Source organism: Pelecanus crispus, chromosome 10 (assembly GCF_030463565.1).
Source record: "Pelecanus crispus isolate bPelCri1 chromosome 10, bPelCri1.pri, whole genome shotgun sequence".
In the NCBI taxonomy this organism is placed as follows: domain Eukaryota; kingdom Metazoa; phylum Chordata; class Aves; order Pelecaniformes; family Pelecanidae; genus Pelecanus; species Pelecanus crispus.
In genome coordinates, this window is record NC_134652.1 from 28542799 (window position 1) to 28686977 (window position 144179).

A 144179-nucleotide genomic window follows, 5' to 3' on the forward strand; every position below is an offset into this window, starting at 1 on the left:
TTAATGTTTTAAGTAGTTTTATTTTTGGAATAACTGCTAGAGTGTCACAGGTATGCAACCCATGTATAATCTAAATTTCACCTTATACAAAAAGGTAAAACATAGAGAATATTTCTCGGTATAAGGCTTCTCTCAGACATATGTAACTTCACATTTTTAGTTTACAAACTAAGTCCCATATAATGGGGAACTTCAAAATACACCTATTTTCACAAATAATATATACTCTTGTGTATTTATCTGAAATTAAAAAGCAACTTTGAGACAAAAAGGCCTCAAATTTTGCTTGTGTGGCATCATTTTACGTCCGTGGTAGCAGCAGTAGAAACTGGCTAAAATGGGGCCATACTTTAAGCTACAGGGATTTTTCTTCATCACCATTAAATGAAGTATGTGTAACAACTTCATTGGAGCTGCATCAAGTTAAAGCAGCTAAAAACCTACATCACACATTACAAATCACTGATACTTTTCTCCAGAGCAGTGCCAATGCCAAGGACAAATTCCATGTGAAATGTTCTGACCGACTGAGGAAACAAATTATGTTCAGTTTTTTGGGTTTTTTTTTTAAGAAATAAATGGAAGTTTAAAGATCTCCGAAGAGGTGGAAAAGAAAAAAAAAAAAAAGTGCATGCTGAATTGGTAGGCAGACAACAGCAAGCACCTGAGGTTAAAAATCCAGTTTGCCAAATAAATGCAGAGCCAAATTTCTCTCGGGTGTAACCCTGAAGAATATTCAATTTAGGGAGGCCTGTATTGATTTAAAACTCTTTTTACTGATGCTTGCTTTGCTTCTGGTAAGACTGTCTAGAAATGCCTTCAAGGATTACTAGCTGATGTTCCAAATGCAGAGCTGGTTAAAGAGACAACATCAGGAACATTCAGAAAAATCTAAGAGGTAAATCAACGCATCCTCTTTCCAGTCAAAAATCTGAATTTTTAAGGTTTTTTTCCAATTTGGAAAGAGTTAGTTAGGTCTACAGGTGAATTACCTTTGGCGGGGGCGGGAAGAGAAGAAATTTACGTTTTGTAATCAATTTATTTTTCTCCTTTTTTTGAAATCAAAATTCAGAAATCTCCCTTCTGTGCCATTAAGTAAAAGCCAATGGTCACAAGCTATTGTACATTGGTTATGTGGATGTGTTTTTTCCAGCGACCCACAAACTGTATACAGATGAGCGTGGACCAAATGCTCAGGGCCGAATGCTACAATCCTGTGAGCAAACCTTGCACAGGGAGGGACGGAGGAATGCTCCCCTCATGCGAGCTCGGCACTGCCGCCTTCCCCGGGCACCGGCTTGTTAGGGAGCCAACGCTTCAGCCCTGTGCAGCGAGGACAGAAAACAAGGGGATGTCCTCGCACTGCTGGGGGGAAGCCGGAGTTCAGCCCCATGGCTGCAGGGGAGGGTTGTGGCGGCTCCCCAGGGACCCCTGGTCACTCTTCCTCCCTGCCCTGCTTTTGGCAGGGGTGGCAAGGCAAGCAGGCTGCTTCCAGCCCTGGGTACCCCAGGGCCTGATGGCATCCGCATCCCGCACTGGGACGGATTTGTGGTCTATGAGTCAGGCAGTCCAAACCATGGCAGTGTCGTTTCTTGCTTTCCTGCATGTTTTGTTCTTTGTCTGCTTTCCCCCTACAGAAGTGCAGGGGAAAATCTGTTCTCCTCCTTGTTATTTCAAATATGCTAAATATTACTTAAATACTTTCTATGTCTGCCGCCTAGGAAAATATCAATGATATAAATATTGAACTCTCGTAAGTATACTTTTAAGAATTATTATTCTACACCTACAGACATTAATTGTTTTAAAGTCAATCACATGTACTTTTAGGAACCTTATTTTAAAGTACAACCTAAAAATCCATAAGCTAAAGGCATTGCCACGCAGTGTTAAATCTGGATAAACAATTTTTAACAGGGCACTGTCATGAAAATAGCAACAATTGCATATAATAGTATCTTTTAGTTGGTCTTTGTTCAGAACCTGGTGGTGTGCTGTATATTGATGTAGCTATATCGGGGATATGCTATTTTACTGATCTAGTGGTTATAAGACAAATTATTTCAGAAAAAATGGTTGATAGCAACATCTTAATTTCAGGGAGAAAGTAAAATAACATTTTCCCTTATCTTCATCTAAGGGGGGGTTTCTACATGTCTTTTAGCTGGATGTGAAGCATCAACGTGATTTTTTTTTTTTTTTTTTTGTTCATGTACTATTAAGTGCTCAAGAGGCAAAAATAGATCTGGTTTAGTATGTGGCTCTTTCAAAATTATTTGTGCTTGAAACAAATGATTGAGATGAATGCTAGAGGACAAGCTTTGAAAATCTGTGGTCCAGAAGGATCTTGTGACTTGCCCAATGTCAGGGAGCTAATGGAAGAGCTGTGGTCAGAAGCCAGGAGTCCCAGTGTTCATCCATTGTTCCGACCAGTAGGCTGGATCACTTGGGCTACCCATAATGAAGTTGGCAAGATATGTACATGACACTACCACCAGAATAAGCAGAAATTATTTTGCCCTGCTTATAGCAAAGCGGGGAAATGGCAGAAGTTTCACCCTAGAGCAAATTTGTAAAGAGCTTCACATTTCCTATGTGAATGCTCACTGTAAGTTTTCAATTTGCTTTACAAGAGCTTGACTGTACATACTGGTAACATCCTGCTATAACTTGGCATAAAAACACCTCTGTCTTAGCATTATGGAATTAATCCTCAAAACAAATTTAATTCATATCAAGTTATTTAGAACTTAAAGTATTTCCACTAACTATCACTCACACAAATCAATCTCCCTAAAGGAAACTTCATAAAAATAGAAGTTGTTGATTAAAAAAACCCAAACAAACATTACCCCTGTAATTTTTTTAGTGAATAATGCAAGTGAATTGCTTGTTGTGTCCTTTTGTCAATGTACTCTTATGTAGACATACAAACAGGATACTGTCTCGAGGTACTTTCAGTTCACGGTATTTCCCAATCCCTGATGAGATACTTCTTTGCAGCAGGATGCCCCTGCATGAAGTTCTACCTGAAATGGGACAACAAAATATAACTCCTACATTTCTTCTCAGGTATGTAGGTGTTTCAGGAAGACATAAAGAGGGAAGGTTATATAGAGTGTTCTCCATGCCTCGTAACACCCCTATGGCTAACAAGTTTTGTGTTATAACAAACTTGTACAGTAGAAAACAGGACATAAAAATATTTCCAGAAAGTGGCTTTAAAACTATTATAAATAGTAAGTTTGGCTAATCTTTCAATTAAGAGTTTTGGGGGCAGTTTTAAGTATTCTTATTCCCCCTTATTCACAGTAAATTTAGTGTGCTTGTGGCCTAATGAACAGCCCATACACATACGGGGACCATTTCAGTGGGATTATATGACAAGAGAAGGATCTGTTAGTTGCACAAGCAAGCCAATTTTGTCTCCTCCAAAAACCTCTTGGAATCCTTCCTGATGCTCTGGGTCCCATTATGGCACTCCCTTTCTACCCAACCCACACCCTCAAACAATTATTCACTTTTTTTTTTGCCACATCCTGCAAAAATGATTTTGCCTAAGCCCTGCCCAAGTGATGGTAACAAATAGAAAAAGTCCAAGAAAGCAGCAGCACAAAATTCTCAGACTTTCTAAAACTGGGAAAACAATAATTTTCTTTCTTTTATGCTGTGGCTTGTCTCATCTTCCTTTGTCTTGTCATATAATAGGAATAACGTTCATGTTGTGGGCAAGTGCTTGCAATTAGTGGCCCCACAGTTATTTAACCTCTGCAAAAGCCATACATACAACATATATTCCTTGTGAATATTATACCTTGCCTATTGAATAGTACTTCATTTCACCTGGCTGTGATATAGGGTCTGTGTAAACAATCAGCAGAACCTGCAACCGCGGTTCTGTTGTGAACACTATCAGTAACGCTTTATATATGTGTGTGTACATATATATATAAAAATTTACATATATATGTATGTATACAAATCATAGTCCTGTAAATACCTGTTGCATGTGTGCACATGCACAGGAGAAATGTTACATTCTATTAATGGTATAAGGCATATTATTAGATAGGCGATATTGGCAATTATTTTAGCTGTTATCTTGATTTGTTGTGTTGCTGTTGATCGCATGCTGCCAGAGGATCTTTAAGGATGATGGGGACAGGAAGAGGCCACTTTGAAGGTTTATTGCACACGGCGGCAGTAGTAGCCCAAAACTTTGCACTTCTCACACAGATGCTGGGGATGTTCTTTGCTCTGATCTGAAACATCCAGGCCATCCGGCTTTTCCAGGGGTCTCTGCAGTGAAGGGAAAGAAATCGGATCAGATCCAAGGTTTTGTCACTGTTACTCTTTATTATGCATGTGAAGCCTACTTTTATGCTTAACTGAGCTTTATCCTAGTAATTATAAAGGTACTGTATTTCTTTCCTGAAGGGATGAAATATATTTCAGCTCTGCATTGGTTCAGAGTGGCCTCACAACTTAATGTTACTCTTCTTCACAAAGGTGGTGGTAATTTTTTTTTTGTAGACAAACTACTAAAAGACTGAATTGGGGATTATATTTATAAAAGCAGTAACACAGAAGAGTTTATTCTCTTGGCTCCAGTAACCGAGATGTCCCAAAGGCATTAACACCTCCAGCATGGGAATCCCATTACCCAGCAATGCCAGTAGGGGTTAGAATCATAGAATGCTTTGGGTTGGAAAGGACCTTTAGAGGTCATCTCACCCAACCCCCCTGCAGTGAGCAGGGACAGCTTTAACCAGATCAGGTTGCTCAGAGCCCCGTCCAACCTGACCTTCAATGTTTCCGGGGATGGGGCTTCCACTGCCTCTCTGGGCAACCTGTGCCAGTGCTTCACCCACCCTCATTGTAAAAAAATTCCTTCCTTATATCCAGTCTAAATCTACCTTCCTTTAGTTTAAAACCATTACTTCTTGTCCTGTCACAACAGGCCTTGCTAAAAAGATTGTCCCCATCTTTCTTGTAGGCCCCCTTTAAGTACTGAAAGGCCGCAATAAGGTCTCCCCGCAGCCTTCTCTTCTCCAGGCTGAACAACCCCAACTCCCTCAGCCTGTTCTCACAGGAGAGGTGCTCCAGCCCTCGGATCGTTTTGGTGGCCCTCCTCTGGACCTGCTCCAGCAGGTCCATGTCCTTCTTGTGCTGAGGGCTCCAGAGCTGGACGCAGGGCTCCAGGTGAGGTCTCACCAGAGCAGAGCAGAGGGGCAGAATCCCCTCCCTCGACCCGCTGGCCACGCTGCTTTTGGTGCAGCCCAGGATACGGTTGGCTTTCTGGGCTGCAAGTGCATATTGGGGGTTGCCCCGTCCCAGGTGCAGGACCTTGCACTTGGCCTTGTTGAACCTCATGAAGCTCACACAGGCCCACCTCTCCAGCTTGTCCAGGTCCCTTTGGATGACATCTCATCCTTCTGGCATGTCAGCTGCACCACTCAGCTTGGTGTCATCTGCAAACTTGCTGAGGGTGCACTCAATCTCACTATGTCATTGATAAAGATGTTATGGTTACCAACGTTAGGATTAACTGCTGTGACAAGAAAACTGTCTTAACCACACACAGATATTACATAGCTAAATGAGGTTTTCCCAATACTCAGTCCCATACTTCTGAGGCTGAAAGTTTTGAAATAGAGCAGTTGCAAAGCTATTAATACCCCCCCCCAAAAAAACCCCCGACCCCCCCCAAAAACCCAACGTCACAACACAACCCTTTGTCCTGAACCTGAGTAATAAATTGACTATGTATTTTTAATATTAATTTGTAAAATCACAGGGTTGGAGGTATATTCTGCTAAACAAGGGAATGAAATTGTTTTATTTTTAGTAGATTTTTGTTCTTTAATTTTCCATGACATGTAAAGGGTTTCACAGTCATTCTGAAAATAAAATACCCCTGTTTAATATTGCAGTAAGGTTAAGTGTTTGGAAAGTCTAATAGGTAGAGAGGTGGTAGAGATATGAGGTAGATAAAGTGCACCATTTTATTCAAAAAACAAACAAAATTCCCTAACCCATAATTTCTCTGTTTTTGTGAAATGTATCTGAAAGACTATTTCATTGCACAGTGCCTTCCCATGAAGACAGCAGTTCTTCTATGGGACTGTGTTAGAGACTGCATGTGGTGTGAAATCTGAAAACAAGCCATAAACTTCTCGCTGTTCTCACAGGGGTACTAGACTCTTCCTTATCTCTTCAAAATATGATTCTTGGAGCAGGGGGTGGATACATATAAACTACAAAATTATGGCCATTTATCTTTTCACACCTTTCCTAAATCCTAAAGACTTCCCTAAGCTGTAAAATCTTAAAGTACTCCTGATCATCTAAGTTTTCATTTGTAAGTTCTTCATTACAAAGCCACCCACCTGAGACCCTGTGGATAGGAAGAACAGAGACATTAAAAGCTTTTTTTGGCTACGTAACACTACAAGAACAGCTTGTAATCCAGAGAATAGAAGGGTTTCTCAGCTCTCTGAAGAGCTAAAATGAGGCAAAATATATTCTATTATCCTGAACAAGGGATGTCTGCAAATTCTTGCTTGGTTGCATTGGAGTGTAAGTCCAACACTCTTATTATTTTGCACAGCTAGTAAAAACAATATATGGGAGTAATTCAGTGGCAATTGCCAATGGTTTGTTACTGATTCAGTGTTCTTAGCCATGCTATTGCCTGAAGTTTTGTCTTTTCTAGGCCACATATTATATGTCTTTGAGTTTAACATTTACAATTTAATTGCAAATTGGATTTCCTCTATCAGGTAGGGGATAAGGAAGGTAGATGGACCCCTCATCTCCTCTAAATCCTTTAACCTCCCTCTGCAACTCCACTGTGCTTTGAATGACTTGTTGGAAGTCATTGTGTTAGGATTTGATATCAGAACCAGCAATCACGTTTCTAGGCTTGCAACCCAACCACTGGTGCAGGCAGTGCTTCTGCCACAACGCAGGCAAGTTGAATAAGTTTATTTGGTCAGAAAAACTGCCCTTCTGCCTTTTCTACCACTTGTTCCACCAATATCTACTCACAAACTTTCTTCAAGAATTTGCATTACATAAATGAAGTCAAAGATGATGCTCAGGTTCAGGAGTCCCAGGAGTTAATTTATTCTCCTCAATGGAGAATATGAGAGTTTTGAAATGCTACACTTAAAACAGGCTATTCGACTCAGCTCTGATTGCTTCTACATGCTAGCTGTGCTCTGATTAAAGAGAAAAAATACAGCAGTTATCATGTTTATTGATATAAGCCAGATTTTCTTTTTTAATATGCAAGGCCTTGGGAATCATTTTTCCTGGAAATAGTGCAAAGGACATTGGGAATGCCTTGAAGTGCCAAGAGTTTTTGGACGGTTTTCAGAAACAATAGCTCTCCGTGGTTTGCTTTCCCCCTGCGTTGATTGAGCTCAGCTTTTTGGCCTGCAAAGCATTTCGATTTCAGAAATGTTATTGTTACCAGCGTGTTACGACACAGAGGCTGGGGAGAGAGGGGTTACAAATGCAGGAAAGCAGGTTGTCAAGGGCCAGCTGGAAGAAGCGGAGCTGAGCAGGGCCCAGGCTATGTTTCTGGTGAGGCAGTGGAGGGCTCAGGCTTTGAAACTGGTAATGTGCTTGCGTGGTTTGTGTCCCAAAACCACTTCAATCCAACTTTTGCATAAAATGAAGTCCCAGCTTATCTCCATTTGCTGTTTTCTCTTCATGGGTTTCTTGTAAGGCAAAAAAACCCCCTTCAAACACCCTGAGAAGCAACTGTTCTTGTCCTGCTGCTATTTGTCTGTTACTAATTGTGGAGGACTTTCAAGTAATAACCTTCCACCCTTGCAATCTTTCTTACACCATGCTAAAAGGGTAGGATGTTAGACAGCCAAAGAGCTGTGTGTCCATCAGGGTTGGACTTCTTTGGCACAGGATGACCTTGGACAATTCTCACGAGCTTTGGCATGGTGGAAGCAGAGGGAAAGGAGAAGATGCTGGAGCAAGAAGAGCGTGGCAGGGTTGGTCTGCTGCACACTGTGTATTAGTTTTGGGGACTGCCTGAATTATGCAGAAGATCTGAATAGCTGAGGAGGCTGCAAGAATTATGTGCTGCTGCTGAGAGGCCGGTAGCATGAAAATTCAGCCATGCGTTTGGAGAGGGTGTGGAGAAGGGGGCAGGCTATTTGGCTGAAAAAATAATTCCTTTCCTTAGAAAGAGGTGAAATGGAGCTTGTAAAACAACAGAAAATCCTGCTATGTTTCTCTGGGAATGGTATGCTTTTTTCCATTAAATGGAGCGTTTAAATATAATACTTCAATTTTCATTGTCTCTCTTTTTTTAAATTCAAGCATCCAGGATTTGGCAGTCCATATTTTCAGTAAACACTACAGGGATGGGCATTCTTACATTCTTCATTTTTGTGCGTCTTTCCTTAATTTTCTCCTGGTAGTTGCTGGGTGGAAATAATTTTGTGCAGCTCCACCAGGAAAGCATTTGGTGGTAGTGACTAAAGCTGTTGCCTCAGGGGAATGAAGCTGAAATAAATTTAAATTTATATAGTAATTCCTGTCCTGCAAATTAACTTTTGATTGTGAACTATTGCTGTCCCAGTCTACATGAACTGAATGAACTCTGCATTCCCTGCAAGTCAGTTAAATACCCAAAATCCTCAAACCAAAAAGCTCACTCTTATGAAGTGTTAGGTGTCGGAGAAAATGTCACTAGGACATCCTTGAGGAAAATTGCTTCCACTAAGAAGCAGAATGGAATAATGTGGCTGCTTATATTTGTGTTTAGAAGATTGAAAATTTTTTTTGCTGTAGAATGGAACAATTTGATTGCACCACAGATGGATGAAGGATCACATCAAAATTCAAATGTAAGAAAACACATAACTTTGTAGACTTGTTACCTCAAGTCTTAATGGAGCAAATGAGATGATTAAATGACAGATTAGATATCTGAATAGAAATGGATTCTACAACTATAGCTGGCAGGATAATTGGTAGATTAGCAGTCTTACAAAGCCATAGCTAGCTATGCTTCCCTCAAGACACACATGCTATCATGAATTTGTAAAGTTTTAGTCCAATAAAAAATTATGCACTGTGGAAAAGGGATGAAATGCAATGTGCATTCTTGAGCAGCAGACCCTCTGCTCTTCTGTCTGCCTGGGGGGAACAGGGACATTAACTAGGCCCCCGTTTGTTGCTGTGGATCCAAGAGGCAGTGATAAGAAGGCTGCAGATCAGAGGCACGATGCTCAGAGAGCAAGCAGCCTCTGTCAGCAGCATGCCTCTGGGACAGGCCAGCTAGGAATGAATGATAACCGTATGAGCTAAATGGCAAAAATATCTTTTTAGAGTTCAGAGAAGCAGCAGTCTGGGGTGATCCATATTCCCACTGCTGGAACACACAAGTATGGGCATGCTGGGGAGGGTTTATTAAATCTAAAGAGTCAAAAGATCATACTTGTAGGCCTGAAACTGCTGAAAAGTTTATTGGGCTTGAGTTATCAGACCCATCCCTCCCCATACTGAGAGAAGAGAAGTTGCTGTGGATGCACCCAGGTATGGCAATTGTGATGGGACCATTGCATTGCCCATGGAAGTAATAGCTTGGATATCATGGAGAATGTATTTACATACCAAATTATTTCCAGGCCAGCAGTAAATGCCTGACAGCTGGAAGAAAATAGTGTCCAAGAGGACAAGTCGGTCACCAGATGGCTGGTTCTGCACTAGTGCAACAGCTGTCATCACAAACAGCACTGGAGTTAGCCACAAAGTCAGAGAAGAAGCCTTGATAAGAGGCCAGCCAGGAAGCAGCCACAGGCGCAGATGTTGCTGCTATAGTGGGCAGGGGAAGAAAATGAGAATTCAAGTCCTGGCATCTGGGCTGTTACAGTGCCAAGAATGCTGGTGAATGGCTATAAGGACTGGCTCTGTTGCTGCAGCAGGGTAAGAAGGAGCATAAACAACTACAAAATCCAAATTCCTTGGAAGAATAAGAGGTAGGTTTTAAGTCCTGTCTGAGACTTCTGTTTATGTTTAGAGTAGCTAAAGTAACTACCCAGGAAATGGCTTTTGGAATAGCCATAGAGCAGCTTTGTTAGGGTAGTCCTTTGGTCTCCTATTCCTCAATAAGGCTTGAGCTCAACTGGCCTGTGATTTTTTTTCCGCTGTGTCCTGTGAATTCCTGTAAGCACTCCCATGGGGAGGTTTACTGCTTGAGGGATGTGGTGGAAATGCAAAAGGAGGAACACAGTGGCCCAACTTAGTCACGAAAACAAAAATACATGCAGAGCTTCCTTGGGATGAGGAGCACCTTGCAGCTCCGGTGCGAGAGCTGCCTGATTCCCTGCTCCGTGGATGAGTTGGGGAATGAATGGCAGCAGCCCTGCTATCAGGCTCGTGTGCTACTTCTTGTAATACATTTTCCACCATCTCTCTTAAATGCAGAGATTTAGAGCTGTATTTATAGAGCACTCTGAAGTATATATACAGCTGTAAAATTCTGAGAAGATTTTTCCTGCTGCAGAGAGATTAAAAGCTCATTCTCACAGATAGGGTATGTGGAGTAAGAGCACAGAGCTGAATTGAGACATTCCTTGTGGGGAATTGGCACGGGATCATTTCCTGGAGTGAAATGAGCCTCCAGGAACAAAGAGCAGGTGGCAGGGAAGTGTGGCTGCTCTCTTCTCCAGGGACCCACAAACAAAAGGTATGCATAGGAAATTAAGATCTGAGAGTAGCTGCACAAGCCATTCACTGACCTAGCATATGTGCTTGAATGGCTATCCAGAGTAGAGATTATCATCTTCAGTACTCTGATATTATTGCTTGACCCTGTTACATGGGAGTACTCAGGCATGAACCATCCCTTGTGAGACAATGTGGACAAGCCCTACAGGACTGAGAAGTTCATAGATTGAGGAAAGTAACTGGGGAAGATGAAAGAGAGATAAAGATGAGGACTGGAGAAAAGGGGGAGCCTGGTAATTGAGAATAAGCCCCTAATTCACTGCAATGAATGTCAAGCAATCCTGAATATAAGGACTTCATTTTTTTCTTTTCTCCTGAATTGGACAAAAGCATCCTAATCTCCAATATTCAAGATGATGTAGCAAAGCTTGGTGGCCCATGTGGTTGTATTTCAGCTATTGAACAGGCTCCACAGAGGTTGATCTATTTGGTGAGAAACTGGGGGAATGCAGAGATACTTACTTGGCAATACCAGAGGATGGAAAACTATCCTTGGAGGTGGTTGCTCTGTCTTGTCTTATATCCACACCTTCCTGTAAGTGCCCTGTACTGCCCAGCATCAGATATGGCATAGGGGAGTTTGATGTGATTTGGTATGAGTTTTCATTCTGTATACACTATTGTGAATGAAGACATTTATAATATGCTCTCACTGGGGAAATGTGGCACCTGACTGGTTTTAGACATGGTCTGAGTTGTTTGCAGTTAAGTAATTTTTGTAGTTTTGGAGGCTCTTGTAACCTGACATAAGGCTAGTTAATGTTGAGGAACCAACAGTGATTTGCATCTGCTGATAAAATGACCATTAATTTTTTTTTTAATAATGTTCAAGATAACTTTTTTTTATCTGTTAGGCTGCAATGATATGTCTACCAAACAGTAGGGCAAGGAGTAAGAAAAGGAGGTAATGAACTTGCAACACATTGCAGAGAAGAATTGTTGACAAAACTGTTTTGAAGTAGAAATAATTTATTTCACTAGAGGTAAATAGTGTCTGAGCTTGAATGGAGGTCGAACTTCTGTCTGGCCAGTTCATCTGGGTTTTGTTAAATCAAAAAAAAATCTACTTACGGATTACTTGTACTATATGATAACATCATATAGTGGGGTGACTTTGCAGTGAAAGAACAGATAATACAAAGCAATATTTATTTCCTTTTCTTGAATGGAGTTAAAATGGCACAAGAGAAACGTGGCTTCTAGGGAGAGGCAGCACCTTTTCTTATAAGAATTAAGTTGGAAAAACTGATCTCATATAATGAAGGCAATGGGAGCACATAATTAGCTGAGGACATCCACTAATGCACTGAGAGGGGAAGAAAGTGATTGCTAAAAACTTCTAGAAGTGCATAGGATCTCAGATATTGAATGAGGACTCTGCTGTGCTAGGTGCGAACAAAGTAATCAAAATCTAAAGAATAAATAGGAAATATATATTTATTATATATTAGAAAATGTTAAGCTGGTGCAGCAGTCCTAATTAAAAAAAACTACTAAAACAATCTTATGTGCACAATAAGATTTTGTGTGTGTGTGTGTGCTTAACTCTCAAACTAGAAATTTTGGAATATTGGACTTTTATTTAATATCTTTCACTGTGCTTGTACAAAATATAGTCATTAGTGTAAAAGTACTGGTGACTGGGTGGAACATGTTTTCCAAAATAGTGCAGAATAACACCACACAGATAAATGTTTAGAGAGAGTCTGGTCTGGAGCTGGCTGCTTGGACAAAAAACATGTATGGGTTAGCAAATGCAGGCTCTGTCAAGAAGCAGTGCTGACCTCATGCAGCCTAAGTTAGCTCTCCTTTGCTGCTGGCTCTGTGCATGAACTGATGCTGTTTTCTTTACTGTCTGGCTATTGCTGGTATGTTTAATCAGACGCAGCACAAGGCACCTCTGGAAGAATGAAAAAGAATAGAAAGAATGACGATAGTAACACTGAGAAATAGAAGCTGACGGAGGTGAGGCAGAGACGACAGGATGTAAAATCTTTCAACTCAAAGTTGTAAGTTCAAGCTTTGGGAAAGAGCACTAGTGACTGGCTGCAAGTTATTTACATCTGGAAGCCTAGTTGAAATGCACTCTTGTCTTCAAGATCTGAAATAGCTGCCATACCTACTGGTGGGACATGAACACATGGATAGATAAAGAAGAGCAAAGCTCTTCCACATCCTGAGTTATGGTGTCCTTAGGGAATGATGTGGAAACATAGTGATGGGGGTCAGCTGTGGAAACCTGCACTGCACATGCTGTGATTACTCCCTGGAAAACACTATGTATATGGTTCCAAGGCAAGCAAAGCTTACGGAAGCACTGTAGGCGGCAACCTTTCCACGGTATGTCTTTGACTTTAGTACTACTATGCAGAGTAGACTCCTCTAGTCCTGCCACGAGGGGCAACTCTGCCCAAACTACTTGCAAACCTTCTTTACTACAAAATATACATATTCCCAAGTCTATAATGCCTCTTATATAGTGTGGATGGGATACCTCTTGAGTGATTTCTTGTGACCCTTTGAACAGTAACATAAATGATGGAAAGAATTTAGATGAACAAGGTAAATATTTATAAATTTCTAAGTCAGTGGTCTTGTAATTTCTCTCACCTTCAAGACTCTACTTTCACGCATGTGATAAATAACTTCATTGTTCAGCCTAGATTTTGGTGCAGTTGTCTACACAAGCTGTCTAACAGAGGCAAGGAACCAGAGACCTTGGAAGCTTTGAGATTGTCTCATATAAGTTAGTGAAAGAAAATTTCTTAGTTTTCCTTCCATATATATGTTTCCACAAAAAAAGAGGTCCTTGCATTTTCTCACTTGCAATGTAGTTTCCAGTCACAGTTTTGTCAGGGAAATTAGACTGCAGTTTCTAAAGATGACCTCTTGTTTTCAGGTTTGGAATCAGAGTGGCATTAGCCCAGAGAAAGGGGAATCAATCACATCATCTCAACTGGCCAACAGAAACAAAGATATTCACTGGCTCAGCCAGGGACTTGTACAAGTTCATTGTAAAGTAGAAAAACTCCCATAATGGAAAGAAGGGATGATCATCTTGTAGTGAAGTATGTTAAGTTTAAACCAAGGCTTCTGCCACAAGTGTGGCAGGCTTCAAACGCTACATTTTAACTGCAATTCATATTGCTTCAAGGTACTAGCAATTCTAAATCAATGTTTTGGCTACATATTGCAATGTTGTAGAGACTAAGCCAAATCTTGCCCTTAAAATTAGATGAATATGCATATGTGAGGAAAATATAGAGGAGGAAATGTAGTTGATTTGACATTTCTGTCTGGGATAAAGCTTAATAAACTTATTTGTATCTCCTCTTCCTGCTTGTTGCAGTGAATTTCAATATTCCTCCGTCTTTTCATCATAATAAAATCTCAGTATCCTCCTTTAGGATTTTTTTTTCCTGACACCCTCCCCTCCAAAAATCTCATTAATGGTATGAAGTGTTCCTTATGAGCCCATGGAAAGAGTTTTTTACAGGAATTTTGCAAGCACTTAGGTAACTAATGAGACACCTCAGGCTCCTGATGGAATTTCCTTTGCACCTATTGCAAGTACATCCAAATGATCTGTCTATGGTTTGAGCAGTCTCTCTGAGTGGGCAGCAGGTAACTTGACCCATGCAGAGTTCTATTTATTACTAAGATTCAGCTAGGATGAATTATACCTGAGGCAAATCACACCTCCCAAACTCTTTTAAAATAATTCTCACATTTTCCATCCACAAGAATTTTCTGCAATATTGCAAAATCTCCCTCAAATTTTTCCACGATGGCCAAGTTTATTTTTCATGGGATTGTCAAAAGTGACTTTCTGCATGAAAACTGAGCTTTGACAGCCAGTCTGTGGCCTGGTTTGTCAGGGAAACAAAGGGTATGAGCTCATGCAGTTGGTCTGTCTCGCACTAAAGACTGCTGAACTGGTTGACTGCTTGTGACCAGTTCTGGTGGGATACAAGCAGGAACTGACAGTCAGTTTTCCCATCGTGAGCTGGAAAGGCAGGAAATTACCTCAAGGGATAGATGCAACTGCAATCTGCAGAGAGCAGGAAGGAAGGCTGTGTGTACCATGTGAGCTATGGCTGACAGGATGGCAGATACAGCTTTCCTAGCAGAGCTACTTCTTAGACTTGACCCTTTCAGCTTAATAAAAGCTTTTTCTTGAAGTTCTTTGCTTGGGCATCACTTGGTATTATGGAAACCAAGAAACCTCTCTTTAACCAGGCTGTCTTGCTTCACTATTGTTAACCAAGGAATTCTGTAGGCAGGAGTCATCTTAGTATTGTTGTCTTTTATCACTAATCTTTATAAATAGACATAGCCCCTTGACCAAATCCAATCTTATTTCAACAGGTGGAAGAAAGTAGTACACGTGAAATAACTCCACTGACACCAGTGGAATGAAACATTAAATTGGTGTAACTATGAAGAGAATCAGAACAACTAGGAGGTCCATTGCTACTGGTGAACTTGTTTTATTCCATCTCAGATTATAAGGTCCCACAGTCTGTTTCTATAATAAAGGCAGGTAAAGATTTTGTTTTGGAGGTATTTTTGCTGAAAGATAGGCCATTTGAATTTTGCAACTCTGACACCAGTCCAGATTTCCAGGACTGAGAACACCAGCTCATCTGGGAAACACTTTTTTGTGGTGTGTTGTAGTCTATGTCAAGTCCTGTTTAAGTCTTACCTACACTTTACAAAGTCAAGAGCATTCCTAGTCCCAAGCCTGTATGCCAGCAGGTCTGCACTTCTCCTACCTGTTTGTGAGGATAAACATTAATGTGGCACTTGATACATTCTTGTCCCATGTTAGCCCAGGAGTTCCCACTCATCCATTTTCTCTTGCATTTGGGGCACTTATATTCACCGAAGCAGCGTTTCTTGCCCTGGTATGGAGTCAGGCCTTCTCCTTTTGGACGAGCCTACAAAACAAAGGGAAGTAGCAATGAATGACCAAAAAGGGGTGTGGAGGAGTAGTAGTAAAGTAAGGGGGTTTTCATTAGGAAACTTTGGGCAAAAGATACTGGAGGCAGACATGAAGGTCATACCCCCTTAATGAAGAGTGCATTTGTTGAAGCTAGAGTTCAACAGTTCTAAGAGTTACTTCTGTAAGAAATATTCAAAACTTCAAGAAGACTTGTAACACTTGTGACACTGAACATAGTATTTAGAAATATGCCTGTGCACATTTTGCAATGAATAGTTTTAATACCCATTTCATGATGATAAGATCATCTCCATTGAGTACATATTGCTAGTATTATATATAGCATCTGGAGAAGTAGCTCACTAGTAAAGGACTATATTTCTTAACTAGATCCTTGTCTATTCCCCACTAGAACCTATCATTAATAAAACTTTTTGTAATTCAGCTTTGCACAGACTCCAAACAATGAAATATTGGCAATTCATTGGTATGTGGCTAAGCATTATTATATGGGAGTGCACAAACTGGGGTTGAGTGTGAAGGGAAGACATGTTTTTCATTAGTGGAAATCATTAATTTCATGAACTTAATTTGGTTTCTTGCTCTTGGTAAATGGTTTCATTGATTTCTACATTTTGAAGGAAATAGGAAGGGATTCTCAAATGGACTGTTGTGATGTCTAAATGTTAAATGTCCCCTAAAGAAGGCCTTTCTATCTAGGGAAACTTGGTAGAGTAGACAATGACCTTACGCAATACCGTTTTTATTTTTTCTAAATACACTCACTAAAACTGTGTGTTGTACTTAAAAAAAGTATAGTAAGGTACCTAATATGTTAAGGTGAAGATGAGTACCGCATACAGCTGTCCTGAAGATAACAGTAAAGATGAAGCCATTTTCCCAGAGTGTCTAGCAGATGTTGAACTACTATCCATGTAATCACTGTATTTTGTTTATTGTTGCCTAGAGGGAGATACTTCACCTGTATAGTGGCAGAATGGTATGATCACCTATCAAAGGATTCTTTGTCATTTATTTGCATGTCAGGCCTCTGCAGCTTTTTTTTTTTTAAGGTTCCCAGATGAAGTTTACAAAAGTTAAATGACCCATCACGCTGGGAAAGGGTTTGTTTTTGTTTCGGGAGCTTGTATGATTTCTCAGTGTGTAGGTCCAAATAGCTTTCTGTGTGAAAACATGGGTTGAAAAAGCAGGTGGTTGGCAGAAGACCTGAGCTTGGCAGGAGCTCTGAGACTTGAGCTCCAGTGGCTGATGGAGATGGTGTACACTGTGGTTACCTCCAGGGTCGCACATGGGAGCAAGCAGGAAAGGAACATTGAGTGCACTCCACCCCACACACTAGCAGGAGGACCCCAAATCTACCCTGGCTTCCTTTTTTTTCTCTTTTTTTTGTTTGTTTTTTTTCCTCCCCTGTAGTGTCAGTAAACAGCATTCTCTGTTGTTCATGCTTATTCCTCAGCATAGCAATATTCTTCTTTAAAAGATCAGATGCAGTAGCAACCTCCATTACAAATAGGCAAATATCTATAATAATTTGTTTCATGATCCTTAATCTGAAAAGCCACTGTAAACATTCTGGCTCATAGCAAAGATGAAGCTGACACTAGGGCACACATATTTGCAGGTGTGTTGCACAGAAGAAAAAAGTGTTCATTGGTATAATGAGAAACATTTGGACTTCTGTGACTAAATGAGTGCTGGCAGGCACCCAGAGTGTAATCTTCTGATCCATGGTGTCCCTTGATAAGGATGGGAGATTGTAATTGAATGTAGGGCAGGAAAAATGTCAATTTATGGAGACATCCTTATTCTGGACACTTAATTTGGCTCCGCCTCTGAGGAATTTGTAGCACAACTCAAGTCAGTGTAAGAAGGAGCCACATGCTCTCTTCATCTAGAAATTCTCATGGAATTGAATAGGAATCCTGTGTACAGAGAGCTCCCATGATTGAGAGATGTTCCCCCTCCTCCTGAGGCATCACAGTTTGCTTTATTTGTAGTTTCAACAGGGGCTATGTTACTGAACAGAAGACAAGAGTTATTTCTGATTGTCGGTCTCAGTGGCACTGTACTTAAACTCCTCCTGCAGTCAGACCTGGAAATGCAGCTTCATTACTCCTACTAAGAAGCAGTCCTTTCAGAAAACGTGCAGGTCACCGAGTGCATTATTTCCAAAAGTAATAGCACTGACTTTGGAGTGTGTCCGAGAAGTCTTGCAAATGTTTACAAACAGTATTTAAACATAACACTCCCACTGCAATATGTTATGCCAGCCATAAAGAGCATTTAAACATCAGACTCCCACAGCAATATGTTGCGCTAGCCATAATTCACAGACAGGGGAAACTTCCGGAGATGGTCACTTTGAGTGGGCTGGTAACTCTAGGTTTCTCCAGGTCAGGCAGCTGACTTCAGAGACACCAATGCCATGAAATGCTCTGCCCTCACAAATGCACAGGAGGGCACTGAAGATGCTGGTCGGTGAAATCCTCTGCATGTACAGCTGGGCATCAGAAATGGAGGCTTTCCAAATTAGAAGCTACTTTTAAAATTTGGCTTCTCCAACTTGCCCAGTAAATCGGAAGCAAAACCAGGAAAAAGAACGTAGGAGCCCTGACTCCGGCGGTAATTTCCTGTTATAATTGCTAGACTAAACTTCTGATTTATTTTTATTTTAACTTTTCAGCTGTCACAGCTCCCTCCTCAGTCAGTGACTTTAATTAGTTTGCTGGCAAAGCTACAACATTCTCTGTAGGTGTTTCACTATTCTGCTTTATGGATGTTTATACTTTGCCCTAACAGATATTATTTTCCTTCCCATATCTTCAGTTTCCCAAATTGTGCCCCACAGGGAATTTGGATTCTCAAACAAACAAGCTCATTTTCTTTAGTGAGAAACATCATTAGGAAGCACTGACAGCAGCGAGGGCAACTCTCCAACTCCCTCCACCCTTCAGGTCTAAACAAAACAGAAATGTGACAGTATTTGGTGGAAGGCAAAACCTGAGTGAGATACACTAATGGCCTGAGAGGTCTGAGGCTGGGTGGTGTGGGGTTTTTTTGTTGTGGGTTTTTTTTTTTGTGTGTGGTGGTTTGTGGGGGGTGGGGTTTGTGTGTGTGTGTTTTTTGGGTGGTGTGGGGTTTTTTTTTTTTTTTTTAAGTGTCTGTGGCTTCAGCAGCAGCAGAGTTGAATTGCATAAACATTTCCAAGAAACAGCCTGCTCCTTGGTGCAGAAGCAGCCAGCCCTGCCCGGCAGGGTGCTCGAGCACCCCATCGCTCTGCGACAGAGGTGTCTCAGTGCTCATCCAGCTGGAGGCCAAGAACTGTTTTCACCAAAGGTTTTTTTTTTAACTAAGTGCCAAGAAAGAGCAAGAAGACAGATTTTGTCTTTTGGTATTAACCTGAAGACTGTTACAAAATGTGAGATTTACCTTGTTTAAACCATTAACCTCCTATTCCCTCCCCACCTCAGCTTGATTTGAATGGTGTTTAATAGTGAATCTTGGTTGGTGTTTAGGTCCTGCAATTCCCTCACCGAGCACTATCTTTTCTTAGTCTTTCTGCAGATAGGGATTTATTTATGTTCCGAGTTAACCTGGCAAAGTTATGTCCCTATTCGTACTGGCAAAATATTTTGTTGTTACCATGTTAACACATGTTGTCCCATTGCCTTTAGGCCCAGGTAGTCTTTGGCCCAGTTTCTACCCTTGGCTGCAAAACCTTGGTGGAACCTCTGTCTTACCATGTTTGAAATAATATTCAAACTAGGTTACAAATGGTAACATGAACAAAGTTTTTATGTTTTCAGCATTCTTTTTGTCTGGGGAGTTGACAATTTTATGCTTTAAATGCTGATTTGATGGGCTTACTCTGTAAAACCAAAGTGTCCTGCATTTCTCCTGCTATGTGACTGTATGGCTCTCCAACAGCTATATGTGTCTTCATTCAGACATTTCAAAGATCACTTAATGCAATCAGGACAGGTAGGCCTTTAGGGATGATCAAAACCAAACAGATTTTTTGAGAAGGACCAGAAACTAGCTATTACTTGAAGTATGTCTCAATGTCCAGATCTAGGCCTACATAACACATTCTTTGCGCTGCTTTGCTTTGGAAATCAGCAGGGGATTTGCAGAAGGGAGAGCCTTCCTTCCCCAAGGCACCCTGGAGTAGGAGCTGTGGCGGCCCAGAGTCCCTTCTCTCCTCATGGCCCTCAGGAACAAACTGAAGCCAGTCTTGGTCTGGTGTGGTGTTAGTGCTGAGGCTGAAGGGGACTCCCTCTCTGGCCTTGAATTTGGGAAGCAGCACAGATTCTGTAAAAGCCCTTGCTGGGCCCTCTGTCTACTCGCATTTAGTCAAACAAAAAGACCTTGCCCTCTGATTCGCAAGACGGCGATACATCACCTCGGTCTTCCAGACAAATGCTATGACAAATGAAATCATCTTTGCAGGTTTACCTAGCCAGTGCACTTGTTTGCCTTAGCTAGATCCAATGGACGTACAAAGCCAGTATTTTTTGTGTGGCACGGCAACAAAAATGACATTGATATTCCATCCTTCACTGACACCCAGCTGCCTCTATTTTTCATCCTCTTCCTTTCTTCAGCCAAAACCACAAATTGGCCATAATAAGATTTTAAAAGTGTTTAAGTTGAGCTTTTCTGCTGGTAACTGGCCAGCCAAGCTCTCTCACAACCTATCAGATTGTGCATCTCGTGGAGGAATCTGCCAAATCACTTGGCAGTGACGGACATAATAAAAGACTCTTTGCTTTCCCCAGACAATTCTCTCAAAGTATCAGTTTGCAGAGTCAGCAAAACCAAAACGCATACCCCTCCCTGCCTTGCCCTGCTTAAAACTAGATTCATTATAAACAACAACAGGCAGAGAGTTCCCTCAAAGTGAAATGCAGAGGAAAAATGCATTTAATGTTCTTCTTCCCCCAAGTTTCTGTTATACACCTGAAGGGGGTACAGCACAGGGGGAAGATGAAGTCAGCATGACACTGGTAGGTGGGTCCCCTTCCTAGAAGAACTCTGTAAGGGTCTGCTTATAAGGATGCTTCATCAAATAAAGCAAAAAAGCAATAATAGCAAACAACAGCTTGATGCACTGACTGGGTCCCAAGAGGTTTGCAGGAGTGGGAGGGCCAAAATTTTATTTTGAAACATGAACCCTCTGACACTCTCAATTGTAAGTCAGCACAACTAGGAGATGGCATTAAAAAAACCCTACCACTCTTATTTTGCGCTACTCTGCGTGCATAGTTTTGAGAAAGATGAAATGAAGATGATAAAGCATACCCAAAATGTTCAATTAGAAAAGGAAAAAGAAAGCATTAGGACTGATTTGCTGTATTGGGTGTCCTGGTGTTCTAGTCCTGACCCTGCAGCAAGTTGTAGAGTGTTGGGAAATTCACTGAAGTCCTCCGACCTTTCTCAGCTCTGTGTAGGCTGTGTAAGAGAATGAGGACACGCTTGCATGCTTATGCCAAAATGGCATGTGAAAGGGAATCCTCAGATTGGTCAACTTTTTTCTTTGTCCTTCCTGACTTTTGTATTCATTTAAATCTGAGTATCAACAGAATACATGGACAGATACAGAGGTTATATGTTTAGAAAATTAATTATAATATAGCTGGTCTATCTTTCCTTGCTGAGTGCAGTCCATGTTGCTGGTGTATGATACTGCTGATGTGTGACACTGGAGACTTCTGAGGTATTTAAATGAACTGTCGCTACATCTTTAATTAGTACATGCAATGTAGGAAGAGCATCTAGGGGATACAGAAACCAAATTAATGCTTTGTTTCAGCCTTCTTGTCTCTAGTATAATTTGTGTATTAGTGATATGATGAGCAGTCTTGCTTGTTATGGGTCCGTAAAAGCAAAAGGGGGGTAACTGTCAGAAAGCAGACTCCTCATTGCAGCATTACTATTTAAATCAAAACTTCTATTTGATTTACTGAACAATAGATATTATGGACTTTCTGGATGTATTGAATATTCCAGACTAAGGATTTATGACAAATAAAACTATATCTAAGCAAGACATGGCTAAAAAAATAAAGAAAACTTGAAACTTGTTTGCGTAGCTTAACAGAGGAGGCCAGTATGTGTTTTATTTGACTGGGATTTTCTTAGGGGTCTTGTCTGTCACAAGGCTTAGGGTTACTTCAGCCTCTGACTGGGCAGTCTACTGTATGGCTTTTATCATCACTGGAAGCATCAGGAATTTACGCCACCGCATTCACAGAAACAGGCTTGTTCTTCATGGCAGTTAAAGCTCGTCAGTTGTTATTGCTGATCTGAAATCTTCTATCACACTCATACCACTTCTGCTCTTAAATTCCGATCAAGGTGGGAGGTGGCTTTGTACTGAGGTCCCAAATAATGAAACTATTGGAGTCGGGCATCTGATAAAGTTGGTAGGATTTCTCAGCACCCTTTCTCTAGGGCAGTAGGTGTGTTGTGGCCTTCCTACTCACCGTCAGTGCGTTGGGCTGGGGAAAAGGGGACAATGAGTTGCTGGAGCTGATGCCTGGTCTCCCAAAGAAATGTAAAATTATAAGCGGGTGAGACTGCTTAGGCTCTCTGTGTGCCTGCTTGCGGCTCCAGGGGTCACCATATACTGTGCTCTTGCTAGTAGTGTATGCTGTCACCTTATGTGGACAATAATTTCACAGTCAAGTGTATACAGAAGTTTGCTCCTACATACATTTCTCCTTTCTTTATTTCATCTTCATACATATACCTCTACTGAGCATCAATATAGTCCTCTACTTTCTTGGCCCTGCAGGGTGGTGTTCAGAATGGAACACAGTTCTCCAGGAGCAGAGCATTAAACAAAAGATGCGAGTATGTGTACTGCGCAATCCAAAAGAACATTAGTCTTTTTATTTTGCTTGAACAAATACTCAATTTCTGCTGTTACAAACATTTTCATTCCCCAAGTCTTACTTCTTGGGCAACATGTGTAAATGTATCGATTGAGCTGTGTCAATGAACTTTTATAAGTAAATTCTGAAATTTGGCAGAAGACCAATTTTACGTTTGTCATTTCAATACATGAGTATGTATCTCTTGGTTGCTTTGAAAAATCAGTGTTGTCAACATATTGTATGTTAACTGTGATTTTGATCTCATTTCCACAATGGTAAACCAAGTATAAGATTTGGTGGTAGTTGTTACTAATAACACACACATGGTTTCTGATGATGATTAAAGCAATAGGCATGGTTGTCATGGATATGCTGATCAAAGTCTAGAAATCCAAGAAGCTGCCTTGGCAAACATTCTAACATTTAAATCAAAATATGGTTTTTCAGATTTTTCAGAATTCTAGCCCTGTTTTTTGGAACAAAGGCTTTTCTTCCGCTACAAAATGCCTAGTTGAGGTGACTGTTAGAACCATCCTTGGGCCAAAGATATATAATACTCATTTCTGTGCTAAGTCAGTTTGAAGCATAATATTTGCAGAATTGGCAAATATTAGTTACTATCTTCTGTGTCAATTACTAAACACTGGATGGTCTGAGAAGTTGATAGCGTGGATTTCCTTCTTTGCAAATCGTAGTCATCACTCCACAGCTAGTACAGAAATAGAAAACATGTAAAAGCTCAGTACCATACAGTCTGAGAAAACAACTATGTTGATTAAATAATAGTATGCTGTTTTCATAGGCCTCTGTCTTAATTAAAAAAAAAAGACTTGGAGGTGTTGACACAGGCAAGCAGTGTAACAGTGAAATATTTGGGAAGAACGGTAATGTGGTGACAGGACTGGTGTTGGACTTCCAACACCCGGATTGAGTATGTAGCCCTAACAGATTTCCTGTCTGATCTTGGTCAGGTCATGTAATCAGACTGTACCTCAGCTCTTCATTTGGGAGTGGGGAGAGGTCCTTTTGCTGTTCCCTGTCACTTTGGCAGTTCTTGTGGCATTGTATAATCACTTTGGGCTATGTATGGTGATGTAGCTTGTGTAGCATAATGGAACCTTGAACTTCATCTGGGCCATCTAAGCGCTATTATAACATACCAAGCAAATAACACTCACAAAACTTTCAGTCAATCCTTTTCATAGGAGAAAATTTGGGTGCATAGTGTATTACACAGAAACATGTTGTCTCTAGATGAAGGTGAAACTCCCCTTGCATTCACAATTCTACTAACCTCATTTTTTTGTTTCTTGAATGTTCACAAGAATTTTCCAGGTTTTAGAACTTCAAACATTGCGCATGTATATTCAGTTATATCATGTGTTTTATACGGGGCAGCAGGCAATGATCAAGTATTTAATGTGTTTGGTAGACTTTCAGAGGCACAGAGCTCAACTAATCCTACCCGAATTTTCTATTAAGGAAAGCTGCAAATAATTATCTTGGTTAACTGTACTTCAAGGACTTATTTTACCTGTGCCTGCTACTCTTTGCTTGCTGAATGACTGTGAAAGGGCTCCCAAACTGACTATCTATACTTGTGGCCAATTACAGCTTTAACATTTGTTCCCGTAGGACTTTGAAAACAATAGAATTACTTGAGCATATAAATAGCTGCCTAACGAATTTTCTTTTGAAAGTATTGCATAACTCAGCCTAACCCAGAACCTAAAATTTCAAGAACAGGGCAAGAATAGGTCTCTGGTCCTTATGCATGTGAAGACAACCGTCAAAACGTGAACCAAATGTTAACTCTCACAACGAAGCAAATGTACTGACAAAAATTCTCTTGGGGAATTGTGCAGTGAAAACTGTTTCCAATGTATTATTTAATGCAATATGAAAAAAGGGGGGTGGGGCTAGAAAGTTGGGATGGGTAGTGCCTAAACTAACCTAGGTCTTTGCTGTATAATTTAAGTATTGTATGTCATAGAGAAAACAGGGATTTGCATATCAAATTAGGCATGTGGAAGAGTTAAAATTACACTTGCCTGCTGGGATGCAGTGAGGCACTTCTTTTCAGAGTTACAAGATCATATTCTTCCAAACAGCTTGAGATAAAAGGAAGTGGTTGAAATCTTTCTTTCCCCTTCTCTGATACAAAATTGACCATACTGAATTAATTATGAAGAAACTAGGAATGTATTCATTTTAATAGTTTCCTGATGTGTGGACTCTTTTGTCCCTCTTCATCCGTTGCTTGAAAACATACAATGGCAATACCCTCCTCTTCTCTCCCTCCCCCTTCTCCTCTGGTAGCACACCATATTAAATAAGTTGGCACTTTTTTCAGTAGTTGGAACCAGAGTTTTGGGGCAGTGAGGGTCACACCCTTGCTATAATCAGGCATTACCGCATCCAACCAGAGGTCAAAACTCATATTTTTGGACCTGTTTAATTGGTCCACCTCAGATAGCTTCATGTGAGTTTCGGGTTTCTCCTACGGCTAATGTGGCACAGCTGGGGCACTGGTCTAGCAATGAGCTGACAAGTCTAAAGATGATGATCTTCTGTCTTTAAAAAGCAGTGGAGTAGCTCTGGTAGTCTGTTTGCCTCCCCATAGGTCACGGGACCCTTCCAGAGGCAAAACAGATAGGAAGGCAGACAGATGTCACTGGTGGTCATTTTATTCCAAATCTAAGTGAGTGGCAGGTGCTTTTGAAGACCCATTCAAAATGTGGGATGTTGCCTTCTGCTTCATTGCTGTTCCGAGATGTGCTTATGCAAAGTCTCCACCCGCAGAGAAGATTTGGACTGAATTATAACATTGAGATGCAACTGCAAATCTCCAATAGATCCTGTGATGGTGCTTCTTTCCTTATTAAGTGTCCAGGTAGAGAAACTGGATGAGAATGAGAAGACTCTGTCCAGACTAGATTGGGTGTGCCACTATTTGGTCAAGGCAAATTTTCAAAAGAGGATTTGGATCAGGGAATTTCCCAATTTATGTGGTGACCATAGAGCTTGTGTTGCTCTCTGGTTTGTTTTTTATCTGAGACTTTTTTCACAGCAAACTACACACAGAATAATAATGTTGTCTCTACTATTTGAAATGTTTGTGAAAGTTGCATAGGAACTTTCATTGCAGACATGGCAACTTGCAAAACATCTAGTACTTACTCTAACTACTACTGTAGCTTAATCTTATACTGGGTGCAGTTTGATATAACTTTGGTGTGAATTTACAGGGGAAGTAGAGAAAGGGCCTGTATTAAATATCAAGAGGACTGTAGGAGCTGATGGTAGATAGCTTCCTCTGTTGCTCGAGTGGCTTTGTAAAATCCTGCTGTATGACTCTCTACCTTTTGGTGCCTATATACTTCCGTAAATCTGGACCTGTTGTGGCTTTCCTCTATGCCATAGATCTGCTGGGCTACGCTTGCTTGAAAGTACTTTGGGAGGAACTTTAATACCACAGTGATCTTGAAGAAACCTCGACTTGGGAATCTGCTACTTTTGCACATGCATTAGAAATAAAGTCTGTTCATCCCAAGGGATGTCAGGAGAGAACACTATTTTATGCTAAGGTACTTGTTCCTCTGAGGCAGAGTGGTCTGTAGGACTCAGATGACATTAATGAGGCAATTACAATAAATAATGATTTTATTTCAATTAGAAGCTTTGACACCATTCATTTATCTAAAAATAACAGTTTCTTTGCCCAGTTTCCAAATGAAACTGCGTCATCCCAAAGCATTCTATGTTTTTCTTCTATCCTAACAATGTGTAGCCCACAGTAAGGTCAACCTGATATAACAGATATTTTAATCTCCTTAATTAAGAAAGACATTTTAAAGACACATATCAAGTTCTTATGCAGTTTCCTGAATAGTCTCTGTCCTGGGCTCTGACGGTGGCCAAAAGATGAGCACTTTGCTCTCTGCAGGCTGGGCAAAGGAATATGCAGGGGAAGGTATTGCCCTGGAAGGTTGAGAATACGTGGGGTAGGGGGGAGGAGGAGTCAAAGTAGAGAATATTTTAACTCAATGCAATTGCACAGTGCAATATGAAATGTGACTTTAGCAGTATTACCACTCAGGAAATGGCTTATTTTGCTCTGATTTGACTTTATGCTGCTTGTTGCACCCTCTGGACTGACACACTCTTTTCTTGTTCCCTTCATATTTGTACGAATCATAATAATGATGGATTTAGTTTAGGCTGAATCAGAAATGCTTTTTCCCTTGCAAAGGTTTTATCTCTTCAAAACAACTCTTGGAAAGCAAAGGAAATATTGTTAAGATGATAAGGACGAGTTTCAGGAGAAAGGATGTTTCTAGAAGAACTCGGCCTTTTTCCTTCCTTCTGCTCTGAAAGGGACAGGATCTCTTTCAACTACCCACTAAATCCTTAAGGATTCAAGACCTGGTTCATGGCATATTCTGCACAGTGCATAAGAATAGGTATAACTACAGTAAGAAAGATCCAAGAGGATAGTGCGTGTCATGAGGAGAAGAATGTGGTCTTGTGGTTATGGACCTGGACTGGGCCTCCACAAGCCTGGGCTTCATTTCTGCTTTGACTAAAACCTCTCTCTGTGGGTTTGTGGACAAGTTACCTGATCTCTCTGTGTTTCAGTTTTTCATCTGGAGTATGGGCAGTGCTAGCATACTTCTTGTTCTGGGAGTGTAACTAACGTTTTACTACAAAGGGAGCAGTATGCATGAATCTTGGGTTATACAAGTCTCAGATAAGGTTTTGAACAAGGACTGCTATAGGCCTGTCACCAGTGAACCTACCCTCAACTCTTGAGCCAATTATTTAAAAGGCTCTGCTTAACAGATGTTTTTTCCTTCATACATTTTATGTTTTCCCTACAACCTGTTTGGTTAAAGTAGTCAGAAATGTCATTTTTCATTAACTGCTTGTGACATCTCCACTGATACATTATTAAAAAAAGTAAACAAAAACCACATGGCAGAAGGTAAGGCAAGTACATATACAGTTGTTATAAGGATTTCTAGCTAGGAAATTCTTCATGCAAAAGATAAAGCATGGGCCCCCTTTAGAAATCTTCCCACTGTAACAAAAACAACACAAGGGCTGCCCGCACCCCCTCTAACCTCCCCACCCCAAAGCAGCGTAGTAGTGGAGGCTCCCAGGACGCTTGCGCACAGAGCAGGCTGTGGCCTGTCCTCCTCCAAGATGAAATACCACAGCAAGAGTGTCATTGCTTCTAGCTGGAATGGGCCCTTTGCTTGAACTATTAAGAAACAGGGAAAGGAAATAAAGACCAGATGAGCAACCACCCTCCCTTTCTCCACCTCAGCCTCCTTCCCTCCACCTTCTCCCTTCCCCCGCCCCTGGTGTTGTCCCGTTGTCTCCAAGATGACATGCAAAAAACACCAATTGAGTCAGTCAGCCTGCTTTAAATTACAGCATTCTTTCTGAGCCTGGAAAAAGACATGCTATGCATAGCCCAAAAATGAAACATGACTTCAGCTGCTGCTATCTAAACTGCATAAATGTTTACTATGTTTAATACTGTGAAAGAGACTTTTTTTTCTGGTCCCAGTATTCTTTCCTGTAGGAATAATTCTGCCAGATTACGCATGAGTGTGATGCATAGAACAAAGTCTTAGAAACCCACCCTTTCTGCCCACCGCAGCCATGCATAAGTCTGTCCACCTCAAGAGCCCTGAAATCCCAGCTACCTGATTTAGTTCACGTGCCTGACATCACTTGAGAGCTCCTTGCTTGCTCACTTGCTTTGGATCCCTGTGCATGTGCAGGTGGCTGGGAGGAACCCCTTGTTAGAGTTTTCTTCTACTGTAGGCTCAGTCTCTCTATTATGAAAGTCTAGGGTTTTAACATCTTAATTGAAGTGCATCAGAAAAGTCTCACTGTTTTAAACATAACCACTGGTTTGCAGTGAAAACTTACGGGCATATACAGCTGTACTTTAGACGACACAAAGACGACCATCCTTTGGCGTGAGGTTTGTGATAATACAGTACGAATCTGTACCTCTGCTCTCTTCCATCCTTCCCTCCCTCCCTAGTCCATCCTGTTCCTGCAGTTGTATTTGCATTTTCCACTGTGTTCCTTCACTATTTTTTTCCACTATGTGCAAAGCTAGCTTGAATCATCTAAAGCATCACTTGTGTCACGCTACCATAACAGCATCAGCAGCTGCCAAACTTTGTTAACCATTCTGTGACATTCATGGTTGATGTTTGTAGGGTTACAAAACTTGGAGCATTTTACTGAAGCTCTTATAAAAAGGAACTGAGGCAAACTGGTTCCCTCCATAATATCTTTCTTGGTCACATGCAGAAACATGCAGTGCCTTGAAGGTGAGGAAGGATGGACTGCAATCAATACGTACAGAGTGAGAATGCTAATACGTGTCTGAAGGGTGAGAATGCAACATAGCATTGGGTGAAGAGGACTTCTCACATCGGAGTTCTGGCTAGGCTGAAGGGAGAGAAGTGGCATCTAGGAGATGAGTGCACAGAAAAGACACAGAATAAAATTTATAGCCTTTTCAGTGATTCAGATTCTGCCAAAAAGTTAGTTAACGATCTCTTTATCTTTTCTGTACTAATTATTTTGTTCTTCTAATCTGTCACAAAACAAGCCAGGAGAAGGACTGTTATCTGAAACTTTTTAGGAAACAGAAAGGTCATAGGTTGAATCAGGCCATGGATGTTGTATGTCTTGCTCCATAACTGTGGCTTTTGAGAGAAATAAAATCTCTTATGTGTTGAAATAGGAAACTCATGTCTGACTCATCAGGCTGCCTGGCTCTGGAGTAAGAAATTAAGTCTTTTGGACACCTCTGTTTTAGGCTTGTTCTGTACAGCAGGAACTTTGAGATTAAGATAATCATTGCTGTTAAAAATTTTGAATGGAAAGTGTTTTGACCAGAACATAGTCAGAAAAGTGAAACAAAATGGTAACTGTCTAAACAAGTGAGCTGTAATCACCATTTCCTTTAATGCAAGTAGATGACATTTCTATTCCAGTTTTTTCCATTGCCTCTTTGCCTATTCCTTCTTTAAAAAGCAAAACTATTCAACCATTTTCAGTCTTCACAATGTATTTGTACAGTGGACCCAGACAGTATTTCCTACATTTAAGCATTTTATTGTCAATGACACTCACACACAGCATTTCCTTATCATGGATACCTGGAATCTCACTTCCTGAAAGTCACCACTTTCCTGTCTGTGTACAGAGAAGTAGCTGTCACCGTAGAAGTCTCACACTGGACTGCTCTGAGTACGTGATGTTGGCAGTACTCCAGCTCAGTTGCTAGCTGCTGACCCAAAATGGGGGAGTAGCCTGAGGCCAATTGGTACTTCCATATTCTGTGACATATAGTGACCCTAAGCAACATGAAGAGATGGACCGGGAGATGAATGGACCTTACAGAGTAAATAATCTTTCTCCCCAAAGGGAGAAATTTTTTCAAGAAACAAACCAACACCAAAACCCATCACCAAGTTAGGGATCTTTTGCTAGTGAAGAACATGCTGCACCAGAAAACACATGTGAAGGACAGCTGTGGTGTTCAGCTGCTGCACATATTCAGGAGCATTTTTTTCCTAAGGTGCTAGTTCTATTTTAAAGATTATCCACATCACCCTTTCCAGAATATCTGATTCCACTTTTGTCCTAGCAGACACTTTTAATACCCACAGGCAAGTAAAGTGAAAAGCTCATTATCAGACAATAGAAAGGGTGAATACATGTTCTAATAGAAACCTCATGAGAGCAGAGGGTCCACCAAGGGGCTGTAGGGCACAGAAGGCATGACAGGGCTTTGTGCTATGTTCAGTACTTTTCATGGGAACGTGTTTGTGACCAAGGCTGTCTTCAATTTTTCTGAAGTCTGAGGCAGTCTTCCTGACACAGACAGTGAACAGGCCACTGTCTTTACTAGATGCTGTCTCTCTCTGTTTTTCGCTCAAGGCTAAGAAACTATTCATTTTTGAAAGGGTATTGTGCAAGAAGCATCTGGTATAAAATGCTTGCCACAGTGTTTGCTGCAGAAGATGATTGGAGAGGTGGGATGAAGATTTGGGTAAGGGAGGCATGCAGTTCTTTATCCCTTTTGCTACCGTTTCTCCTTTCCTGTTTCACCCTGATACTGTTTCCATCAAGAGATGCTAGTCTAAGGATAGATTCACGCCTGCTCTGCTTGTAGAGATGCAGTAGGAGTCAATTTTCCTTGATCTTGGAGGGGAAGAAAAAAATTCCAAACCATTGAGAAGACCTTATCAGGAGTCCTTGATTTGTTTTTCATATTAAGGTACTCCTCTCTGTTGCATGGGAGTATTTCAGCAGTGTTATTGATTTAACCAAAAAGTATGAAAAAAATCAATATGGAATGATAAAATAGAAGAAGAACAGAAACAAGTGTATCCCACCTGACTGGCTATAAGGTCTCTAAGTCTAAGCGTGTTATTTTCCCAAATCAAGGAGTACCATCAAGGCTGTGCTGTTCTGGTAAGTCATGGATTCCGACTCTTGTGCGGAGGTTGGCACAGCAGCAAACGCCTTCTAGCCCCTTGATTTATTTTTTTTCAGTCTTTCCAAGGAGCAGTTAACTTTATCCGCTCTGCGTTTCAGGGGGATGTGCAGTTCATTGTGTGCCTGGTGAGAGGCTCATTATCCTCCGCAGGCTCAACACAAACCCTCGATTTTTAAAAAGCGACAAAAGAGGTGGCCGGTCCCGGTTTCCGGTCTCCCCGGCCGAGCCAGCGCGGCGGGCTCCTCGTCCCCGGCCCCGGTGCAGCTGCCTCTTTGTGCGCTGTGGCATAATGAGGAGGGCTCAGTAGGAAGCTGACACAGGTGTGCCACGGGGCCAGGGACTTGGCTGGGGACGCTGCCTCGAGTGCGCACGCACGTCTCCCCACACACAGGTCTTGTGTTCGGTCTTGGCCGCGGCCTTCAAGGGCCTCCTTGTCGCGGCACAAACAAGGGCGTCGCGCAGCCTCCCTTGTGCGCTGCCTCCCGGCCGGCACTGGCCAGAATAATCCCCTTTCTCAGCCCTAATACCACAGCAGAAATGTCATCCTTATTCTGTAACGCTGGCATTTGTCAACTTGGTGGGAACAAAGAGAGCATTCACTGAGCGGGAGACAGACGGAGGGCCTCAGGAAAAGCCCTTTGAGGGGACAGAAAATGCTCTCCTGTCAAACTTTGAACTCCACCGGAGCTGCCATTTGTCTTCAGGTCTGACCGGACTAGAGACAGAGGGCTGCCTTGCGTTGACCACATCTTCAGCTGGGGTCGCAGGGCAAATTCAGGTTTATTTTTTTCAGACAACTGACTAGCAACAAATGGCCTTTCTTCCAGGGCAGGCCTGTATTTAATAATTATAGAGCTCTACTGCTCAGCTGGGTTCGCTCTTGCTTGGCAAAATTAAACCTATGAGAAATGGATTTATCTTCACACTTACTTATACACAGATGCAGTTATTCTAATATCAGAGACTTGTATCTCCTGTCCAGCGCTTAGCAATACAAGGCCCTTGCCAGCAGCAAGGGACAGCTTGAGCTCTTTCAAAGGTACTGGTGAGAGGCAGCAAGATGAAGCAGGGGAAGCCTGCTCTTCCTTGGACATCCTTGTAAGCCCTGCAGGATGCAGAGGAACAGTAGACACTTCCGCTGGAGACAAATATGTCAACAACAATCCATGGAAGAGATTGAGCCCTTTTGACAGTCAGCAGACTCCTCCTCACAAACAGTATTGGCTCCTCTTGCCCTTGCTGTTGAATTAAAGTAGATGGCTCAGGATAGCACCACATAACCAAGAATATTCCACTTTATTGAAAACAGATCCAGTGGTTTTCTAAATATCGCATTACCTCCTAGCTGAGCACAAGCACTGAGCTCACTTAGAAATCTCTATACTTGGAGCAATGTGCAGAAGTGGTTAACCCCAAGATATTTGTGTTATGAAGACTGCTGCAATGGAGATCTGGGGAGGCTTAATAATTTCAGACAATCTTATCTTTCTATTTTAAATTGTCCTCTAGTGAGGCTGTGTCAAAGCATTATCTTACCTCACTGCAGAGGTTGCTGTGTTTTAGTGAAAAGCTAAATTAATTTTGTGGGCCATTAATAACATACCCTGGGCTATTTCTCACGTGCTCCCATTCCAGAGCACTCACCAAATTATACAGAGTATATCTGCTGGTATGGAAACGCAGCTCCCTTTGGAGTGGAGAGCAGTACCAGTCTGTGTTTTTTATTTTGCTAACTCTTCACAGTAATAAATCTTTTGTCTAAAAGTACTGGGGTATGCTCAGTATGTACAGTCTTCAGGAAGAGAAGCTCTTTCTAGTAGCTATCAGATGTAAGGCTGTGCTAACGACAATGGGTTTTGAATCAGTTTTGAGAAGCTGAAACAATTTTATCATAATACATAATTATTCTAAGTGTAATATTAATAACAGCAGCAATAAGAAAAGGACATAGAAAGATAAAAACGTATTCATTGGGCATTTAACTTCCATGCATAAATGGAAACAAAAGAAGAGTATGTGTTATGTACGCTTAGCGTGAGGTATACAATTCACTCAGCAAACGTAGGGAATTTTCCTTAAAATGGTGAATGTTACAGTTCAATTTGATCTAACATTATTGCTAGATGGATCATCAGTGAAGCTGTAGTTAAATAGCTTCATACTAAATTTTGAGAGCTGATGGAAATTGACAGAGAAGACTCTGGGATGGTGGTGGGATGGTGCCTCAGGTGGTGACCCCTTCCTAAAGGCTGGCGTAGCCAAGACAACTCGGGAGGAGCAGTTGTGTACTAAGCCATTCCAGTTCCTTCTTGAAGGTAAAAGGAAGAAGTATGTGTCAAGTGTGTCACGGTTAATCTATTCTGATGGTTGTGGGGAGTGCTTTGGTTGTACGACAAGATGCTACAGCTGTCGGACTGGCCTGTGGGCAGCACACTCTGTGTTGCCAGCATGTGTTCAGGGAAACATGTGCAAGAAATCATTTTAGAGACTGCCCATCAGCCGTCTCTTTTTAAGGACATGGTTCTGCACATGAAATTGGGATATAAACAGGAAAGGCCGCCTCATTCATCTTGTTATCTGCATGTGCCATAGAAGGGGAATCCGGAGTGTCTTCACTTCTCTACAGCATCCACAGTTAGGTGCCTTATTCCTAAACCATCACTTAGGACTTGGGTTTAAACAGCATGAACTGAAGTCATGTCCCCAACACCAGGCAAAGAAGTACTTGAAAATCCCTCCTCTTGCCTGTCCTGTATTCCCAACTGGATATAAAACAGTGGAGTAGATATTTTCTTTTTCTGCTTAGAAATATATGAAGAATGAGTAAGGAGAACTCTTCAGAGTGCATTGACAGGGAATTTAAGGACTATACTCATAATCTGTAGTAAAGTCAATAGAAAGAGTGGGTTAAAATAGAAACATAAGGATGTGTTATGAAGGAGAGAGATGTAAGAAAAAAGTGTGGAATCGCATATTCTTTGTAATTTGCAGTGTAGCAAGGAACTGGAGTGTTAATACCAAACAAACTTGCACAGATATAGATGTGCCCATCAGTCGGAAGCGCATATCCGTGCTCTCTCAGCAACTACTCCAACAGTCAGCAGTGTTTCCTGCTCTTTCACTGATTTTTTTTTTTTCTTTTTCCAGTGGGCTCTATTTTTAAAATATTTCATATTAAAAAAAAGTGCTCTTCTCTAGAAGGGGGGGGGGGGGGTGTGGGATGACGACTGTCCAGTGTTTTAAAGTGAAAATAGTAGCTGCGATGTCTATGTATGTAGTTGTAATTCTTTGCTTTTTCTGTGCTTCAGTTTGATTTGTGAAATGGCAAAAAATTCATTGTTCTATATCACATGATATTAGCAATCTTAAATGCATTAAAACTTCTGAAAAGCTTTAAGAACAGCCTCCTGAATTCACTTGCCATCATTGATAATATACCCATCAGTTTTTCTTTCCTGTAGGTGTCTGAAAACATCCCAGGGCATTAAACACAGTGAATCCTTGTTAACTCTATTTGGGTTTATGATCTAATGACTTATTCAGCATTTTAGGGTAGATGCATATGAACTGGGGACGGGATGGAGCTCATTTCTTACTATGCCTTTGTGCTGTTTTTTTCAGGCTTCATCCAGGTTATTTAACACATTGTTCTTTTATATAAAACTTGTAAAGCTTAAAACATAACAATATTTTCTGTAAGTAGGGGTAGGTAGGGGAATACAAAAGAACTTATCCAAACCTTTTAAGAAAAAATTGAGTCTCTAATGAAGTTGGGATTAGTTTCTATCTATCACACCCTGCGGTTAGTGCCAGTTGAGTGATCTATTATGACTGAATTTGTCAAACCAGAGGTGTTTCTTTTTTTTTTTTAAAAAAAAAAAGCCTTTGATGCCAGAAGACTGTAACCACACAAGGACTATCTTTCAGTTCTCTTATGAAACAGATGTCTCATTGCTTCATATAGAGGAAACGGAGATCAGCTGATTACCTCACAGGTTGGCCTGAAAGAGTGAGCGAGTTGCTCGCAGTCAATGACTGCGAGAAGTGTTTTAGAAATGCACAGTTTGACTTGGGAAAGGGGCAGTGGTGAAGAACCAGCTCGGAGTGGTACTTGACAAGAAGGCTGTGATGACAGTGTGTTTTTGAAGGCACTGTGAAACAAAGAAGTGTTCCAAAAAAGGAGATATGCAAAACAAATTCCAGGGCAGGGGAACAGCTGCAAAAATCTTTTCTGACTTTGATCTCTGATTTTAAACTGAGCCGCTTTCTTTCAGTGCCTGCAAACAACTGGAACACTTCTAATGCCGCTATTCATACCTGTTTGTAGAAAAGTTGGAGCTATTTGCAGCCATCTTGGTGTGTAGATGGATCTGCATTTACAGGACTTTGTTAACCAAGGAGGAGAGGTATTTAAAATGTTCAGATTTTACAGTTGTGTGACCTCTGCAGGCTGCACAGCTACTGCTGGTGGGCAGCAATGTTCTGCAGGGAGGGTGCAGAAGGGCTCACCAGGGCTGGGTGTCATTCTGCTTGATGCGTAAGGTAGCCTGGAGGACACAAGATCGGGAGTGCTGCTGTTTGGTGTCCGTACACATCTGTCACTGGGATAACTTGCAGATATGTCTGCCTAGACTGCAGGTCCTGTCACGTCACTGGATAAGCACCCATCGCGCGTGGGGGAGCAGACAGACGCCCGTGCTCTGGTGCTGTCACCCTGCAGCCAGATCGGGTGTGCATACAGCAGGAGGCACGCTGCTTGTGAGGCAGATGTCTGCATCTTCTGCTCAGGTGACCGGGGTGGGCCATGGCAGCCCTCAAGCGCTGTCATTAAAAGCTGGGTGGTCTGTCCTAGCTAACATGTACACAACTTGCAGCTTTTTGCATAGGATGCTTCTTTGGAAAACATTCTCTCTGTCCGTATTCACTGGAAACAGTTTTGGGACTTTGTTGAAGGATACATTCAACACTGTATAAGGAGAACTGTGCCGAAAATTTAAGGCAGCCCTGTTACAGCAAAGTCAGTTTTGTAAACTTGCAGAAGAAATTGCTTTCAACCACAACTTAGCAATAGTCTGTTGAAGCGTGGGGGGCCAATTTAGGATTTGCATTCCCCTCTCAAACAATTAGCTCAGCTAAAAGTGGGTTATACCACAAGTGTTTAACAAAGAGAAAAAAAGTAATGTCTCTTCTGCCAATCAGCGTTATGGATTAACGAAGAACAGCAGTAAAATTGCACATGAAGCTCCTGCCTGGCAGTGAGAGCTTTTCAAACTACAGTTCAAAACTTCTCCCTAGAAAAGCAGTGATCGAGATTGCCTGGATTTGAGCCTGCAGTGCCTGTGTTGTGCACAGGAACAGCTGCCGGTTCCTGGCTGGGAACAGAACTGGCAGGGGGATGGGGACAGTGCGGGGCTTCCAGCAGCTGGGAGTAGGTCATTTTAGTATTTGCTCTGGTGAATAGGAAGGACAAAAGGAAAGAGTTGGACCTTGCCAGTAAAAGGGCATATAAATAAAGGATGGAGAATTTTTCTTCTGTCCAGGAAATAGAGACTAACTATGCACAAACCTGTTTACTACAATAAATAAATAAAAGCCTTAGAGCACAGTTTTGCACTCATTTGAATATGGTAATTATCTTTAGGCTATTCAGATAGAGATTAATATCCCCACAACCAAAGGATATATTCATTCCCTTAAATGGGGAGAGCCAAACAGCCCCTAACGCTGAAGACAAGATAGAGTTTGCAAAAGGAATTAAGGCCCCAAGGCACACTGACTTCCTATGTCTGCCTTGAAATTCCTGGACTAATGATGTACTAGCATGGCAAGGTATATAATAGGAGGAAAGGGTCTGTGACCATTTTGGCCAATGTGAAGATGAACTTCCCTTTGTAGCATCTGTACTGTTTGCACATTTGCTTTCCATAAGCCAAGCGCTTAGTCATGTAAACAGGTTTCCGAAAACAAACAAGCCCAGATGCTAGCTGAACCGGAGTTAAACGGAGGTTGTTCAGGTGGCACTGTTTAAACCAAGGCCCTAAATCCCAGTCCATTCTGGTACCTGACTATCCCAGTACATTCCGGCTCAGCAAACTGAACGTTGTTTTCTCCCATGTTATATGTAGTGTGTTATTCCCCCTTTGTTTCTTTGGTCCTTTCTTAATAGAAGTTGCAGCATGCAGTATTGGATTTTGAAGGGAATATTCTGAAACCTTGCATTGCAGACCAAATGTCACAAAATGGACATAAAATGTACACTTGTTGTAGATGGTGGGAAATTTGGTCAGTTAAATGGAAATAAAAAAAGTTTGTGTATTACATCTGCGGGAGAAACAGAACTGTCCAAAATGCTGACTAGTGTTAAAGGCAGGTATGACTTTGGTGCTGCTGTCTCCCCTCAGCAGAAACAGTGTGAGCAATACAATCTGTTCTTTCGGCCTTGCCCACATGCGCATCTTCCTTGATGATCAGCTGCCTGAAATCAGTTCTCTTCCAGAAAACAGAAGAGTAAGTGAGCTGAAATGACCATCATATAGTCTGTGCTTAGTAGTAGTTAATAGAGTTCGCTACTCTCTGGTTTGGTTTTTTTTTTTTCTTTCCTGCTATGACTTTCATGCTCTTCTTTATTCTTTTCTTCTTTCCTTCTCTTTTCAGGATCAGTGCTCTTAATGTTTAAAAACTTCAACAGAGGAAGAAAAAAACCAGTCTGTGTAAAATCTCCTCTAAGTCATTCTTCTCTGCAGAAAAGTAGTGTTCTGTCATATCTGCAAATGAAGCTTTTTTTCCCAGTTATGCCTCTCCCCCCTCAGCACTGTCCTCTGCCCTGACTACTTGCTCCTTTTAGTCATGTTATGATAAACAGACTTCTCTCTGTGGGGCTTGGTGGTTTGTAATAACTCAGCGCTATGAGGCAGAAATATAACTTTATAGTCTATGTGATCTGTCAGAAGTGGTGATGTAGGACTGTACCATAAGTAGTTGCAGGAAATGCAGCTTATGGACCTATTTATTAAAATCTGTAGTAGAAACAGACACACAAACTAGCAATTAATGAAAAAAGTCACAGATATCTGACTGTATACAACTTCCAAATTATTTTTAAACACAAAATTGCACCACTAAACTCTTTTCAATTAATGATTTACCAGTTCCATTTAAAATTGAGTGGGAGATCCCAGCTGAGTGTAGAAACTGTAGTAGATGGGAAAATATTGCACATTGGCTTTGGGTTCTTCTGAATTTCAAACCAAAAAATGTGTGTAGATAATAGTTTTGCTTATAATACTAACAACTTGCTGGAAACTTCATAGTTTGCCTTTTTACCTCTCTTACAACATCAGACAACATCAGAATTGCAATTGCTTTCCCAGACTCGACCGGGAAAAAAAAAAAAAAAAAAATGCTCCTGACTGATGGAAAAAGAGGTTCTCTCAAACAGAGAGCAATCACAGACAAACATTAACTCATATTAAACATATTACTAATACATGTAAAGAGACCACAGCAGCTTAAGTGTTCTGCATGCCGTGCTGATTCAAAACCAGCAGGAAGATATGCATCCTTTAGATGCATAGAAAGATGGAAGAAAATATCCTGGAAAGTTTGTTATTCCAGGACAATCGGCATTAAGACCAAAGCACTTCCACGCAGTACATTATGTCATAATGTCATTTGGCAATCTCTCCCACCCTTCTTTAGTGCAGTGGAAATCTTGTTCTAGAAAGGACTTTTCATTTTGAAATATATTGTAGTAAACATACATACTTCAATACCTATTGACCTGAAGACAAGCTCAAAATGTGCACACCTTGTAGGGAGGCTTGTGGTAATCCTTAATTCCTGAGTGTCCTTATTCCTGAAGTTGACTCCCCCATTAAAAGGTTGCTGCCCTTGGTGACAACTGCTAGTGACATTGTTCGTGATCCTAATGGGGGAATGGTAGGTACCCTTAAGTAATATGGCCCAGTGCATGAAACAACTCGAAGATGAGGATTTTATGGACCTCATAATCAAAGATGTTTAGAATATCCCACAAACTCAGTGAAAGTGTCTATAGTGTCTCAGCATGTGATCCAGCCTGTATTTCTGTTTTGTGGAAAGCTGTAGAAGACAAGCTGACTCTTGAATTGCTAGTGACACATGTTGTGTTATTCTTGAATATCCTCGGCTTCCTAAGAGGTGTAGGCATCATATTCAGGTACACAGTACTGCACTCGAGCAGAGAGGTGAGGAAGATGAGAGTAAAGCAGGCTAGATCATTTCCTGAGAAGAAAGGCTAAACTGCAGTATTTGGAGAGGGGAAGAAAAATGTTGCTTGATAATTATAATAAGTTAGTCTCAGGGAGTAATACTAAAATAGTCCTAAAAGAGTGACTAAATTTGACCGATCTTGAGATTGCACTAGTCCTAAAACATTTCCAAAAGCTCTCTCCTCTGGCTGCCAGCATCAGCTCTTGTTCAGCTTCAAGCAGCTGTTTTTCATCCATGAATTCAATTCACTCCACTGAACATGGGCTCAGTATGGAGAAGTAATATGGTTGCAGGCAGTGAAAACTAGTTAGTGCTACGTGTGTCACATATATACATGTCGTTGGCATTTAAATGCAACCATCCTACGTAGTAAATACAACCATACAGATACTGTAAGAGACCAGAGGGAAAACTGATTCTTGTGGGATGCCACAAAACAGCCAAGGAAGGGGGACAACTATTGGAAGCGCTGTTCCTGTTGAAAAAGACTGAAGCCATCTTAGCACATTACTCTGGTTGTCTGCCACCTCTTCTTGGTGCAACAGCTGTATCTCATGGCCAGTAGTGTCGAACGCTAAAGAGGTGCAGGATGAAGAGAATGGATGTGTTCTCTCTTCATTGCCAGAATGAGGTCATCCATCAGTGCCATTATAGTGGTTTCATTTGCGTCCTGGCTTGCATCCAAGCTGTGCTGGGACTGCTTCAGTTAGCTAAGGCAGACTCCCTTAACTCTTGTAAGACACATATTTCTTGCCACAGGCAGAGCATTCCTTCAAAGAACTATATTTTTATCTATACTTTTGTGAATATCTGTCAGCCAGACAAGAAGCTGTCCAAGATGTTCACATAGGGAAGTAGTAGATTGATTTGAACTTATGCCATACAATTAACCAACCCTTTCATAAATATTAAAGGATTAAGTATGCACTGTACTGTTTAAGTTGCTACTGCATTGTCTTAACCCTCCCCTTCCCCCTACCTGCTTCTGTCCTTTCAGTATCATGCTAATCAATTCTGCAGGCATTTGGGATCAAAAAACACCGGCAAAAAAGGGGAAAAAGCTTCCCTAGTATTACTGCTGAGCTATAGGCTGGATCTGGGGTTTTTAAAAAAATATATTTATATTACTGGCCACAAAATGGCTTAATGCCTAGATCCTGCAGTAGGAATTCCTCCAACAAACGCATTTAAAAGTACTATAACTATAAAATTGTACACAAAATACACATTGCACTTACAATGAAAGGGGAGGAACAAGATTCCACCAATTCCAGGCATCCACCTCATTAGTCTTGGGCTCAGCAGCATATCTTTAACAAGCTTGCAGGTAACTTTTTAATGCATTTCCTGCTTCTTCAGCCTACCCAAGTGGTCTCCTGGTTTGTTTGCCTTTTAAGTTTAAACTTGTCAACTTTTTTGATTATGGTTGGTGTCTGCAGCTCACAGCAGATACGTGTATATAATTATTTTGTTTTATTTCGTTTGTGTTAGTTGGGTTGTGTTTTCATGTGAGGTCATTACTTTGAAAAAGTTTTATGTATAAATCCAAAGAGGGTGAAAGAAAAAAATTCTCCGCTACTCACTGGAAGTGGAAATAAATTGGCAGGGCCCTAAGTTTCTATGAATTTCTGTAATCTTAATAGAAATAAGGTGGTATAGTTCAACATAGCACCCTGGAAATTAATGAAATGTGCTTAGTGCTCAGTGCTCAAGATGTCAGGGCTTGAACAGCTCATGCCTAGAAAGACTGTTCTGTATTCAGAGGCAAGGCCTGTCTTACCAATCAACCTGTGGAGATAGGTTGGGCCAATTCAGTGTGATAGCCCTTTCACAATGGGATAGAGATTTGATCAAACCAGCTGGTACTGTGAATCTAGTTGCTCTGAACAAGTCTCCTGGCCATACTGGTGCTAACTCCCTAACCTTTGCAAACTGGTATAACTGACTGTCTTTGCTCTGCAGATAAGACCTCTGTTTGAGGTCAAAGCTGATGAAGTTGAGTGCTAAAATGCATGTAATGCTGCACCTCTGGCTGCACTGCTAGCTGCAAGGAACCAACTGCATGGCATGTCCCCGTTCTATTCCCGTCTTCTATCTGTAGCATTACATACGTACCTATTTTCTCCCAGAAATAAAATCTTGGAGCATGTATGATTATTTATACATGAAATGTCAGTTGCTTTTCTTCAGGGTGTGCTAGGAATGTTCAGCAACTTTAAAGGTGACTTAAAGATGAAGCCCTAAATCTCTCCCACAATTCCATTCTGTTCAGCATCCCCACTCTTTGGAGGAAGTTAATGAAAGTAAACCATACAGAATAAGATGATGCATCTAAATGTAGCACAGAAGTCCTGGCCTGTGTGTGGTCAGTAACACTGGACTGTTTCACACAGTTCAAAGATTGTCTTTCGAAACAGAAGCCTGGAAAGAACAAGGACCCGTCAGCCCCGACTCTCATCACCAGCTTCAGTCCTGGAGCTAGCACGGTTAATCCAGAGGAAAAATTATTTAACAGCACTGAAAGGGGCAGCCCCCCTCAACAGTCTTTAGTTTTTAGATGACTTTAGCTCTTTGCAATTGCCAATATAGCACCTGCACTAGGAAAAAATGTTTAAAAGTAGGTCACAACTGCACATGCAATTATTGATTGCACAAAACAGGCAGGCTATAAAAGTGTCCTGGTGTATCTGCTTTAAGTGCTGGCACGCAGTATCAGGAAACCCAGAAAACACAGGACCACCTGTGGAGTCCTCACTGCTGTATGATCCTGTTAAGTTAATACTCTCAAGCCTCTCTGACTAATACAGGCCAACATTACAGCCAGCCAGGATTTTAATAAGCGGGACCCTTTTACCTAGGGCACATGCCAACCCTAAGCTTGCTATGGAAAGCAGGCACAAAAGTAAACAAGAGGTTAAAAAAGAAAACGTCTGGCTCTTTCAACAGCTGGGTTCCATTGTGAAAGGGTCATGTGGTGCCAAGGAAAACAGAAAATAGGAAGGCACACAGATTTGTTAGTTTGAAGTAATTGACCACATGGTGTCCAATGGTTTGTGTTCTCATGTTCTCTAGAGCAAGGTCCCATGGGAGCTGAGGCAGGGGTTCCAGTTCCTAGCACTCTATTGTTTACCCTGATGGTTTCCAGATGCTGGAGACAAGGACAGTGAAATCTTTGGGAAGCTGCCAAAGAATGAAAAAGACTAAAGAAAACACTGAGGGTATTTTTTTTTCATTTTATTTTTAAAGAGACAGTACTTCTTTTCACTAAGATCATCTTCATTCCCCTCCTCTCTCAAATACATATGCACACACTCCTCTTCTCTCATTCTGCCCTTTTCTTCTCCCCTCTCTGTTTCTCTGCCTTTTTGTATTTGTAAACAGTTCTATAATGCAACCAACCAAGGGAAAGCAATCTAGGGTTCCCCCCTGCCCCCCCTTGGCATCCGTAGCTCATTTAGCTGTAACACAGTGGATGTGCAAAAATGGTCAGAAAACCCCAGCAAAAACTTCATAGCAGGCAGATCACCAAGAGAGTGTCAGCAGTGATGGGAAAGCCTCAGAAGGCTGTGAGTTCAAGTTTGCTTTGGCACGGCTGGAAGAAGTTTGCAGAATTCTACAAAGCGTTTCCAAACATCTGAACCACAGAAATCAGGGCAGGGGGAGCAAGAACGGCAGAGCAGTAGGCACTTTCACCAGCAAAGCCAGAAAGCAGAGAAGAGCAAGGGAATATAAAATAATGGGGGGGAGAGGGGGCACAGGGAACAAACCCCCAAACAAAAACCAAACCACCCTCCTGGTAATTAATTCTCAGCTTCCAGAAAGATGAGGTCTAAGAGCAGGACTTCAATGTTTGGAGACCTGTGTTCTAGTCAAGTCTGGCTGCCAACGCTCTGAGTCAGAGCAAGTTTCTACATTGCATCTACGTGTATGTATGTACTTGGGGTTGGACAGAGACTGTGGAAATCCACAAAAGAGTTCCTGCTGTTGCCTTCAAAAGGTGGTGATAAGATAGCTGTCCTGTTCACACATTAGAAATATCAGGTTGTGCCTCTCCTTTTGTTTTAACAAGGGTATCTGCTATAGTCATGTCTTTGCTGCAGTCTTCACATCTCCTGAGAGGGGTGGTAAGTGCATGGGAATGGGTGTTTTGCAGGAAAAAACTCCTCTAAAGTAGTCTTTATAGAGAGTTTAATTTGCTAAAATAAAACTTTAGCAAAAACAGCCATTCAAAAAGAAAGTGTCGAAACAATCTACAAGCTTGATTCTAGATTTACTAGTAAGTGTAAAAAAACCACTCGTATCATTGTTCGAACCCCATCTACGCTCAAAACCTTCGGCAAGCTGGTGGCCAGATTTCAGACCCCCTGACACTTCCATCCTCTGCTTATTCGGTCTCTTCCAAAGAACCTCTTCCAAACCCCAAAGATGCTGAAACCTGATGTTCTGGGCCTAAGGTACGATAAAAGGGCACAAGCGCCTTTCCTTTTCTCCTTCCTGTTTCCTGGACAGGCTGAAAGGGCCCTTACGTCTTCCCTTTGTGATTTGGTAGTCCTTGTTTGTAGGGCTCATAAAAATGCATCATTCAGGGAGGAGTATTGGTTTGTTTCTAGTGTACATTTCACAGATTTTTAATGTTAAGTGTACTCCTTTCTCTTTCTTACTGCATGTGTTAACACTAACACAGAAGAGCTGAATTCTGACAGCACTGAAATAAAAAAAAAGGGTTTAAGAAAGCAACTTCTCAGCAGATGCTGTAAACAGGGCTTTCAATGTGAGCTGATAAGGTCAGAAACCGAGAGCGGAGTATGTTTGTGCATTGACCTGTACGTGCCCAGTCGTTCTGTTTGTCAGACAACTAAAGGACCACACTGACACACATCTCGCTGCACACACTTAGTAAATCCATTCAGAAAGTAATTGAGAGGCACATGATGAACCAGTTTACGGATCTGTTTGATGACATGCTTAAAAACATTAACTGTCTGTCAAAGAATTGTGCTACTTTCCAACTCTAAAACCAGATCAGACCGTGCTGAATGCTAAAATAATGCAGCCTTTTTATCGCCCCCAATGCAATGAAGTACAGTCTCAACCTTCATTTTTCCCCTTTTTAAAAAAAACCAATAAAATCAAAACTCTATTTGAAAATAAAAGGTTTCCTGTGATTTTCTAATTAACCTCTTACAAATTCTTTAGGAACAAGGAAATAAATGAGCTGCAAGCCTATTTCCCTCTCCACAAACTGTAAAGAATTTCCAAGGTTGCTGTTACCTAGTATTTGAATCGCATCTTGAATGGTGCCTCTTATCAGCAACCAGTCAGGTAGTTCTGTGTCAAGATTTTGTTTTACAGTATAGCACGCCTAATACCTTAATTTTTTGTTAATGTAGATCTAGTGGTAGCTATGGTAACTGTATCACCTCCTCTGGAGTTGGGCCTTTTTTATTTTTATTGTAACTAAGGGCAGTTATTTCCTTCATTACATAGCTTCATTTTGTACGGGCACATACATGTCAGAATTGCTATACTGGGCCAGACGAAGGTGCTAGTCCAGTTCCTGGCAGGGCCAGCAGTGGATGTCAGAGGAGAATACAAAACCAAGCTAAGCATAAAACAGTATTTACCCCAGTATGCTCTCCCAGCCTCCACCGATTTGTAATTCAGGGATGCCCTGAGCCAGAGGCGGTATCTTTTTCCAAACTCCATTCTGACCTTGCTTCTCAGAAATATAAGCTGAGATTACTGTACCTGATAGAGCACAGCTGACAAAAGGACAAATAAATAACGATGTTGCGACTGTGCTAACCAAGCGGCAGCGTTGGGTCATAATTTGCTTCCACTTTAAAAATCAGAAGTGACTAAACACTCCGTATCTCTTATTTCGGGTGAAAATCTTGAACAACGCAACTGTCAAATGCTACGTGAAAATCCTTGTTCCCCAAGCTTTGCCTTCTAACTTGAAAGATGCAGATAGAATCAAAATCACTTAGCATAGAAAAGATACTTTGTTTTCAGGCTTGCACTTTTTGGAGGCTCAAATGGTATCAAGCAGATTAGCAAGAATGTTTTTATAAAAGGCTCTATTTTCTCTGTTGAGGTGTCTTGGTTTAAGCATGCTGCTTGTGTTGGTGACGATTATCAAGACATGCTTTTCAATCCAGTTTCTGAAAGACAGGCTCCTGCAGACAAAAGCCACTACCAGAGCTGGCTTTCTTCCTGTACGCTGATCTTAAAAGGGTGGAGAGAGAACTGCAGGCACGGCTGGGCAGCTTGCACTGGCTCGCCCTGGACCTGGGCTCAGCTGTGGGGAAGAAGTACAGCAGGGGTACTGCCACAGAGATCATACAGTTTCTGCAGACAAGCAGAAGAGCTTTCCCTAGGGACTGTCAAATGAAAACTTAAAACTTAAACCTCAACCAATTTTTGATCTTGTTACTATGATGTAAACAGAATAAAACACAGGGAAAATGCTTTGAAATAGAAAAGGTAACTCTTGCTTAAATTAATGCACTAAATTTGTTTATTCCCTTATTCTTACTTTTTTTTTTTTAAGACTCTGTTTACTGCAAAAGCATAGAGACAGACTTACAGTCCTGTAGAGAGACTGCATTGGTTTCTGAGTGTACCTTGCCTCCTTAACGTTTCCTGTCTTAGCAGACTTGAAATGAATAGGTGCATAACTGAAATTAGTTCTTAGTATACATGGAAAGAATAAAGCGTATTGGATGACAGAGGATAAAGTGGACAGAGCTTAAAAGGGTATTTAATATATGACGATTTTTCCCGTTTATTTTCGTAACACTAGATTTGGTGAAGATGGTTGAGGACTGATTCTTAGCTAGTCTAAACAGATATAAATGGATAAATACAGCTTGATGGCCTTATAGTGGCTGTGAATCTAGATCCTATATCATTTCCCTCTTAAACTGTATTACAGAGATGAACTGTATGATACTTACTGTGATCCCCTAAATACAGGTACTGCCATTTTGACTGGCTTTTAGGTACTCCGTGAGGGCTATGTTACCAATTCCCTTGTACCTTCTGCTTTTTCAGGCACCTGAGTGAGAGTTTCAAAGGCTTGACAGAAATTAGTACACTTGGGGCTGTAGGCCTTTGCCAAAGCAGTACGAATATCTAACACACTGTGTTAAAGCTCAGCAGCAAGATGGAAACCTTTCAATTCCATCGCACTTTCAACTGCTGCCAACCTGGCACTCCAGCGTGCAAGTTTTGAATCAGGCCTGGTGCATTTTCCAGGCAGATTTTTTCCTTACTGTAAAAACTGACTGCTCTATTTTAGAATAACATTTCATTTATGGTATGTAAAAGGTGGCTTGAAGGAGCTCTTGGACAAGACTTTGGTGGCTTAAAAAGAAGAAATAATTTATTACTAAATATGTTTTTCCTCTTCATCTGTATACACATTTTTGTTATTGGAGAGACGAGCATGAATCCCGGGTATTTATTTGCCTTTTTCTTACATGTGCTACTGAAACAACTGAAATGTTTTAGATAATGACTGTAAGAAGGGACACCAAGTGCTTCATAAGCAGCTAGTGCTTTGGAGAGCCTCTGGATTTAGATGTTCAGTTTTAGACATCAAGAAGGGGTTTTGTTTTCACAAAGTACAGCTCATCAATATGTTTTTCAGGTGTTCAACACACTAAATTAGGGGGATTTTTTGTATCTTCTATAATTTTTCAGAAAATTAGAAGGAAAACAGTACAGAGCAGATTCAGTACCTAGTGCCAAAAGTGAAGGTAGTATTTTGTTTTGCAATTTCTTTTTTCTTACAATTCAAATATTTAAGAGTTTGAACTCTTAATCTAATGCTCTGCACTGGCATTGGTGATAGAGGTCTGATGAAGACAAGAAATTTTAAATGGGATAGATGGATATATATATATATATATATTTGTTAGAGAGACAAAAAAAAGAGAGAGACACCTTCCACATTTGTCTGTGACTCCAATGTGCTAATAATGTGCTTGCTGCAAGCAGCTGATTCTCTTCAAGTACATCCGACCTAGCAGATGTCTTAAAGTTAGGGAGCTATGACCTCAAGCACTGGCTTATGGAGAGGCTGGCTCCCAAAGAGACAGTCAGAGGGAGAAAATAAGAAAGGAAAATGGTTTTATTTGTTGCATCCGGTTAACCGGTAACAAAACAAACAGAAAAACATACACAATTATATCCTGGATTTCAAGAGCTTCAATTCCAAACTTTGTTTGACCCGGTTATTCTGGACTGGCTTTAGAAAATGAAAAGCTGTCTTTCCTCCTAGGCTTGAAAACTGTTTCCTGCCTGGGATTTATGGCTAGTGGTGGACCTCAAAGGACTGCATAATGTTCAGTATCATAGGAAGTGAAGTAGATTTAGCTGCAAACACAAATTGAGAAGGGGATTATCAGCAGATTTCTGCAGGGCTTGTGTCTATCACGTGTAGCAGACTCCAAGGAGTTTTCTCCCCTCTTCTTTTGTCTTGTTTATACTCAGTAAATTGCATGTCTGGGGATTGTATGCTGTGGTCAAAATGTCATCAGTTAAAATGTGAGCAGTTTTAAGCTGGTTACATTGCTCTAAAATATTCTACAGTAAGATACTATCTTGTTCCCATCCAAAATATAACTATTGGCTATTTCTGCTGCAACTCTTTAATGTTTTGGGTTTTTTGGTTTTGGGGTGTGGGGGTTTTTTGGGTTTTTTTGTTTTTTTTTTTTTAAGGTTCAGGCCTAAAATAGTGGTTTATGATATATATATGCCTTTTGAGCTGTGCATTTTCTTGTCACAATGTGTGAACAGATTATGGTACAGGCAAACAATGCTGCTAATAATCCATGGGGAAATCAGATAGCAGAGGACCAAATGACCTGTGTGGTTTCAAATCGGGCTTCACCGATGGCAGCAGAAGTTGTGCTGTAGAAGTCAGTGGGAATAAATGCAGCTCCCATATGGATGAACTTAAGTAGAGGTGCAGTAACGTTTTTTTCACTTGCAAGTGAAAAGGTTTGCAAGGTATCTGGTTTGAGGAGAATTGAGTATCGGGTGATAAGATATTAGGAGTTTTAAAACTTCTTCTAGTGAGAGCCTCATAACTGATGCAGAACTTATGACTACGAGTAATGTTTTGCATTTGTTATTGTGCTTTCCTTGAAGCACTGTGAAAATATCACTTTGAATTCCCGATTCGCCTGTGCGCTCTGGACTAAGCCTGCACGGCAGTGCCTTACCTCCTAGGCACCGTGTTGCCAGCCCCTCCAAAAAGCCTGATTTTTTTTTTTTTTTTGGAAGTCACTGAGCATCCTCTCCCAGGCCATCCTAAATATGTATAAAACAGGTCACTTCAGAGACAAGTGATAATCACTGGGAAATGTTGGTTCCTGTACATTTTTAAGACAGCGGCTGCTGCTGGGAGGGAGAGGGTGCAGCTTCTTCAGTGCACGGAGCTGCGCTGCAGCTGCTGGGGTGGTACCAGTGCAAAGGGGGGGTTCAAGCCTTATAGCCCCTCCAGAAAAGTCACGCCTGTAGTCTTGTTATATCTCTAGCACTCTGGTTGCCTCTTTCTTTCTTTTGTATGCATTCTTTATCTTTTCTAGCGAGTGACTTTTGTTTTCTCAGGTTATATCACAAAACAAACCCCAAAACTTCTACTCGGAAACTATTTATGCAAAATACTGAGTAGACGCAATTTTCTGCTTCTCACAGTAGGCCTCTGCCTATGTATATTTTTTGGATATAAAGCACAAAATATGGCTGAAGGAGAACCTGTATTAAGGGAAAAAGCCTTTCCAGAGCTAGAACAGGACCTGAAGGGAAAAGGGTTTAATTCCACTATGGCACTTAGGACATGTCATTGCCTTTCTTATTCCTCACACTTCCCTGTAGGTTATTAGTTACTTTTGGCTTAATAGGAATGTGGTAAGGCAAAGTTAATAATTTTAGACTCTTATTATAGCAATGTGGGTCAAACAAAATAAAAACAGAGTGCAAGAACACAAATAAGAGCAAAAATTGATTAAATTCTGTTACTGAACATGGAAAGCTCTCTCTGAATTTAAGGATTAAGGACTGCAGAATATGGCAAAATATTTGAGAATGTAAAGGCTGTGTCTTTGGTGCTTGATACCTAAAGCTGTAGGCATGAGAGTTGAGACCTAGGTGTTTGCGTGTATCTTCTGTCACAAGCCTAATCATCCAAGCAAACAAGCTCTTAAATACATATTTAACTTTGAAAGCACGTGAAAAATTACACTGAAATCAGGTAGATTTTGCTGGATTATGGTCTCATGACTCCAACAGTAAATTCAATTTGAAGGATCCTGAACTTAAACTGTTTTTTTTTTTTTTCTTAAAGAGAAAAAAAAAAAAAATCTTATCTCAACCCAGTTTCATTCCGCTGTGCGAGTTGTGTATGTGGGGAAAAGTTCAGTGCTTGTTACTCTTCCTAACACTCAGACTATTTTAGAGCAGACAAAAGAGAAAAGAACCATTGCTGAATGAGACTCTGTTTCCATTGCTTAAGACGGCTCTCATCTTGCTGTAGAAATACGTGTGAAAGCAAGAGAGACAGCTGCGCCAAAGAGCCCAGCAACCCAGAAATTTCCTGTCCCATTCTTTCCTATGGAGAATGTGGGGATTTGGGAGCTCTCAAGACAAACATGCATCTATATTCCCATATAAGACGACAGTACAGCTGCCAAGATTGTAAGATGCCACAGAGTCCGTAATTGTTTCTGAGACAAACTGTGCTAGGAATGGATGATCCTGCCTTTTATTTATACATAAAAATATATTTTTAAAAAATTCCCTGTTAGGTTATCCATTAAAGTCAAATGGATTTTAGGGTAAACAAACATGACAATAGCTAATTCCTAGGTTCTACAGCTGTTTCATTGGGACTGGGATTTTGTTAGTTTTTGCTGTAGTGCTTTATAACGCTTGTTCACATGCACCAGAAGCACCATGAGAATGACTGGTTGGCGAGGGTGGGTGTCATCTTTTTCTTCTTGTGACGTGCATATGGAGTTATGTAAAACGGGAAGTAGATGGTTGTCCATCATTCAGGAAAAAGATGGTTTTTGCTGAGTTCACTTCAGATGCAATTAAAATCAGAGCCATGATACCGACTGGGATGAACGGTCATAGGAGACCTATAATGTTACTGACATAACGCAGACTTTCCCAGCAGCCATGGAAGTTAGGACTGTATACCTATGGCTTTGCTCTCATTCAGTTTGAGAACTGGCAGACGTCCCATTTTTTGCCTGCACCAGCACCCTGATGCAGACTGTGGGTTGTCCTCTGCTGCAAGCCGCTGCTTCTCCTTGGGAGTGTTGCTCCTCTCCGGAAACAGTGCCTGTGCACAAACTGACCAATTTACTTTTCCGCTTTATCTTAGCTCTTAAGCTGTGAAAAGATAACAGCAAGTACAGAAAGCCTGTTTCAAAGTGACATTTCCCCTTTTACTGTGGAGCACTAGGATATTGCCCTCTGGATCCTGACTGGAGAGAAAACCTTACATGCAAGATTGACCAGAAGAACTCTTTGAATGCACCTGAATTGGACTAGCCAAGAAAATCTTTTGCTCCTTTCTCTTTCTTTTTTTCTCTCCCTCCTCCCCCTGCACCTTTTTCCATTGTATGGCAATGGTGGAAAGAAGGAAAGGGAAAGAAAGGAAGAAAAATAAAAGATCAAGGAAGTTGGTATGATCAGACTAAGTGACCGCTTTTTTCCATTGTATTTAAAAGCCATGCACTAAAAAATTTTGAAAGTGTAGGTCTGCGAACGTGCTTGCTGGCTGCATTAATGTAAGTTGAGCTACTCTGTTGCGACTTGCTGCTGGTATTTCTGCATGAGAATACTCCATCACTAGCAGGGACCAGTTCAGCAACCAGCTCTGACCAGAGAAAACCATATTTTAAATATCACCTTATTATTATCTTGTGCTTGTCTTCATAGTGTTTTTTTTTTCTTTTCTTTTCTTTTCTTGGCAATAGATCTGTAGTGTTCTGATTTCTGAAAATGTACATATTTTTATTAGAGTACTCAGATTCTACAATGGAACTGCACTCTTTCTTTCAGAAGTTAAAAATAGTCAGCTAGCGTTTTTGTGGGGGGAAAAAAAATAAATCTTAGGTTCCAGTCTTGCAATTGGATTCATGCAGGATGACCTGTACTACAGTTGGAAATTCCCCTGAAGTTTAGGGAAAATCTTCATAGACGCAAGGATCTGACCTTGAAAACGTATGTTTTGTCACTTACTATAAGACCAGAGCTGTAGCCACATGTCTTGATATTTGAAAGAGAATGTAGTAAAAATTCAGTCATTTCCATTTAATGGAATATCTAATAATTTTTTATTTGGAATTAAACATCAGCCTTTCCTCATGTAAGTACTGAGGCAAACACATGTGGTCAGAAAGACCTGATCTTCCAGTATGAGGCAAAGAGGATCAAGAAACTTGCTTTACAGTGGCTTGGGATCATTTGTATTAGTTGAATTACAACAACAACAAAAAATCCCTTCTACCACGTCTCCAAGAACCAGGCATGAATCCGATAGAGACATCTGTGACTGGAAAATGTGCTACGTTCTGGCCAAGCTGTCTCTGCAGAGTGAAATATGGGGTAAGTGAAAGCAGTGCCCTGGAAAAGCAAGTAGTAGTAAAGCTATACAGACGTGAGAGAGAGGCTTCTCTTCTGCTCAGTGATGCCTCCTGCCAATGTAGACCAGTGGAAGAGAGGAGAGGAGAAGACACACTCAGGGATGAAAGGAATATAAGGAGGAGAGAGAAGAAAATCAAGTGGCAAGTGAGGGACTGCAGAAAACACTATGAAAACGAGACCAAAAATAACGTTTCTTCAGCATTCAGGGTTTTTTTTCTTACATTTCTCACTTATAACACATTGCTAACTTGTCCTGATATGTCAGCCAGCCAGTTAGCACCCTGTCCTGGAGTAAGCTAGCTGACAAAAAGGAAGAGAATGCTGCATTTTAGGAATAGCTGAACTGAGCATGGTATCTGTATGCAAAACTATAAGGCCACTCCAAAGAGCTCGTTAGTCTACAAGTTAAACAATGGTAACTAATATTTCTTCAGATTTATGACTGTTTGAGTTGCCCAGTACAGATTTCCCTCTAATTTGGCGACATCTTTCTGGCCAATTCCTCCTGAGAGGGCTAAAATCTGCATTGGTTTACTCTGCTTGTTGTAGATTAGGTCTGTAGAGACCCTGCTATCTCTTTTGATTTGGGCTGTGATGAGGCCAGAAGGATGATCGGTGAAAATAAAGCCTGGTCAGCCTCCCTTTGGTCCCTAGCAAAACCATGGGGTGTGTCCTCTTGGAAGCCACTACATGAAGGAGGTCACAGGGAACAGTCAGCATGGATGTACAGAGAGTAAATCATACCTGATTGCCTTCTATGATAAAATAAATGGATTTGTGGATGAGGGGAGAGTAGTGGGTGTCAATAACTTGACTTGAAGCAATCTGTAGACAGGTGGCAACAACGTGTAGAAATTCAGAAGACTGTTATGAAGGCCAAATAAACACTGGGGCTGTTCAGACACAGTAAGTGAACGAGTACATGACAGAAGTGCAGAGTAGTTAAACTGGAAGTTCTCCTAGTTCTTTTGCAGAGGAAGATGTTAAACCAAATTAGAAAATAACACACTGTAAAGGTTTAAAGGAAATATGACATATACAATGCATAGTTCCGATCTTTGGCACTCAGACTGAGAACCAGAATCAGGGATTTATAAAGAGTGAGAACAATGAGTTAGGCATGGTAAAAACTCTTCTGCAATTAATAAAAGCCATTATTCTGCAGGACATGTGGCAACTACAACTCATAAAGTGTATCTTTGTCGCATTGTTTTAAGATTTTTACATCCACTAGAGGATTTTTTAAAACTTCTTGAAGTATCTGTTCAGTCATTGTTCTTTACTAAGAGTGATCTCTCTTTTGAGGCTCTTCCTGTCTAATAGTCTGAGAAAAGGTGCTGGGTATCTCCAGGCTTTTGGCAGCATTGGCAGAACTTACACAGCACTTGTGAATCTGATGGTGGAAGATGATGACTCTATGGAAACATTTGGAAGCATGAATAAAGCAACACAGAGTGCAAGATTCCATGAGAGTATAGTTGCAAGCAAACATGAGGTTGTGGAGAACTTATTGAAAACCAAGATGGTTGTAGGAAGAGGACACTGACAAAGATGCTAGTGTTGGGGGAGGGACAGAAGAGGATGTAAGCAGAATAATAGAGAGAGATTTGAACTTAACTAAAGTGGTATTGAGCTGTGGGCATGCTGCTATTTTAGTCCATCTCCTGGAACTGCAGGGTTATTTACTGGAAATCTAGCCTGAAAATGCATTCTTTGTGTAATGCTCTAAGTAGGAAGCCACCCCAAGGGATGCGAATTACCAAATACTGTGACGTGCTGGTGTAGAACATAAACCCAAACAAACCAGGACTCTCAAAGGCCTATAGCTAAATATTTATTTCAGAGTCAATTTAAAACCAGAATTTTCATCCAGCAAGAGCACACAGTAATCCTGCAGGTCTAACTTTGCTCTGCTATTTGCTCACACCACGTTCCCGTCCCAGACAGAATTTAATGTTCAAAGACTTGGGGTCTGCAGTGGGGTCAGTCGTGTCTGCATCAGGTAACAGAAAGGGCACTCTTCACAGTACTTAACGGTACAACACCTATTCAACACACATTATGGAAACTAATAGTAACTATAACCCAAGCCTATTAGAAAACTTACATGGAACAGACAGGATTTATGATTTACACTAGATTTACACAGATGTTTAATAATTAAAATACCATTTAATTCTTCAACCAGCCTCAAATTAAGATTCCCTGGAATTCATCCAGTAGTGATGGGGCAAACTTACCTTTCATGAATTTGAAAGAGACGCTTGCCACAAATCAATCTGGTGCTGACAAACAAACTTTTAAACATTTGGATTTCTTTAGGGAAGTCTCGTGAATGTTCATTCCCCTCACTGAATGCTTTTTCATTCATGAATAATCACAAGGACACAAACACAATTACTTTTCGAGCAGTGGTCCTTCTGAATGAATAAATGTCTCATCGTTTATCTTTATCTGTGGGCATCTACAAAACTGTGGTCTCTTTTTTTTTTTTTTTTTTTAAATTTTTTAAAAATACCTCACAGAAACTCTGTGTGTTAGATAAAATGCTATGACAGCCTAACAGCTGAATTAAAGTCCTCAGGTACCAAAGTAAGAAACAGTAGCGCACGCTCCTATTTGTGTAATTTGGTATTTACACATGCAGCATTTTTGCTATAAAAGGCTGATATTTTTTGGCGTAGCAGTTCAAGGATGAGCAGATTTTATGGATGTAACTGTGGAAGTATGCTATCAATTTTCTACATAAAAAAAAAAAAACAACAAGGAAGAAATAGGATCACAGTGAGTTCCCCAAGACCGGCTATGAGTTTTTTGGACACAAGCTTAATGTGTTTAACTGGTTGCCAAGGAAAGTCAGATGTAGGTAGCACAGTTGGTAGGTTTCAATAATTTTGATTCTAAAGAAAGGCTTTAAAAACGGCTGATAGGATACTGCATGGAAAAGGTTTTTTGATTAGTCTTATTATAATGAGCTTACACAGACACAGAGGTTGCTTTACAGAGGTTAACGGCATGATCCCCACTTTACAGAGGAGAAACTGAGACATGGATGGATGGAAAATATGTGCAGGGCAGGAGCAGGGCTGGGAGGAGAAACCCAGGTGCCTTGGCTCTGGGCTCAGTTCCTGATTTTGGGCATTGTATGTTTCCTTTTAACAGGCAGACATGTAAATGCCTGTCCTGACAAATTGCTGCTTATGCATATGTTGTCATTATTCATGCAACCCTGAGGCAGGACAATTTAGTGCAAAAACAATGTTTCTCTAGTCATCTAGATTTGGGGCCTGATTTATTTGTTATGAAGCAATCACTTTTGTCTTCCTGTTAGGACTGCTGCCACATGGCCCCTGACACTGCTAAATCATCCCCTTGCACTCACACACACTGGTAATATTTATTAAATGAAACACTTATGTCAACAATCAATGCTTGGCAGTGGAGAAAACATGACAGGAGATATCTTTAGTATCAAAAGGGTTGTTACACAGCGGGATACATGCACTGCTTGAAAGTAGTTGTTTATGGCTGTTGAGCTGGATCTTTACTGATACGCATCTAGAGAAAAGACCTAGATTATAGATAAGGGGCCAATCGGTGTGGTGTGTTAACATCCCAATCTACCCTACCTCTTTAAAGCTCTGCAGATGGTTGTAATGCTCTCTGGAACTACAAGGTTCAGATATAAAATCAGCAGCAACTGCAAAAACACACGTACCATTTTGCTTACGAGTAAGTATTAGGGCAGTACAAGAAAACGGAGATGCATTGCTTGAACACAAAGAATAAGACACAGATGTGGTGTGCCTATAAACCAAAAGAATTGCAAGCTGAAAGCAAGACAACAGTGGTGGGACACAAGTGTCCAGTTCCCTAAGGTTCCTTTGGAAATTTTAGCAAAGTATAGTAAGTTTACTGCATGTAGCATCATTCTGAGACCCAGCATCTCTTGGAGGCTTTGTGGGGAATAAGGAGTGCTCAGCTGTCTAAAAGCTAAGAGCTACAGGATTTGGATCAGGATCTGTTTTTCAGTCTTGTTCTCTAGGGAAAAAAGAAAGGGCCATAAACCACCTCATTACCAACCTTAAAAATGGCTGTAGGTGAATTTTCCTCTGGAAGCTCTGCCCTGTGCCATTAACCAACATGATTTCCTGCTCAAAAATCCTTCTTTCCGAGAAGCCATGAAGCAGAGACCAACTGGAGAGAGAAAAGCCTATTTTAGCTACTTTAGGGCTTGGGTTTCCACTAGGGAAGTGGACTTTCCCAGAGAAATGCTTTGTTTGAAGTGGGGGTGGGGGGCGAACCACCCAACAAAAAAAAAAACCCAACTCATTTGGAATTTTACCCTTTGGATGCCAGCTCTTCTGTTCCTGTCCTGTCATGCTAAGCTTCAGTTTCTGTTTTGCAGACCTTGAGTCACCAAGTGACCAGACTGCAAGTTCTTCCGCACATACTCACATACTCTTCTCCTCTGTTTGCCTCCCACTTTGTTCCACTGGGATAAAGAATTATTATTTTGCTGAGAGGGAAGAATGTCAATGATTATGTGTAACATGAATTCAGAACCTGCTTACTGGAGGTGCACACCTTAAAGATAAACATCCTGTAATTGTAAATCCCAGAACTGCCTTTTTTTCTTGAGCCTGTGCTTGGAATTTGTGGAAGAGATCTCTGAGTGCTCAGATCCAGACTCACGACTCAGGGCTTTGCTTAGTAAGCATTACAAATACTTAATGGCATCCTGACATTATAAGTGAGCACACGTGAGGAAAAACCCATACCAAAAGATTCAGACATGTCTTGTATAAATAATTGGGAGTGGGCTTAAGACAAAAAAAAAAAAAAAAAGTGAATCCAGAAATATTGAATTCCCAGGAGCTTATGAGCATCCAGGTCCATGGTTTGGATTCTGTCCTTTTTATAACTGCAAATCCAGAGCTGGGCTGGGCTCAGACACTGAACAGTTTGCTCAGGCAGGTTCAAAGATTCTCTGGTCTGGAGCTGGTGATCCAAATTATTTCCAAGAATAACTTACATTTACATTTTTTTCCCCTTGTCCTCCAAGGGCCTAACTATATTGCTCTTGGCTTATGGAACATGCATGGACATCAAAGGAGATCTTCTATAGTAAGACAATGTGTATCAGACCCTACACAAAAGCAGAGAGGAAAAATGTCCTTTGTATGTTTTGAAATTATGATCTAAATTTTAGAGTGAATTCTCTGGATGTCACAGGCTGGTGCTGCTTGCTGCTCCATGCTGCAATAAGAAGTGAGTGAATATTGGGTTATGTTATCCCTATCCTTATTTACCATATTTCATGGGTTTCCAACACTATTTCCTGAGGCTAGAAATCTAGCATAAAAGATGGGATAAAATCCAGAAACAACAGTGAAGTTATCAGCCATCGCTTTCTCTCTACATACCTACACTGCTTGTTCTTTACTCTAATTTTTAGCTCAGCCGGGCTGAGGTGATAGTCGTGAAGTGTAGTGAGACTGTGGAATTATTTTTCTTAGCTGCTAAGATATGGCGGATATGTGTTAGGCAGTATATATATTCTTCCAGGCATGTCTCAAAGGGCCTGCTCATAGAAGTGTTTACGTGGAAACCACAACTCCCTGAGGAAAACAAAATTAGGGAGGAAAATTTCTGTCTACTTGCTAGAATTTGCTGTAACCTCTGGTACCAGATTTTGTTCCAAAAAGAGCTGATTTTTTTTTTTTTTTTAAATGATACATTAGAAGCTGGGGAAAGCCATGCACTGAAAGTAGAAAGTCCTGTGCTAACCAGGTTTTCAGCTTGACAGCAGGAGGAGAGTGTTCTTCTGTTGGAATATATCCAACATATCTGTACTCATTTGGAGTATATCTAACTGAAAGAAGATGCATAATGGAGGCATAAAAAAAATACTCCTGTGAAAGATGCATTTTTAGCCAAAGATGCCAGCCACCCCGCTGACATGTCAGGGCTGCTGACTTATGCTGTTAAGGATGGTCTGCTGAGGCATCTTTGCACAAGGGAGACCTGAAAAGTTATCCATCCCAGTTAGTGGGTTTTTTCATGCTGCGGAAAGAAAGGAAGAGAGAGAGGAAATCTCTTTTCCTTTTTTCTTCTCTCTCTACATGATGTGTGTGGGATGAAACAGTTCTCTCTGGAACTTGGTAGGAAAGCACAGGCAGGAGCAGATGTTCCTGGATTTTAGGGAAGTGGAAAGGCCTGGGGCTTCTAATGCATCCCCATCCCTACTAGTGAAATGGCCAACAGAAGAGGAAATAAAAGATTGAGCAAAGCTGCATACTGGTAGAACAACACTGACGTGACGGCAGTGATAGTAATTTCAAATAGTGAGCAGCAACCGGCTTGATTCCAGTTACAGGAGGGTTACGCATATTATAACAGCTGGCATTTTGGAACATGGCCTACAAAATACACTAAAATGGTGAATCACCTCAGATTTCACTCAGACATTTTACGTGTCTATGTGCGCCCATGGTAGGTTGTTTGCCATCTCACATTTCCCCCTCTGCTACAAAAACGGAGCCCAGTTCAATTTACCTTAGTAATAAATTTACATACTTTCACATCCAAAGTGGTGGAAAAAGGCTGAAAGTCTACTACGAAAACAGAACTAACCTGAGATTTGTCTCCTGAGGGCTCAACGAACACGCTGTGAACAGTACATCTCACCACTGCTTAGCCTGCTAATCTTCCAGGGCTCTGAAACCCGAGACTTGGTACGCTACAGTGAGATTTAGAGCCTGTGCCTTGAACATGGCTTAGCTCTGGTAGAACGACCCGCTCTCCTGAAGCTCATTCTTTCTCTCCTGGTTTTAATACTTTTTCAGTTCCAATCACAATTAGAGCCCTCTTTTTCTTCCTGTCAGGTTCTTCCCCTTTTGATACACACAGAGTAGTTTTACTTCTTAAAGCCTGGGAATACACAGGCATATCTATATCTCTAGACAGATGGGAAAGAAAAGGCCCAAGTGATAAAGCCCAAATCCAGCTTGAAAGCTCAATTTCAACCAAAAGAGTGGCTTAGCCTTTTCTAATGAGACCCTTAAGTTAGAACATTTAAATCAAGATGAGAGCTGTTGTTCCTATTTTGTAAAAACTCACATAAATAACTTGAGTGGAGGTTCCATGCTTGCAGATAGTTTTAAAAAACTTGAAGACAGTATCCTTCCTTCAGGTCATGGCACAAAAGATAAATGAGTCTAACCAAAATATTGGTAGGAGAGCAATCTTTAGAGGGAGAGGGATAAACTTGCTCTCAGCATGCAGAGCTGGGTCTTGATTCTTTATCTGGCTGCTAGAATCATTATAATGAAAAAGAGAACCCAAAAAAAGTCCTCATTATATGAAAGAAACATTGCAGAGTGCTGCTTCCTGGAGCTGGCTTTAAACCAGAATCTCTTGTGTGGGTGAGACTTTAAGAATTCTTTTAAACATGACTTGGATCGTGAGGCATCTGCAGAGCATTACTGCTCAGATCCCTGGACCACCACTTCTGCGTATGGATAGCTTCAATGAATATATTGGCTTTTTGAGGGTTTTCTTTTCCCCTGATTTAATGTTGTACCATCCTCTCTTCACCAAGGGAGTGGTTTCCTCATTTGTGATGTGGTAGCTTTTGCCAGTTTTGGAAATTCCAGCTTGGAAAAAAAACCGCATCAGTGTCTACAACATGTTGTTATAATTATGTCTGAACCAAAACTCGTTTGCATTATCTAGTCAGAGGGAAGTTCTTAGTCTGATCTGCGACTGAACTTTGCAACTTGACTGGCCTGCTTTTCTGTATTGCTTTTTTTATGCTAAGGGCTTCTAGGGAAAAATAACAGCTACCTGACATGGGATAAATGTTGATGGAGCTAACTGTATCTAAATTGGCAGTTTATTTAAATGCATTTTCAGATCTGACTCGGCCCCAGAAAAAGGAGGCATTAAGCTGCCCACACCACCACGTTCATCTGCATGTTTGCAAGCAGGCTTCCTTTCCCAGGGCGGCCGCATGAGCTATGGAAAGAATTCCCTGGCTGGCAGCAGCCTGGAAGGCGGCAGGAAAACACAGAAGAGCCGCTCTCGGCCGCGCGGCCCCTGCAAGGCCCGTTCGGCACAGAGATAAAGTTCAGCGCCGTGCGGTTTCGCAACCGGGTTCACGGTGGGGACTGCCCTTGTTTACTTTAGGGGAAGATGGAGGCGTGCAAGGGAGAAGGGAGTCACTCCACCATGTGCTGCCAACTGCTCGACACCCCGCTGCAGCCCTGTTTGTAATGATTTATGCAGCTGCTGGATGGGGTCTGGTTTCAGGGGATGTGAGCTGCAGGAGCAGGTGGGACTCCCAGGCAAGGACTCCAGACCCAGGACAAAACAGAAAGAGAAATCTGTCCTCTTCCCAGGGTGGTGAGGGGTTTGACAGGGAAGTACTTTGTGAGCTTAACTTTCCCCCATGACGCCAGCCTCAAGGATCCCTGCAAAGCCACCTGCCACTTCAGGGTAATAGGAACCTGTGTACAAATGCAGGAGAACTAGCCCAAAGTATAAGAGCAAATGTTGTGCTGCTCAACGTCTAAGGTAATTACTGCAGTAATTTTTCTGTGTGCTAGAAGTTCTTTCTCTGGGTCTGTGTACATGCACATCCTTTCAACTCATCAACTCTGACATGCAGCACTTGCCAAGCGAGAATTTTATACCACCTCCCACATTAACTGTGGCATAAAGAGGGACAGGATGCTCTTTATTTACTGCCATTCTGGGGATTCTTCTCCAGGGCTTTGCTATTGATGTTTTTACAATTTAAAGTAATTTGTAATTTAAAGCCACAATAACCAGGCCAATGATAACAACAGTTCTCCTATTGAGCTCTGTGGAAGATCACATCCTCCACTTTGTATTCCCCCTCTCCCCTGCCCGCACTTGATGCGTTTTGCCAGTAGGCTGATATCAGATGTAATTTTCAAAGAACAGAAGCTTCTGTGATGTTCATTTCAAATGCTGTTTCTTTACACTGAGGCGTGTGCATAGAGGAGATGATTCTGGGGCAAAAGCTTTGTGGTTGAGGACGGGGCTGGGAAGGGCTGCCTTCCTGGGAGATGCCTGGGACTGAACGTGGCTTCTCAGTTCACACCTTACTCCTCTGCGTGCCACTTAGTAGTCTGTGGCAGGGACGATGCGCTGCCCACCTCAGGGGCTGTGATGAAGGTTAACGCAGATGGAAAGCCCCGTGCCTCAGTTCGGCTAGAGTTAGTGGGATCCCTGCATGCATTTCATGCTTTGTGATGCCAGGCTTATAATCAAAGATTTGTTGGTATCAAGTTAGTCTCTTTTAAAAAAAAAAAAAAATTCATTATTCATTTTCCAGTTGGGTCATAGACCTTCATGTATGATATATTCCTTTAAACCTGGAGGGTTTGACTGTTTCTTTTGGAAGATGAAATGTTGTTGGAAGGAAGTCTGGGCTCAGAAGGAGAAAGAGGCAAAAAAAAAAAAAAAAAGCTTTTGTACCACAATGTCAAAGTGACCTTATTAGCCCCTCTAAGTGAGCAGCTCGCCAAGTCATGGCAGTGGTAGACCATAGGACACTACTACCTGTCAGGCCTTCCTGAGAGCAACCCTGCGGAGAAGGACTTGGGGGTACTGGTGGATGAAAAACCGGACATAAGCCGGCAATGTGCGCTTGCAGCCCAGAAAGCCAACCGTATCCTGGGCTGCACCAAAAGCAGCGTGGCCAGCAGGTCGAGGGAGGGGATTCTGCCCCTCTGCTCTGCTCTGGTGAGACCTCACCTGGAGCACTGCGTCCAGCTCTGGGGCCCTCAGCACAAGGACATGGACCTGCTGGAGCGGGTCCAGAGGAGGGCCACAAAAATGGTCAGAGGGCTGGAGCACCTCTCCTATGAGAACAGGCTGAGGGAGTTGGGGTTGTTCAGCCTGGAGAAGAGAAGGCTGCGGGGAGACCTTATTGTGGCCTTCCAATACTTAAACGGGGGCCTACAGGAAAGATGGGGAGAATCTTTTTAATAAGGCCTGTTGTGACAGGACAAGGAATAACAGATTTAAACTAAAGAAGAATAGATTTAGACTAGACATTAGAAAGAAAGTTTTTTATAATGAGGGTGGTCAAGCACTGGCATGGGTTGCCCAGAGAGGTGGTAGAGGCCCCATCCCTGGCAACATTCAAGGTCAGGTTGGACGGGGCTCTGAGCAACCTGATCTGATTAAAGCTGTCCCTGCTCATGGCAGGGGGGTTGGGCTAGACGACCTCTAAAGGTCCCTTCCAACCCAAAGCATTCTATGATTCTATGATTCCTGGCGTCCTGCGTGCTGTATATATACTTTTCCCATAGCATTCTTTGCACTCAGGCCAGGCCAAGATGTGTGTTTGGGAAAAGTTCTCAGGACAACTGGATTCTCCTTTAGTCCAGCTCTGAGCTCCTCTTTGCTCTGTTGGTTTTGCTGACACAGACACTGGAGAAAAGCTGGTGTGAAGGTTACTGAATGAAAGTTGTGAAAGGAGTGAGGGACACTGAGCAATCTTCATCTCTGTATGAACAGAAGCTGTAGCTCCTTTGCCTGCACTGATGCTGAGGACATAGAGAAAACAGCTTTATGTATGCATTTTTCTCACCTATATGCACAGGTACAGGTTGATTTCACTCTCAACCACTTCAAAGAACTGAAATTCTTTTTTTCTCATGGGTGATGCATACCTGGTGACTGGTCCCTGTCAGTGTTTAAGAACTGTAACAGAGTTTTGAAGAGAATTTACCGTATGTACATGTTATTCTGTTTTATCACTCCCTGCTGGCACCCTGCCCTCTTAGTTGCTCTCTAGTAAAAGGGATAGGATATTTGTAGCAGAGCCTGCAAAGCCGTGCACAGCCCTGAGTTGTCTGCCAGCATCTGCATACCCCCATCTACACATTTCCCTGTTCAGATGGGGAAATAACTGGGACATAGAGGGCAGGAAAACCATCCTTCTGCTTCCAAATAGCCCATGTTTGTATCATACCAGTTTTTGAAAACTAAAAATCCACCCTGCGCTAGTTATTTTCAGGATGGCAACCTAAAGGATGGGGTCTTCGGTTCCTTTTTGTACAAATGTACTGAACCCCTGTCTCTTCTGGGTGATACCTCAAAGAACTTAGTGCCTAAGAAGACTTGGAGGGATGTGTCTGGGCTTTGTTTTCCAAAATAAGAAACTCCTTTTGGAAACTTAGGCCTGTGTTTGCACGCTTCCACATCATGACTTCTTGCCCTTCACCATCCTTCCAAAGTCAGGCAATTCCACAATAAACAGAAAGCAGAAATTCTTTGCAGGCATCTTCTGTGTGATAGGCGATTGGGTTGATGGCTTTTGAATCAGTTCTTTGGATGCATCTGGATTTCCTAGTAGAACACTGATTTCCAGGTCAGGTATTTTGTGAAGGGGATATATATCAACAGTCACTTAATAGTTATTTCAGTGAGCTAAGCAACTACCAAAAATTTAAGCTACAGGGTGTATAAGCAAACAGTTTTGAGACGCTATTTCTAAACAGGCTCAGCAGCACATAAGCCTGGCCACTGCAATTGTTCTTGGTCTAGTTTAACAACCCCCAACAGCAGTTTTTGTCATGCTGGTCTGTATGGTGATTATCTTTTCCTCCTAACTTTGGAGTCCTTAGCATTCAGTTTGAAGAGCATAGAAATGTCTGTTTATAGGACAGCCTCATCAAAAACAGAAATGAAAGGAAATAGAGAAGAGTTGCGAGTATCTGAAGGCTTTACGTACTTGGGCCTTTTTCATGCCACATTTGATTCCCATTTTTAAACATGCATTGTCAGAAACACCATCTGAAAAGTTAAAAATTTTACTTCATGGGAATTTCAAGCATAATATCCTCACTGAGCACCCTGGAAAATGGGGACTTGCTTTACAGCTTAATTCCCTTTTAGTTTTCCTGGCAAGAAACATGCAAATCTGGTTTGCCTGTTTGCCAGGAAGAAAACAAAAGTCTAGTTCCTCACCTTTCTAGAAAATTCCTTACTACTCATCTCCTCCCGTGTAACACAAGCCATTTGAACTGCCCTGATCAGCAATATAAAATATGTGCTAGATTCATCCCAAAAGCATCATCCCTTGGATTAATGCATACTTTTCCTTTTGCGTCCATCTGCTGGCCAGCCTGCTGGCTCCCTGCCTGCTCTGCACATCAAATGGTGCAGAGCACCGTCAGTCACTGGCTGTGTCAGCTTGGCGTGGCACCGACCTGGGCAGGCAGGGAGGAAACTTATACTGGAGAATAAAGCTGTATGTCTTTTTTTGCATTGTTTTTTAGTACATTGAGAATTAGGATTAATAAGGGTTTAATTCTCCCTTTTGCTGTGATCTGCATATAGCAGTGAACTTGCACCTTTCTGATGACCTTGGCTTTCTGTCTCTTGACATATACTTGATCTCTGCAGTCAGATCATCTGCACGTCTCCTGAGACCTCTTCATGCTAACTCTATGTATTTCAGGATTTTTCCAAAAGAAAAAAGCAGGGACTATCTCCTGCTTCCTCTATGTATTTTAGTTCTGCAACTAAACTTTTTCCCATCATTACTTGCTTAGACCAAGATGAACAGCACAGCCAATACTTTTTGCTGTAGCTGAAGCCAAAGTATAGGCAGAATGAGTATTTCCAAGCTTCCTAAGATTATGGGATAAACAATATGACCAATCAGATCATTTCCAAATGGGCTATTTCCCATTTTTATTGCTTTTCAGTATTTTTCTTTCATAACACAACAGATATCTTGCTCTTTTTTTGCTAGGCCAAGCTTCAAACAACCATGGAGAGATAAAAATTAACCTAAATGTTTTTAACCCAACACTCCCCTCTTGTTATTGTTAGCAGAAAAGTCCAGCTGTGATGAAGAGCCTGTGCGCTGGTGCTAGCAGGGGGACCACAACAGCAGAGTATAAAGGCGGGCGCTCCTCAGCTTTAGCTAGCAACCAACACCATAGTTCTCTTTCAAGTTTCCTTTGAAATTCAGTGATCGGGTGTGTTGGGACACACAAACAGTATGAACATGAATAACCCTAATAGCAGTAAACATGAAGTATTTTAGCTGAGGACTTGAACTTGGGTGTCACATGCCAAACACAGCCTCAGAAGCATAAGCCAAGGTTCAGGAATAATGTCTTAGCCCCTATAACATCTCCTCACTCAGCCGAGGCTTCAGATCCAATTCTGAATTGAAAACATTTAGCTCTAATATTTATACATGAGCAATGAGGCTGACAGATGTTGAGAGAAAGAACTGGTACAGTTGTTCTTCACTATGCTGGCAAAAGAGTAATCCATTCTGGATCACCGAAACTCGCAGCCTTCCGTAAGTGTTTTTAGGAGATGTGAATTGTGGCTCTTTCAGCTCATTAGAAATGCACGCAAGCAGTTTTGTGTACATTTAGGGGGAGAAACGGGGAGCGAGGCAGACCTCGAGAATCACTGTTACAAAGGCAGCTTCCACTTCATCTGCAGCATTTTTGCTTTATGCTAATTGATTTTGTTTGAATAAAAACTAATGTTAGACTCAGGGATGATATCAAGGTCATGCCATTCAAAGAAAAGGAAAATACTTCTAACCCACATCAAGCTCCTTAATTCCTCTTGACAACAGCAGCATAACCCTATATTCATCTAGCATCATTCAGATAGTATAGTTGTTAAATTATATTACGTAACTTAACATTAAGAAGTAAACTCTTTCTCAATTATTCAGCGTTGAAGTTGATGCAATTTATTTATAGGTCATTTATCCCATCTTTTAGTAAGCTTTGTGGTTTGTCTGTGATATCTGATCTGAACATTTATAGCATTCAAGCCTTAAGGATATTGATCCTTTTTTAATGTGGCTAAAACAATAGATTTGCAAGTGCAAACATGATTAATAGGAGAAATTTATTTCACATATGTAGCTTAGAGTATTTGAACACAGTATTTTAATTCTTGTAACACTATCCATTAAGGTATGATTGTATTAAAACAAACACCTATGTAAAAAATTACATCTATTCAGCATGTCTGGTCCATCCAGGCTTATTTCCGAGCTTGCTGGAAGCCAATGGACTTTCCATTGCCCTCAGTCAGGCTTTAGATTATTCCTTACTGGTTATTCAGTGGAGTATGTGGCTACCTTTGTATGAGTGGCAAGAAGTAACCTCCATGGATCTTCTTTTTTACTGATGAACCAACACATTTAGGATACAGGGATCTGGATTACATCCTTGCCGGCAAATCAACAATACTGATCCTGGTTTATATGTTCCCTTGAAGTGTGTCTTTGGCTAAAAACATAAATAGTATCAATCTTTCTAGGTGGCACATGGTAATTAAGTGCAATTTTCCTTTCTTCCAAGAAAGCCTGATAGCTAACTCCTTCCTGCCTAGCCTCAGTTATATATTATTGTATTCCTGAGGCCCAACTGGGGCTACTGCAGGCATATCTGGCAGCCTGTGCAATGTTGTCAGTGCCGAGCAGGATGGTTTCTGGGTTTTTGCAGACACGGCCTGTAACAAACCCTGAGGGTCTGTCTTGTAGCAGCCTCCCTGCATATAGACATCTCCTGATGGGCTCTCACATGTGCTGAGCGAGCAAAGCCCAGTGGCCAGCCAAACCCCCTTCTGTTTGTAGCAAAAGAAAATGGGGAAGCCTCTGCATGTGCTTTCAGGTCACCCTTTTCTAACTTGCCAGATCAGTACCAGCAACTGAGGAAACAGGGGTCAGAACTGTGATCCAGAGACAGATCTCGTACACTACTGACACTGTCCTTGAAGTGGAATTACAGCTAAGGTGGAGACAGGGGTGGAAACAAAGATGCTCCAAAGAACTGTGCCACTGTCTAATCGTCAAAGGTTCCTCACAGACTCTGATTTTCACTTGTGGTTTGTTCTGTGTACAAACAAAAGGAGAAATATTCGTATGCAATGCTGAGGCTTGCAGTGTCTGCATTCATGATTCAAGGACTTGCTTTGCCTGATCATGCTAGGAGAGGAAGCTCTCTTTTACTCCTCAGCTTTGATGTCACAAGTCACATCACTAGATTCAGAAGATAATTTGTTGAGCTATATGCAAGAAAGGACTATGATATAAGAACTACAAGTGGCTGCTTTGGGCTTCATGGTCTTGGGAGCTCTGCAGTTTTGTGTGACTGTGCAAGAGAGCCCGTCCAGTTTGCTGGCAACAGTGCTCTCAGCGGAAGTAGCCTCTCCCCAGACCTCTGGCAAATTGAAAGGCCAGACTTAGCCATGCTGTTCCTTAAAAGTGACACAGCCACAGGAATCGATTTGTGACAAGATGGCAAAAGAACAAATCCCACCATAAAAGAACAACAATGAAAGGCCATAAGGAGGGAAAAAAATGAATTCCAGAGTGGGCTGATGTGCTTACGCAAGACAATTTACACAATCACAGCATTGTGCAAAGAAACAAAGATATGGCCTTGGGGAAGCCACTGCCATTTTGTAAGTAATAGTTAAAAAATGCTTGCACTGACTGTACCAAGAAATGCCTGTAGAGGCAGGGGCCCTAATAAGGAGCAGCAGGCAGCACTCCAGTGGGTAAACAATAAGACATGGCTCCCCGAGCAAAAGACTGGCCCCTCGTAAACACAAAAGGCTTTATGCGGCGGTATCTCTGAGCTGTGCAGCCTCGCATTGGCCTTTGCGTAAATACTTCTGGGCTGGATACATTCTTAGAGATGTGCAGGGACAAGAGGTTTCACAACAAGAGCTTCCATCCTCACTTTACATTATTGTTTGCATCTCCGGTGCATTGGGAACTCAGCATGATCAGCTGTGTTTTTGGAGCGAGTTCCTCCAGCACGGCTTCTTTGTTCCTGTTCTGCTCCAATCTGCTTGTATTTAGGCTTCCCCAGCAGGGTGGGAAAGCTCCATAAGTGTCAGTAAAATATTAGGTTTTGTTTTCTTCTTTCAAGCTAAGAATCTAGCAAATGATAAAAAGGACTTTGGTAATCAAGTGTTGCAGGAAAAAGGTGTCATTGCAGCTAGGAATATAAATTATTGGTGACTGATTTGGGAATTTGGTAGCTGATGTTTAAAACAAGCAGTAGCTCCCCAAGGTCATCAAAGCAGAATGCCTGACTGGATGAGGTGGCTTTAGAGTGTTGCACTGAGTTTCCAAAATGCTGGTGATTAGGATTTCAGACCATGGGAATCCTAGTTTGACGAGGCGACTTATGGCGAGATCTGTCGTTGCTCAGAATTTCTTTTCTTTCTGTGTTAGCATAGATTAAGATATAAGAAAAAAGGGATTTTTATAAAGTAACAAATAAAACTTGGGAAAATGATCCATAAGGAAAAAACAGTCATGAGGTTTTCTAAAGGAGCCTTAAGGCATTAAGTCCTTGACTTCATGGAACTGCAGTAGGATTTGGTGGCAAAATCTCGGTCTAGATGATGTTTTGCTAATAAATAAGTAAATATTCTGTAGATTTCAGAAGTAGAATGATACTTCTGTAGATATATCAAACACCAGTTCCAAGGGAGTAAAGAATTATTGTGGGCAGTTGTAAGTGAACAGTGTCAGGCTACTATAAAGTAAGTGGTGGTGGGTGGTGGTGATGTTCTTCTTGCTGCTATTATATGTGAGACTTCAGTTGAGATGACTAAGGAGAAAACTCATAACAGTAAGGTACAGCTGTCAGGGTAGGAAATGGCAGACATGCCACTCTTTCAGCTATTTGAAGTCAGACTGCATAGAGCACTTCAGAATATACTGCCTGAAACACAGCAGCATCAGTCAAGGAAATGGCAAGGCTAACTCAACAGGCTGTTCCATTTTGGGTTGCGATTGTCGCTTCCTCCAAGCCTCCAAGAGCATCCTCCCCCTCCATCCCGCTCAGACTTTCATTTGCAGATAGAACTGTGTAAATATCTACTACAGTTAAATAGTGTGAAATGTCATGTGTGTCTCTACTTTCTGATTTCCTCACTTTCTAGTCAGAAGAGACAAAACTTGCCAAGAAGGAGATGACAATCCTTCTCATGCTCTTTGTTGGACAAGATGTACAGTTATGCTTCAGTTTTCAAGTCAGTAGGTTCAGCATCAGAGAGGAGAAAACCATCTTGGCACAGATATATCTGTGCAGGTTAGGTGATATTGAGGTCTACGTGACAATGTAAAAGGAACCATTATTTTAATGCTACCAGTAGCATTTAAGATACTGTCCTGGTTTTGGCTGGGATAGAGTTAATTTTCTTCCTAGTAGCTGGTATAGTGCTCTGTGTTGGATTTAGTATGAGAATAATGTCGATAACACAACTATATGTAGTTGTAGGTGCCTATGCAGATCTCCAACAGCTCTCAATTTAACAAATGTCTAACTTTAAGCCACCCCTTTATCACTGTGTCATCTTAAGCAAGGACCTTGCTGGCATGGCACACCACATGCGGAAGAGCACTGCTCTCCTCATGCTCCGATCTCCGTCATCTTCAGATTCTTCTGCGCTAACCGGATAATGCTCTCTTTCAAATACACAATGCAGCCAAAACCTTGAAAACATTTCTTCTCCTTCACTGTGTTTTTTAAATAATTTGGTAGACAGATATTTCTGTACATGTCCCTATGAGGTTATGCCAATCTGTTACAAGCCCACCTGATAAGATACTCCAAGTTGCAGTAGTGACCAGTGATTACACATGGTTGTTTTGTTTCAGTTTTTGTTTTTCACTTGAATGTAAATGTTTTAGGATCAAAGGGTTCTATAATCAGAAAGCGGTTGTGAAAGAAATGTTTCCATCTCTTCCTGCCATGTGCCTGAAGGCTACAAAAGCAGTTCCTCTTTCAATCCTGAAAAGAAATAATGAAAAAGCAAACCATTAATTAGAATGTGGAATTGACTTCAGTCTGAAACATGGAAGCTTCACCACCGAGTCATTTAAAATGAGACAGCAAGAGGGGGAAAATCCTGCATTAGGGGAAGACTGCGCTAACCTAGATGACTGAGCAGGCATTCTCTGGCAGTATTTCTAGGGGTCTGCTGCACAACAGATCAGCAATAAATCCAGGAGGCTGCTGTACCAGCTGAAACATTAATGCGGACCACAAATAGGTTGAAACAGATTATGTCCTCTGAAAAGAGCCTTTTTCAGGGTTGTAATTGTTTATGTTTGTAACTCTGTAATGGGAATTTCAGGTTTGTGTATAAACAATGGGAAAAGTGAACTAAGCAACATGAACTAGTATTTTACTTTTGAGAAATCTTTTGTAAAACTTGATGTTTACATGACAGTTAGCACTGTCCTCTTGCCAGAAGATACTGAAAAGAAAGGAAATGAACTCTGCTGTCATTTACACCCCATGAAAAGACATTTGATAGCTTAGAAAGATTTCTCAGTTTCTCTAGTGACTTGTTTCTAATGTAAGCTTGCTGTCTTTATATTCTGGTCACGTACGGAGCCAAGCAAAAGCAGCACTGAGAAAACCCAAAGATAAACTGTAGGGCCAAATCCATTCTAATGTAGCTTCATCACAGTCGGTGGAGTTAAGCCAGGAGAGAATTTGTCCCGAAGACTTTGGAACAACAGCGAAGTATTAAAATGAAGCCTAATAGAGCATTAGAGCTGACAGGAGTAACAGAAATTTATTTGCAATTAACTTTCACTCAGAATATAAAGAAAAATGGTAACAGGAAAACTTTCCAAAGCTGTAACGAGCACGCACAACCTCTGTCTTCTCTGAAAAGGAAGCTGGCCTTTCCCATAGGTTTCCATAAACGTATCTCCCTATAAATATACACTGTTATCTCCTGGTTTTGATCAGCTCACTTGTCCAGTTAGGTCTGTGCAACTGCTAGCTTTCAAAGCTGAATCCTTTCCAAAGCTGTCTGTGCTCTCAAAGTAAAACAAAACATTGCACGTGTAAAGAAAAAGAAAAAAAAAAAAAAAACCCAAACAGCGTGTTGCTGATCAAGACAATGATAGGAATGACCTACTAGGACAGATGCACACCACATCACATAATAAATATATCATTAGTGCATATGGTATGACATCACAGATGTGCCTGAACACACTTGATGATTTAGCACCTTTTGCTGTGAGATAAAGCTGTGCCAGAAAGCAATCCAGGCAGCCGAACTATGAAATGCTTTCACAAAGACCATAAGTAAATAATTTAATAAAGTGTTCCGTTCTTTTCAATATTGCACGTTCAATAGTAAAGGACAACAGGTGCTCCATGATCAAAGATCTCCAGTTACAAAGATGTGCAGGATATAGAAGCAACACTCTGGGGGAGTGGGGGTTGTGGTTTTTTTGTTCCCTGATTTTCTTTTTTCTTGTGTATCCTATCTAAAAGCTCTGGGCATTTAGTATAACTTTTTTCCAGACAATCCAAGTCACTTGCTTTTCTAGAGTAAGGATTCAAGAAACTTTTGTTTAAGCCCATGCAGGGCTAGTAGTTAACCTGATATTCTTCATTTTGATCTGGGCTACATTATTTCTCTTTTCTAATCCTATTTGTTAATGGCAGAATTCGCAGAAGTTCAGATAAACATTCCCAGGTTTAGATTCCTACCAAAAACTTTCCAGGCCTGCTAAAGTGAATTGGATATATCTAGATGAAAGACTTTTAGTATCACCTGTACCCTGCTTGTATGGAATAGATCAATAATAACTTTTCCTGTACTACTTGGCATGCCTGCTTCCTGTCTCTCTGCAATTCAGCTTAGCAAAGGTCTACAAACACGCAACAGGATGAGACAAAGCCAAATATCCATAGTCTTTCAGAGCTCCATAAAAGGTTAGCTGGGATCTGGTTCAGTACAGACTTCTGCAAATAGTAATATTTTATCTGACTCAATTAAATCAACTGTTTCTAATTCTTGATGAGTATTCTTACTTCTGTGACTGAAAACAGTAACCTCTCGCGCTGCTTCTACAGTCAGCACCTAACAACGCATGAAAACAGCACAAGCTGTTGATTAGGTCACTAGACAAGTTTGAGGCATGTAACTGCAAGATTACTTGAGCCTCCCTAGCTGGCCTCATGTTCTTTCCCAAGTTCTGATTGCTGCTGTTGTCCTGCACCACTCCAATGACGTCTAAGGAGAGTAACACCTATACTAGCTAGAGATATTTGAGACCAAGTACAGTATTGCCACTGAAACTAAGGGTCACCCGAAATCTTAGTTTCAACAGCTTCTTTTGAAGGTATTACTGCAGGGTCCTGAAACAGTACAAAAAGTCTTATAAGGATGACTTCTGTAGAAAGAAAACTCATCAGTATTGGAACTAACAGGGCACTGTCCAGAGTATTTGCCTCTGCTCCGAGGGTAGATGAAGTATGCATTCTTCAGACGGGGTTCATCACTCAGTGGTGGGCCCTAGGCTTACCACTCTTGTTACACTACAAAGTTTGCCAGTACCAAACCATGGAACTTGTCTCCATCCTACTCCTTTCCAGTTCTGCCCATTAGGAACCTGTCTCTGAATGCACAGAAGTTCTTTTGCTCTTACTTGGTACAATAATTTGAGAGAAGCACAGACCTTGAGAATGTCACCACTTGGAACAGAATAGCGCAGTGAAAGTGACTGCTTTGGTGAGTCCACCTGAAGCCCAACACGGTGATCACTGTTTTGTGGCAACTGCTGCCCAGGCTGATGCCAGACCTGATTCCAGTCCTTAACTCCTCCTTTGGTGTATTGACAGTGATGCAGAACTATGCAGTGCTATTTTGTGCTTGTCACAGGGACAAGCAAGGATCAGCCATTGACTTCCCCTTGGACTAATGGTTTTGTCATGGCACGTACCTTTCTTCTATTAATATGTACTTAACAAATTGAGGTACTGAGACAACTGTGGTGTAGTGTTCTACCCGCTGCAATTTGCAAACTCTAGGAAAGGCTCTAAAAAGGCTTGGAAGTTTGGGAATTAACTATCTGTTTCTTGCTTGTTCATTTTCCCCTCCATTTCTCCATATTTTGCAAGAAAGAAAACTTTGTTTCACCTGTCCCTTGCTCTGAATCATATGGATCAGAACAGGATCTAGTTGTGCATCTTGTTTTAATCAAAATAGGCAGAGATAGCACCAGCACAGGAACCTATTTTTATCATCTGAGAAACAGCTGTAGTTAAAGCAAGAAATAAATTGCAGACTAAATGAAATTTCAGTGGTCCAGAGTATGGTTATCACCTGTCTCCAGAACGCAGTCTGAGAACATATGCGATAGGTCCTAACACGCATATATGTGTTCTGGGGTGAGAATGATTAGGTGAGGACAATGCTCTGTGCTACTCTGAAGAAAGACTGAAAGGATCAGTCCATTTATCTCCTGTTCCCTCCTACTCCCCACTCCAGGAAAAAACCACGAGGTTTCTTGCTATAAATCCCCCAAACTTCAACTTTTGGTTTTGGCAGATGATTGCACTGAACGAGTGTTTGCAGATAAACAGGGTGAGAGAGAAAGCAGGCAGGCATGCTGGCACAAATGTTACTGTATTTAGAGTAATGCTGCAAATAGCCGTAAGCAGGTTAGATAAGCAGTTCACGGGAACGGTGTCATCAGAAAAATTGGGGGCTGGGGAAGTGTGATCTTAACTTTTTTTTCTGATTGCTAGCCATAGTCAAGATCATCTGCTTTGTCAAAGGTAAAAATGCAGAGACTCTGTTCATCTGGGTAGGAGCAAAGCTTCCTGGTAAGGGGGCCAGAGATCCTTTCCTATTAACCCTTGTGCGTTCCATGATTCACTACACTACATGGAGGGTAAAAGCTCCAAAGGAGAAAGGTCTGGTATTAACCTTATTGTTCACTATCTGTGAGAAGCTGCCTGTCACACTAGACCTGGTATAAACTCATGGACAGAGGCAGTCCCTGCCCCAATGAGTTTTTCCTCTAGACTGAGGCTCGGAAAACCATGTAGGATTACTTTTGGTTTGGGGGTCAGTGGAGAACATGGTATCAGCTCTTGTTGACTACAGTGGCCACATCAAGTCCACACTCAAGTCAGCCACACTGTTCTGGCATCAAGTGGGGAAGTTCTGGGGTAAAACAGACAGTGGTGCTAAGGTAGTTTCACGGTTGGCTTTATGAACAGCACATTTCTGCCCTTAACTCAAATTCGTCTCTTTTAAGATTGAGACTTCATTTTATGCTTTCAGTTTCTTCCTGTGATTTTGATAAAGAAGGATTAATCTGTATGTGAGGCTGCATGTTTACAGCAGCAAAGGAAGAAGGCATGAGTTAAAAAACATTTAGACCTGCAAATAGCAGCTGGGCATAGATAAAATATGAGAAAGAACATGAATCTTTCAGGCTGTAGCTGAAGATCAAACACATTGAGAGAAGTTGCTTTTTCCATTAGTGTTGTCACATGGCTCTTCCTCCAGGCTTCAGGCAAGACCAGAAGCAAAAGTGCCAAAATATCATGAGAAAGGCTGCTCTTGCAAAATTTCTGGCCTGACCAGAAGTAGGAAAATCTCATGAAAGACTGTTCTCGTCTGCTTTCCAGTCCCGTTTGGCACGTCCAGGAGTCTAAACTAGGTTCCACTTGGAAGTTTTGAATGATATTTGAATTCTTCTTTGGTTTCCCATGCCTTTTGTAAATAGTACTCTGTAAACTTGTGGCATGCCAGCTGTGCTAACTTGATACACTTATCCCCAGACCTGTGCAGACCAGCAGTGATGAAGTGTTTTTCAACCCACGTCTGAAAATTATTTATAATTTACTACTAAGCAGAAGATCCTGAGTCTATTGCAGTAGGAGCTATACAAAATGATAGAAAAATACTTTGGCCACAAGAGCTTGGACTCTAATAGGCAAGATGGGATTTTGCTGCAGTTCTTCATCTATAAAACATGGATAGACAGTATCACTAACCCAAGCGGGTACAACTAGTCAGCATTCAACCTAGGTTTTTTGAATCCCAGTCCAGAGCTTAAACCACAAGACCATTCTCTCACATCCAAATGAATGTGCTACACATTACAAGAAGTCTAAATGCAAACAAAAATAACTGAAGAGCCTGTTGTGCAGGAACCTGGCTGGGATTCAGTCTGTTGCCTCAGTGAGTTCACAATCAGCCTAACTCACTCTGACCACAAAAGTTTGTATGTTCTATTGTTGTGCCTGTGGTAGACAGTAAGCAGAACTGATTTTAAAGTCAATATGCACAATGTCTGTGTTTATTAAAAGAAAAAAAAAAAAATAAAAATTGAACTCCCAGGTTCTGCAACTAGTAAAACTAATGATGGCCCACAGAAGAAAAAGATATATTTTTGATAATACATGACTGTAAAGTTGAATGCTGGAACAACCAAAGAAAGGGAAAAAAGTTGGAAGAGCTTGCTGACTCAGCGAGCCTCCGTGGAAGTCAAGTTCTCCAGGAATTTCTCCATGACTTCAGTGTCAGTTACTGAAAGCCATGCTATTTTGCTCACTTTAGAGCTTGCTATTTTAGTTGCTATAATGTAATTGAAGTAGTAATGTGACTCCCATTAAACAAGTCCCTTCCTCAATGCGATAAGCAATAATGATTGACTTCGATGAACTACAGACACATAGTCCAGTCACTCTTTACCTTAAAAAAATAACACAAAACCCCCATGCTGTTTCCAACATATATTTTACAGTTACGATATGTAGCCAGTAGTGACATGCTAGACTGAAGTTCTAGGGACACACACATTTACCAAGAAGGACCTGGCTATGATTTTGAAAAGCATGAATTCCCTGGGGAGAATGTGTGGGGTACTGCAGTGCCTCAGGGCAAACTGGTAGAGCCAAGGAATATATTTCTGACTGTGCTAGAAAGATGCCCCATGCAAAGTCCATTAGGCAGAACAAACACAGCTCTGTTTTACGTGATGCGAATGGATTCTAAGGGCACGTTACTGCCTTCTTGTAAAAAAGGATCTTCTTTGTGACTGAAATTCCTGAGCATACTGCACACTGCAGCTAAACTGGGGAGGTCCACACACAATCTCTGTGTTGTATTTCTGTGACGAATATGTGGTACTGCAAAAGACAATAGCAGATGGGACAGTCCTCACTGAACAGTGAATGGGATTATCTTTCTTCAGGCTTATAATATTTTCATAACTGAGCAGAATTGAACTGTCTAGCCTCTAATACGTGAGGCAGTTTCAAAGAGCAGCTTCTGGACCAAAAGTATTTAAAAGTAGTCCACAATTTGGCCTAAAGATGCTGTGATGCAACGCTCCACACTGATGTAGTATAAAGGCAAAGCATTACTAGTGGATCTTCTATGTAGGATACCATGAGAAAGACCAAAGTCTGTGATAAAAAACCTGAGATATTTTAGGAAGGTTTCTAACTTTTATTTTCCTTATTTCTTTTGTATAAAGTAGTTGTCTCTTCTACTGTTGACATTTCCTGTCCCTGTGGGACTAGGGACCTTTGTGACTATATAGAAGAATAATGGCTAGCAGAGTGAATCCAAGACAAGTGACCATACTATAAATTACTAATAGTCTTGCTCTTGCTCCACTTCTAGATAAAAGAGGACAGCGGCTGCAACTTGTTGAAAAAAAAAAGTGTGATATTAGTTTTTGTTAGCTGACCAATGCATTCCTCAGGGTACTGCTATGTTCTTTGTTTTATCTGCTTCCTGAGAATTATAGCTTTCCTCCAAAGAAGTAAGAAATTAAGATCTAACTTTGATGGTGAAATAGCAAACCATTGCCTTCCAGAATCTCTCTTCTCTGTTGGCTAACCATCCCTAAGTGCTTTAACCACATATTCTCTGAACTAGTAGGGTTTTGATTGAAGAATATTTTCCATAGACCCACCGTAGTTATCTGCCAGCTGTGCTGGTTTTCTTTCCAGAAATACACCATTAACTAAAACTACATGACCAGTACCAAAACAAATTACTATTTGAACACTTACTGCCACCCCAAAGAATGTAATCAATTCCTTAATGGGCAGGACTGCCAGTAGTTTGAATGTCACTGCATTTCAACATGAGATGGGGAGCTTTGGACTGGACCTCTTAGAAGGATGGGACAGCATTCATCTCACATTTCAGCCTGCAACTATGCCATGCAAAAGCCAATCATGCTATCAAAGGGACAGGCACACATGGGAATGATGTAAAAGTACTTAGCTGGATTTAATTGGCTGAGATTGATTAAATCACAAAAAATTGACAGGCGTCTTGCAAAACTCTTCTGTTTGGATACATACAGAAACACATACAGTAGACTGTATCTTGTAGATAGCTTTTGCAATACACAGCTTTTAGGTTTCAAACCCCTGTCTTCAACGACATGAGTGGTACAGTTTGTTACAGGCAAGGCTTTCTGGATCGCTCTTGCCACACCACAAGGAAAGGCAACAAGTCTGAAAGCCACATCTTGGTTGAGCTCGAGTCATTTTGAGGGACTATACCAGTAGGCATATCACACCCCATTTTGTGCACAGGGCATCTTTAGAAGAGCTGGCAGGGAACAGTGTTGTTTCCATTCTTAGCACTTCTACTGAAGGTGTGAATAATGGTGCCACAGCCATTACACCAGCCTTTATGTTATGGATGCCTGTCCACAAACAAAGGGACTGATAGCATCCATATACATACACCAAAGGTCATCAGAGAAAGTGCTTGAATGCTAGTGATCCTCTTTCAAACCCAAACAACAACTTTATAAAGTTTATTAAAGCTCTTTCATGTCCGCTAAGATTTTCAACGTTGTGTTTCAGTATTTTCTGGTAAGATAGGCATTCATAGGAGTTCATTTTTGGCTGTCAAGTGACAACAAAGGGAAGTTCTCTGTTAGATCAGCGAATGAGAAGGAAGACAGCAGCCTCTGCACAGCTCCTCTGCATGCAGCTGGCAGGAAGCCCCTCTCTGGCTCTTTACTTCTGATCCTTCTTGGGGAATCTGAGTGAGCGTGCTGTCTCCCCAAGCCCACCTTCCCTTAGCACTCCCTGTCCCCTCACAGCCAGCCACACATATATGTGTGCATACACGTACGCACACAGTCTTTCTTTGGGTGTCGTCTGTTTTCCTAATTTAGATTTTAACTGCTTTGGCCTGTCAATAGAAGTATGAACAGAGCTGGGCTGTAAGGCAGTGCATTTGGAGGTTAAAGCTGGTTGTCATACAGCCACTAAAGTTTGTGTTTACTTGAATCATAACAGATCCTGATCCTACCAGTCAGAATCATGCAAGATTTATGGCAATTTGTGCTAAAGAGACAATCACATTTTCCTGGGGGTTATGTACTTTAAGGGAAGAGCACACTTTTTGCTGTTTTCAAGTAACAAAACATGTAATAAGTAATTTGAGGCAGGTAATCAGAGCAATGATCTTCCTTTTAATTTTGTTTTCTTATGACAATATAAGCATAATACTGATTCAATAGAAATTATAGCAGGATTTGAGCTCCAGGTTTGCCAAATGCTGTGAACTACTACGTTATGCAGAGTACTAAAGATTAAAAGGAAAAAAAGCCATGACTAATGCAGTTGGTGAAACTAATGCTGAGATTTCTGCCTCCAGAGCCATAGTTCTTTGTTTCGTGTATCAGAGTTATGGGGGAATTCATGAGGACAAAGTCTGAGAACAGGGCATGCAGGGATCTCTTCAATGATGTAAGAGGACCAGTGGCTATTTTTAAACTCCACCAATTCATTGATAACTCTAAAGGACTTAAAGCTCTACTTCTACTAACAGTAATTGAAAATAAGCAGCAAGGCATATCATACACAGAGGATTGTTTGCCAGGAGGAATGCAGAGAGACGGCGCTTTAGAAAGATGGCCGATAAAGGTGTTTAGCACCAAAAGTGAAAGTTGTCAGTACAGCTTTTCAAAGTGTCCCTAGCAGGGGAGTACAACAGAACCTGCTTCCACCTCTTCCTTTACAGCAAGCTATTGAGGTATTTCAGACTATGTTTCACTAGAGATATACAGTTATTTTCACCATGCAAGCAAGGTACTTACTTTTGATTTTTCTTGCTGTTGCCTTCCCTCCTCCATCTTCCTGTTCATCGAGAAGCATTACCTTGGCTCCTCCTTCCAGGAAGCACAAGATCAGTCAATTGCTCATGTTTGCATGAGGTCACATTGCAATCAGTGCTCCACACAAACAGAGCATGCATGCCCTGATCACTTTGGTCTCAGGAAAAGATTTAAGGAAAAAAATGCCACTTTCATGACATCTCCTTGTGGACAGGAGGAATTGAGTAGGAACAGAAAATTGTACAAGAAGATGATATCTGTTGCATGTAACTTTGCATGATGTATCTGGCAAATGCGATTGCAGTGTGGTAAAATGCAGGAGGTCAAGGTTCTGATGAGAAACAGAACTTTAATGCAAATGAGAGTACTGCTGCTTTGTAACAATGTCCTCTTTCTTCCTTCTTCAGCCAGCACCCTCTGCGTGGCGTTGCTAAGGTCATCATGTATATCTAAGTTACAGTACAGAAAAAAGGATTATCATGTGCTTCGTCAAATGTTAACATACCCTATTCACTTTCCAGAAAGACGGAAGGAACTTGCCCAGACTCCTGGGCAGAAGCACATTGATGCCTGTTCTTTTGTTGACACATAGAAAGCATATGATCTTGTAATATGATATCCAAAGGATGAATGACTATCTGCAAGAGGTGGATGGGGGAAATATACTTTGACGCTGACTAGCATCTCTAGGCTGGAATTTTTCATAAGTGGACTTCAATCTTGAGACTGGTATCTTTAGTGGCACTCCAGAGAATAATAATCTACAAGCACATGCTGAACTTTTCTGTTGAAGGTATTCTCTCACTGTTGATGATTATGGTGGTGGAGAATGTCTTCTAAAGAGGAAAGATTGTGAGAATTGGACTCAAAATACATGAAAACTCCAAGACAACATTTTCCCCATGGACTAAAGCAAGGTTGTGAGGTTGACTTGAATGAGAAGTGAGTAAAAGTTCCAGGACCAAGAGGGCACAAGAAAGCAGTATTTATTCAGACTGCTGCATCTGCATCTGTAGCCTGTAATAAGCTTGTTCCAGTCCTGCAGTCCATGAAGTTATTTGCTTTCCCTCGAGCTTTGCCAGAACATTGGTGTATTTGCTACATGTTTAACTTCTCTTTCTGAGGTAGCCTTCTCCAGAGTGAAACTGTTAGTTAAAGGTGAAGATAAGATAAAGATAAAAATACTCTTACATGGCTCTAGAGGAATAACCACCATGATACAACTCTCTCACCAAAATGGTATGTGACAAAAATACGGATGTTTAGCGTAACTGCTTCTTATTCCTTCCTGGTCCTTAGTTCCTGTATGTCTTGACTAGCTTAAGTCACAGCTCTTGAAAATACAACGCTGAAAGGGAAATCATGGTTGGGTTGATTTAATAGTGAGAGAGAAATTAGAACAGTGACAACTTTTGTTGGCATTTAGAAACCATTAGTTTGAGTGATGATATATACTTATGGGTGTAAAAGGTGTTCAGGATTGATTTGTAGGACTTAAAAATGAGATCTTGGCCTTAGTGTAAGCCCACAAAGTTTGATTGAAAGTGTAAGAAGCAAATGGGGAGGGAGAAAAAAAGATTTCAGAGAAACTTCTGTACCAGAATAGCAAACCAACTAGCATCACAAATTCAAACATCATTGGGTGATCGTAAAAGCCAGTGAAATAACTTTTCTTCAAAATTATTTGAATAAAAAAACTGTTCAGAAAATAATATTTGAGTTTATTTCTAAACATTCCATTAGTTTGATAAAACAGAAACTATGTTGTTCAACTCTAAGTTAGTTTTTAGTTTTGTTATTTTCATCAAAGCAGAAAAATCCCATGATTTTTCATCAAATGCAACATCGAAGTGCTTTTCAGCTAAAACCTTTTTTGCAGAAGTTTTCTAGGATTTTTATTTATTAGTCTTCATAGTTAAACCTTTAAGACATTATATTACCTGCTTGTGATTATAAAATATTCCTGCAGGACGAGGGACCATAAGTAGAATTTTAACACAAACAATTATATAGATATGGTTCAAAGCCAAACATTCAAAATTAGAAGGGCTTTTATATTTTGGAAAAATACTCGAACAGCTTTGACTCTTACTCATAGTCATGACTAGCAATTCAGTCTTGCAAATTCACCATTCCCTGAATCATCCCCATAGTTGAATTGGTTGTTATGAGGTGCTTTTCACACTGTCAAAAGCAGTTTAGGGGTGAGCTGAATCTGAAAATAAAATTTCATAATTTTTAACATGTGGATGCAGAAGCATCACCTTTCTTTTGTTTCAGTTTGATAATATTACATTGAGTTGTAGCCAAAAAGAGGAACAAAGGTAAAATAAGGACTAATAAAGTCTGTAGAAGGCAGAGTGTTTGGGGTGTGGTAAATAATGAAGAGGTCAAGTAACTGATACAGTGATCTTAATCATTGGGTAAGTTGCACATGACCATGTTTTAGCATGGCCAAATGTAAAATTAGAGGGGTAAAACTTTTTACCATAAGCACAGGTTTCTTCTTATGAGACCGATTCTGAAAATGACCTTGGACCACTGCTATTAATCAGCTAAACCTGAGTTTCCATTGTGACACTATGGAAAAAAAAATTAAACCTTTTCTTCATTGCTGGTGAACTTGTGCGTTACAACAGAGTCATTTGGTTTGGTTTTTAGTCAACACTAGTCATGAAAAAGAAAAAAAAGTACTCCAATTCTCTGAGCAATTAGGTCAGCTGTGCAGAAACAAGCAGAAAGTTGACTACTTCCAAGGACGTGAGTGGATAGTAAAATGCTGGGAACAGAGCATGTATCTGCCAGAGGCCAGCTCTGCAGCACTGCCAGCACGTCTGACCTGAGGGTCTCAGTGTCAGTTGAGATGCAGGTACTCAAAACTTGTATCTCCAGCCTTGCATCAGAAAGAAGCAGATAGCTTTCTAATGAGGGGAACTGTACAGAATAAGAAATGTTTGGTTTATGTGGAAATGTGCAGAAAAGTATGAAGTACAATAAATGGTCAAGGGAGTTGCCTTGCTACTTCTGACTCAAGATTCACATATCCATTGCGCAGTTTGAGTTCTTTCCACAAAATAAACGTGACAGCTAAATAAAGTCAGAATGCCACTCTGGCTGAAATTCTCAGCTAACAGTATTACCTGGCTTTTCCTGTTTGTTATTGTGGGCCAGATCATCCAATATTACAAACAGATGCATCCACACAGACTTGAACAGAATCACGCTCGTCTGTCCTTGAGCGCTGACCCCGTTAGACTTGCCTGCTTTCAGCCTTGAGGCCTAACACACGAAGCACCACTGAAAATTTAGGAGAGGCTGTGAGGTAAAACTCAACAAGGACAGAGAAGAGGGAGTAAAGATTTTGAAAATCCTAGTCCTGTAATGCTGTTTAAAATGGAGAACTAATTGCAAACTGTCTACCTGCAACACAAAATCTGCAGTGCAAAGAACATTCTCTGTCAAGAACTTGATGAAAATACTAAAGCCAGTGCAGATATTCTGACTTAAATGGGGTTCTGGTTTTAGTTTCTCTTTCTTTCCCCTCTCTGCCATTTAACTGGGACAGAGAAAGTGGAATTTGAGGTGGTCAAAATGTTACTTGGTTCATTAGCTCACTCTAGGTCATCACTTCTGCATGTTTTAATCCAATGTATTCAGGGCTTCATCACCCCCAGCATCTGAAATGTACTGCCTGCCTCAGGAGAAGTTTCCATATCAACTACGTAGATGGGCAAAATTCTATCAATTAATTGACTTGACTGGTGGGCTCTTTTCCCAGAGAGCATACTTGGTATTTGAGAGAAAAAGCTGTCTTCTACCTGGTAATCTATCATGACTATACCTCTTATTTTCTATCTGACCAGATTTGTAGGGTATATTTGCATCATAGTAGCTCTGAAGGAGCTATTTCCAGAACTGAAAATTGTATGCTGTGATGCATGCAACCCTAATTTTCTACGTGGCAGTGCACTGTGTCATGTAAGGTGCAACTGTTTTGAGCCCAGCCAGAGCTTAGGTCCGAGTGACTTCTAACATCCTTTGAATCAGATATTTTAGCATCAGCCCTGTTAGGCTTTGGATCACAGGTGGAAAAAAGGTGCCACATGGTCATCCTGGCTTCCCACATACTTAACCTGTTCAGCATGACTAATACTTAATTCAGAAGACTCCCCAGATCTGCTTTGCGTAGCTGGTATGTAGCATGGGAGAGATTAAAGAAGACAGAGCTAGACTCTTGTCACTGATATCCAGTGGCAGAGGAGATGAGATCCAAAAGGCAATGGGCACAAACTGAAATACCAGAAATTCCCTTTAAATATAAGAAAAGCTGTTTTACTCTGAAGGTGATTGACCACTGGCACAAGTTGCCCAGAGATGTTTTTGTGTCTCCATCCTTGGTGATATTCAACACCCGAGTGGTGTTGAGCAGGGGGCTGGACTAGCCTATCTCCCCAGATCTCTGCCAGCCTCAGCAATTTTGTTGATTCTGTGATTTAATATTCCAGAGTCATGTGGAACATTTCCTGTAAAGTACCTGCATTCTGAAGAGTAACAGGGAGAATAAAAGTGGTATTTAGTATGAACAGTGGGTGAGTTTGCAAACACCAGGGTTTTTTCAACTTTAAAAGTTTTGTATGGATGTGCTGAAGACCCCATTTCTTGATTTATTTATGACTGCAAAAGTACATGAGACTAGATTTTGAAAATGATGGAGTGCATGACAAATTATTCTTTAAATATCTACTGATCTTTAGTGAATTGTCTTCAACCATCTTCACTTTTTACAAAAATTTGAGCAAACACATTTCCTGGTACAGTATTTCTGGAAAACCAATATTGCTATTTTTGTTGTAAGGAACAATATCATGTGAGTTTAGTGACCAGCCATAGGTAAGCAATAAACCTGAATGTTAGAATACTGGTAATCTAGCTGCATGTTAAAACTATGTCAGACTGTTCAAACTCAACTAAAATGAAACTCCTTTCCCCCAAATTGATCATAAATGAGATGAAAATAGACTGATGTCCTATATTGTGTTCTGTAGGATAGTTGTCTAGTTCTACCTGTACGAAACAAGGCTACACTAGCAGAAAAGGCTTAGCTACGTGTGGTGGAACAGTCCATGTAATATGTGCCAACAGAAAAGTCAGGGAGGGCTTAAAAGAAAAATCGGCTCCAAGAAGATTTGTCTTCTGGAGATTTACAGTATGGTACTTCTTACAGTGTCCAAATTCAGTTATTTATCCCAGCTAGAACTCCCTTAAGTGAGAAGGAATCAGGGTTTTTAAGGAGGAGCATGGAATACATCAATTTTAAAAGGAGACAGTGAATATTCACTGCTGGATATTCAACTGCTGGCTTGACAGTCTGACTTATGGAGTCCTACTAAACCCTACTTCAGCCTGCTTTTCCACAGATCTAAATCTATAGATTTAACTCTTGGGGCTCACTGTGCTTTGGCTATGTTCCTTGTTGTAACATAACCACCCAAGGTATGCTAAAAATATCTAGATATGAAACCACCGTGTCCTAACTTGCAAGATGTGCTAAGCAGATAAACAACATGTTTTGTAGACTGATTAATAAAATGATAGTGATGAATGAAATGACACCCACTGGAGATTAAAAGAGAAAAATATCAGAAAAAAGGCTGAGTTTGGAAAAGCTAGATAAGGCTTGTATCTCTGGGAACTGTATGCAAGGAATACAAGAGTTATGCTTTCCGTTCCCCATTACGTCTGTTTTGGTGTGCCAAATATCCATTCTTCAACCTTAATTCTCCTACATCAATTGAAGGCACCTTGGAAAGGAGACTGAATGGGTCAAAATATTGATCTTAGATACTCTGGAAAAGGAATGAGGGATTTAGCTGGATAAGGAGGGGAATTGATTGGGAAAGAATCTCAAGAATGGAGGTGAGATAAAAAGAGAAGGTATGACAGGATGCAGAACGTGGGGTCAGCAGGGTCAGACTCTCTGTACGTGCTCCAGTAATTCTGCTGGAGCAAGACAACAGCCTGTCTCTGAAGGCTGACCATCCAAAGTTGCTTATGTCTGTCCCCAGATCCTACCGAAACAAGTAGGTCTTTTCCACAGACATAGATGGGAGTTAGACTAAGTCCTTATTTAACTAACCTTAGGGTGATGCTGTACACTACCCTTTCTGATTATTTTTCAACAGCTGGCAGATTTCAGGCAACAGCTGTCTTCTCAATTCTCACACATCCCTGGCTCTTATCTCTACTAGCTTCTGCTTTTGGCCCTTATCAGCCATCAAATGTATTAGGGGCTTGTAAGAGAGAAGACTATGGGGTAGAGAGAAAAGACATGATAAGGAGTGTTTATGAAGAGCGATGCTTTCATAAGATACTGCTCTTCCTCCTGAGAAAGATGGGCAAGGTCCAAGGGATTGCACTGAGGTGATTTGCATCCTTAATGGAAAGGATCACTCAGTATGCCCTCCCCAAGACCAGTGACCAATTACTGCTCTGCCAGCGGTCCCCACTGTGGTTTCTGTGCACGCTGATCCTGTTGAATCTCTGTGTACAACCACCAGATGAACCAGTTAAAACAACAGAGGATCTAATGCAAAGTCCGCAGACTGCACCCAGCTCTAACCATCCATCATCACAAGTAATCACTGATGTGAACCAGGGCTCAGATAACACTAGCTCATGAATAATGAACAGCTCGATAACCTGGGCCAAATACCTAGTAGTGAAGAAGTACTTTGAAATGCCTGTAGCTACAGAGTGGTTCCCTTCATAGGAGGCACAAATGTTCAATAGCTCTGTTCAGTCTGACAGCAGAGAGCTCTGGAGTCTGTGCAGATGCTACAGTACCACTAAGCAGCATCCATAAGTAGTTCTGCCATTTTCTGATGGTCAGAAGATTTATCTCCATCATAATAGGCATAACCACAGTCCTCCATGGAAAACAGTGCAACATTCACAGATGTGAAGCTGTAGCATTTGAAAACCCCAAATCTACAGAACGCTGTACAAACTCAACAAGTATGGTTAAAGGACTTTTGCATCAGAAGTAGCCTGGGCCAGCTGGCCCGGAGCAGAGGCAGAATTTGCCCAGGTCTGCAAGCACCATGGTCAGACATGTCTGGGAGAGGTGCAGCTGCTGAAAGAAGGACACTTCCGATGACCGCTCTGCTTTCTGGCACAATGGAAACTTCTTTCAGCAGAGCAGCACTCACTAGTAGGCAAAGGGGAGCTTTCCTGAGTTACAAGCTGAGCTGAGACAATGTTACATGGTCTCACAGCAAAGCCCACCAAGAACCTTCTCCCATTGCAAGTGCAAGGTACATAGATCTGACCCCATTTTTCTGATGTTTAAGGAAAACAGTTACTAAACAGAAACACTACATTACATGCACACGACTGACCCTGGGAAGAGACTGGGACAGCAAGCCACAAGCATACATCTTGAGAATGCTCAGAAGCTAAATTATATGAAAGGGGAACAGAAGTGAACAGAACTGACCAGAATGACCGAGAGGGAGCTTTCCTTCATGGTGAGACCATCAACCCACCATCCACAGATCAGGGAAGTGCCAGAATAGAAGAGAAGTCTGCTGTCGCAACAGAGTTGACAGAGAAACCTATAAAACTTTTCTATCTTGCCAATCTAGAGCACCGTGGCTGTAGAAACATAGATGCAAAAGTAGCATAAAAGCAACTTTAAGTCAAATACAGTTGAAATGAGGGAAGCTCACAATGCCTCGCAAACTGTGCCTATGGAAACACACCTCCCAGAGTCAAAGTAAACCCTGATGCATCCCAATATTATTGGAAGTACAGAAGATGCCACTTTTATTTTAATTATTCACTTGTCTGAAAATTACTGGGAACATTCTTTTGAAGTAGTCACATAAAAAGCTTGAGAAAAATTGATTTTTATTAAGTATTTCCTCTAAAAATGAAACAAATTTCTTTTTCCAATCGGCTACTTCTCCCAAGCCTTTTAGTACAGAAATTTCTGACCCCTTCTTCTCAGGCCTAAGGTGTAATAAGTTTAAAGAATTATGATACATTCCAGAAATTAAAAGTAGTAGACAGAAAGAAAAAATGCCAAGCTTCTGTTGTAGGAAGGACTGGACTTCTCTGTTTAAAGCTTAGGGTTTATGGTCAGGGTTAGGGTTGAGAGAAGGAGAGAGCCTAAAGCTACGGTTGGATTTGGGCTGGAAAGAGGCTGCCAAAGAAGCTGAGGGCTGTAAAAAACTTGTCCTCTGAGAACAAGTCTTGGTCTTGGAAAGGGCTTGGGCACCCTTTGTACAGTCCAACCTAGGACTAAGTTTAGGCTTTCAGTGAGGGTTGAAAGAGAGGAAGCCCAGAGTCACAGCTGTGAAATTCTGCAAATAATCCTCTAAAGTAAACTGGGGGCTGATGTTATAATTTCTCCTCCCAGGTTTATTGAGTCTCTGGAGGGGTTGGGACCCTGAAACAGCAAAGCCAAGGAATAAACCAATTTAATAATTTACATCACATTGCTTTTTTTCTTTCTCACTTAGAACTGCTATTTGTGATGCTCAGTGTAATTTTGCACTAGCACCACTGAATTGGGGATATATTAGGTGTGTTTAGCGCTCAGAGTAACTGTTAACATAACCACTCAGTTTTTTCTCACTTTTCCAACAAGAATCTTGCTATCAATTTTACCTCCAAACCAACTGTCTGCTGCCCTCTGCTCTCTGAAAACACACTGAAATCTAAAGTTTCAGACATTCTAGGAATCTTTCCTGATTCTTTTTTTTCCAATCTCTGAGAAATGTGATCCACCAGATGGGTGGGAGAGCTTATTGTTTTTTCGTCTGACATCTGGATTTCATTAGCAGACTCATGCGTGCTGAATCAGGAATGGGAGCTCAGAAGAAAGCAGATGAGAGTTAAAATTATGTTAGTGCTACAAAAAAATGCCCTGTTCTCCTCTCCAACTTTGCAAACAAACACAAAATGTGAGTCATGTTGTGAGCTCAGCATAAACAGTACAGCCCTTATTAGCTGCGCCCACTTACGCTAATATTGGATGTATTGTGCCTCTAGCAGCTATAGAGAACATTGTATATTTACTTATATATGTCAACATTTTTTTTTTTAAAAAAGCCTTTCCAACAGTTTCCAATTAATACCACCACTTTTCAGGTTTACAGTAAGTGTCTCCTGTCTTCTATTTAAATAGATTCAGTAGAGTATGCAAGGAAATAATTTATCACAAACCAGCCATAACATTACAGTTAAGACCTGCTGCTCAGGAGACTGCTGTAAATGATACCAGCAAGAGACATAATTTTTTAAAAGTTTAACAGGAGTGTTAGCAGTGGCCTAAAAGTCAGACTGTTATTAATTACCATAGCTTTCATTACTGAACAACAGAAATAGTAATACAAGCGGTAACCGTCTGTCAGTCCTGTACGTGGTGCTATGCTAAAAACCTCTGGATGACTGTCAGATCTCATCTTATTTGCTAAGGCTGATGGTTGCAGGCATATAACATCCATCTTTACAGCCCACCTTATCCTTCCTCTCCCTCCCCAGCGCACAAGAACCTCTGGTTCTCAGACCATGAGCGCCGTGCTATCTAGTCAGTGTCTTCTAAGGGCTCTGGGTGGAGATGAGGAGACTCAAAGTCAAAGAGGGATCGCCAAGAAACTTTGGGTTGTGTTTTAGACCAGATGGGTCTAGGATAAGGAATCAAACAAAATTACAAAATGATGAAAAGCTGAGAGGACAGAGTAATTACAGATACTAAAGAAAAGCTGAACGTGGAAGTGAGGCCTTCACACTCCCCCTGCAAGTCACCTCAAGAAAACATCATATATCATCGAAACAGGCCTCTGTCCCCTCTTCAGAGCTTCAGCCTACACATTTGATGTCCACATTGCATCATGTAGGATACAACTGTGTGATATATTTAGATTAGCGGAAAACTGATAGAAACTTTAGGTCACTAATGCAAAAATGACTAGCACACTCTAAAATTGGAGCACAGTTAGTTTTGTATGTGTACCAGCACTCTGTGCTATCTCAGGAGACAGGGATATCGCCTATCCTGAGAAAGTTATATGCCTGTGATAGATGAAATGCAGGTGGATATGTATTTCACCTGTCATAGACATATAACAATCTCAGGATAGGAATGAACCCCTAAATTTACATAAGTAACCATTGTCAAGGAAACCTGAAAATTCCTTGGCTTGATCCCCTACTTTCCCATGTTTTGTGTAAACACTTTGACAAGTGGCAAGTGCAGCACAAAAGCCAGTGTGGCCATTTTGGTGGTGGTTTGTCCTCATGTAAAGGGTACAGAGGATCAGGCCTGGGGACACCTGACATTACAGGAGGAATTTTTCATGATTCTTGGTAAAAATGATGAAGACAGCAGTGCAGTTTTGTCATTTAGCTCTAATCTACTAAACTTAACCAGGATTTACAGAAATCTGTTTTAAATAGCAGAGCTCTGACTTGCATTGAGAAATACAAAATGCATGTCTGGAATGACTACTATTAAGTTCTGGGTTTTAAAACTATTTAAACTAAAGCTGCCTTTCTACCATAATTTCTTTGAAAAGAGCCTTTCTTTCCCCTACTTTTTGCTCTTCTAATTTCCTCAACTGTGTGATCAGGCATTTAGGAGTAAGACTAACATGACTGCTATATGCAACCAACTCGGAGGCTATCTGTGCTCTCATGAAGTCTCCTGAGGGTCTCCTTTCCTCACCCACGTAAGACCCATGGGGCAGTGTGTGGGAGGGCTGAGTGTGCACTTGGGCTAGGTAGTTTTGGCTGCCAGGTGGTATGGATACACTGGCTCAGGTGGAAGTATTGATTTGTCTGTGCTGTTGCAGAGTTTTATCTATAGTTGCACACCTGCAATGTGGGTTAAAATTAGAAATGGACTTGAAACCAGTATTTTGTATATGAAACCCTTGAGCCTGGGAAATGTTCAGTGTTACTCTGAATTCACGTACAAAATTACAGCTTGAGACCATGTCTAAGTGTAGTTCAAATGTGCTCTTTCTTCGCAGAATGAAGAAGGAGCTGTTTACAGGGCCCAGTAATACAGAAGATCTCAAAAGGTGTTGCATGCTTCTGCACAGTCAGAGAATGAGTTAGAAACAAACAGTAGCAAGTATCTTGTGGAAAATCAGACGCAAATCTGAGGATGAACTAGTAAAGATTATGTCATTTCCAAAATGTCTGCTGTTGCTGCTAAAATCCCCAAATGTTTCAGCTTAAGTGCCTGTCTGTGGGCTTTATTGCCTTAGCTAATAATTTGGCACTGGTGAGGCTCTGAAATGAAAGGCTTATTCTTTGTTTTCTCTAATTACTATACAAACATTTTAGCTTTTCTGCCCCATGAAGGAAATTTGGAAGAAAAAGCTTGTTTTTTAAGAAAAAAACAAGCTTCTACAAACCTGGGAGATGTCGTCTTAAATAACAGTCTTCTATCAGTAACATGACAGATAATTTCTAGTGTAAAATATAAAACGTGAAGGAACTAAGTTTACAGTAAGCTTAGCAGCAAATCTGACTTACTTTTTTCATAGAATCATAGAATGCTTTGGGTTGGAAGGGACCTTGAGAGATCATCGAACCCAACCCCCCTGCAGTGAGCAGGGATTGAACCTGTGAACTTGGCGTTATTTTTGCAAGGTTTATTTTGCTATTAAAAATAAATGAGAAAATTTGAGATATTTGGTATTGGTTTTGGTGAGCTGATGCAGAGAAATAGCCTAGGAGTTAAAACAGGACTTGTATCTGTGAACTGAAGTTCTATTCTCAGCTCTTTCAGTCTAATAGTGGGGGAAGTTATTAGGTTTCTGAGAGCCACATTATACATTTGTACAACATAAATATATTGAATTTCTGGATGTAGAGGGGCGTCAGAGCTAACACTTCCATAATACAAAGAAGGAAAAACAAAATTAGGGAAGTGACTGCTTAGTGGTACTAATTTTAGGGCATCAACAGTTTTTGTAATATTGAAAGCATTAGGAATGGCCCTATATCAAAAAACCAAATTCAAAATAAATACAGATCCTGCTGTCACTTGGATTTGCAAGAAAATTGGCACGACTAGGCTCACAGGTCTTCAAAGTCTCCAGGTTTGGTGTTTCAGCAAATTTACAGACACTATCCTTTCACAGGTATGCACTGACTGGTGCTGCTGCAACAAGGAACATGCAGTCAGTTTTTATGCCACCTGCTCTAAAATACCATCAGTGTAAGGCTAAAACATGTAGCTTTTGCTGTGTGGGCAGCAAATGGCAGCTGTATCAAAATGTGCTCATTCTGGGAGGGAGTAGTGACTGGAGAGCTATCCTAAACATACAGGGAGAGCCTCTCCAGGATTACAAACTGAATGCTAACCAAGCCTTTGAATCTTAGCATCACTACCAACACCAAATGGTCTATTCTCCAACAGATGCAATGACTTTTAAACCAATTTTAATCCTCAGGTATTCCTTTGTAGCCACAAGATTGCCCATTATAAGTGAAAACAACTCACGTAGTATACTCTGTAGGTAATACCGCTCTGAAAAGCATCACCCGGTCTATTTAATGAGATTGCATGATGCCTCCTGAGCTTGATGTTCAAGAGGCTGACATCCGTGCATCAGTATAGCACAAAGACTTGTGTTCCTGATCCATGCAGTGCTGTCTTCTCTCCTGCTTCTGCTCTGGCTTGCTCAGCCAGTCTGAAGGATATATAAAATCCCACAAGGCATAGATGAGCATTTTGAGAAAATTCTGTTCGCATCTCATAGTAGACCTTTTTATAGCTATAAAAGGGGCTGTACTGAAATATATAAGGCTCCTTTCACATTTACTGACAGAAGCCAGATACAGCAGAATAGCACCAATACTTGTGCTATACCAGGGAAATGGAAGAGGAATGAATTTCCATTTAGTATCTTAATTTCTTGAGGGAATTGACATAACAGGATGGAAAGGTGGGAGTGACTGGTACATCTTGACAGCAGGAAAATAAAAGAGGGGCCCCTTGGGTTGGAATTGTCTCCTCACAATCTACAGACTGTCCTGAGACAATCAGAAAAGCGAGGAGAAGCTGAGCTGCAGCTGCTAGCTGTTGCCAGCAGAAACTGCTGCTCTGCCTTTGGCGATCTGCTCTTGTTCTTCGCTGCTCTTACTATCTGTTTGCCAGCTTCCTCCTCTGTACAGTAAGTTAAAAGGAAAAGGGAGGGAGAGACAAGGCAGTTCACTCCTCTGACAGTCACTTTCTCTTCAACAGCCAGAGCATGCCTGCTTTATCTGACACCATCCCAGCCTCTACTCAGACCCCGTAGGCCTTCTTTAATTGGGCATGGGGATTATCAGAAAATGCATTTTCACTTACAAGAAACTGGGAAATGATATATGAAAGATATAAATGTTCATTTGAGTAAATAAAACTTATGAAACATTGCAAAGCAAAGACTGTTTCTTCCACTTCAGATGTCTGCTTCAACCTTTTGCTTTTTCAGCTGAACACCTTGTTGAAATAGACATTTTCCTAGAGAAAATTAATTTTGAAAAAAAGTTATTTGATTGACTTTCTAAACATAGATTAAATGAAGCTACATTTTTACAGGAAGTGTTTGTGCATGGACATTTTGACGGTGTTATTTCTAAGGTTTAGGGTCTTTTGTTTTCTGTATTTGTTGTTATAAATGCCTGTTTGCTTCAAATTTTATGTTTTAAAAGTATTGTATTTTGCAAGGGTATTTTATTTAAAAGCACAGTGAAGAAGGATTGGGGTAGACATTAGAGCTGGGAGATAGAAAGATCGCGAAGAACAATCGGTGATCTCTTATTGCAGAGCATGAAAATTTAGTTAATTATCATAGAATAGAATCACAGTATCATTAAGTTTGGAAGGCACGTCAGAAGATCACCAAGTCCAACCTCCTGCTCAAACCAGGACCAACATTGAGTTCAGGTGAGGTTTCCTAAGGCTTTGTCCCGTAAGATCCTGAATGCTTCCAAGCATGGATGAAAATTCCACAACCTATATTTCACACTAAACCAAAATATTCTTACAAAGTGAGAAAACATGATTCACTTAATCTTCCATTACTCCTTTCTTATCAGTGCAAATGAGGAAGTGGTTTTGACCAGTTCTCTCTCTACCTTATCTATAAATCAGCTTGTGGAGGGCTGGAAACCAGACGTTACCTTCCCTCTCAAGAGGAATTCTTGCAGTATTCATTTCCAAGCTAAGCACCTAATTATGGTTTATCAGGAGTTTTACTGTAAACTAAGCAAATACCAAATTGTTGGTAAACAGAGTACAGATTTACACCAATGCAGTGTTCAGCCTACTTCAAAGGAGTTTATAAACAAGTCTCCCAGTGACTTGCACAGGATTTGGATCTGGTCTGTTGTGCATGGTTTTTAAATATAAATTATGCACGTTTAAGATAATTAGTTGTATTATTAGTACGCAGATCTACAATAGTAGGAACATAAGGCTGGAAGATGCCTTGGGATGTTCTCTCGCTTGTCCCTGGACAGGATCACCTGTGAAAATCCTGATGTATGTTTATCTATACTGTTCTGAAAGTCTTCCAATGATCAAGAGCCTTCCCAGGCACTCTATTTCAATGCCTCACAGTTAGAAAGAGCAGCCTAGTTGAAGTCCAGGACTCTGGACTCATTAGCTGCGGATCTGGAAAACTGTGCCCTTCATGCAAGGTTTTCTGTATATTTGCAACTTATTAACATGCCTTGTTGTGGGAGCAAACAACACTGGTTCTTCAGTCTTTCAACAGAAGTCATGTTTCGGAGATCCCACATTAATTTCTCTCCTCTCCAGTCTTCCCTGAGTTACTATGCTCAACGTGGACCCAGCTGAGGCTTTACCAACGCCAAAACCTTATTTAGTTGAAATGCCAGGTATCCATAAGGGTTTACATTTAAACAGCATTCTTTTCTTGATATCCCTGTTGTTGTCAGTGCCCAACTGACTTGAATTTATCTAGATAGTGAATATGCAAATGAGATTCAAAGGTAAACAAAAAGAAGTTGGAAAACTTCAATGAAACCTCAAATTCTGTGGCGGGTGATCCTCCAACACCTGTCACACAGCCCATTGGTAACCATCACACAGGACCTGAGATTCCACCCCAAGGTCGCCGCAAAGACCAAGCAAGCATGCCCTCTTACAGTATTTGCCTTTATCGCATCTGTTTACATTGCGTTTCCCACAGCAGAAAAAGGTTGAACTCGTATCAGTAATGAAGACAGAACCACAGTAATAACGGCTTAGTGATGGTGCTGAAGGAGGAGTTTGGTTTTGGCTGGTCTTCCAGACTTTTGGGAATGTAATACAGAGTAGTGAACTAGACAGGAAAGGGGCACAGATACAGGTCACTAGATATTTCTGTTTTCTTTTTCACTATCTAACTGCTCTTATTCTGGTTTGTTAGGCTTCAGTATCTTCTTTCCAAACATCCCATTTATCAAACAACTGGACATAAATGCCACATATGATAGCCACAGTTTTAAAACCAGTACTTTGGGAGCATGCTGTCAAAGCAGAGCTGTTTGGATGCCCTCTACTCATATACAGCTGTCCAAGTTACTTGCCTCTCTGATAAATTATTTAAAGCCATAACATGCACAGCTTATCCAGAATTCCCAAAACAGAGAGAAATGAGCATTTTCTGATGCTTCAAACTCTTAAACAGCTTACATTTCCAGAGATAAAATGGATGTGACAAAATTACAGCCCACCATACTTTTGTTACAAGATTTCTGCAAGTCTTCATAATAAAAGTAGAAATATATCCAGCTAAACTCACAAACTCTGAAAAAACTTTGCAGGACTAAGTTCAAGCATATAAGAAAAAAAAAACAAACTCACAACCCTGCAATAAATTTTGTGGTATATTTGATATCATGGAGTTGTCAAAACTGTGGTCAAGAAGTAATTTAAAAAAATCTTAGCCAAGTCCAAATCATCTAAAATAGTTTTATGCAGGTTCTGAGTGGAAAAATATGGATAAATGAAAGTTGTATGTTGTGTATAAACAAGACTTTTGAGAGCCTTAAATTGTTCCAGTGTGTCATAAGGTTGAAGTTTAGTATGCACGTAGCTATTTACAGAATGAACATCTAAGAATTACAATTTCTTATACAGATATACTTAGGTGCAGAAATATGCACTATACAAAATGGTTTAATGTATCAAAATGTATTTCAAAGATGGAGAACTGAGGGGCTGGATATATATAGATTTGTTTTCTGGAGCGTCACACACAGTTTGGAAACAATTACTTATAGTAGAGATTAACAGCTTTTTCCTCCTTTTCATACAGGTTCTCTGTCGGTGCTGGTCTTATCAAAATCAGTGCTACTGCACCAGATTAATTTAGCTCTCGTTTTCTTTTATTATACGTCCCATATTTTCATCTTTATCTCTGTAAAAGGAATACTAATTTTAGTGATTCAAATACCACTTCATTCATATCAGGGACTGCATGGTCAGGCCTCTAATAACTCTCTAAGCCAACAGAATTGAAGCATAAACAAGAGACCTGCACAGCACCATATCAAACGCCAGTAAGTATACTCTGATCAAAAACTATGGTGGATCCCGCAAAATTGAGCCATACAGGGTTTCAGATTCCCAAGGAACTGGAGAGCTTGACCCCTCATCCTGCAACTGAATAAGAATACCAATATTTCACTCAGTTCAATGGAGAAAAGATGTGTTTATTTGGAAGCCATCACCCGATACCCAAAAGACTACTGTAAAATGTAGCAACTGTCAAAAATTATTATTTTCAGAGGGAAGATTTTAAGACTTTTCAAAGTCTGTGATCTCCTTTCATTCCAGAGCACTCTGAAATGTCATTTTCCAAATTTCAACAGTTTTGTTTTGCTTTTTTTTAAAATTAAGATCTCTAAGCCAAAACTGAGAAAGGTAAAATCTTGCTATCTTTGTAAAGATGGCAACTTGTTCATCACTGCCATCTTAGCCAGCCTTTGGTACCTGGAGGAAGCACAGCTGTGGACTCCTTGTATTTTGCGGCCATTTGAGATCCTTGCACAACCATAAGGCGCAAGACAAATCACATTAATGCTTCAGGCATGAGAGTCACTGCAATCTTGCAGCCAAATAGCTGCCTGCTAAGCCAGCTCTACTGCCAAAGATCCACTACATCTGACCACAGGGAGGGACAGCTTCAGGGCAGCATGATCTGGCAGACCAAGCTACGGACTAAGAAGAAAGGACTAAACTCAGCTTGACACTGATTTCTTCCACATCCTGCATGAAACCACAAGAGCAAATCTATGCAAACTCAAGCAGCCACAGTAATTACCTACTACTCCCATTGACTCAAATATGTGTTCTCAAGGCACTTTAGTTTTACAGGGTCTGCTTCAAAGATCACTGTTGGCAATGGAAAGACTCCCACTGTTAGCCTCATTAATATGGATCATGCCATACACTTCATTCACAGATTTAAAAATGCGGTGCAAAATGAGGCTAATATTGTTTCCCATTACATATACATCTGTGGTAGTATGTCTGTACTTCTATGAGCACGCACGTGCATTTTCCTCTATGAGTATAGTGTTAAATCAGGAAACACGCTGTGTAACAGTTCTGTGTCTCCCAGGGCCTGGACTAAATAATTGTAGAGCACCAGGGATTTGACTGCAGGATGGTGATATTTGCTGGGTTGGTTTTTTTCCCCCCACCAAGTCTCCATGATGCGGGAGTCCTTGCCTGTGTAGAAATTTACAGGAATTGTCAGGAAGACTTTTTCAGAGAGCTTGGCACTGGCACAGGGATCAGAGCAGTTTCCTTGTTCAGCATTCAGAAAGACATGGCTGGAGCCATGTATTTTTTGAGTGACTAGGCCTGCACATATTTTCACAAAAGGATTTGACAGTACTTGAATAAAGTTAGGATAGCGGGACCAGCAGATGGAACTGGTGCTTGGCAGAAACACAAGGTTGAACAGTTTGGAAACTTTGAATACAGAGATGCTTTGCTGGAGCTCTGAGCTTGGACCCCTACAAGCACAACTTTGTTGATGCCTTTGCTGTTAATCCATTACTGCCCAAATTAAGAGGAGGAATGACATTTGTAATAAATGAGGTGTAGGACCTGTGTCCACATATTTCCTTCCCAAAGAAGATTTTGAGCCATGGCAAAGGTTCAATCACTCAGCAGCTTCTCAGAACCTGAACTAGGTGTTTTATTCACAAATGTCCATATATACAGTATCTAACACCATACCCCATTATCCTGTACTTTCTGCATATAAAACCCATATGATAGGTCTGAGTTTAGGGTGACAACATCATGGAAGGGTGGTAACGCCATTAACATCCCTACACTGTATGTAAAGGAGCAAGATTCATTTTGTATAGGCCATGCACAGTACAAACAAACCCACTGTTTATATTTTGTAGGACTTAAAAATACAGACTACAGTGATAATGGGTGAAAAGAGACAATGTAACTTTTTTTAAAAGGTCTTCTGGGAGTACCTACATCTGCTAGATAAATAAATGTCATAAAGAATCATGTATCTTAACTCTTACTGGCCCAGAAATCATCATTATTTGTCCTGGCAAGGGAAAGAAAACCTATGGTTATCATGCGTATGTAAGATGTACACTGGCACAGTACCTTCGGGTAAACAAATTTTGACAAATCTATATACATATACATTTACACAACATGCAACTAACCACTAGTAAACAAGATAGGAAAGTACTCTCATTCCTCACCTTCCTTGCTCTTTGAAGAGAAATATTTTGTATATTTGATGGCACTGTCAATCATAATTTAAGAGCGCCACTGTTTCAGATGTAAGAGCACTGCTTTCAACCTTTATTCTCTAGACATTTTTCAGTTCATTCAAGTCAATGAGAGTTCTGTATGTGAAAGAACACCAGAGAGGTGAGAGTAAGATGCTATTGTCTGAGCCACTGAAACTCAAAAATTAGTTCAGAGAAAATGTAGGTATGCTGTAAAGATGACACTAAAGATAAAAAGTACTGTATTTTTTATAGACATAATAATTGCAAGAGTTTTTGCAAATGTAGGCAAATTGGAAGTGATGAATTTCAGTCATAACATTGCTCTCATTTCTGGTAGTTTCTAAAACAGAGAACACGCTTTCTATCACTACAGATCACACAAACTACGTGGTAAAATAATAGAAGTTTGCTAAATCCCATTTCAATTTCCAAACAGATAATTTTGGACAGGATATTAGACAAACTGCAGATACCTGAGGTACTCAAATACTAAAGCTGGCCTTTTTTTGTTTGTAATTATTTAACCTCCTAGAATATGATCATCACTTAAGACATAAGTCTGAACTGATACATGTATTTTCATCAGTATGGTATACCATCAACTTGTACAGCAACAGAGAAAAACCATGCGTCTTTATAGTGTTTATAACAAGCAGAGTTAAGGGAGGATATAAAGTCTCAACATTGTTACACAATTTCTTTGTTATGCAGGAAAAACTCCACAAAACACCCAATTTCAAAATCTGTTTCTTATTAGGCAGTTACATAAAAAGAAAATAAAAATACTGTATGATTTAGTGATATGCATTTTGTCCAAATCAAATTAGTTTATCTCTTTTCTCTATTCAAATTTAAGTGCTTTAAAAATGCATAGCTACAGCCTTTTTTTGGTAGGATTTGCAAAACAACTTTCATTTTTAACAGCACTAGAAAAACTAAGCATCAAAATCTAAGCTATTAGAGTAGTGCATATAATGTTCAAATTAAGAAATCAGTTATCGTCACAAGCAGCGGTAACAAATGGGGTCTTTCTAACAAAGGCCTGATCTTGTCGCTGGTGCTCCCTTCTTGTGCACAATGTTTTCAACATTTTGAACGTAACTTGTGCACACAGGGTCATCCCCTGTAGATTTGTCCTCAAATCTAGATAAAATAAGGGTAGTGCTTAAGTTTCTGTGAATGCTTAAGTCTGCTCTTTTTCAAGAAAGCACTTATATGCTGACTAGACCATAAAACACTTGCTTGTGTTAAAAATCTCCAATAAAGCAGAACTAATTTCATATCACCTGTTCCTTAAGTAATATAAACTTTGATCTATAGAAACGGATACATGTGCACACAGCAAAATGCACTGATGAGATCTGTTCTGGGATGCCATTCGTACATGTAATCACTCATGCGCAAGGAGATGAAAAGCGCAAGAGGACAGCCATGAGAGGGATTGGGGAATAGAGAGTCCGTCTACTTTTTGTGAGGAGACTGAGAAAACCTGGCTCCGTTAGTCCTACAGAATGAATGCTGAGAGAGGATATGATTGCAGTCTATTAATACATCCTGAGATAAACACCAGGGAGGGAGAAGAGCTATTTCAGTGGAGGACAATGTTGGCAGGAGAACAAATGATTGTAAAGTGGCCATGAGTTACACTTATCCTGGAAATTGAAAGATTTCTAAGTACGAGAGGACTGAGGTTCTGGAGCAGCTTCCCCCGTCAGCAGTAGTGAGGGCAAAATACTGAAATGTTTCCCAACTAAAACTTGATCAGTTTACGAAAGGGACTGTATGATCTGGCTGCTTGTAACTGTAGAAGACCACGTGCAGTGAGCAAGCAGATGCCTCCCAGTCCTGTGTTCCTTCACTCATTACTTACTAGCTCATAGGCCAGCTGCAGGGTATGCTCTGTAGGAAGTCTTTTTCCTGGCTCACAGTGAAATTGAAGACTTTACTAGTGAAATCTTAAAAAAATTACATAGGATATGCAATTTAAGTAAATTAATCTTTCTACACGAACCTTAATTTGTTTGCCTCTCCTGGATTTCTGTGGGTATGTCTTCAATTTTCATTAACTGCTCTTTAATCTCTAGTGCCTCAAACTGTAAAAATACCTATGAAAGAGATAATGCATTTCTGCTCCAGCTCTGACACATTCACTTGGGACCATCTGTGCGAGCTGCATCTTGCATGTATTGATCGTCAAGGGACCTGTTGCATTCATTTGGTTTCTTACACAGCACAGCACAGCACAGCCATCTCGCACAGTTCAGCACTCTATTTCTCTCTGCCGCATATTTAGTAGTTTTAGTTCTAATCCCCTTGTTAAGTACTGTATGCTATTACATGGTCCTATCTCTATATTTTACTGTAACATGCTAAACTAAGTACATTAAACACAGAAGTATATGAACCAGAGTGTTTTTGATCTCCTAGCAAGGAACATTTCATATTTTTTCCCTAAAGAAAACTGCCTTACTCAACATATATTGAAATAATATGAAGTAAAAATACTTTCAAGTGCCACACCCAAGACTGCAAATGTACTTTAATTCCACAGTTTTCATTAGAATTAATGGAAGTTATACAGCTAAAGTCCATTAAGAAAACAGTTTAGTCTATGCATAACAGCAGGAGGAATACACTCAGCTAAAGCTCATCTGACATTAGACTTGATTTCATGCTGACCCTGCTCAGCTGGCAGATGCTTTTCCGCCTGTGTTTTGGCTTATCTATGTCTGACATCCTCAACAGTGAATTAACTAGAGTTAATTCTGTGCAGATTAATTCTGCAGAAAGTCACACATTAAGAGGGTAGGAGGTTAAAGCCATAGTGAAGCGGATGCCAGTAATGTCCACATCTGTATTTCTAGAGTATTGGCAGCCCTTTAATTTCCTTAGGACTCTACATAGAATATTGTTGGAGTTGTGAAAGTTTAAGCCAGCAACATGCCTGCACCCAGCTGAAACTTGAGAGGATGGAGAAACATCAGTGTACTGTGGCTTGGAGCCTCAGAAAAGAAAACTGCAAATTGGTGAGTGGTTTTAGTGTACGCTGGTTTATACCTCTTTTCGGAGGAAATAAATATTGCCAGTTTTGCCACTGCAAAAAAGTTCTGGGAGTCCAAGACCACCACATTTGTCAAGTATAGCAAACCCCTTCTATGAGACGGAAGACATTTTGCACCAGATATACTTGGAGCTTGTGTCACTGCAACACTGATTTAAAGTCCTTATCCAGTGCAATGATTTCTTCCCCTTTAGCACACGGAACTTGTTATATTTTTATTAAGTGCTATTGCCAAACTGACTGTACAGTCTGCTGCTTGAAAATGTATTTTACATAATCTCTGTGATAGAAAATTACATAGTAGCCATTTTTAAAATTTCTGAAATCTACTTATCATGTGCCTAGATGAATATCTTTTGTAATTCTTATTAGGCAAATGAAATAGTATATTTTTTCCATCAGCATTGTGATAAAGAATATATTAAAAGAACACATGGCTAGCTTGGCACTTTGTCAAGCTATTTTTTCAGTGCTACTCTACAGAACTACTTCAGTCAAATTCTGTGTTAGTAAATCAAGGAAGAGTGAAAATTTTCATGAACATTTTTTCAGAATATTGTATATTCCTTACCTGTGGGCAGTCTTTGATGTAGTGTCCCTTGTTAAAACAGAGGTGGCACAGGTAGTTAGGAGGTGGCCTCTTGCTGGGTTTTCTGGCTTCTGAAGAAAGGGATAGGTCAGAGAAATGCTCGGTGAGGGAGCTTAACCCATCCACAATGTTATTAAGAGAGCCATAAGGTGATGCACTCTTGTACAGACTGCTGCTCAGAGCCTGCAAAAGAAAAGAAAAAGGCCACATGAAACATAGTACTGTATTAATTATTATTCCAAGACTGATCTAAGTAAGGGAAGGATAAAAATAACAGAAAAAAACCATGATTTTTTTTTTTTTTTTTTCATTAAGAATATGGCTACATATTTGAGGAGACCAATACACAGGTCATTAGTAAAGGGGCTTCTTGAAGGCAGTGCCATGGAGCTGGTCACCTCGCTGCTGAGGAAATTATTGAGCTTGCCATAGTTCACTTAGTCAACCTTTCCCCTAAGCAATGATTGCTTTCTTGTGTTTGATCATACCACAGTCATGGTACAGTTAGAATATGCAGGCAAAAAGCTGGAAGAACAACCCACAAAAGGGAACATTTTTGTGTCCAGAACTACTTATGCAAACAATACTAAAGTCAGGGAAAGGAAAAGATTACCAAGAAAAATGTAAACTAATTTTTAATTTCCAATCTGGTTAATGTCACAATGAACACAGAGTCCTATGTTCACACAAGAATAAGAAACATTCAGCTCTATATCTGTCTTGGATTTTCTAAGGGGAAACCTGATGTGATTTAAACATTTCCTGATAAACAGTAAATACCTAGTTTTTGTACTTCACCTCGATAGAATCTTCACTCAATCTGCAAATCAAAATCAGGAGCTCCTAATTTGCCATTCTGTAGTTTTAGAACAGCAGGAAACCCATAATCACCTAAATAGTTAATCTCCCTAATGGAGATAACAAGGATTCATTCACTTTAATATTGTAAGGGTCAAAAGAAACTGTGCAGTAGGAGTTTAAAAAGTAAATAATAACTTTAAAAAAAAAAAAAAATTAACATGGTAACGAATTACTGTAGAAACAGGACCAGCTATTGACAGTCCTCTCCACCCTGAAATGACGGAACATATTTCACAGGGTGTTTCTATGTTAGGTCTGCTACACCTCACAATAATGCAATGCTCATGTCATTCTCCTGGCATCACAGAATTACTGCTGGCTTATGGGAAAGCGAGGTAAGAAGAGGTCCAATCTGTGCCTCTGTGGAGACCTTGTTTTTCAGTGTTACTAAATCTAAATATTTCAATGGAGTCTTTGTATATGTCATATTTGTTTTCATATGTTTATATATGTTATATACATATTGAATATGTGCATCGAAATTGATTTAGAGAGTCTGTGAAATAAATCTGAAATGGAATTACATTTATCTCAAAGATCTCAAACATTCAGGATGTCTGCATAGTGAGTGCGTTTTCTGGGTAACAGTCACATACCAAAAGATTCATATTGAAGCCCTAGGCACAATTACCTGGATGAGTCCCAACTACCACTGAATCCCATCCCACTGCAGATGGTGTATACTATAAAAAAAAATTCAGCCTAAGTGGCAGGCCACCGCCATACAGATAATCCGCTTCACCCACCGTCACTATACTCAAACACAACGTGCTGAACTCCACTGACCCCTCTTACAAAGCTGAAGCTGGTGCATGGCAGCAGGATCAATTCAAAGGGCAATGGAGTAGGGTCTGATCTCACGGGGGACTTCACACATGTCCTGGCACTGAAACGCCCATCATTTTATCCCCAGCACAGAATAGGTCTGTGCTGGTGCAAGATGTTCTGGCTGCTGAGAGGAGAATCAGTCACTTTGTTTCAGGGATTAAACACATACATTTTAAAAGGAAAAGCTATTTGAAAGGTTTTAGCTGCTTTAGCCATCAAGCAACCAAAGATACCTCCAATGGTCACTGGAATTTATTTTCTAAGATTTATTGGACACTGTTGGAATGAGAAATTCTTGGCATCAAATTGTTAAAAGGAAGGGGAAGTGCTATGGATGCCAAAATAGTATTAATTAACAGTCTTCAAGAAGTTCTTGTCTCCCTAGGAGCCACTTTCTCTTACATACACTTGGAATAATACAAAATCTTTCTTTTTAAGAGCCCCTATTGCCAAGAGATTCTTAAAGTACTTCACATGCATTACACCCATCAGTAACTTTGCAAATTCCCTTTTATCTGATTTTTATAGAAGGGTGCGTATTTGGACACAGAGAACGTGCGAAATCCCAAATTCTTTACCCATTGCCAAAATCTGGATCATCCCCTGGGGACGTAGAATATGGAACTCCCGCCCATCATGAGGCTGCTATTTCTGCCCCCAGGGCCAACCCAGTGACAAAACAGAACATACATACCTGCTTTGAATTGGACATACAGCTCGCAGTGGTGACTATTTTCTTTTCTACATATCCTTTACACCGAGCTATTACCCCCATTATAAGGGAGCAACTTGGCACCACAGCTGGATATTACATAATTCACGCCTCCACCAACCCTTCTTGGCACATTTCAGGTCAAGACAGAAAGGTAAGGGTTGCAATGACCACAGTTTTGCCCGCTCTGTCAGCAAACCTTTACAAACTTTTGTTTGTTTCAACCATGGCAGCCAGAAGCCTTGTCAAAGGCCAGGATCCCACCAGACTACAGGCTGTACTGACACTAAATCACAATCTTAGCAGCCACCAATGACTCTGTGGCCAAAGCGTGACACATGGCTCTGAAAGGGGCCACCTGGTTCAGCTGGCAGGGCGTTAGTACGATATGTGCCAAAACTGGACATGCCAAAACATCCAGTCTACACACACCACCATGAAACACTTCCCTATAATCATCCTGAGGCTCAGTGTTAAAAAAGGAAAAGACACAAATATAACATCCCAGAAGATGACAGTAAAGGAGAAGACGGACATTGCTGACATCGCTGGTGCTTCAAAGAACAATGAATTCCTTAAGGAAAATTCCTAGATGATCCTAAGATGCAACGCATCTCTCCTGGTATAGAGTCAGGCAAACCGCTTCAGCAGTTCCTGCCAATCTGACCTGGAAAATGGTCTTAAATCAGTTTAACTTCAAGTCAATGTGAAAAACACATCAATCTGGCACTTGAAAGATGCTATAAAGAGCACCAGTGCAAACGGTGCTATATCCTGTTGCTAGCTGTGGAAATCTCCGGTTCTTCAGCAGGAGATGAGGGCAAAAGCCATTCCAAAAAAGCCAAGTTATATAGTAAGGGTGGTGGTGGGAAAGTTCATCCCAGCCCCTGGAATCAAATAGTGAAAGGCCAGGAACATGTAATGAGTGTGATGAAAGCAAATGGTGATTTAGCACGTTTTGTCTTTGTAGAAGACAAGGGGTGAATGAATATGGCTGAGATACATAAAACAGTTTGGTGGGGTTTTTTTGTCTGGGGCACTTAATTGAGCAAATTAGCAATTCAACTCTTACTAAGTGTTTGCACTGCTGCAAAGAGGATTTTTAAGAAGGGTTTTGAACAGAAACTTTGAATTAGCTTCACACTCAAAGAGGATGTCCAGGGGATGACCAGAATGACAGGGAGAATGATGGTCTCAGACAGATGACAGTAGAAAGGAAAACAGAGAGGAAGAGGGAAATGCATCCTGGCTCATTCTGGTCTCAAGTGTATTGGTATGCACCTGGGAGGTGGCAGGGAGGCTGCTCCTCTGACTAATTCCACCAAAAGCAATGACTGCTTTGTGTACACAGTGTGCTACTAGTAAAGCCAACCTATTTCTTTAAAAAGCAGACAACAAATACTACTTCTCAAATGGATTCTCATTTTGAGCTATAACAGGATAGAAAGGATTTGGCACTGAAAGGGTTAGTGCTCTCAAGAAGCTGAAAGACCACACTGCATGTCCTAATTACAAGGCTCATCAGGCCAGCTGCAATGAATTCAGGATTTTCTTATCTTGCTGCACTGGGAGGAGGGGGGACCTGGTAGTAAAACTTAGAAGCTGGCTTTGTGGGAAGTTTGAGCTGATAATGTAAGTTTGTTTGTCTGTTTGTTTTTTCTTCCTATGAAACTTGTTGACTTAGTTGAATGTGAACCAAACTGAAAATCTGGTGGTGTACTTTCCAAAGGTAACCTCTCTGCTCAGTAGATCTTTAAACTGTATCTGTTGGTGTTAGGAAGTAAGGCTTCCTTTGTTACTTGTTTGCTAAGTGTTTCCAGTTAAAGGGCACGTAATCTGTCAGGTTGTGGTGTGGTCCTTTGTGAAAGAGGCAGCTATTGTCTTCTACAGCTTAGTTACTCTGATTTCCAGTTGGGTAACATATGTGAGTGACTCAAGAGTTCCAGCATCTAACTCACCTCTGAGAAATTCCTAGTTAAGGGAATGATCTGGCAAATGCTCTTGATTCTCTTGGCTGGTCCCTGCCTTTCAGAGACAGCTTTTGGGATGTATGTGCCAAGAGGTGGATAAGGAAACACTGAAATGGAATTTGTCTCTTCAGCTTCTTTTTTAGCAATGGTATAAGGTTGAAAATAAAGACAATGGTACTGTTACAAATACGCAATGAAACATTTGAACAAACAGGTGGCAAGTCTTACTTTCCAAATTTCCCACCGGTGTGGCTACTGCTTTAGCTGTAAAGGTATTTTTTAATGGGGAGCAGAAAGCATGGATAGCAAGATAGCATCTCAGTTATGACAACACTTAATTCTGCCCAAAGGTGATAGGGTTACCTATGTTCCAGAACAGCTTATATTAATCAGCAGTGGCAACCTGTTTATGCAGGAATGGCACCTTCTTATTAAGACATACAGGAGTTAAGGAGCAAAGCTTCTAGGCATGGGACTGGAAATACAGAGGCATGCCTGGAAAATGCAGTTTCTGTCTTAAGTTCTGTTTGTGGCTGCTGGATCCTTAAGGTAGTGATAAAGGGGTACAGATCCACCAGTTCCCTGAAGCTAGAATGACCTGTGCTGGCTGAAGGGGTTGATAGGCTGCATCTGGCCCAGTACAGTACATTTGTTTGATGCCCTTGGGGCTGTCTGGGCTTTTTTTAATTTAAAAACTATACTTTGAAAAAACAAACACACTGTCCCCCTGCCCCCCCCCCCCCCCAAAAAAAAAAAAAAAAAGGAATTACACTGGTACCCCTACACAATATCTCACCAATTAAAATAGAGGAGAGAAAGAAATATTTAAACCAGCCAAATGAGCACGAAGAAAATGCAATTTATTGCCCTCTTTGAAGTCATCTGCTGTTTAAGTGCAATAGCTAAAACTGGATAGAAGAAGCCATATGATGCTCCCAAACTGTTGGATACTGTGCACAGTATCCCTCGTCACAGATGTCCTTCTTTGTTCCTGCTAGTTAAGGGATTCAACGTTGAAGTTGGCAGAGGTGACTAATCCACCTTAGCAAGATAATTTCCTTCAGATGAGGCATCATTATTGTGACTATTCCACCTGAAATCCAGTGGGTTAACATTAAAAAAAAAAGCAAAATGAACCAGACAAAAAAAACCCCACAACAGTCCAATACTAAAAAGTTCTTGCCTATTTACAGCTGTTTAAAAGTATCTCTAAAAGACTTGTGAAAGAACCTGCTCAAGCTATAAGTTAGTATGATTTGTGCTAGTGGTTCTCTCTATGTTTGTTTTAATTGCACATACTGAAGTGAGGTCCTGTAGCATTTCAATATCCCTATAACATAGTCCAGTCATCAATTCTTCCACTACACAAAATAGTCTGTAATTGAAAAGTGATGAGAAAAGAACTTTTGATGACTTATTTTTGCTTTAGTATGTGGCCAACCTAATAAAGCAAACAAAAATAAAGCAGTCTTAACTTCCAGAGTTAAGTTTTAGTCAGCAGGCGCGATGGCTGTTTGAAGTTTGTTGGAAAAAAAGAGTTGGGTTGCCCTATCATCAGTGTGGAAAAAGTAAGGTTTTCATATACTGTAAGTTATAAACATTCTCCAGTCTGTGAAGCGTGTATGATGGTAACCAGACTAGCCATGCTAATTATTAGCCCTGCACTGAAATGTCAAAAGGTCCTTAAGTTATCAGCTTGGATTTTCATGAAGATAAGAACTGAGTACATCCCCGTGATGTGTCATGGATAGAACAGTAGGATAGACAAGTCATTGCCCTCACTCAGTTGCTACCTTCATGTCAGAGGAGAGGGAAATATGAAGCTACCCAAGCAGTAATTCAGTGGCTTGTATGTGCTAATATACAAAACTGAACCTGAGGGCCTATATCTGTTTTCTCTGCTAGTGCCCCATGGCTTGCTTCTGACATGGGATTTGTCTGTGGGGCCATGCAACATGTATGAAAGCACAACAGTTGCACCTGAAGACAATCATATGTGGAGAAGAACACTTCAAATCTCTGACTTTTCTGTGCTTCAGCTTGTATAAGTGGTCAAAACAGTTCCCTGGTTTTGTCCCCAGAGAAAACATCTAATGCAGAATCAATGTTTATGGCCAACCCCAAAGCCTTCTGAAAATAGAGGGATTACATGAAAATACTGTCATAAATTTAGTTGTATTAATCTCAGACAGAAGAAATAGAGAAGTTTAATTACCAAGGCTGAACTGGAAAAACCTCAAAAACTGCTCCTGTATGGCTTATGTCTGCTTTAGTTCCTCTGATAAATTATAGATACATTTACAGAAAACAGTTTAAGAGTTTACTCGGTAACATTTTATCATTGGACAACTGCAAGCAAAGATCATCACTCAGTGAAGAAAATGTTTGCCTGGAAGAAGAAAGAAAGACTCGGACTTCTGTTTCCTTCTGAAGTCAATGTTTAAGTTAGCTGTCAAAAAAACTAGTCTTTGGGCTGACTTTAGTAAAATGTGAATTACTCAAGTTTCTTACCTAAAAACACAGACAAATGTAGATTAGTCAAGTAAACCTTAATTAATGCATTCCTGGCTAGTTAGATTAGCCAAGTATACCTTAATTCGTTCTTCTTCTGTAGGGGGTTTTAGATAAACACATGCTTATATTAAACTGCTAACACTAATGCCTACTACTTCTATTTTCAGATAGATGGCACTAGGGCTTCCCTTTTGCAGAAACAGTATCTTAAGGAGACAACTATGAATGTGGCATGACTTGCCAGTAGTTGTGAAGCGAGTCGATGGTAGGGTGATGAATCTTTAATCCAGCGGATAGATCTCTAATCTAGTTATTCCAGATCTGACAGCTCAGCTGGTTGTGGTTTCTCAGGTTGTAATGGCTCCTTGCTGCTGAGACTCTGCAGAACAGCAAGTGGGTGCAACACGCTCCTCTGTGTATGAGTGGCGTACCTTCAATCCGCGGCAAGGTCGAAGAGCAATGCACGCCACCATCTCGCCTTGCTTTAAACCTGCTGGTCTTTAACATTTTGATCCAAAGCTTTCAAGGAGTTTCACAGATCTTTAGATCTTAAAAATGCTGTGCAGTGGTACAGAAGTAACAGAACACTGACAGTCAGGACGTTGCTCAGTCACCACCTTCGGGCCTGCTGAAGCTCAGGTAGGCCTCAGCTCTCCGCTAGCAGCGTGATCCTCCTCCTTTCAGCCTCAGGGAAAGGTTTGCCGTGGATGTCAGCGAGGACACTTCTTTTACACAATGTATGGGGACCTCACAAAAAGCCTTTAATGGCAGATGTGGAAAGGTGGGAAAGGAGAGGATAGAGATTTCTTCTGGTCAGAGGTGCACAGTCTTGGGGGAACTTTCTAAATCTTGCACCAAGCTCTGCAGGGATCCTTTTCATCCACTGAACGCTAAACAACTGCCCACTTATGTTAAAGAGAAGCTCTAACACACGAGCACTATACTAGGGACAACGGAGACCATTCACGTTGCAAATTACTTTTGCAAAAACACATCCCCACAGGAGCTTTCATTCCTCGGCCTGTCCCTCCACTGCCTGCAGCTGGGTCTCCCGCCGGCTGCAGACCGCCAACCTCCCTGACCTTTCTGAGAGCGGGCCGCGGGGAGGGCCTCCGCCAGACACCTCAGCCCCACTGCCTCCTCACGTTGTCAAAAAACAAGCCTATTTTGTGGATGTCCAGACAAGGTTCTCGGACGAGGAGGAGATTATGAAGGCTGTACAGCATAAAGTGAGGGGAGAAACGGACGGACATGTTTTGACCCCTGCGCTTTCTGCTACCATCTCTGTTTCCTGCAGGAAATCTTGTCTCAATCTGACCTGCAGTTTGAAAAACAAGAGTCAGGTTTCCTCTCATTTGGTGGGTCTTTTGACACTCCAAACATAAGAAAAATAACACCCGGAAATAGATATGTGCCTGTTTAAGACACACTTAGGAAAGCATTTACCTCCTGTGCAGCTCTTGCGTGATGAAAGGTTTTGCGAAGAAATGTCCATTTTGGGTTAAATGGAACTTTAAGTCTGAGACAGTTTTGTTTATATCATTTACATTCAGTAATGCCTTCTTGGCACAGAAAACTCTGTGATGGCTGCCAAAGTTTAAAAGAGGCAAAGCTAAGGTCACTGTCAGAGGTAGAAACAATACATCATCTGCCCAGAACGGGCCCCTCGCAAGGCGCTTAGGGCCTCAGTTCCTGCACTCATGGGAAGACAAAAACTTTTATTAAATTGAATATAGTGAGGAAATTAAATTATTTCCATGTACTAAATGACAGGCTGGAATTTCATTTTGTGACTCTAGCTTTTAGATAGTTTTATCTACATTTATAGCCACGCTCTTAATCAGTTGTAATACAGCACAGCTTGAAGTGTTACCTGAACAAGTAAACCTAAAATGTCACAATCTGCTTCAGATAAATTATGAAATAACAATTGAGTAATCTGGTTTCCAAGTAGAGTTAAGGACCCTTCTCCCCCCCCCGGTTGGGTCTGTTAGAGGAATGATTCTATTATTCTTTCCATTATTCTATTAATTTCAATTGCAATGTACATTTGTGACAGATGGTTATAAGAACACCTCTGTATTTCAAGGGCCACTGATGCTCAAACCCTCTTAAGAGCTCTTACTAACCCCTCATTTTCAGGATGCAATGACTGTACAATAGCTCCTTTGCTTTGCGTTCAGCCACAGGTATCCACGGCCCTAATGAATACACAGAAATAGCTGCCTAGCAGGCTGGCTTAGTGAGAAGAAATATAGGCTCCGACTCCCCTGCTACAATCTCAAGCAAGTTTAGAAACCAGGGACCCCTGGGTCGGCAAGAGAAACCTATGGGAGCAAGACAATCCCTTTAAAATGTTTGCTTGGTTGGCAGTTAGCTGGATGAGATGTAAATATAGGTTTCCAGATTCCTGTGATCCTTCTAGGGTATTACACTTGTGTTCATTCAGAAGAGACACCAAAGCCTGCCATGTGCAGAGAGTAGGCATGGGTGGTCGTTTAATACAGCAGGGATGTATTTCTGCTTTGGATATGAGAGCAACAGCCCCAGAACACGAGGGCATTTGCTGATCTTCAAACTACATCTGCAGAAACGCAAAACGTATTTCTTAAGGTACAGGTTTTGGAACACCATGCAGCAACAGTTGAAAGACCTAAGAAAAAGGGCCTACAAGAGGCTCCTTAGAATTCCTCTTAGTCAAAGTATTGGGCTTGTTAGTATTTGCTTACACCAAAACACATGACAGAAAGTAATGGGCTAGGTTTGTGATATGTTAAAACTTAAAACCCACCAAAACTCCCAACAGCTGCGCTGGCCTGGCTGCACAATGAGGGACATGGACAGAGCCCAGGCCTCATAACCCTGCATTTATTCTGCTTTCCTCAAGTGAATCTGTCTATAATTTTAGGTTCTACTTTTAGTGGATCACAGATTGTTTGTAATGTTTCTGAGAATAAAAACCGACCTGCAGGAAAAAAGAAGTGATCTAAGTTGTGACACTTAGGAAATACTATCTGTCTGAATTATGTTAGCATTACTGTAAGATTTGAATAGCTCTGTAAAACTTGATCGGTTCCTTTGATCCATAACTTCTCTGGAACCCAGACAGAAACTGAAGTAAATGGCCACAAAGCAAAGACTAGTATTCTTCCCATTTAATTTAACTGTGGCTTTCTAAAAGAGCAAGGGCAATTCAGGAGAGTGGCAAAATGGGCATCAGGATGATGCCCAATTTTCCTGGGGAAAAGAAACTGAGGGGAGGTACAAATATTACCTGTTATATTTCACAAAACCATTCAGAAGCTTTAGGGTGATATCCAGTATCACTTTTTAGGCAGCATTTGTATGTATGCATCTAGTTTTGAGGACAGTATACATTTGGTTTTCTTTCTATGCAACTACATATTATCAGTACTGTATGATTAGCTTTGTAATATCTGTGCCTGGACCTTCCTGAAACTGCACTGTGTCACTGTTTTTCATGCTTCTTCAAGTAGCATGAAAAAGATCCTCTGTCTTAGATTTAAATATCGATCAGGTGTCAGAGTCATTTTATGGCTCACTTAAACTCTGAACTAGAAATTTTTTCTTTGCATTAATCCTCACTTAGTGTCTGTCAATAACGTGATATTTTCTTTTAATCTTTTATTACCAAAGTAACAGGACCATTGCTAAAAGTGGTTTGCTATCTGTTTCATACAACTCCACAAAATCTCCCAAACAAACAACAACAACAATGAAAAGAAAGGAGGAGAGAAAAAAAGAGAGGGGAGTCAGCTTTTGGATAAAAATAGTTTTGTACACCTTCTGGTTATCTGTTTATTCCATAGACTTTATACATTAATATATTGGTTCAAGTTAGACTTGACTGTCTGACCATTTGTGCAGTTCATCAGAGAAGGATCTTCCTTTTCTATTCTGAATAACTGAGTCTGTGTCTGCAGAGCAAAAGATGAAGGGATGAAAATCATTACCCAACACACAGCTACATCACCCTTTTGTTTGGGTGCCTTGGGATGGAAGACACTGTAAACGCATAAAAAAAACTGTAACTGAAGGCTGTGTGTATAAAATAGAATTGTTACAAGAATTCTACACGCTTTTGCCCCCAATTATGGGTTGAGGTTTTTTCTATGTATTGCCTGTTAAGTTTTTTTCAAGATGTGAATGTATTTGTGAGACAGAAAGTGAATGCCAATGCTCCTCTCAATGAGGATTTGCATAAATACAAAATCCCAAGTGATTTAAAAGAGTTGGCAATAATTTTCAACTAATCAGGAAGAATACATACAATTGGTCTATCTTCTATTGCTAGCTTTTTTTTTTTTTTTTTTTTTGTACCTATCAAAAAGAAATCAATGGTCAAGCAGAAAGCCTATATTTCTCTTTTGGAAGACTTAACTTAGGTTCAGCAATTAATATTTTAGCTCTTGCCAGCTTTCTAAACACGGTTCAGCCTTTGATGTGATACTAAGTAGCTGCAGAAGACGATGGTGGATAATGCTTTTGTTGCCATGAACTAAAGCCCAGCTGTAAATAATTTTTGAACTAGTTAAAGCTAGAGGTAGCACTGTGTGCAGTAGGTAGCAAGGTGTGCTGCAGAGCTACAGCAGCATTTGCTTGAGGCGTGGGGAGGGTAAGGAAGCAACAGAAGAGTCTCTGGCTGTTGGAGCAACTTCAACACATCTTCACTTATTATTATTATTATTTCTGGGAGCTTTCTGCTGTTCTTACTCAGGTAAGGAAGCCCGAGTAAAGGCAACATAACTGTATTTAGAGTACTTGCTTAAGAGAACCAAATTTGGCTCTTGAGTATTCCCTTCTGCAATCAAATCGCTATTAGGTAATTCAGCCTTGGTGTGAAGAATAAGAAGGGTATCTACCATGTGCAGTACAGTGCACTTAAAAAAAAATTACTTCTGACGAGTAAAGAAGTCTAAAGCCATATCTAGGGGATACAAATGGAAGAGCGTAATTTGTATGATAACTTCAGTTTCCCACTTCTTATACAAAATACAGATCTTATTTTCAGACTCCACTTCCTATAGTACATTCACATATTTTTTTTTTTCTTCCCTGGCAAAAGAGCGTGTTTTCCAAAGACAGAAGCAGCAAAGCAGGAGGCCATGGCTGCAGAAATAAGAGCAGGGAGCAAAAAAGAAAACCTGAATCTTTGCATTTTACAGCACATATCCAGCTGGAATTGGAAATAGACTAGTTGTTAGCTCAAATACCTGTAATAGGACCTGAGACTTTGAGTCTAGAACAGAGAGTGGGCAGTGAAAGCTACACTTCGCGGCTGAGGCAATATCATCAAAAGGGCTCTAGAGCTGGCCGTGTGGGAGGATGGAGGAGGCTGATGCTGCCAAAGTCCCCAAACGCATACTGTCTCCTGACTAACAGAGATTCAGCTCCTTGGAATCTCTTGTAAGGACCAATGCAAGAATTGACCTTTAACCTCTTGAACAGTAGTTTGAAAGGAGCTGACTGGCACTTTAAGTAGCCACAAAATATCTGTAACGTACAATCATCCTGAGGCAGAGAGCACAAGTTCCTCCAACACGGGAATTGTTGAACTATTGCCTTTTCAATACAATTTGTAGAAGGATAAGGGCACTGACATGTTAGTGCTTACATGAAGAATAGTGAGAAAAATGAAGATGAGGAAATCGATCAAATAATAATCACTATTATTAAAGGATGCCTTTGTGTACTGCAGGCAACCTGTATGCTGCACTACGCTGACTGTCAATAACTACGCTTCAATATGAGGAGATAAAACTGTGGTTGTTTAGTCTGCAAGTGAGAAGCAAGAACTCCTGACTGCAGTACTGAGCACATTAAGTACTCAGTGGATCAGAAATGTGCTCTGTGTTAGAAGAACTAACAATATTCCACAAAATTAGGGCAATCAGAAATGTTTTAGAGCATGCTGCAATTTCTGCTAATCTGCATCTCTGTTGTATTTGCCTTAGGACCGTACTAGTTGTGGGCAGCCTCTTACAAGGTGTTTTGTTCTCTCTTTAAATCTTTTATTCATGGCTGTTCTCAGAGATATGACATTTAATTTAGTGGGTCAGATGCCTGATCTTGTATGGCAATCCCTGTATTCTTCTGATAGGACAAGAATGGTGAATCTATTTTTTTTTTTTTTTTTTTAAGTCTTATTCTCCTCCAGATTAATTAATCTAGGCTAAAGAACAGCTCTTTCTTCATCAAGTATCAGGCTAGTGTGTATTCCTCAAATTCTATGAAGGACAGATGGAAAACAAGTTTATCTGATATAAAATGTATTTTCTGTAGAAGTGCCAACTTCCTTCCATACATTTTTATGCTCTTGCCAGTGTTTCATGGGATTTTGTTGCTGTTACTATATGAGCATCGCTGTCATATTAACTTTATTTCTTTGGGAAGCTGCCTGATAAACAGCATCTATCCCAGTGCTGCAGACCTGCTTCTGTTCCATGGGGGTTTGAGCATTATTTGCCACAGTACATTCTAAATTTTTTTTTTTAATTCCCCAAATTTTCATGTCCAGGTGAGTGATCTGCACCTCACTGTAGCAAACTGGACTAGCTCATGTTCTCTCATTCCCAATTAGTTCCCCTCTTGCCTGTAAGGACTGGATCTGGAAGTCCCTGAGTCAGAAACATTAACTACTTTTTGAAAACAGTGATTATTTTCTTATCTAGTAATATGCAGGTTTTTGTGCTTAAGTAAGATTTGGTTTAGATCTGGAAAATGGCTGCCATAGAGGTTTCTAGAAGGAATTCCCCTCTTGAAAGACACAGAGTATTGCACATGGGCAAAGGATTCATTAGGACACAGGCTCCTTCTCATGTGTAAATATTGGCTTGCACCAGAATTAGCACTCCAGGTTCAAAGAAACAAGTTTGATTATTATAATATGCTGACTTCTAGTTACTGGTTGCCGTCTCTTCTTGACCAAAGTCAGCATTGATCCACTAGGATGCCTACTGTGAGTATAGAAAAATACTATATGAGTCTCTTACACCCTTATTCTAGGTTTCTCAATTATACTACTCAATGACACAAAGCCACAGTTACCTGGCTGTGTCTCAAATGCATTAAAACCCATGTAACCAGCCCCACAACAAAACCTCAAATACTCGGCTCTGATGGATGGTGTTATAATGAGGGTAGAGCTCAGTTCAATAGGCAATTTAATGCATCTTAATGCTCTAACATGCTTTCGTTTCATATCTAGGACAATAAACGCTGCAGTAAAGTTTCATTTAAAGCAGGTCTGTTTTGCAAAATGAGTCTTGCATATGGAACAAAACACTCATTGTCGCTTTACTGTTTAAACCTTTATTATTGCTTTTTTTTTCCCTGGTACAATGGGCTTTTATGCACCAAACAGCTGTGTTCATCATGTTTATTTAGAAGGCATCCATTGTAGTGGAAAAAGTCTGGAGGACAAAAATCTTGGTGAAGTGCAAGACTACTCTGTGGGTGCTGGCGCTTTTTTTTTTCCTGTCCAGTTCCTTTGGTCAGCATGCAAGTCACATACACAGGCACTGCCATGCAGACTTGCAAACCCTGTATAACAGCAACTTTTCACAAGTGCTGTCTCTTATTCCAAGCGTTGTCCTCCAGATATTTTCAATTGCAAGGCAACATATAGGATGCGTGACTATTTTACACCCTATGATCCTATCGTTTCTCAATCTGTTGCTATTTTGGCCCCTCATTAGGTCACTTTCCAAATATTGTGTACAGCTATGTGTCAATCATTCTCACAGCTTGGCTCCAGGCTAAGCCAACCCAGGACAAAACTGGGAGGAAAAAAAAAAAAATGCCAACCAAAGCAAGCACTGTGTAGAAAACAGTCAACAGTTTAACTGTGGAAAGCTATGTGTTGTTCCAAAGATAGCATAAGCCCACTTGATGCAAAAGCAGCATACAGTACTAATGCTCCCCAAAATAATCTTACGCAGTTGAAATACGTGGTGTATACCCAATGGCATCTGCAAATAAACAGATGTGAGAATCTCAAGAATTAAGAGCATGACATTGTAGGAAACTCTTGGGTGGCTCCTGCCAAAAAAGCAGTCTAGTTTCCAGCTTCTGGAAAGAACAGAGCATCTAACATATTGACAGAACTTTTTTTTGAGCAACAGTATCTCTAACACCTTCTAAACCTTTGAATGAAAGCTGCTGTCTAAGCAGGCAGCATTAGCCTGGGGAACTCGAGGGTTCCCTACTTTTCTTCGGGGTACATCCGGCAGGGCAAACGCGTTCCCATGCCGTGTGAGATGGCTGTGCCCCCTTCCCTCTTTTCAGGTTACCCTGTATTAACATGTAGTTCAGGTAAAGATTTGAAATGCAGACTGTCTGTCAGCCACACAGTCAATGCTGTTGTTGTCACAGGCTGGAAAATGAACTGGAACAAACTAACATGCTTGATCTTTTAAAAATATTAAAATATCTGTATGGAATGAAATGGCTTCTTCTTTCCTGAACGGTGAATGCTCTAGGCTTTCTACAGAGCTGGCATTCTCAGTTGTTGTCATTCATGTGCCTCAGGAAACTGTAATGAGGTTAAAAAGAGCAGCATAAAGTTGCATCCATACACCTCACAGATGATAGGAATCCATACAGAAACGCAGCTAAGGTGACTGCTGGGATCCAAAAGCAGCACGGCCGGGGGAGGCTGCGAAGGGGCTGGCTGCTCGGAGCTGGGGCTGAAGCAGGGGCCTGGGGAAGGCCTGGCATTGTGGGGAAATGATTTTCCAGAAGAAAAGAGAAAGCAGTTTGAGGAAAAAAAATGGAAAGAAATGTGAGCCAAGTGGAAAGGGAGAGTGTGTGACAAAAGGATTAGCCCCTACTTGCAAACAGTATAGTGGAAGCAGAAAATGAACTCGGGGAGGGGGGGAACTTTAAGGAAAAGAAAACTGTTTCTCAGAGACTGTTTCAAAGGCTTCCTGGATGCAGCCTCCATTTACTTGGGTTTTTTTTTTTTTCCTTTTTCTCCCAAGAAGAAAAAGGACCCGCCGTGAGCAGAATGTATCCCGACTTGAACAAACGCAGACCTGAATGGAGTCCCAGCCTGGAGAGAGTCCATGTAGGCCAAACCCCTGGAGCCTTATCGCTACCTGGGCACCACGAAGCTTGTAAAGCCAAGCGGAGAGGGGCAAAATCTATAACTTGTAATCAACAGGTAGGTAGCTGGAAGTTTAAATTCCATTGTCTGTTAGTCCTTTAGCAAAATCAACGTGCTTGTTAAGTCTGTGTATTTTTAAACCGGGTATGTTATGTTGTGCTTAACAAGGCTGGGTACATCAGACTGAATGGATTTTGAACTATATCCTTTCCAAAATAGTGTCTGTTTTGAGACTGGATGTGCTTTGTGAAATTCTTAAGGAAGAAGGAATTTCTAATTAAGGAAAAAAGAGTGCGTATATATAACTCCGGCTCTTAACGGTTAACAGCTATAACACCAGAGCAGTTGGGGAATTTGATTTGGTTTTAATTAACAACCCCATACCTTTGCTGACAGAAGAGAAACATGTATTTTGACTGAGAATACTTTTTTTAACCTATGCTTTAACGTAAATGGCGCAGGAGGGACTCTCAAACGCCGTTCCGAGGGAAGCGCCAGCGCGGGTCGGGTGCATAGTCCATCTAACCCTGGTCAGACGGAGCCGCCGTTGAATGGCTGTGGCAAGCGCCCCATGGTAGGGAGCAACAGCATTGCTGGATCTTTTCGGGAGAGGCCGCGAGCGGCGGTGCGCGAGGTGCCACCTTGCAGCATCTCCACGCGCAAGAAGCTGCTCCAGTGCAGAAGTGCTTGACCTCAACAACTTCCTGTGACAGGGAGTTCCACAGTGAATAGTCTTTGCAGACCCTGGCTCTTTAGCTTCCTTCCCTTTGGTTTCATTTAGTCTCGTTCTTGTGTTACGAACCGTGCGCAAAACTTTTTTCGCTCTGTTTTTGTCGCGTTCCTCTTTACATCGCTTCCTTTTCAGTAACGCCAGCCTCTGAGCTCGAGCTATGTACGCGCTTTAGGTCAAGCTCTTTAAGTATCGCTTTAAAAGAAAAGGGGGGCGGCGGCACTCTTGCAGGTTACCGCGGCCGTGGCGCTTTCCGCATGTGTCCCCCCCGCCCCGCTGGCACCGTCGGGCGGCGCAGGGGACGGCGGTGTAACCATTTACCAGACTGTCAACACGGGCGCCCCTCGCCGCCGGGGCGGGCGGGGGAGGCGGCGGCGGCGGCGGCTTCGCCAGCGCCGCTCCGGGAGGCGCCCGGCCCCAGCCCCGGCCCGCTCCCGGGGCCGGGCGCCGCCGCCAGCGCCGCGGGGCCGGGGCGAGGGAGAGCGCCGCGGCGGGGCGGAAGGGGCCGCGGCCGGGGAAGGAGCCTGCGCGGCCGGGCGGGGGGCGGGGGGCTGCCCCCGTCCCGCCGGCGGGCTCGGTCCCGGCTCGTTGCGGGCGGGGGGGGGGGGGGGGGGTGCCGAGGCATCATGGCGGTTGTGGCCGGGGGGGGGGGGCCGGGGGCTGCGCGCACTCACCTCGCTCCGCTGGAGCTGGAAGAAGCTGTTGAGATAGCTGGAGCTGAGCGAGGAGCCCAGCTCCGGGGTGCTCTTGGTGTAGCCGAGGTCGGGGTGCTGGGACGAGGAGGGCTCGGGTCTGAAGGCATCGAAGGCGCTGGCCTGGTGCGTGTCTTGCAGCGAGAGATAGACCCAGTTGAGGAGCTGGGCGGGCTGGTAGACGGACGCGGCGCTGGTGTCGATGGCTGACAACAAGCTCATCTTTTCCCCCGGGCTCTGCCGGCGGCGGCCGTCCCCGCGGTGCCGCTCCCCCTCCCGCGCTCCGGCCGGCGCCGCTCTCCCGTCCCCGCGCGGGGCGCTTCCTCCTGGCCGCCCGGAGGCGAGGAGAGGCCGGGCCGGGCCGGGGGCTCGCTGCCGGGCCGGGCCGGGCCGGGCCGGGGGCTCGCTGCCGGGCGCCGCGCCGCTCTCGCTCCCCCTAAGGCCGGCGGCGCCCGCCCAGCCCCAGCGCTCCGCGCAGCACGGGCATCGCTGCCGCCGCCCGCGGGCTTCGCAGGAAACTTTCTGCGCGCTCCCTCCCCGCCCGGCCGCTGCCTGCCCCGCTATCTGTCTTTATTCCCACTCCCGCAGGCAGCGGCGGGGAGGGGGCCGCCGGCGCTCCGGCAGCGGCGCCGCGCCCCCATAGGCCTCCCGCCCGCCGCGGGGGTGCGGGGGGGCGGCCGCGCTGCTGGATGCCCGGGCGTCCCGGCGCCGCTCCGCCCCCCGCCCTGCCCGCCTGCCTCAGCGCCCGTGTGCGTGTGTGGGGGTGCGTGTGTGGGGGTGCGTGTGGGGGTGCGCGCACCGGCGGAGGTCCCCGGGCCGCTGGCCGGGGGTGTCCCCGGGCCGCTGGCGGCTTGCCCGCCCGCTCTGCGCCGCCTCGCTCGCTCGCTCGCTCGCTCCCCGGCCTTCCTTTTCCTCCTTCCTGAAGGTTTTCACGCCAAACAGGCGCAAAGCCCTTCCGAGGGCCGCTCGCCGGGCCCTTTCGGTGGCGTTTTTAGCTTTGCAAGTTTTGCTCCGTATCTAGCCCGACCCTGCCTTTTCACTCTCATTTCTGTTTCTTGCCGGTGCTAGGAGCTCATCGTAAGCTGAGGTTCCTTCTTGTTAAATCTCTGTCAGAGCTCCAGGTTTACGAAGGCTTGCTCGGTCACCGAGGTTCTGCCAAGCCTTGCGGAGTTAGGGTTTCCCAAATAAGGCAGGCGAGCGGCACGATGTTCCCTTTGAAATCCATGTAGGTAGCCCTGGCGCGGGCTCCTGGGGAGCCGGCCTGCGGTGGGATGCATTGGAGTTAAAGCTGAGTAGGCCTTTTAAGGAGTCAGTAGCACAAAAGAGGATGATGAATGATTCTCCTTTTAGGAAGGAGCCTGAGTGTGTAAGCTGGTAATTACAGTTCATAAACTCTTCCCTGAGATGAGTGGAGTAGAGCAGGGCAGGCAGCTATTTCTCGCCTTGGTACAAACACTGTAGCAATCAAACTAGGAGTTTTCTTTTAAAAACCAAAGGAACTCCCAGGAGGTAACTTAAAAACTCAAGCAAAGCTCCTTGTGTTCTTTCCTGAGTGACAGGACGCTAAAAATTAATGTGCCTTCCTAGCGTGGTCTTGGGAAGAAAATGCCTTCCTTACTTAGATAACAGAAAAAGTCTGACCTTTGAAACGTCAAAGTTGGCATCTAGGTTTGCCGTAATGAGCCATACATCTCTGCTAAGATCGAAGAAAAATCGCTGTTCTGAAAAGGCATGGTTACAAGCAATAGGAAATGCAGGTCAGTGTACGCACAGTGAAAACGCTATTAAATTGTCAGCTGCAAACACCAAAGATGCATGCATTTTACTTTTGAGAGCAGGTAGTTAAGGCAGCACAGCTATCTGCTTGCAGGAATTTAAGTGAAGGTGAAGACTGTAACTTTCCGGAACTGCAAGGCGAGGTAAAGCTTGGAACAGCTGAATCAAACTGAACTCCTTTAGTGGTGCTAATATTTTTTCTTAAATGATGAAGTCATTGCAGCATGAATGCAGTTTGCTCATTTGTAAGCTGTCTTAGTTTACAAGCCCTTTGGAGCACATCTAAACATGTGCCTATCAGCATGAGAAGGAACAAACTACGCCAGCGTAAAGGGTCTCTGTAACTCTGTAACCGTCCACAGCATAGATCATAACAACAGAAGAATTAAATCAAATTGTATCGCAAACTCAAACAGTTGCATACTGTTTTAAAGAAGCAAAAAGGTGAATGAGGCTTAGTGACTTAATAAATTGCGGAGGAGGATTTTCTAGGATTTGCTGGTAAATGGAAAAAGAACAAGAAATACAGATCACATCTGAGGACCTTGCCTTCACTGGCAGATGTGATAGTAAAGTCAGGATATGGTAGGCAGTCTAGGAGGGGGCAACTCGGCTGAAGCTGCTTGTTTTGTTGTTGTGGAGTTTTTTGTAGGCATGCTAATTCCTTCCTTAAAGACAACTTCTATTCGTATCACTTCCCTCTTTTACTTGATAAATTAAACCAAAATACATGTATTTTTATTTGACAGCTCCACTGCTCACTCTGTTTAGTAAGATGCTGTGAAGCAAATGGGAGTTCTGAACAACCAGAAAAGATAACAGAACAGGGTTCTTGTAGTAATAGAGGTCAAAATATAGAGTGGCTGAGGTGATACAATGTTTTGGATTAAGAGTATTTGGTATGTTCTGACACTTTTTGTCCAAACTGAATATAGCCCTCATTGTAGTGGTTTGGTTGGTTTCACTGCTTTACTTGGACAACACAGTAACGGGGCAAGGGAAGGCAGAGCAAGAGTGCATTTATTACAGCAGCTGCATTCAGACGTGCAGCAACCCCCTGTGATGTTAGGGACACCATGCGTTCCACCAGATGCACTTGAACGTTGAAAGCTTTTGGCTGTAATTTCCCCTTGATAGTAGCCCTGGTGGCTTCTAGTAACCATGCTGAGGAATGAGTTAATTGAATAGGTGCTTCCTTTAGCATATCAAGAAAGGGAAAGGTTGCAAATGCCTCTGCTATGAATAGCTTAACTGCAGAGCACCCACACTTTGAGACTGAGTTGTCATCCTGGTCTTCTGCTGCAGTTCCTTCTGGAAAACAGTTTCTAGGCAGTTCCCCTCCCTTTCTGGACTTAATACTGCTCTTAGTTTAGCAAAATGCTGCTACCACATTTGCTACAGTCCAGTTATGTCCAAGATAGTGATTTTTTCATTTTAAGTCCCCTCCTTCTTCACCTGTATAAGTCATAGATTTGTGAGAAGATTGGCACAAATGGTCTGTTTAGCAGATACATCACAGTAGAGAAAAAAAAGTTGTCAAGGTCAATTGCATCTGTTGTCCTCCAAAATATTTGAGACAAAACTGTCCAATGAGACAGTCCAATGGCTGCAAGATGTCTTCAGGACATGTGCACAGTTCCCGTTGATTACACTGGGGTGGAGTATAAGTGACATCAACTATATGGATTATGCATCAGCCTTACAGTGCTGAAACAGTTATTTATTTATCCTCCTGGTTTTACTCATGAGTAGTGCTAATGAAGTAAAAAAACAACTGGAACTGTAACATGAAACTTTAAATAATCTGAATGGCTTAAGTGACTTGGAAAATCGAAGCCTTGAAAGAGGTCAAAGGCAAACACAGAGATAGGATCTAGCATCTTCAGTCCTATTCCCTAAGTAGTGGGTGACCATGTAACTTATTCAAAATGACCTTATAACTACTCACTCAGCCCGTCCCCCTAGTGAGCTGGACCTCTTGGGACTGCTCTCTTCCCAAGGCATCTTTGCAAGGGTGAGGAACATAATTTTCCATTTCTGGCCAGGACTTGTTGTTTCATAATCTAATGTAGTTATATTTCTGCTTTCAGTGTTCATAGCTTTAGACAATGTCAGCCTTTAAACTACATATGTGATAATTTTTAAAAAATTTTTTTAAAAATTAATGTGCCCTGATAGCAAATATCTTGGATTCTCATGCTTTTAAAAGTGTCTTGGTCTGAGCTGCTGTCGTCTTAGTGTACTTCTAGATTAGATGGGGCTCCAAAAGGAAAATAGAATGAGTACCCAAAACTGCCAGTAAGACTAGAGAAAACAGGTAACTTGGACCCATCACTGTATTCTCTGGTTCCTGTAATCGGGATATACATAATGCAATGGGCCATTCAGCTGCAGTGTAGCTGGAATATTCCAAGCAAATGTTTTTCATATGCTGCAGCAGAGATTCTTACCTTATTATGAAATAATTTAGCTATGCGGTGGAAACAGTGTGTAAGCACTCTTCAAATTACGAGAAGGCATTTCAGCAGAGTTGTAAACTGTAAGAGTACATCTGCATGTGGCATTTCTGAGTTATGGACGTTACAGCCACTTGTGCTTGCTGTGTAGGTACAACAGTTCTGCTGCCAGCAATGAAACATAGCATAAACCAAAGTTTGTGAAAGCGAGTCTAGGAAATGTGTGTGCTTGTGTATGCTAGTTACACCACGTATTTTTGCACCTATCTAATAAAGGCTCAGCTGCAATCTAGTGCTCAGGTACAAAAGTCAAAACTCCTGTTTTCTTCCTCTAAGGTACTCTTCCTCCTATAGCTTTGACATAGAAAGTTCTGGAAATGGATGAATATGAATTTATAGCTCTTGCATATGTAGAATTTTGGTAAATGTATACCATATGCAGTAATGATTTGCTGTGGGTAGTGTGTGAAGCACAATTCCTGCAAGACTGTCTCGAACCACCAAGTGGGTAATTGGTGGAACAGATCCTCTTGGAGCACAAAGGTTTTGCACCTGGCCAGTTTATGGTTTCGGGTCTTGGGGCCTCCTCACTTGCTCTATATTAAAGACGTCAGTGCATTGCTGCGTAATTGCATGAAAGATGCCCTGGATATGAGTAGCTGTGTGAGAAATACTGGTTTGATTTTTGTGGTGTTTTGTAAAGCTTCCTGCAGACTCTTCAGCTGCAGCACAGGCTTCTGAAGTGTTCTGTTCTTTCAGTTTTAAAAGGCAGTAGCTCCTTGTCTCTCGTACTGATCTAAAAGTTCAGCATCCCTGTCCAAAACAGTAGCTGAGGCATCTTATCCCTTTTACTCAGCCCATCCTAGCCCCTTTCTCTTGCTTGACCCAAGAATCCAAGAGAGGGAGTCCAAGGAAGAGGGCAGAGCAGAGGAACGGGGCAGCAGCGGTTAGGAGGAGGAGAAGCGGGTGCAGGAGCAGCCCGTCTGCCTTACGTGGAAGAGTCTCCCTTGGAACCCCTGCTGATACTGGCTTCGCCAGCCAGAGAAACAGGAGGCAAGTGGGGAGGCCTGGGGAGTTACTGTCACCTGGGAATCCCTCTAACCTGCCTTATGCTGTAGGGGACACCCTTTACTGAGGGCATTTCTTAAATGCTCTCAGTGCTTTGTAACTGGCTACCAACTGAAGAAGATAGGTGCTGTCTGTGGATCCCCTTTAAGACCTTGGTGTTAAAGTATGCAATAAAAATAAACAACTGCCCGAGGAGGGAAAGGATTACTTTATTTCACTTTTTAAATGTGTGGAGGGTTTCATTTGTACCTTTTTGTGCATGCCTTTACTTATAGATACATATAGTATCTCTGCCCATCTGCTTCTCTCGTTAAATCCATGATACAGCAAGCTTCAGAAGCCAGATATAGTGCCTAATTGTTTGTCACTTCTCTGTGCTTCCCTGGGAGCTCCACCAGACTCTTTCTTCCAATAACTATAAACTCTCTCTGTTTGCTTGCTGAGCTAGAACAAAGCTTTGAGAAAATAAGAGTTAGAGCAATTGTAGGAGACAAGAAAATGACAGAGATGATAAATGAAATGATGGTAAGTGGATGGCACAGGTCATAGTGGTTAATAGGAGATGAAGAGGACAAGAGGGGGCTGGTGGAACCTGTGAACAGAGTGGCTGCGGTGGGATTGGAAGCTGGGGTTGTATCTACAATTAGCTTATGATTAATGGTTTATTTGGCTGCTTTTTGTGGAAGTACCGATTGTCCTTAAGCCAGCTCAGGTCTGGAAGCGGTATTTTATTCATGGTATGGTAATCTGCTTGCACTACAGTTGTCACAGAGAATATCGCTACAGCCTGCTTCAACATTGCAGTCTCACTGATTTCTTCTTAATGCCTTCTTTACATACCCAGGATTATCTGTGGGTTTGCTTTTTGTGTTTTATCCCTGCTTTGTGTTAGGCTGGATAACAGAATATGTATTTCATTTGTTCATGAGTATATGCATCTCATCCATTCTGAGTTGCCGTGTTGATTATAGAGCGGGCATTTGTCTTAATTAGCACTAACCCTGTTGCAGGAAAGTTTGTTTCCTAGTTACTTTGAGTTGACACATTATTTATAACAGAATTGGCAACTCTCCAGGGAGGTTTTAGGCAGTCCGTTTCATGAAAGGAATGACCTGCAGATGCCTGGAGACAAGAGATTTTTCTTTTCATGTCCCAAAGCTTGGACCTCTGTCTCGCATGAGGGCTCAATTCTTGTCCTGGTCAGCACACCTCACATGCCTACGTAATTCTCTAGGATCATCTAGAACTTGTCTTGCGTATCATCTGGTTTTGAGTTGTCTGATGCAGGCAATGGGGTGACAGTAAGTACTGATCCATTTACAGCTCTGGACAGGAAGAAGCTGTCACCTAGTACCATCCCATCAAGGGCCTAAAAGTCATTGGCTTTTATAACGGATACATGGTGTACAGGTTTTGGATCAGATTTACTACATCGGTTCTGGTGTATGGTTTTATGAGAACAATGGTAGTGGTGCAGGCATAAATATGGACTAAGCTACTCTAGTAAAAAAATGCCAAACTTTCCATACATGTACACTTATCAATTACAGATAAAAATCACGGTGATATTACGTAAGTTAGCACTGCTGATGGAACACTAAAACCCCCACTTAAAAACATTAAAATCTGTCCTCTTCCTTTTTAAGCCAGGCTGGTTTTGCACCTCAATTAATACAATTGACAAACATCATTCTTTTTCATATATGTCTTGTTAGTAAAAGCACTATAGTCCAATCTCTATGTGGTATAGTCCAATCACTCGCCAAGAAAAAGAAAAGATTTGCATAGGAAAAAAAAGTGCTATTCCAAAGCCTGTGTAGAAACAGAGTTTTCAGTATAGAGTTGCTTGCCCTGGTCAAATTCACATTCACGTTAGCCCTGTTTAATTCAACCAAAGGCAGAACATGAACTTCTAGCAAGACGTGTTTTCTTTGTTTCTTCAATACAATCCTAGATAAGAAAGATGAAGTTATACTGGAGATTACAGTAAATAAACCAGAATGGTATAGGTACTCGTACTTCAGGGAAAAATATACCCCACTCTTTGGTGTAAAACTGGAATATTTTGATCCATACCATTCTTCTGGAAATTCTTCTTGCCTACCAACCTGAAACTTTATTTTTACTCTCCAGGTTGGTCTAGACACTACTGCAGACCCTTACAATGAAGCTTCTAAGTTAAGACTGGTACCAGCCCACGAGTATTGACCTGACCCTTTCCCATTTAGTGAGGCAAGGAGCTTCTTCTCATATAAAGGGCTGAACAAGCCTACTAGTGTCTCTATCTTAAACATAGCTGTTAATTTGAAGGTGTTAACATGTACCACCTGGTCCTGTGAGGATGGGATTAGCCAAGGGTATCATTAACACTAATAATGTGTTGAATGAAAAGTAAAAATGAAAGCTGAGGAAGTCTGCAAGGGTGTAATTGCTCCAAAATTAACTTTCCAGTGTTTCTACCTTATGGAATGTCATATTTGCTAGAAAATGTGAAGAGCCAATGAACAGTGATGTATTTTTTTTGACAAACTAGTGAAAAAAGTGCAGAGTTTATTTCCCCTCTTTTAATATTGATTGCACCTTGTTTTCTTTCACTCATCTCAGCCCAAGCTGTAGGCCAGGGCCAGCTACAGAGCACGTATATGACTGTGTAGCTACAGAAACACACTCTTCAGCTGACATGTGTCCACCTCACTGTTTCTGCCACAATATCCCTGTCACTGTAAATCTCTGAGTGAAAAACACTCATCCCTATCAATGCTGTCAGAGACACTCCTTAAAAGTACATCAAAACAGAATTGCTAGGTAAATAAAGACATCGAGAAATGGGTGGATGTCCCACTATAATCCTAACACTCACCTTGCAAACCATTACGTATTGTGTTCACCAAAAATATTTTTCCCATCCCTGAGCAAAGACTTTAATAAATTAATGCTATAGTGAACTTTTACTCAGCAAAAGCTTATCCACTTCTGGGGAGAAATACAACAGTACTTGAGCAAACTGAACTATTTTTGTTAAATTCTTCTTGAATTGGTGAAAATTCTCATACCAAATACTCTGTCTTCATTGATAATATTTGCACAGAAAAACCTAAATTAAAATCAAGCATGTTGAGTCTCTGGGTCCCAAAAACCAGCTAGATTTTCTAAAAAACAAAAAAGTTCAAGTTTCTATTTAGTATTTATTTATTTATTTTACATGTGTGGAATATGCCATTTGTTTACTACCACTTCTAGTACACGTGAAATTATTGAACCTTCTCACTGTATCTGTAGCTTGTTTTCACTTAGTTGCTAACGTATTTTGAACGAAGGACGTGGTGAGTGGGATTTCAACTGCTGTTAAATGGTATGCATTCGTCTCTGCTTTCTTGGGTTCAGAGAAAAGAAGAGTTAATTTATAAAAAAAAAAAAAAAGCTGAAAATGTTATAAATGGGTTATTATCTACTGTTTTAAGAATTAGGACACTGTCAAGCACAGATTACTTCCAAAAAACAGATGCAAATTCTGTTTTTTCTGGTCTGAAAGTAGGGGTGCAGGGTGTTGTCCTTTGTCAGTGAGAATCAGAGGGGTCCGGAGCAAATGTAGGTTCTGCAGAAAAAAGTTCATGTTCTGCTTCATCGCTGATGTGATATTATATATGCTAGTAATTTTGCCTCTGGTGTAAGCACGTGTATTTTGACTATATTTATATAAAAACATAGCAAAGTGTGGATGGCAAATGGTAACATTCACACTAAGGCACACCACAAGAAGGGATCATGCTTTTCAGTCAGATTCTTTCTAGGTCATGAGTGACTTGAATGAAGATGTCAGTATCCTGCATCTGTTTTCCTATCTTGCCAGATGTTTTGAGGCAAAATAAGAGCTAGGAAAAAAACCACGTATCTGTATTGTGGTTTTTGTGTGTCAGCAGAAAAATATTAGGCATCCCTTGGCAAACTGAGTGCTACCAAAAAGTTTCACTTGGCTTAAACTTACCTATATTTAGTAAAGAATATAACAATATATTAGAAATAATATCCTTTGTTTAACTTCTTTTAAACTTTTCCCCTTGATGAAATGATAATGTGACTGTGCTGCAAATATTGCCAAAATTATTCTCTTAAATTCTCTTTAAAATCTTTTGAGAAGAACTGACAGTGACAACTAATATCCCGAGTAAAATGTTGTTGTTTGGCTTTGATTTGTGGTTAACTGTGGCAGGGTGTCAGACGGAGATGCAATTTGCAGAACTACTTCCAAAATAATAATTCATTTTCAGTTGTAGTTGGACAGTTTGAACTGGCTTCACATTTGGTTTGATTCTCTATTTTAAAATACCTTTATCTTGTACTGTTTCTGCACTTCAAAGATTCTCTTGTTCTCTCCACCATCATAGTTATGCGATTATAATTCTTTCATAAAGAATAGCTCTAGAAGGCCAATAAATAAATAATTCATGCTATACCCCCTAAAGATCTGTTTTCTGGATAGCTTGAAGACTGTATGTTAGCAGGAGGCTTGGGTTACATTGGGACAATTTTAAACTGACAGTCACACTTTTAACATGAATAATGGCTTTTGATCATAATAGCAGCCAGTCTGCAAGGACTAATAAATTCCACTGAGTTACCCAGAGATATAGCTTAGTCTCCTTGGAATCTGTAATGCATTTTTAATCGGACTATTATGGCTCCGTGGTACCTGCATATTCCATTGAAAGCTTGAAAACCATTCAGTTATAACTCAGTAGAAATTGAAAGAGTCATATATCCTGCCTGGGTTTCTTAAATTTACATTTTTGGCTTGTAGTAATATCCAGAGATTGGGGAAAAGGCCTCATTCTTTTCAACCTGCTTCTCTAATCATTCACTTTCCCTTACTGAATTCTTCCTTATCAGTAAACTCTTTGTTCCCTTTCTTGGCCTGTAACAGTTTGGGTGCTTATTGTTTTGAAAGTCTGTTTGAGGAAGTAACAGTCCAACCCAAGTGGTGGATAGCATATAGGATTATATCTGCATTAGTAAGTACTGTAGCCTGATAGCAGTGATTTTTTTTTTTTTTTTTTTTTTTTTTAAGGGAGGATCAATGGGGCTAGCATCCACGCTCTATTTGTTTCAGGGTTAGCACAGATTTGTGTTTAGCACACTGTGTGTGCTCCGAGATGTGAATAAAAACAGGGTGAGGGAGAATCATAGAATTGTTTAGGTTGGAAAAGGGCATTAAGGTCATTGAGTTCAACCGTTAACCTAGCACTGCCAAGTCCACCACTAAACCATGTCCCTGAGCACCACACCTACATGTCTTTTACATACCTCCAGGGATGGGCACTCAACCACTTCCCTGGGCAGCCTGTTCCAATGCTTGACAACCCTTTCTGTGAAAAAATTTTTCCTAGTATCCCATCTAAACCTCCCCTGGTGCAACTTGAGGCTGTTTCCTCTTGTCCTATTGCTTGTTACTTGGGAGAAGAGACCAACACCCACCTCACTACAACCTCCTTTCAGGGAGTTGTAGAGAGCGATAAGGTCTCCCCTCAGCCTCCTTTTCTCCAGGCTAAACAACCTCAGTTGCCTCAGCCGCTCCTCATAACACTTGTGCTCTAGACCCTTCACCAGCTTCGTTGCCCTTCTCTGAACACGCTCCAGCACCTCAAGGTCTTTCTTGTAGTGAGGGGCCCAAAACTGGTCACAATATTTGAGGTGCAGCCTCACCAGTGCCGAGTACAGGGGGACAATCACTTCCCTGCTCCTGCTGGCCACACTATTTCTGATACAAGCCGGGATGCTTTTGTCCTTCTTGGTCACCTGGGCACACTGCTGGCTCATGTTCAGCCGGCTGTCAACCAACACCACCAGGATTTAACTCCATACACCACAACTTTTTGGGCCTGGCTGCCCAGCCAGTTCTTTACCCAGTAAAGTGTACACCTGTCCAAGCTATGAGCAGCCACTTTCTCCAGGAGAATGCTGTGGGAAATGGTGTCAAAGGTTTTACTAATGTCCAGGTAGACAACATCCACAGCCATATCCTCATCCACTAAGTGGGTCACCTTGTCATAGAAGGAGACCAGGTTAGCCTACAATTCTATTTCTTCTGTGCTGGTCCTGGGACTGAAGGCAAATTCCTGCCTCTTCCCCTCCAATCCATTTAGGATGGATTATAGCAGTTCTCCCTCTTGTGTGGGTTTTTTTTCCCAGTTACATAGCTTTTTATGCTTTCTCCTCTGTGGAGGTATGAAAGAAGGCTCTCAACTAAGCATTGCTGTTAGCAAGGGTTTCAAAATGGTAAGATGTCCCTCCTGTGTTTTTGAAGGGCACAGAATACTATGTGAATGCTTGCCATATTGGCATTTCAGTAATAGCAAAATGTTTTCATGCTGTGATACCCTGAATAGTTTGTCTTCACTCATACTTTTATGTTTCTTCTATTATGTAGCCTATTTATCCTTTCTGAGAGGCTTCCAGAAGGATCAATGCCATGAATAGTGGCCCAATGTAGTTCTGATGATCACTTACTTGCTTGGAATGCAGTCAAAACTACGTATTATTTGACACAGGACACTAAACAGCCATCAAGTCAGGATTTTATCAGTGGTGTGGGCCAAGTTTCAACCAGCAGGGAAAGAAGAAAATGTCCCTATATCATTCTCTTCAGGCTCTAAAAATAATGTTTTTCTTTAATGACCCTCAGCTGAATGGTACTCTAGAATTACTAAGTACTTTATTGATATTAAATAAGGATGAGTGCATCCATTTGATAGGTGTTATTAAAACCAACTCTGTAGGTATATAAACTTGGACCAACTAAATGACTTGACTGTGGATAAACGTGAACCCCCGGCAGGCAGAGTTAGCCAAAGCTGTGACCTCAAATTTCTTACTCCAAGCCCTAACCCACATAGCAGGAACTTGATGTGTGTGCTTTAACAGAGTGGGTGCTCTGGAAATACATCCCCTCTCTTAAAAAATGTTCTGCATTTGGGATGCAAAGTCCTATCCTGCCTTCTCTTCTGAAACAAGAACAGTTTTCAGTTTAAAAAAAAAACAAAAAAAACAAAACCCTAGTCAGCTAGCCCACTTCTGAAATGTATTTGTCCCACTGAATCTCATCCTCTTTAAAGGGCTGACTAAAATCTGGACACATGAGGAGTACTTCTCCTTTATTTCATCGTCTTGTTTACCTTTGAGCTTGTTTCTGCCTTTCTAATGAGCTGACTTGGCTGCTAAAGCTGCTGGCATCCCCTGGGGCCTGGGAGCAAGGCGGTCATCTGAACCCTTCCCTTTACCCTGCTTTGCAACATGAATTTCAGGGGAATGGTTTCCACTGTTTATTGGAACTGGGATTAAGAGTGGCTGAGTTTTGAGTGACAGACACTACTGGGGAACTGTAAAAGCCTTCATTTCACTTATTCCCGTCTTTTCACACCGCTCAGACAGTGTTGTAAAGTTGCACCACTGTTAAGAGAAACAACCCCACTGCAAAGCAGCAACTTTAAAGAACCTGGCTGCCTTTGGCACCTAGGCATTCAGGCTGGGATAGGCTTAAAACTTTAAGCCCGCTCACTGCCTGTGGAATATTTGTGGAAAACAAAAATAATGCTTTTCCTGCTTTTCCCAGGACCAGCTATGTCTGTTACAGTCACTTCACTGCACAATGTCATCTAACGCTGATATCCCTTCAAGCTAAACTGATCACCAAGTAAAGGCAATGAAAACCCAAACTTTCAGCAGTGGCTTTGGATCTCTGCAGTCATCTGGGTTGGTTTGGCCATGTGTGTGTTTGTGGCTTTTAAGTGTCTGCCCAGGCCCTGAAGTCGCAAGCGTAAGCTAGTAATTTATTACAAGCTTTGCACTTTAAACATTTTTTTCACTTAAAGTTCTACTGTTACTGTCCAACTTCTGCTTGTGCAGCAATGTAGGTACAGACTAAACTGGGATATTGGTATTTCTGGAGGACATTGTTTAGAATTTAAACAAAACAAAAACCAACAAAAAACCCTAGCTTGCGGCAAGTCCTTTGTTGCAAACCATTTTTGCTACATCTTACCTGGAATATCTCCAGCTCCCTTTTTTCCACTGGATGGTCATGACAGATTCCCAGAACTAGTAAGCCACCCTTTCTTCTAACAAGAGGAAGGCTCTGGGCCTGCCATAATTGCTCCTAGCATCCTGGCTCTACCTGGAGTGCTTCCATCTCCTGGAAGGAGTCCAGCGTCTGCTCTGCAAACCACAGTGCATAACTTTGGTTGTTAAAAATACTAAAGATTTACTTTCTCAAATATACCTGTATAAGGGTTCTAGACTTAACAGTTCTTACTGGCAGATAAAGCAGGGTTATTTGGTTTTGACTTTACACTTGATGCCCATTAAGATTTTAATTAAGAAATTATATTTTACAATCATTTCTTTAATAACCCTAAGCTCTGTCTTTTTGTATAATAGCATTTTAAGTATTTATAGTGTATTTCAATACAAGACAACACAGAATATACTTTTCTTCTTGATCCCCTTTGTTCTTCTACTCTTCTTTAGATGAGAGTTGCTTTGTGTATTTACTTACCCTGACAGATTTGGTAGAAGTCTTTCCAGATTTGTATTTGCAAATTTTTTTTTGTTGTTTAAGAACAATAGCAACCTTGAAATTCCAGGCAAAAAGTGCTGTGTAGTTGAAAAGCTTGTTATAATTTTATAGCGGAGAAAAACTACCAGCTTTTGCCTCAAACCAGCAGCTTCAAAAATGTGAATGTGTAAGTTACAAAAGGTATTAGATTTACTGCCTCCACAACCAGCATACTTCTGTGTGGCTGAAGAAGGTACAGCACTGTCTGGCTGCAGTCCTGAGGGGTCCATGCTGACCAGGCTGCTCTCTTCTCCATCTCCTCTCTGCTTATTCTCCTTACTTTTGGTAAACTCGCTGGACTTCTGATAGTGCTGTATATCCAAGCATGGGAAACAGTTTCAGGCAATTTGTCTCAAAATGTCCTGCTGTGAAAGATAACGGGTAACTCTGAGAACATTACCACCAGTTGCAGGCTGGATGTGACCCAATAACCTGGCTCACAAGTTCAGAGGCATTGGTCCCATTAAACATTGTTGTGTTTTGCTTTGATTTTTTTTTTTTTTTAATGGTACAGACCAAACTGAAACACAAAATTTAGTAAGCCATTGCTTATATGCTGTTTCACTAAAGCGTTGAATTTGTTTAATTTTCATATTTGCTCTTTTTCATTTAACTGCTGCCTGCTATGTTGTCATCAGCATCTGGTCACTTCCAACCCAAAGCATTCTATAACTCTATGATTCATTGCTGTAGGAGACTTTTGGCCGCGTAGCATATGCACTCTAGCTGGTGGAGGTCTGGTCACGTGGGGCACTCGTGCACTGTGAACCAGTCTGCCTGCACTGGCCATGCAGGATGCCTGGTATTTTTCTGTCAGCAGGATGCAAGTCATCGCTTGCACGTAGTTTCTGCTGAGAAGCCTTGGGAGGAAGAGAATGGGACTGAAATGTACTTTTTGTCAATACTCTGCATATTTGTATGAACTCCTATACTTCTGTGCACTCAAAAAAACACCCAGCAATTTATGTTGTCAACAAAGCCAGCTGTATACAATGAGTAGCCAATCCTTGTAATGTACTGCTCCCATATGATCTACAGTGTAAAAATTATTTGTAGGAAAGACTTGGCAAATAATTTTTGAGCAAATACATCTGCAAAAAAGTATCACAAAACTTAACAAAAAATTAAGATTGGAGTAAATTACCGAGTTTTACTTTGGAAATCCTTTCCTTCAGAACACCCTTCTTTCATGGCTCTCTTGTGCTGCTTTCCAATCTTTAATAAATGTATCAATAATATAATTCATAAATAGAGATTGGTTATTCCAGTATTCATTTTTCTTCCTCTGTGGAAGAATAGATTTTGGTTTTCTATTATTTCTCCCCTAGCAGGAATATGCATGTATGTCTCTGGTTACATGCATGTGTGCTCACAGCTATTTATTTTCCTCATTAATATTTGTGAGACAAATCTTCACAATGCCTTGTGAAAAAGCGCATAAACTCTGTTGTTGCCTATTCTGTTAACTTATTAGTGTAGTCAAATTATTGAGGGAGGGATCAGATTTTCTTTAAAGAAACCACTCTGCTTTGACTGAGCAGTTGATGCTTTTTATCTCAACGTTGGACCATGCTGTCCTTAACTTTTCACTAGTTTCCCACTAAAATGTTTATGATTATTATAAAGGAATAATTTATTATAGACTACAGTTAACTAGAATTTTTCAAGTATTGTACACTATAATTCTTTGAATTGAATGAAACTATATACTCTGACAAACTTTCTCCAAGTAGACATCTTCCATCTGTCTGACCTTTTTTTTTATTTTTCCCCAACACAAATCAAGAAAGCCTTTTTATTTCCTTTCTCTAAAAACTTACAAAGTATTTTCCTCTGCTTTGAAGCAGTATATTTTATAATACCCGAATTTGCTGCATCCTACTTCGGGCTATACCTGGCTTAAGGATAAAGTGAGAATCACTCAGACTTTATCCAGCAGCGATTATTAGAATTAGCAATTGCCAATTTCCTTGTTTTCAGGCTTAAAACATGGCTATTGGAATGGTGCCTCCCCATTTGTTCTGGCCACTGGTTACTTAAGACCCAGTGACTCTGTTGCTTCCTCTAAATGGACAGTAAGTTAGTTTCCTGGAAGGCTTTTGATGATCTGTTAGTGGTTAATGGAGCTATTCCTTCCCAGTTTTCACCCAACACGAAATACAGTATAAGTGTAACGGGCTATGGAGCTTTTTCACCTTTTCAGGAACTTATGATTAGGTCAGATTCTGTGGAAAAATGATGTACAAATATGAGCAGAAAAAAAAATCAGCTTCTAATTTTTAACACAAAAAGAATATTTTACCATGGACAAATTTCTTTCATGTTGTTATTCTTCTTTAACCATCTTGTCCAATACCTGACACATCATACTAGATATTTGAGATTTAGCTCAAGCTAGATAGTCTTGCAGAATTTGTCCAAAACCCCTTGGATTTGCTGTTAACTTGGGGATCTCTATGGATACATAAGGGGATTCATTATTCAGATGACTCTGTGCATGACCTAATTTTTTTTTTTGTTTTTGCATGTCTTGCTCTACTGTCTTGAAAGTAGTCACTGGTTAAATCTCCTCAGTGCTACAAAAGCCTGAAATTTGAGCTATAGATTTGAAACATTGCTAAATTGCATAGCTGTTGAGATGAAGGGCGTTAGTTTAATTTAGCCTCTTGAGTGTACATGTCAATGGAGGCTATGTATTGGTAGAATATAAACCATATATATTTATCCTTTGGCCAAGGATTGGCCACAGTGAAGCTTATACAGTAACACAGCAGTTTTTTTCCAATCAGTAAACCACAAACCTTAGTCTTACTTTTATAGGACCACACTTCTCCAGTGTGAAGAGAAAACCATGTATTTCTAACAGTGTTTGGTACACAGCATCTGTACAGCTGCATGACTCTACCAAATGAATGCATCGGCACCTGTGTTTTGGAGTTCTGACCACTTGCTTTTTTTAAAAATATCAATTCTTAACCTTAACTATGGTAGCAAATAGTCAATGAATATCTACATGTAAATAGTTTGGCCAAAAATACTGCATCTATTTTTATACACAAACACACTCTGTAAAATATTTGCTATTGTAGTGTAATCCTCTTGTAATTACCTATTAGGACTTGCTGATGTGTTCTTTCTCTAAGAAAGAAGAAATTTCTTTCTTACTTTTTACTTTGCTGTAGAAATACAAATTACTTATGTTCGTAAGCAAAACCAGGGTGAGTTGGTAGTTATATGACAAGAACAACTGAATTTTGGTGTCAGTACTGTGTACAATGGGCCTCTGATAAATGATTGACAGCATTCCTATATTGCTGCATTAAAAAAAAAATCCCTTTGCTACTCTGCAGGATGTTCAAAGCATTGTGTGTTAGTAAAGCCTGTTATTTAGAATGAGTTTCATATCTCAGGATATGAAACCAGGAAATATTTGACTGACTTTGTTTGTTTGGCAGAAAAAGTAAGGCTTTTGGAATGTTATCTGCTTTGCACCTTGGATAACTAATCTACAGGGAAAGAGCTATCTTTACCTATCTCAGAAGGTTGTTATAACTCTAGATGTGTTGCTGCCTGTAAAGAAATGTGAGACCTTGTAGGAACACTCTCTAGAAGTCTGAGTTTTCACAACTCACGTTTTGGCCATTTTTCCCCTTTCTGTTCAGCGCCCAAGCTTCTCCCCTTCTTTGGGGAATTTGTTTTCACTGCTGCGCCTGCCAATCCTTTCTTTTTCCCCTGCAAAGAGCTTGATAAACTAAGAAATTTTAAACTTTTTAGCTGCCAAAGTATCTTCTTGGAAATGAAACTTTGAAAAGTATGTTACTGCTTGGATTAAGAAGGGCTGCATTGTTGCTTAGAGAGCTCCCATAAATGCTGTGCTGAAGTATCTCGTAACGAACAATGGATACTGGGAAGGAAATTAACCGTGATCCATTGATTTCTTACCACATGTCTGAACTGTTTGTCTGTTTTCAGCTTCTAAATAGTGAATCAATACACAGCAAAGCCTTGATCTTGAAGAATAATTGCTGGTATGCAGCAGCACATCTTGTGGTTAGGGCAATAGATGGGACTTGGGAAGAGCTGTATTCCTATTACTCGTTCAGCCACTGAACTACTCTATGGCCTTAGGAAAATCCCTTCGCTTTTCACTTCCTTCTGTCCATTTTCTTAGTTAGATTGTCTGGCCTTTTTATCAAGGGACTGTCTCTTATTCTCTGTTTTGCCAAGCTCAGCACAAGGCCTGGCTGGATAGTCCACCCGCATCTATGTAGATCCATCTACTGTGTCCACTACTGTACTCCTATAGGTCAGTTTCTAAGATCAGAAATGATCATATCATGTAGTTTGGTGCTTATAGGATATCTAAGATTCACTATTCTCCTTCTTACTTTGAACTGTAGGTACTTCACTCTCTTGCACTTTGCTTTACGACGAAGAGTAAAGTTATTAAGTGCCTTTATAGTTTAAAATTTCCTCCCTACCTTGAGGCTGGACACAGGGGCTTCAAATAAGATTAGATGTGTAGGAAGACTAAGCATAAAACCTGTTACTGAGAATATTCCAGTTTTAAATCAACTTCATATCTACTGTGCCTAAAAGGCATATGCAAAATTCTGTTGTGCATTATCAGGTACACTGATAACGGTCTGACTGGACAGGTTTGGGATGAAATAGGGCAGCTTTGTGGTCTTCCCCTTTGGGTCAGAGTTGTTGTCAGTGAGCTCTAGCTATGCCATAGGGATTGCAAATACTTCTTTTAAAAGAGAGCCAACTTAGCTGGGGGCGGGTCTTCTCATCTGCAGTACACACAGCAGATATTTCCTAGTGGGATCATGATTAGGAAAAAATGTGACATGAAAAGCAGAGTAATAGGTTTCCTTCACTGTTATGTTGGTTGTGGTGCAGAGGAACAGGAGGGAAAAATGAATTGCTCTTTGAAATGTTTTCAGATTAATTCCTTGGCTTGACAAATGTTGCTGAAGTATTTTCATAGTGTTTGAAAAACAGAGTTTATAGTGATTTTTTTACAAAAAAGTAAAAGATGCTCCTTGGGGAAAAAAAAAAAAGGAGAGAGAGAGAGAAAATAAACAAATGAAAAGCCCTAAACTAATCAGTTCTTCATCCCATTTCAAATTATCAAGAGCACAGAGTATAAATTTGCATCTGACCTGGAATGTGCCAGGGTTTGCCCTGGCTGATCTTTCTGAAACAAATAGAAGAATCAAGGTCAGGAATAACCAGCTGGAAAAATATGGTGATCAAAAGAAAAAGGGAATGCTAGGCATTGTACCCAGAAAATACAAACTGTTTGTCTTTTGGTAGTCAAATGTAGGTGTTCAGGAGGTTGCCTTCACCCACGTACCTCTTTCTTGCCACTCGTTTGACCCTTAAATTGCTTAGAGAAGAACTTTTAAACATGTTAAGAGGTTTCATGATGGGATTCTGGGTATTTCCAAGCTCAAAGACATTCCGCTTCCCCCCCTGCCTGCCCCTTGTCTGCAGCAGTATGTAGCTTTGTGCAGGCACAGAAGACCTGCTGATCAAGGATTTGACAGTGTATTTTCTCATGAGTGTTTTCTAGTGTATTTTATTGATGTACGGGTTTATTCCCTTTCAGTGTACTCAGTATTTTTCTTGGGAAGGAATAGAAAAAGAAATAATCCCAGTTATATGACTCTGTCGGTTGTCTACAAAAAGACTTACCTAATTAGTTGACCAGTCAGCCCTGCAGACATGGCTGGAATATGGCTCAGTTCCCCCGGGCTTGCACTTCAGCACTGGGTTTAACTGTTTCATTGTGTGAGCTCATATTTCTTCCCCTCTGCTGCTGTGAAGTAGCAACCTTATTAAAAATACACTTGATGTTACTAGATACCTTAGTGGATAATAGGATTTTGCATAGAAAAGTGAATAAAAAACTTCACCTCAAAATGATGTGAGGAAGGTCTAACTTCACAGAATTTAAAGCTAGCAGGGACTATGGAAATGTTTATTCTGACCAACTCTAGTATGCAAGCTATTGAATTTTGCCAAGAATTGCATAATCTTTCCAATATCTTTGGCTAAAAGTATCTTCTTGATCTGAAAAACACCCCTGCAACACGTAGGGCATCAACTCCAGTGATAAATTACCCTCTGCATTAAAAGTGGCTTCAGCCACTAGTTATCAGGTTTGGTTTTGTTGGGTTTTTTTTTTTTCTTTCCCCGCTCCCAGGTAAGGAGCGTGGGGTTTTTTTTTTTAATTACACAGTGCTTTCTTTCTATGGAGGTTCTTCTGTCCTGTAATCGCATTGCCTTTTCATTTTGCTAGCTGAAATAGTTTGAGGCCTTTCATTACTAAGTAAAAAATTTAATTCAAAAGCTTTTTAATTTTAATTTCTTGAGTGCTTCCTTTCTGCTACCCTGCTTTCCAGACTTCAGCTGGTCTCATTAAAAAGTGGATGTCGGCTGTACATGGTATTCTAGTTCACCTCACCAATACTATATATAGAAATAAATCACTTTCCCACTGAAAATCAGCACATCTACTCCTATTTGTATATCCGAGAAATTGGATTGCCTGCAGCACATGGAAGGATCATGCTGGTTCCAAATTCCTTTTAATAGGAATTTTTCAGTCCAACTGCATTCCTTGCTTTTGGATATCAAACCTCTGTATACCTTTTTGGACTTACAGGAATGACTTTTTTCTATGCGTAATTAAGTGGGTTGGGGGAAACAGGGTTTTTATCATCTGCCTTCTCAAAAAAAAAAAAAATCTTAAAGTAAAGCTTGACTTTAACGTCTGTAGAATCTGAATCCTTTAATGACTTCCATATACTTCTCTTCCCTGTTTCTCTGTACCCTTAGTCTCAAAGCTGAGGACAGACCTTCTCCATGTAACCAGTTTAAAGCCAGGTAATAATAATGAGTTGCATACCACACCTGCAAGAAGTGCATGGAAAGATAGGAAGACGAGTGATGTACTTCAGTACATGCAGTTGTTAACTTTTGACTTTGTTATGTTTATGTTGAATCAAGGCAACTTTTAGAGAATAAATTGACTAAATTCGCACATACATGGATAACTTTCTTCCACACCGGGTTGAAGCCAGCAGCTGGAAAGTGATAACAAAAGGTTCACAGGGTAGAGGAGTGATATTCTGCATCTTACGGGAAGATGCTATCAAACATGCTCTCACTTTTCAAGATGCCTCCCCCTCACCCTACCTACTCCATTCCTCTCTTCACATTTGGTGCATATTACATTTCATGACAATTTAGCTTATGATCAATATGGTTAGCTTCGTTCTTGCTCATATTTCAAGGTGGCTTCAGTTTCCTTGCTTCTCCAATAAGACAGCTCTTACAAACTTATGTTTGAAAGAAGGAAATGGGCTAGGCTTTTCCAAGCCTTGCTCTGTTGTTCTGTAGGTTCCCATTTGGAAAGTTCATCTATACAATAATTATATTGCTAAAAACCGTAAGTGGAAAGAAAAGCAAGACTGGAGATATCAAATGACTGATTTGGATGTAGTGTCTTAATATCTTCAGGCTACAGGAACAGAATAATGAAGACTGTTTTTTTTCGTTTTGTTTTGGTTTGGTTTTTTTTATAAAATAGGTTTGCTTGCTCCAGAAATTCCATTTTATCAGCTGAAAAAAGCAGAAACATCTTTTCGAACAGTAAACAAACTAGGAAGTGCTGGCTTGTATTGCAGTGCAGAAATTTAGGCCTTTAGCACTGTAGTCTCTTGGTTTTAGTAAAAAAGATGTTTTAGTCAGAATAGCGAGCTAGATGCTATAAAGCTTCCTTTAAGGAGAAATTAAGATAAGTTATCAAGCTGCACTTAATCTTTTTCAAGCATTTTTATTCTTTTTGATATAATCTTTGATACTGCTTACACACAGAATGCAACTATTTGATGTGTATGAAGGAAAATATCAAGTAAAGCCTGCCTGGAAACATTCCTGCTGCAACAACACTCACTGCTGCTAACTGCCATAGGGTAACTGTGGAAGTCTCTCCTGAGGTACTAGGGTGTGAGTTACTACTGCACATCCTAGCAGCCCTACTGGTGAGGTGGTTTTCGGGGGAAAACCCTAGTGAGAGACAAGTTCAAATTCCTCTAATCTGTCTGAGTGGATATTCATAGAAGCAGGACTTTGTCAAGCTCTTCTGACTATTGGCTCTTAATAAATTATCAGAGGTAATCTGTTGATTTTTGTGGAGTATTTAACTGGTTGGAACAGGAATACTGGAAAATGTTATGCAAGGGGAAAAAAATGGCACCACAGCTGTGCAAACAATGCTAAGATGTTCTTCATATCCTCTCTTCGTTAATTTGCATTCCCCCCCTCAACGTGGTCAGAGAACACAGTAAGTTGTACATACTTGATGTGCAGAAAATAGATGCACTTCTAATGTGAATTATTATGGGCACAACTTATTAATGACTGTTTAAAGAATACACTGAGACTCATTCTGTTACAGCCCCTAGGACATCAGCAGTAGTTTGAGGTTCCAAGAGGATTCTAAACTATGATAAGCATGACACATACCAGTAGGTGTATCTTCCACAGAGGAACTGCCATGGGGCTATTTTTAGTGTAGCTATCAGATGTCTTAGGGTGGAAAATTGCAGAGCTCTGTTCCAAAAGATCCTACAAAGCCAGACAGGATGACCTCAAAAATATAAGTAGATTTTTAAGACTGTACCAAGCATGAATACGTTCTCAGAAAGATGAAGGGCAATTTTTGCTAGTCATGCAGGAGAGAGGGGGGGATGTTTTCCCTAAATGGTGGTAAATGATAAATTCTTTGCATTTGTTTCAGGGTTTGTTTCTTTTCCTCAAAGTTCATGGGGCCCAGTCCTAATACCTTCCTAATTTACACCTGCATCATGTTATCCCCTACCTATTTTAAGCCTCGGCTGTACAGACTGAGCTGGTACATTACTGCCACGTAGAGTTCAGTGCCAGCTACTGTATGTTTTCATAATAATTTAAACAGGCAATGGTAATCAAGAGATCCTTACCCAGGACTGCTTTCACTAATCATGTGAATAAATGGATAGATGCCATTTTTCCTTATTCGCTTATATGCACATTCCAACCAGTAAAACAGGATACTATTAGTCATGTGCAGCTAAGGCTAAAATAAAATCTCTGATAGCAGGTATATATGATAACTGCCACATTTATTTGGAATATAGAATACATATGCATAGCCACATACTCCGTGTAACTACACTGAATTGCATACTACTGAAGAAGCATATGCTGAAGACTGTAATGAGAGAAGTAACTATGCTGCAAAGCATGGCATGTGGCTCCCTGTTCTTAATTTTAGTAGTATCTAATCTCTCTGTGGCAGTAATGCAGCAGCTCAGTTTCCACAGTCAGGTGTAACTTCTTGCCAAAGTCAGGCCTGATTACATGACAGGAGAAACAAACTAAAGCTATTTCTTTGAAATTCCTTCCCAAACTCATATGAAAGCATATGTGTGAATGCTTGTTTGGAATGAAGAAAAATGGCAGTTTACTTGAGGACAAAACTTAAATATTCTCTTGGTTCACCAGTACCATGTCATTGGTTGTATTTTCTGGAAATTTTTTGGAATATGTTCATGTTGGTTTTCTGAGGTTTTTCTACCTATTTCAGACATAGAGGAAAAGCAATTGGTTTTACTTTTGAAGTGATAGTTGTAACCATTGAGTGGCTGCATAATTGTTTCTATAATTACATAAATATATAAATATATTTGTAACATACAAAACTCCTAAAATTGCATAGGCATTTTAATAGCTTAGTCTTGTTGTTTTCATGCAACAATTGATACAAATTTTATTTTAATCCAGGAAATAACTGGATGAAGCCCAGATATTGGTGACTGGCAGCAAAATGTTATGTGAAAGTGTCTGTAGTCCGATACGTGTGCATCACACTTTATGAAGTCTGAGACTCTATTTCCTGCAGCGTACAGGTAGTAATCCGTAAGGGTGCTTGCAGGTTAGACTGTGAAGCATCTTATCTCCAGTTCATACGTTATGTTTTTCACTACTCGTAGTGTTAAAAGGGGTTATAGGCTTGTAACTGTTTGTTTTATTGTCTATCTGGGCCCTCTCTGAAAATCAACATTTTGAACAATGGTAATGTGATCTCCCCGTTTCCTGTTCAAAGTCTTTTACTGTGCTCCCCAGCTGGAATTTCTGGCTCTTTCCTGTTTCAGAGTGTTCTGTGTACGGTGACTGTTGGTATTTGTAAGTTTGGTGTTCCCTACCCTAAAGATTTTGTTGATAAAATGTTAGCGCTTTTCTGTTGCTTAATTTTCTTCCTTCTCCTCTGGCAGCTTTCCTCAGCTCTTGGCAGTTCCAGTTCTTTGTCCAAGCTGTCCAGCAGGAGATATTCTCATTCTGGGTACATTTCTCAGAAAGGACAACTTTTGTTGCCTCTCACAGAAGCCTCATAGAAATCCACACAATGTTTTCTTTTCAACCAACAGCCGATGTAAATCTGTAGGATCCAAAGGAATCTTCCTGCTATCAAACTGTAGCAGAGGTGAAAGTCATCTCTTTCACCTTACCCTCGACCTTTCATTACACACAATATTAAGCAGTTAATTATCAATTTATTGCAATTACACTGAGGACTGATATTTCCCCACCCCCCTCCCCGCTGCCAAAAGTGCTGTGCCCCAGTATTGAACTGTAGACATTAGATGGCCTGTTGAATGGAAGCCTCAATGCTTGTGGAATTATTACACATATAAAGTGGCTTTTGTACCTAACCAGTAATAGGATCAGTAGCTGTGTCAATTTAAATGATAATTTATTAAGGATAGGATTAGTAGTAACAGCTCACTTGACTTCGGGAGTGGAGTTAGAACCTTGCTCAAAATCCCACCTAAATCTGTGACTTCTCTTTAGCTTGTCATTGTTTCATTGTGTTCAGCTAGTCATTCAGCAGAAGTTAAAATTACACATGCTAAAATAGCACTGAATTAGAGGTTTTATTACCTTTTTTTTAAAGTTAGTAGTCCTTACTACTCCCTTGCAACTTTCAAGCTGTCTTACAAACAGAAATGCATTGCAGTTATAGTAGCAGCTGCTATTTTCTCTTGTTCTAAGCATGCATTCTCTGCTGCTCTATTCCTATCCCTCTGCATATCCAGTTTCCAAGGGAGAGCTGTTAAAGGGTTATCTTGAGGGGAGATCTCTTCTACTTCACTGGGCCCTTCGTGGCTAGAAATCCAAGTGGATTTTGAATGTAAACTTTCTTCCAAAACATCAGGAATTGTTTTGTGGAATATTCTGAAGCAAGACCTCTTACCCACATAACTCAGCTTGGGCTTTATGTGATTTGGTCATGTTAAT

The 144179-nt window shown here is 41.1% G+C and overlaps 1 protein-coding gene across 1 annotated transcript; it reads right to left on the reverse strand.

Annotated features, from left to right (window-relative positions):
• Positions 1-4185: 4185 nt before the first annotated feature.
• On the reverse strand, positions 4186-119138 carry ZCCHC24 (zinc finger CCHC-type containing 24). The gene is made up of 4 exons (XM_075717961.1): positions 118899-119138; positions 101465-101665; positions 15537-15701; positions 4186-4299 (listed from the first exon to the last, which is right to left on the reverse strand). The coding sequence occupies exons 1-4, from the start codon at positions 119136-119138 to the stop codon at positions 4186-4188; spliced, it is 720 nt and encodes a 239-aa protein (XP_075574076.1).
• Between the last annotated feature and the right edge of the window lie 25041 nt (positions 119139-144179).

Excerpts from the sequence above, each read along its gene's own strand:
- ZCCHC24 (XM_075717961.1), bottom strand. The coding sequence starts at position 119,138 with ATGAGCTTGTTGTCAGCCATCGACACCAGCGCCGCGTCCGTCTACCAG. Across the intron at positions 101,666-118,898 it reads TCCAGCTCCAGCGGAGCGAG|GCTCTGAGCAGCAGTCTGTA; the intron begins GTGAGTGCGCGC and ends TTTCTTTTGCAG. Across the intron at positions 4,300-15,536 it reads ATGTTTATCCTCACAAACAG|AGACCCCTGGAAAAGCCGGA; the intron begins GTAGGAGAAGTG and ends CCTTCACTGCAG.